The sequence below is a fragment of the Uranotaenia lowii genome, chromosome 2 (assembly GCF_029784155.1).
Source record: "Uranotaenia lowii strain MFRU-FL chromosome 2, ASM2978415v1, whole genome shotgun sequence".
NCBI lineage: Eukaryota > Metazoa > Arthropoda > Insecta > Diptera > Culicidae > Uranotaenia > Uranotaenia lowii.
The window spans coordinates 7,019,013-7,141,957 of NC_073692.1; the positions used below are offsets into that span (position 1 = coordinate 7,019,013).

At 37.6% G+C, this 122,945-nt stretch overlaps 14 protein-coding genes across 18 annotated transcripts; 10 read left to right on the forward strand and 4 right to left on the reverse strand.

The window, feature by feature from the left end:
• Positions 1-7,156: 7,156 nt before the first annotated feature.
• LOC129748876 (ETS domain-containing transcription factor ets-5-like) lies at positions 7,157-29,554 on the forward strand. Its single transcript, XM_055743658.1, has 5 exons — positions 7,157-7,333; positions 7,398-7,933; positions 22,650-22,697; positions 22,974-23,160; positions 28,894-29,554. Exons 2-5 carry the CDS (start codon positions 7,738-7,740, stop codon positions 29,378-29,380), a joined length of 918 nt encoding a protein of 305 aa, XP_055599633.1. The 5' UTR covers positions 7,157-7,333; positions 7,398-7,737; the 3' UTR covers positions 29,381-29,554.
• A 6,599-nt stretch (positions 29,555-36,153) lies between these two features.
• On the forward strand, positions 36,154-45,394 carry LOC129747075 (acetylcholine receptor subunit alpha-like 1). Of its 2 annotated transcripts, XM_055741092.1 has the most exons (7): positions 36,154-36,364; positions 36,652-36,778; positions 36,854-36,923; positions 42,778-43,107; positions 43,175-43,496; positions 43,557-43,726; positions 43,794-44,070. In XM_055741092.1, the coding sequence occupies exons 1-7, from the start codon at positions 36,292-36,294 to the stop codon at positions 43,998-44,000; spliced, it is 1,299 nt and encodes a 432-aa protein (XP_055597067.1). In that variant the 5' UTR covers positions 36,154-36,291; the 3' UTR covers positions 44,001-44,070. The 2 variants fall into 2 exon arrangements, with proteins under 2 accessions (XP_055597067.1, XP_055597068.1); XM_055741093.1 differs by lacking the exons at positions 42,778-43,107; positions 43,175-43,496; positions 43,557-43,726; positions 43,794-44,070 and adding exons at positions 44,151-44,474; positions 44,533-44,854; positions 44,917-45,394.
• Positions 45,395-68,967: 23,573 nt separating this feature from the next.
• LOC129744400 (protein CEBPZOS) lies at positions 68,968-69,555 on the forward strand. The gene is made up of 2 exons (XM_055736906.1): positions 68,968-69,236; positions 69,371-69,555. The coding sequence occupies exons 1-2, from the start codon at positions 69,107-69,109 to the stop codon at positions 69,553-69,555; spliced, it is 315 nt and encodes a 104-aa protein (XP_055592881.1). The 5' UTR covers positions 68,968-69,106.
• Positions 69,552-69,782, forward strand: LOC129744402 (uncharacterized). Its single transcript, XM_055736908.1, has one exon. The coding sequence runs from the start codon at positions 69,552-69,554 to the stop codon at positions 69,780-69,782; it is 231 nt and encodes a 76-aa protein (XP_055592883.1).
• Positions 69,783-70,515: 733 nt separating this feature from the next.
• On the forward strand, positions 70,516-71,614 carry LOC129744398 (tubulin-specific chaperone C). The gene has a single exon (XM_055736904.1). It carries the CDS (start codon positions 70,516-70,518, stop codon positions 71,563-71,565), a length of 1,050 nt encoding a protein of 349 aa, XP_055592879.1. The 3' UTR covers positions 71,566-71,614.
• Positions 71,585-72,264, reverse strand: LOC129744401 (ATP synthase subunit g, mitochondrial). Its single transcript, XM_055736907.1, has 3 exons — positions 72,169-72,264; positions 72,042-72,103; positions 71,585-71,955 (listed from the first exon to the last, which is right to left on the reverse strand). The coding sequence occupies exons 2-3, from the start codon at positions 72,079-72,081 to the stop codon at positions 71,696-71,698; spliced, it is 300 nt and encodes a 99-aa protein (XP_055592882.1). The 5' UTR covers positions 72,082-72,103; positions 72,169-72,264; the 3' UTR covers positions 71,585-71,695.
• Positions 72,265-73,185: 921 nt separating this feature from the next.
• On the forward strand, positions 73,186-75,171 carry LOC129744399 (cytidine deaminase-like). Its single transcript, XM_055736905.1, has 3 exons — positions 73,186-73,340; positions 73,431-73,787; positions 74,384-75,171. The coding sequence occupies exons 2-3, from the start codon at positions 73,724-73,726 to the stop codon at positions 74,791-74,793; spliced, it is 474 nt and encodes a 157-aa protein (XP_055592880.1). The 5' UTR covers positions 73,186-73,340; positions 73,431-73,723; the 3' UTR covers positions 74,794-75,171.
• A 270-nt stretch (positions 75,172-75,441) lies between these two features.
• Positions 75,442-79,861, reverse strand: LOC129744397 (protein HIRA homolog). Of its 2 annotated transcripts, XM_055736901.1 has the most exons (7): positions 79,557-79,861; positions 79,042-79,493; positions 77,390-78,970; positions 77,167-77,281; positions 76,855-77,104; positions 76,377-76,787; positions 75,442-75,951 (listed from the first exon to the last, which is right to left on the reverse strand). In XM_055736901.1, exons 1-7 carry the CDS (start codon positions 79,591-79,593, stop codon positions 75,816-75,818), a joined length of 2,982 nt encoding a protein of 993 aa, XP_055592876.1. In that variant the 5' UTR covers positions 79,594-79,861; the 3' UTR covers positions 75,442-75,815. The 2 variants fall into 2 exon arrangements, with proteins under 2 accessions (XP_055592876.1, XP_055592877.1); XM_055736902.1 differs by lacking the exon at positions 75,442-75,951 and having other exon boundaries at positions 76,242-76,787; positions 79,557-79,860.
• An 11,276-nt stretch (positions 79,862-91,137) lies between these two features.
• LOC129749754 (uncharacterized) lies at positions 91,138-91,689 on the forward strand. Its single transcript, XM_055744824.1, has 2 exons — positions 91,138-91,305; positions 91,422-91,689. The coding sequence occupies exons 1-2, from the start codon at positions 91,149-91,151 to the stop codon at positions 91,643-91,645; spliced, it is 381 nt and encodes a 126-aa protein (XP_055600799.1). The 5' UTR covers positions 91,138-91,148; the 3' UTR covers positions 91,646-91,689.
• A 755-nt stretch (positions 91,690-92,444) lies between these two features.
• LOC129744517 (V-type proton ATPase subunit H) lies at positions 92,445-96,256 on the forward strand. 2 transcript variants are annotated; one of them, XM_055737085.1, is made up of 8 exons: positions 92,445-92,638; positions 92,870-92,951; positions 93,016-93,418; positions 93,959-94,198; positions 94,565-94,699; positions 94,757-95,319; positions 95,493-95,606; positions 95,676-96,256. In XM_055737085.1, the coding sequence occupies exons 1-8, from the start codon at positions 92,590-92,592 to the stop codon at positions 95,755-95,757; spliced, it is 1,668 nt and encodes a 555-aa protein (XP_055593060.1). In that variant the 5' UTR covers positions 92,445-92,589; the 3' UTR covers positions 95,758-96,256. The 2 variants fall into 2 exon arrangements, with proteins under 2 accessions (XP_055593060.1, XP_055593061.1); XM_055737086.1 differs by lacking the exon at positions 93,959-94,198 and having other exon boundaries at positions 92,448-92,638.
• A 225-nt stretch (positions 96,257-96,481) lies between these two features.
• LOC129747266 (protein brunelleschi) lies at positions 96,482-102,297 on the reverse strand. Its single transcript, XM_055741377.1, has 6 exons — positions 101,456-102,297; positions 99,622-101,390; positions 98,361-99,514; positions 97,881-98,293; positions 97,611-97,818; positions 96,482-97,549 (listed from the first exon to the last, which is right to left on the reverse strand). Exons 1-6 carry the CDS (start codon positions 101,646-101,648, stop codon positions 97,336-97,338), a joined length of 3,951 nt encoding a protein of 1,316 aa, XP_055597352.1. The 5' UTR covers positions 101,649-102,297; the 3' UTR covers positions 96,482-97,335.
• Positions 102,298-112,902: 10,605 nt separating this feature from the next.
• LOC129749201 (uncharacterized) lies at positions 112,903-114,197 on the forward strand. Of its 2 annotated transcripts, none has more exons than XM_055744128.1 (2): positions 112,903-114,041; positions 114,158-114,197. In XM_055744128.1, the coding sequence occupies exons 1-2, from the start codon at positions 112,986-112,988 to the stop codon at positions 114,158-114,160; spliced, it is 1,059 nt and encodes a 352-aa protein (XP_055600103.1). In that variant the 5' UTR covers positions 112,903-112,985; the 3' UTR covers positions 114,161-114,197. The 2 variants fall into 2 exon arrangements, with proteins under 2 accessions (XP_055600103.1, XP_055600104.1); XM_055744129.1 differs by having other exon boundaries at positions 112,903-113,768; positions 113,894-114,169.
• Positions 114,198-116,989: 2,792 nt separating this feature from the next.
• Positions 116,990-118,174, forward strand: LOC129746337 (uncharacterized). Its single transcript, XM_055739946.1, has 2 exons — positions 116,990-117,698; positions 117,758-118,174. Exons 1-2 carry the CDS (start codon positions 117,161-117,163, stop codon positions 118,066-118,068), a joined length of 849 nt encoding a protein of 282 aa, XP_055595921.1. The 5' UTR covers positions 116,990-117,160; the 3' UTR covers positions 118,069-118,174.
• Positions 118,079-118,757, reverse strand: LOC129746338 (COX assembly mitochondrial protein homolog). The gene is made up of 2 exons (XM_055739948.1): positions 118,550-118,757; positions 118,079-118,482 (listed from the first exon to the last, which is right to left on the reverse strand). Exons 1-2 carry the CDS (start codon positions 118,620-118,622, stop codon positions 118,172-118,174), a joined length of 384 nt encoding a protein of 127 aa, XP_055595923.1. The 5' UTR covers positions 118,623-118,757; the 3' UTR covers positions 118,079-118,171.
• Between the last annotated feature and the right edge of the window lie 4,188 nt (positions 118,758-122,945).

Consider the following 122,945-nt stretch of genomic DNA (forward strand, 5'->3'; position numbering starts at 1 on the left):
TTCATAACTGTATAGAAATTTTAAGAGGAGAAATCACCGTGAATTTGTTTATTGAAATTAATTTGCGGCTTTATCGGTGAGGATTAAAGAGTTGAAATGAAAGACGGATAGAAGACCAGAAGAAAATTCTAAGGTGGTGAAAAGAGCGAAGAGCATTTGAAATAGAAGCTTGACCACATACTAAATTCTTTGTCCCGCATCAATTAACTGTATTGAAGAAGTAGGTAGTACCCAATAGAGGAGGCACTACATTTTTCGATACAGTTAATTATGGATGGTTCGACCGCCATGTGAGTGCACATGTGCCGAACGGACTTCATTTCAACTCTTTAATCCTCACCGATAAAGCCGCAAATTAATTTCAATTGTATAGAAATTTAAAGCACGTGCATTGCAACTTCGACTTTGAACTTCCATAACTTTTTACTCTGATGATATTTTTCGATCAATTTTTCTGCGTGAGATAGTTCAACTATCACACTATTATAACACAGAATTAGAGCTTTCTAAAATTTTGTGGCCTGAGATACAGTAATACTACGAAAGTAGGACTTTTTGGACTTTTGCCATTCAAACTGGAATATCTCAAAAACTACGCTACGCTTTTTATTGAAAGTTTGCAGGGTGATTGTTGAAACATAAAGTTAGCTTGTCTGAAGTTTTTGAAAAGTTCTATCGATGGGATTAAAAGTTACGCGAGGTACAATATTTCAAGCATGAACCTAAAAATGCGATTTGTATAGAATTTTGGACGAATGTTTCCATAGGAAATTCATATTTTATTTTAAACAACCAGTAAATTTATTTCAATCAAAAACTCAAAACCATATCGTGAGTTTCTGATTTAAAAACACAAATGAATCATTTATTTCATTTTTTCATTTCTTTATTGCTTTTGTCAGACAGTCAAAACGATTTGTTGATGGAAAAGATATCCAAAATTCTATACAAATCGCATTTTTAAGTTCATGTCTGAAATATTGTACCTCGCGTAACTTTTGATCCCATCGATAGAACTTTTCGAAAACTTCAGACATGCTATATATATATATATATATATATATATATATATATATTGTGTATATTCAAGTATATTGTATATGACCCATTCCAGCGTGACGTCACAACGTTTGCAAAACAATTTTTTGATATATTGTATGTAAGTTTTACAGGTCACATCGCACATTGTTAAAAATTGTACATTATAAGGTCAAAATTTAATTCTCTACAATTTGAAACCAAAAGTATTTGTATACAATAAATAGTTAACAAAATATAAGCAAAAGGAATAGTGACGTCACAACGCGCCTCTTTTTCCACTTTTCAGTTTTTTTTACAACGCCGCAATTTTCTGCTCTTCTATTTGATCAAATTTTATGAAAATTTCAGGAAAGTATCGATTCATTACAACCAACAAATCGCTGTTTTTGATTTTTTCAAATTTTGATTTCAATTTATTTTAGAGCGATTCAGTTTCGTGAAGTCACAACGCACGATTTTTTTAAAGCAGGGTTTTGCAAAGCGTTGTGACGTCACGAAATTTTATGGTTAGCGACATGAATTCAATCAAAGTAAAATCTAAAATGCATGCTTGATTTAAGCTTAAAATGCTTCAAAACTAATAAATAATGTGATTTGGTGATGAAATCGATCCATTTATTCCAAAAATTAAAAGGAATTAAATCTCAAAGGCCCATATAAGCAGATAAGGTTTGCAACACTGCTCACATAAATTTTATTCGAAGTTTTTGTTTTGTGCGATCATATGAATATTTTAGGATAACAACTAAAACTAGGAAATATTTATTCGCAAAAGCGTTGAAATGTGTTCTGAAGCTCTTTAATTGCGAAGGAAAGGAGAAATAAATGATAATTTTCAGAGCCTTCGATCTTTTCAAAGATAGTTAATCGACACTAGAGTGCCTAAATTCAATTAGCCATCTAATGAAAATCTTATAAATTGCAAGCTTAAATAGATCCTAGGCCTAACACAAAGTCCAGTGCCAAATTTGGGGATTGGCCCACGGAAAAAGAGGGCAAAATGAGCCTAAAATTTGTATGGAATTATGAGAAATGGGTTGGAAGGAGTTATGCACCAATTAAGCAAGGCCCCATTATCCCTCGGCTGATTTGTTTTAATTATAGTCATCACAAACTTTAAAAGGTGAACCTTTATGCCACGGAGACAAATAAACAAACAAACAAACTTTCATTATGATTAATAGTTTATCTCAAGATCCCATTTCGACAATGGTTTAGTTAAAAAGGTTTTTGAGTTTCAAAAATTAGCTTCTGATGGACAATACAAAAAAATACCTGAATGATCGTTATCGACGCTTATTTTGAACGTTATAGCTGTTTTATGATCACTCTAATCGAAACGCCTCAGATGAAATATTGTCATAATCAAAGCTTTAAATACTAAAATTAAAAGCAAAATTGGTTGATAAAGACTTAAAATTATTGACGAAAAACGGTTTTTTTATCATGCCGAAAAGAATCTATATAATTCCATACAAACTTCAGGTGCGTTGCGCAACCCCTTTCCTTAGAATCTGACCCTAATTTTGCATGAGACCTTGTGCTATTACATATTTGAATTTATTTAATTTTGTAATTCAGTTGAAAGTCTCTTTTGTGAGATTTTATGTGAACACGGGGTACGATTTGGATTTCTAGTGACATTCTTTGAGGTGGAAATTTCAATAAGGGCAGTTTTCTATTAAAATAATTTATTTAATTTTATTAATTAATTTTCTACTATGAAAATTTATGAATTTTTCAATAAATAAAGTTAATCTGTTAAGTTATATATATATATATATATATATATAATATATATATATATATATATATATATAATATATATATATATATATATATATATATATATATATATATATATATATATATATATATATATATATATATATATATATATATATATATATATATATATATATATATATATATATATATATATATATATATATATATATATATATATATATATATATATATATATATATATATATATATATATATATATATATATATATATATATACATATATATATATATATATATATATATATATATATATATATATATATATATATATATATATATATATATATATATATATCAATATATATATATATATATATATATATATATATATATATATATATATATATATATTGGATTTCAAAATAAATCTGATGAAAAAGTAGTCCCTCAATGCCAAAGCAGTTTAAGTGACTTTAACACTTTTCAGACATTGCAAGTTGCCCGACTTTTTAATAAATATATATGATTTTCAACGAATTTAATAATCTTAAAACTTCAATCTTAATATTTGAAGATAGAAAAAATATATGGGAGAGTGGGGAATCATGGACCACTTTTTTTCGTTGTTCCACAACTTCTTTGTTATAAAAGATAACCTGAAAATAAAAAATGTTATGGTTTTCTACATTTTCAAGGTATCATAAGATTTTTTTTTTTAATTTTAATAAGCTTTTTTCCCCAAATTCTGACTGTTTAAAAAAAAAGCAATATTTTTTGGATTTCGAAAAATGGTGGGGAATCGTGGGCCACCAAATCCAAATTGACCAAATAACATGCAAAGTTTATGAGTTGACCCAAAACTGTGATTTCCTAATTCATTTCGTTATATTGAAGCAATTTCAGATGACGAAATAAAAAAGAGAGCTGTGTATGATCGCATAGTTTCCAAAACCTGGCCCGTGAACGTTTTGGCAAAATTCCTTATATAGGATGGACAAAATATTTTTCATAACTCTTCATTTGGCATTAGAAAACTTTACAGATAGGAAAAACGTATTTTAAGTTCTGAATGTATATAAAAACATAAAAATACAGGTGGTTCAAGATGTGTGGCCCACGATTCACCACAAGCTATGATTTGCAAATTGGTTGCGTTTGTGTGACTTATTGATGTTTCATCAAAAATTCCTTTTCCACGTGAAAGATCATGACAAAATTAAGATCATAAGCGTATGAGCATATTTTTGTTATGCACTTTAGGTTCTCCATCGATGAAATTAGCGGGTGTTTTTTTTAATTATGTAAGTAAATTTTTCTAACTTTTTTTAGCTTGATAAATAAAAGAAGCATATGATGCGTATTTCAGTCAACAACATATAGGAATATATGCTCACGCAAAGCGACAACGATGACAGTTGGTTTAAGATTTTTATCTCAACACACATCTGAGATATTAAAAGTGGCCCACGTTTCCCCATGGCCCACGATACCCCACTCTCCCCTATTTATTGAAATACTAGCTGACTCGGTAAACTTCGTTTTACCTTTTAATATTAATAAATCATAATAAATGTTTTACTCCATCCATACGTCCTTAACTGCATCGAGTTTTATGAAAATCGTAACCAAAGTGTAAGACTTGTGTCCCATTTAATGTTGATTTTGTAAAAGTGAGATTCTTGAAACTATTATACAAACAATTTCCGACCCAAAAAACCCTCGGATACCAAATTTCACTTCATTCCGACAGACCATTTATACGTGATGGTGTTACAAAGAAAACGCCTCCATTTTTATATATAAGATGAAGTGTTTTGGAATAAAGGTTTAATTATTGAAAATCATCATTAAGTGCATAAAATATGAAAACAGTTAATTAGAGCACAGAAATTACTAAAATCAATAGTTAAACGTAAATATCCACTTATTTAGCAAAAAAACATGTCACATTAACAGACAATTCAAGTTTTTTTTTTCAGTTGTATGTAATCAATGAACGTGTTCAATTTTGTATGGAAATTTGTATGGAAGAAGAAATTTTTGTACATGAAATCATCCAGGAAATTCAGATAAGCTTGAAATGAAGTTTGTCTGTGATAAGATGTTGATTTTACTTACTCTTAAGTTTCATTTTTTGCCAACGTGAGAAGAAGTAAAGTATTAAAAAGTTATAACAATTTAAAAAAAAATCGGAGTCCATTGTAAGGTATTGTAAAATTTAAGTAATTTTCACCCTACGGTTAAACGGTTTTCAAATAAGCAACGAAAAACACTAATTTTTTTTGATTTTTTGTATGACATAGAGTATCATTTGTGGGGTTCAAGTAAGGTTTGGTTTTTGTTCACATGAAATGTATTGCAAGGACCGAAAAATATTTCAAAAATCATAAAATTAAGTTTCAGTACATCTCTGGTGCTTTTGAATAAAAATTTTCATTTCCCGTACAAATCAAAACATGTTGTGCTAATTCAGGACTCAATTAACAGCTTTCAGCAATTTTATTGCTATTTTTGGCAGTAAAAAAACAATCAAAGTTTTTGGAGGTATTCAAATTAATAAACTTGAAATTACCATACAAATTTTGCAGCGGACTTATGTACAACAATTGGGCAGGAGGAGATTGAGCGAGCAGACCAATTGTTGCACGTTCCGATATTTTCTCTGGTTATGTATAAATCGTATTTTTTTTTTTAAATCATAGTGTCAAAATTGTCTAACAAACGCTTCGTAAAGAAAACCGAAACGTTTTTTTTCATTTTCTGACGCAAAACCTTATTTGCCGTAGAAGGAATCTTAAGGTTTGTATAACAATTAGCATAAAAATCGCGCTAAAAAACAAGAATAATTTAAATTATCGTTAGATGCATATTTTACAGCAGAAAATATCGTAAAATGCCTCATTTCATCAGTAAACATTCCAATTAATATGATTCAGAACTATTTTTGGGAAAAAGTTGAAAAACAGCTAAAATATTGATAATTTAAGTCAATTCGGGCAACAATGAGAAAGGGGATAACGATTGGCAAATATCATTTTTGCCTCAAGCCTTTCAAGTGCTCTTATGTTAAAGTGAAGCTTTAAAAATTCTTCAAAGTGACGACCCAAGAACTCGCTTCTTCATAATTCCAATGATTATGACGGTAAACCTTTGTTCAACGGGAAAATCACTCGATAAAACTACAGTGATATAACCGCAATTTAACCCCCTCCGATTGGGCGAAAGAGCAAGCACCATCAAGTACGAGTTTTTACAAGGAATTATGCTAATTTAAACAATAAAGTCACCCTTAGCTTAAGCTCTGTCGGGTGACATTTATATCAATTTCTCATCCGACTGTGTGGTTGTCGTCCCGTCCTTGCTTCGGCGAAGACTTTCAAGACATTCTCCGTACCCTTCCATCAACAACAAGCAATAGAAGAAACGAACATAGGAGTTACACACCGTTCCACGTGCCCATCACGATTCAAAACCATGGCGAAGGATTTCACCCCAACCGGGATGTGACACCGCGGGGGTCCCGATTTTCCCGGTTCAGTTTTCCCGTAGTTTGCAGCCAGCTTTACAGTTGGCATTTGACATCGTTTCCGTTGCCTTTTTCTCCCGTTGTATCTACTAAGGTAGCAAGCAGCTCAATCTCGACCCAGGAAGGAAACGTTTAAAAATCGAATAAGGAAGCATTTCCTTTTGCAACTTTTGTTTGGTGAATAGTTGTCAGATAGGAAGTGGGAAAAATGTCCTATTTATTTGTCAAGATTTTAAGAAAGTACGGAATCTAGATTCGAAAAACATTTAGTTCAATACGGGAACCAGGACACGTTGAAAGCTTTTTCAAAGAAATCGATGAATTAGTAAAAGACCTCCTGGTGTTTCTGTCTGCTGGTCTTCCAGAGGTCCAAAAAACCAGACTCGTTGATTTCCCGTTGGATCTTGCTTGAAGATCTTCAACAATTCTACTATTTCACTCGTGTGTTAATTATAAATTACTTCGATATGTTGAATAACAATTATGTATTGTAGGTACCTATACCTAGTAGGCACAGGCTAAGAACAAACTCTTTTTTTGTTAAAGTGGTAATAATGCCAAATGGTAAACAGTGATTTCTTGAATTTTCAGTTCATGATTTAAGGCTTAATTCCAATCAACCAAATTTACGCCATTATTGCGATCACGCCTCCGTCTCGGGTCAAGTTCATCACACGGAAACAAACGCGCGCGCCCTTCCGGAGTCCAAAGCGACAATTTTAAATCCTTATGAATAAATTGCCAATAGAACAAACCGCAGGAGTCTGCAGTTATTGAGTTTTCCACGAAATCCCTCCCGCAGAGGGGACACCCATAAAAGCGGCCACGGAAACCCCGAATGTGGGCACCTTTCGCGCTGCCAATACTTAAGTTGGTATCCTATCTAAATTGGATTGGATCAGTCAAGGAAACCCGACTGTTCCCCAGTCTCCGTCGAGCATCGGCATTGATGGTGTGGTGATAAAAATCACGTGAAAATCTCCGACCTTCGTCCTTTGTTCCGACCGTGGTAAAGTGGTAAAAGTTTTTCTTCCGTTTGCCTTCATCTCATTGACGATTCCATTACCTCACTCCACTTCAGCTCCACCGCTATCCAAGTCAGGTCGGTATTTTCTAGTGGTGGCTGATGCCGGGGATTAAGTAGGGATCATGCGCTTCCGTGGCGCAAACAAAAACAGATTTAGACAGACCGGTGGAAGGGGGCATGCCACGTGTTGGCAACTCGGTTGTCGGAAACCAAAAACTTGGACAGGATACTTTCTTCAGGAATCCGAACAAAAGATTCGCCAACACGGAAATGGTTAGTCAGTTGAGTGCCGACTGTTGACGATATTGGATGCGGGTTTACCGGAATCGTGATCCCAACAACTGACCGCGAGGGAATTCCCGGTTGTGAACTTTTGATCTCTGTTGACGGAAATATGAGCGCGAGTGTTGAATCGATGAGTCTTGGATTAGGCACTGCTGCCATGTGGAGATTTTCCGAGGATCTGAACGTGGCTAGACGATTTGCATCAGTACGAGTCTATCCCGGAAGTCATTATAATCATCATCACCATCATCATCATCACCACCATTCCCATCCTCATCGCGCGCCACTGCCGTTACTGTATGGAGGTACGGAAATCGTTTGAAGGTGTACCATTTTTACTTCAACATTATGCTGAACAATGGGGAATGATATTTGACTTTCAAGTATGATTCATTTTGGTAGGAACATCTTTCAATCGAAAATTGAATGGTCTCTGGAATAGCTGGATTAGCTCACCTATAAAAGTAAACAATTTAACTCGTGATGAAGGTTCAAAATGAATTGATTTAAGAAAATATTATCTTCAATAAGCTGGTATCATTATTTAATAAACATACGTAGAAGTAGAAACTTTACAATCTTTTCTTATTAGAATTTTGCTGTCGTTAGCTGTGGTTCCAGAATTGGGATCAAAATCCGTAAAAAAAAATTAAATCACGGTTATTCCTGCACCACAAAACAAATAATGATATTTCTAGGGAATAGTCAATATACAGTACCGTTCATAACTGTATAGAAATTTTAAGAGGAGAAATCACCGTGAATTTGTTTATTGAAATTAATTTGCGGCTTTATCGGTGAGGATTAAAGAGTTGAAATGAAAGACGGATAGAAGACCAGAAGAAAATTCTAAGGTGGTGAAAAGAGCGAAGAGCATTTGAAATAGAAGCTTGACCACATACTAAATTCTTTGTCCCGCATCAATTAACTGTATTGAAGAAGTAGGTAGTACCCAATAGAGGAGGCACTACATTTTTCGATACAGTTAATTATGGATGGTTCGACCGCCATGTGAGTGCACATGTGCCGAACGGACTTCATTTCAACTCTTTAATCCTCACCGATAAAGCCGCAAATTAATTTCAATTGTATAGAAATTTAAAGCACGTGCATTGCAACTTCGACTTTGAACTTCCATAACTTTTTACTCTGATGATATTTTTCGATCAATTTTTCTGCGTGAGATAGTTCAACTATCACACTATTATAACACAGAATTAGAGCTTTCTAAAATTTTGTGGCCTGAGATACAGTAATACTACGAAAGTAGGACTTTTTGGACTTTTGCCATTCAAACTGGAATATCTCAAAAACTACGCTACGCTTTTTATTGAAAGTTTGCAGGGTGATTGTTGAAACATAAAGTTAGCTTGTCTGAAGTTTTTGAAAAGTTCTATCGATGGGATTAAAAGTTACGCGAGGTACAATATTTCAAGCATGAACCTAAAAATGCGATTTGTATAGAATTTTGGACGAATGTTTCCATAGGAAATTCATATTTTATTTTAAACAACCAGTAAATTTATTTCAATCAAAAACTCAAAACCATATCGTGAGTTTCTGATTTAAAAACACAAATGAATCATTTATTTCATTTTTTCATTTCTTTATTGCTTTTGTCAGACAGTCAAAACGATTTGTTGATGGAAAAGATATCCAAAATTCTATACAAATCGCATTTTTAAGTTCATGTCTGAAATATTGTACCTCGCGTAACTTTTGATCCCATCGATAGAACTTTTCGAAAACTTCAGACATGCTAACTGCATATTTCAACAACCACTCTGCAAAATTTCGATAAAAAGCGTAGCGTAGTTTCTGAGATATTGCACTTTGAATGGCAAAAGTCAAAAAAGTCCAATTTTCATAGAATTACTGTATCTCTGGCTACACAAACTTAAGAAAGCTCTAATTTTGTGACATAATAGTTTGATAGTTGATCTATCTTACGCACAAAATTTGATCAAAAAATATCATCAGTGTAAAAAGTTATGGAAGTTCAAAGTCGATGTTGCAGTGTGCGTGCTTCCAATATCTATACAATTATGAACGGTACTGTATGTTCGCACAAATCTAACGAAAGTTCGATAAAATAAAAACTACCGAACATTCGGTGATAAAATTTACAACAATTGTTTAACTTTTTAAAGTTTTTTAGGTATTTCTTTGGTTTTATTACCCTTAAAATTACTGCCATCTCGGTCATAAATAACATTACCGAGCTGATTAACGTACTGCAAATGTTTACAATTTCGTAACAAAAATTACTTTATTCTTCAATTCAGATCCACTGTGTAAATGTAGGTGTCTCATAGGTTCTAATTGCCGTGATTCGAAATTCCCTATAACTTATAATTTGTAATGACCACCGCGCTTGACTCAGTAATCGTTCTCAGGGATTATAATCTTCCTCATCTACAATGGACCTACGATCAAGATCTTAAAAGTTATCTGCCAACGAACGCTTCACCTGAAGCTGAAATTCTATTAACTGAAACACTATTTTCCGCTGGTTTATATCAGATCTGCAGCATAACGAACAACAATCAGCGTTTCTTAGACCTTCCATTTGTAACCGATCCCGCCAACGTGTCAATTTTCGAATCAATTCCTGTAGATCGTCATCATAAACCGCTTATCTTATGCTTCGAAATTGATCAAGAACTGAGCCCCTTAGAAGAGCCCATCGGAGAACTTGATTTTGATTTCAAGAGGTGTAACTTCGATCTGATTGCGGCTGCGCTCGACTCAACAAACTGGGAATTTCTGGAAGAAGCAATAAGCAATGTGGAGTCCGCCGTTGAATTTTTCTATTTAAAAATTTATTCTATTTTCAAACAAAATGTACCCCTGAAGCGCCAGCAGAGAACAAATCAACGAAGCATGCCTGGTGGAATGCCGATCTTAGAAGATTACGTAAGAAAGGCCCGAAAACTTTTTAATCGGTATCGTTCTGAAAATTGTAGATGTCACCTTAGACTCCTGGAACGTGAATTTAAAAATCTGAACAACGTGCTTTACCGCCAACACATCTTGCGTCTCCAGCCAAACCTCAAAAATGATCCCTAATCATTTTGGAAGCATTTCAATAACAAGAAGCGTAACGCCACCATCCCTGCAGATGTGAACTTTAATGGTGTCACTGCTAATAGTCCAACCGAGTCGGCAAATATGTTTGCAGACTTTTTCCGAAGTGTGTATTGCTCTGCTGATGTATGCCAAGACAACAGCTACCTAGACTCTTTGCCTTCCTATGACATTAATTTGCCCTTACCGTGCTTCTCTGAACAAAGATGTTTACGAAAAGTTGTCCACTGTTGATCCAAATAAAGGTTCAGGTCCTGACTGCATACCGCCATCGATTTTAAAATATTGTGCTGCATCCCTAGCTGGTCCGATTTGCAGTGTTCTAAATCGGTCACTTAATGAACGATCGTTCCCTAGCGCGTGGAAAATCGCTGCTATTTCTCCAATATACAAATCGGGAAATGCGCACAAAGTTGAAAATTACCGTCCCATCTCAATTCTGAATTCTATTTCCAAAGTATACGAAGCTTTGATGCAAGAAAGACTGTACGCCGCCGTTAAACCTTTCATATCCGAATCACAGCATGGCTTTGTGAAGAAGAGGTCGACTGTTAGCAACTTAACGTGCTACGTAAGCTCAATCAGTAATAGCCTGGAAAAAGGTTGTCAAGTGGACTCGATTTATATCGATTTTGCAAAAGCTTTCGAAAGTTGGACCGACTTGGTTTTCCAACTTGGTCACTCGAGTGGATCAAGTCGTATCTCACAAATCGCTGCGCTTTTACGAAAATAAATGGATCACGATCTTGTATATTCGAAACCCCGTCAGGAGTACCCCAAGGATGCCACCTCGGACCGCTACTTTTCATTACATTTGTAAATGATCTATGTGAAAAACTCCACTCCGACAAGCTCCTGTATGCTGACGATTTTTAGGAGGATTCATAGTAGTATAGATTGTATGGCACTGCAAGCTGATATCGCTAGGCTTGAAAGCTGGTGCCGCTTTAACGGGATGCAGGCTAATGCAAAAAAAATGCAAGGTAGTAAATTTTACTCGCTCACGAAACATCGTCAATTTTGACTACCGCCTATGTGAAAGTTATCTGGAAAACGTGAAGTCCATTTTAGATCTCGGAGTGAAGATTGATAACAGGCTCACATTTGCTGAACATATTGCAATTACTTCCGCAAAAGGTTTTTCTGCATTAGGATTTCTGCGTCGAAATACCGAGGATTTTGACGACATCTATCCTTTAAAAGCTGTTTACTGCGCATCAGTACGAAGCATTATGGAATACGCTGCACAGATATGGGCTCCTTTTCAGAGCACACAGAGTTACCGCCTTGAACGAGTTCAACGTAGTTTTATAAAGTATGCTTTACGGCGCCTTCCCTGGACTGAACAAAGATGCGCTCTTGTAAATCTGGCCACGCTTGAAAAACGTCCTACCGAACTTCAGCAAACTTTTATTTTTGACACCCTGACTCATCGTGTGGACCCCTCTTACATACTCCAGCGTGTCAATTTATACGTATCCACGAGGACGCTCCGACAACGCCTCTGGATACCTTACCACCGTACTGCGTATGGTCGAAACCACCCAATCGACAAATGCTGCGAACGTTTCAATGTAGTGTACCATCTGTTTGATTTCAATGTGTGTAAACGTAAATTTAAACTAGATATAAGTAGAATAGCCTACACAGCAAAAAAAGTATTGCGATATTACATCAAATACCTGCACATAACTTGAGTCGCAAATGGTACCTAATTTTACATTGCCTTGATGTACCCGGCTGTTTGGAGCCAAAGAATATGTTTCGTACCGCTGATCCATATGGGCAAAATTTTCTAAAAAGTGAAAAATAATGAAATTATTTTTGAAGCTGTGGGTTTGCTTATATTTTTAATTAATTTTGATAGTACTTAGAAGCCAAACAAATAAAGCTAAAGTCCGTAATGCGTTTCTTAATTTTCGAAATGAAATCAAATTTGATCGTCAACAGAGAAAACATTGACTACTTGATGCGATATCACATAGAAGGTTGTGATATTACACTTCACGACGTATTCGCGTTGTGTACATCATTTAGATGTATTATTGGAACAGAAATCCGTAATAAAACATCGTCTCCAGAAATTACATCGTCCATCGTTACATTTTTTTTTGCGGTGTAGTTTTTAAGAAATTTGTCTGTATGGTAATTCCTCATCCAAAAACCAAGTAATAAATGAAAAAAAATTTGGCGGCGTCTGATTGATTGTTGAAATTTCATGGAAATTCTATTTCAATTTGAAAAATCAAAGCAAAACAAAAAAAATATGCCTTAATACGGCTTAAAAATAATTAAATTTTAGATAAAAAAAATTATCATTAGATACTATCAATGTCATTTTTTTCAATTTAAAGGACAGAAAAATTCTATGAGTTGAATATTGGATATTCCTCAACCTCAACAGCTGAATAGTCGCTTGTTGCGTTACTTTTAATTTTATTTTCTGTCAAGAAAATCCATGAGATTCCACCCATTTAGCTGGTGATTCAGTGCACATCTGAAGACATGAGTAATCTCGTACGGTGGTGTCTGAGTTGGAAATGATTGGTTCAATAGGAAGAGTCAAAGATGTTGCTATAAAGAAAAAAAAGATCAATATGTTGATCTTGAGAACATTCTATTGATCGTTTGGTAAATAGTTTCCTGTCTCATAGGTTTGTTATTTTTTCAGTTTCTGTCAATACAAATTAAAGTAACAAACATACATTACGGTGATTAATCTCTCCATAGCTGTCAATATATATTGTTTGGATTAAACTCGAGTTATCTCGAAGTAATTGATAAGCTAATTCATAAAAGTGTTGAATAATTTTTATTAAATGGAAGGACATACTCCATACATTTGTATTCGAGATAATTTACACTTTCTCACACACAAACGATTGCCTTTTAATTTTATTTCTAATGTAAATAACAAATAATGTTTAAATAGATGAATAATTTTTTAAACGACTTTTAAAATAACATCAGGATTTGAAGCGTTTCACGAGATTTCCATCTAGCACTCGCATATTGTACATTTGAGCTGTAATATTGTATCAAACTGCTCAATCAATATGCATAAGATAATCCATTTTCTATTATGTTTGTCTTTGTGTAAACTTACCATGGGTTATTGTTATATAAATAGCCCATGTACATTGGAAATGGAAATCGCCGAGTTCGGTAATTATTTTACCAAATCCTTAACATGTGGAGTTCGGTAATTTAGTTTATTTTTAAACCTGATACGTAGCTTTCTAATGTGATAATTGTATTGCCGAGCAACCCGTATTTTTGACGAAAACCTGTGATTTTACTGAACCACCTGTTATTTTTGCCGAAATATCAGTAATTTTTATCGAAAAACCTGTAATTATTACTGAGATTCCTGTTTAAATCACAGAAACTTTGGAATATCTAAAAACTTAAAACTGCACCATTATCGAAAGTTTTTACCGAAATTTTTATCAAAAAAAAAATCTTAAAAAAAAGTTTTTGTAGTCAGACTGTTTTAGCGATCTTTTCAACATATTACCGACTAAGAAAAGAGGCTTGGAGAGGCGAATCAATTTATAACAATTCGTATGAATATCAAAGCTTCTCACGTTTTGCCGCGTCTTTTCTGTCGCGAAGAAATACCGAACACGATTTAAGATCGCCCAAATAAAACCGCAAAAGACCACCAACTTGCGCCAAATTATTCCACCTTATGGATGGCCGATCGTTTCTATTTTATACTTTTCTCCCAGTGCTACCCCCCAGCACAAAAACGCGTGCACGGATCATCAGCATCACTAAAACGTTCGCGACCGCTGCTTTACATAATATCACAGCGGCAGAAATTCCGGGAAGCCATGACGTGTCGTACGCCGCGCTGCCCGATTATAGGAATGAATTGGCGTCGGTTCCCAGAATTCAGTTGCTTCAAAGTGGCTGAAGAAGCACCAAAAAAAATTGGCGCCTTAAGATTTGTAAGCTCAAGTGACTTTGCCACCCCGAATTTACCACCCGATCGACAACTCTTGTTAGATGGTAGGAATGGAATCGAGGTTTTTTTTTGGCAGATGTTGTCGCCTCGTCTCCACTTGTTTGATATTATCGCGGGATTAACTTTTCACGACCATTCGTCTACTTAGAGAAACCACAGAGTTTTTAACTTTTTCGTTGCTCTTGGCTAGTATAAAACTTTTATAAAAAGACAGATGAGTAGTGAAATCGTCTAGACACAGTGCCAGGACTGAAATATGTCTGCCTGTCTGATATGGTTATGATGTGTCTGTGTCTACAAATAAAAAGACTTTTTTTTAGGAATTTTTGTACCATTTGCATCTCCTTCTGTTGGTTGGTTGCTGAAAACACAAGCCATAACCGAATGAATACATGTATTTTTTTGTTTCGATTAATGACGTTTTAACATCTTTAGTTCATTCGTGATTAATGACAAAGTGTAGTGGGTACAACTAATTTTGTTCAAGTCAATTTTCTAGAATTTCTATTTGGTTCCACACATTTTGCGCTCACCGAAGGTTTTTAAATAAGCTTGCGTGGTGCGGGAATATTCCAGAAGGTCGATGCGATGCGCGTCTAAATAGAGCCTCGCGTTGCAATGCGAGTCAATTGAAGAATACTCATTTTAAGTATCGCAAAACCTTCCAAGTTCTAAAGTGTAGAGAGAAATAGTGAAATACAGAGAAAAAATACCTTCAAGTTGAAGTGTTGTGTCCTCCTTCAATCTACCGATTCAAAAATATAGTCCACTGCTCTATCAGTGCACAGTGCACAGTGGTCCAGGACGGAAATTTATCGAGACAAAATAAATTACGAAGATTCTAGAAGAGATCAACAAATGGTGTCTTCAGCAAAAATGCTCATTAAACTATGCGCATGGTTAAATATAAAATTAAAAAAAAAATCAATCTATTGTTTATGCTTGATTGCATAAATTAGTGTTTTTGGAAACACTTGTTTATGTAAAAATGTGGTTGAATTTAAGTTTTCAAGCTAAAATTCTAGATTCTTCGTTTTACTCAAAAGTACACGAACTGAACCTAATGTCTTGTTTTTTTTTATAAAAAGGAAAAAGAAGATTACAAAATCTCAACATCAACTTTGTTTTCAACAATTTTTAGAGATTGATTTGATGTAATACTATTATCTGAAATTATTCTCTCAATTCACTTTCCCCTGGAATGTTATTTTCTTACATAATAAAAACAAAATATAACATCGTGTCATGAACAGTATTTGAAACAGTGGCTACAAATGCTCAAAATAATTTTTCTACATAGATATATTTGCCCAAATTAAGCACCTATTTTGAAAAAGTGCCTTACATTACTCAAAGAATGAAATGAGTAACCAAATTTTCAAGTCAAGCAGGTGCCATCTTTTTTTATATGGCCGGAACAAATTTGAAATCTATCTTTTGTCATTAGGAGTTGAAACATCACGAGGAAAGAGAGAGGGATTCAAAATAAAAATTGATTCAATTTTCAATACATTGGAAAAAAAATGAACTAAAGCTGGCTTGCAACAAACTTGTACAATCTACATTGCACAAAATCAAACAATCGAGAAAATTAAGATCAAACATTTGAAAAAAATTTCTAAAGGTGATATTACTCCCATCTTCTACAGTTTGGCTTTCGTTTTTTCAACTGCTTGAATTTTCGAAGAATGTATCAAATGTTTTAACCTTAAACTTAATTATTCCCCACATCAAGATTTTTGGAAAAATCGGAATGACAAAAAAAAAACTTGATATTTGTTCCGGATTATTAAACCTCAAAAATGCTCATAACTTCAGATAATTCAGATCCATTCAATGTAAAATATTGATTTTTGATGATAACACACCATTTTGAACATTTATACACTCTACAATCAATAACTAAGCTCGTAGAATACTTTTTCTGGTCTTAGTACAATCAGTGGTGAGAAGTTTTATTAGATTTTTTCAAATCAAATAATAATCACTCTGTTTGTGCCATTCCAACTCTGTTCTATCAATTTGTATCACTTTGATGTCTTCTACAAAATTTTAGCCAGCAAAATTTCCTATTAAATCACATTTTTGACATAAAATGTTGGATTTGCGCTAAAGGTAAGACGAGCGTTTTCACAGTGATTAGCATGATTTTGTCTTTGAAAAAACCGTTAAAAAGGTTATAAAATCTTCAAAAAAAAATAAAATGTTCTAGACCCCCCGGTGGATTATTTAAAATTTGGGCTCAAATGAAAGGGGAGGGTCCCAGCTTTCGAATGGTGCAAAAATTAGCGATGCTAATTTTCGATAAATAAAATCGTTCCATGAGAGACACCGTGATGCGCTTCAATAATTTTTAATCAAATATTAGTTTATGTCATTTTCGCATGATTTACACATACAAACTTTTTCCAGTGAACAGATAGAGCCAAACTGTCTTCTACAAAGTTGAAGCCAACGGTATTTGAAACGAATTTACCGACGATATCACATACAGAATGTGCTAAATCCCTTATTAAAGCATCGCAATGAACTCAGAAAAAAACAAAACGATGAAAATTCGACTTTTGCACGAGAAATGGGGATGTTCTCTTACAAAGGGTCTTAAAATGTGTGAATTTGTATTGTAAATTTACAAATTTTGGATTTTTTTTCTTCGAGCTCGAGCGTGTTATCAAATACGGTCCACCTACGGCCCCTCCTGGTCAATGGCATAATGGTTGCACTTCGTGATTGGTTCGAAATAATTAACATTGTTCAATGAACCAAAGAAAAAAGTTGCTGAGAATAAGCAACACAATCTCACTGTACAATTTTGAGAATCTCTTATTTTGAAATGAACCAATAATGATGCCGGCCAAGTCCGTGTAGTCGATTAGAGGACGGGAAGTGCAGCACATGAGATGATTTGTTTTGAGGAGGCCTACTGTACGCCATACCTTCACAAGTCTCAAGCTGAGTGTTTGGGGGTAAGGTAAGGTGGCATGGAAATCCTTGGTAAGGGATGTGGATGTGGCAACTTGAAACATAAGCTTCTTATTATAAGTTTTTCCGACTTTAGCGTGAATTTTCGCCCTATGGATAAGGAAAATAAAACTTACTGTGAGTGTGATTAAACTTCAGGAATATTTTCTTACTCATGGTTACTAGTTCTGTAATCTTGATTAACAACTAAATTAACAACAACTTTAAACTTTATAAACCCGAAAGTGCTGCAGTATAGATAAGGCGAAGCTACTATATAATCTGGATTAACAGCTATAAATCCGAAAGTGCAGCAGTACAAATGAGGCGGAGCTACAATATAGTTTTAGGTTACGCCATACAAGCGATGAGAAATTGTAACTAATACAAATCCCGTCAAGCCGCTCAGTAACAAGAAATTCCTCGAGCTGGGTCTCAGAGTCGGCTAACTACTGGGTAATCGGAGGACCTACGCGTACAAACTTTACACAAAATACTATCACAATTATTTCACATAAATTAATACAAAAAATTTAACTTTACAAGGGCAAAACTTTATTATATTAAATGTACTAGTGCAAAAATAAAGAAAGTGAAATTTTTTCCTAGTTAAAAGTAGGTACATATATCGCCTTTCCGAAAACTGGGTAATCAAATGATTAGAATTCTTTTTTAACGGTGTAATAGATGACACTGTTTCAAGTCAATTTTCAACATATTTTTTGATGATAGCATTAGAAATTATAAATTGTTCGAGCTTGTACGTCTGTTCTCTGTGCTTGTAGGCCGTTCAGACAAGAACCACAATTTATATCAAGAACTGTTTTTATTTCAATTAAGATGAAAAACACTATTTTATTTTATTTTATTTTATTTTCCATTGAAATACATTAGCAGTTTTAAAATATTATTTAGGCTTCCCGGGAAACCAAGACTCTTTTCAACGAAATTCGGGCAACCGGGCCGACCGGACTTCTCCCATTTTTTTTCATCGAATATCTGGGCAAGTCCGGATAAAACCGAGCTTGTTTTACAAATCATCTGCTTTATACAGAGTGTATTCGAAAAAATACAGCTCTTTTTTTTTTCCTTAATAGCTTTTTAATGCATGAGGAGAACAAAGTTGGCCTTGCTCGAGTGCGATCGCATATTTTCTCGCGGTCGTATTTTGCTTCGTGATTTTTCTAAATTTTTTTTTCCTTCATGTTTAATGACCAAGTTTCAATAATTTTGACAGTGCGGTAAATTCTTTTATATCGGTCGATTCTTCAAGTGGAGTACAATAAACGGGGCTGGTACTTTGCCGTCCGAACCGATCCAGAACCGTTTTGCTTTCCAAGTCCTGTTGAGTTGCAGCAGGTGGACTCTGAATGACATTTCAAGATAAGTACCTGTTTTTCATTTTAATTTTCTAAGTCTTATAATAACGTTTAATAAAACGAATTTCTTTTTTTTTGCTAAACATGCTTAATTTTGTAGTTTGAAATATTTACATTTTCAAATTTGAAATTATTACTATGAATTTACTATGAATATATTTACTGAAACTAGTGGGAAAAGAAAGAAAAATCGAAAATGAATTTGAAAGTATTGATTATCCAAAACATTACTTTCTGCTCTTCAAACATTAAAGCTCTTAAGATTTCTTAAATGTAAGGCAAAGGAAAGAGAAAAGAATCCAAGAGTTTTCAAAAGACAATAATCATAGAAAAACAATTGGGAAAAATTTGTGTTTATATATAACAATATATTGTAATTTTCTTGAATAACTAGATTCGCTTGCACATTTTTCGACCGGTCAAAAATTTACATAAATTTTTTTCACACCTTGTTCTGTACGTTCTTGAATGATTTGTTTACATATATCAGTAGAAAAGTTTGCAATGTGACAATGTTTGCATAGCGAAATTTCAGTGATCCATACTACACTTTCAAATATCCCAAATCGAAAAGTCCAGACCATCCGGTCCGTACAACTGTTGAAAAAGTCAAAAGCCGGACTAAATAACAAACCAATACTGGATCGCTCCCAGGCCCTGGTTGAACGTCTGAATGTCAACACGATATATTAATTTTTGGAAACAAACCATGTCCATTTTAAAGCTATTCTTCGACCTGTTGCGATAAAGAATCTGTATGGAATTGCTGGATATTTTTAAGCATTTTGATATTGAAAATAAATTGAAGTTTATTCTTTCAGTTTAAATTTATTGTAACAGTTATCTGTAATAAGATAAGGAATCATTGATATTGTTAAAAAGTGGTTGAGATTGGGTTCGAGCCTGTCTCATGTCTTCAACACGTCCCTCAGGCTCTCTACTTTGACTTCGACCTTAGTATTATCACAGCCTTGTTTTAATCCGGAACACTCCCGAGTTGCATACTTCGCTGTCCACTAGGTACGGTTTCAGACCACAGCTCACATAATACTTGATGCTGGAAAAAAGTTCAATTGACAAAGCACTGATTTTAGCCCAATAAAATTTAAACTTACTAGGATATTAAAAGTGGACCCATCTTTGCCAACCTTCCCTCGTTGTTAACCTTTCGTTTCATCTAGAAATAATATTAGGTATTATTAAAGCAATGTTTCACAAAAAAAAATATTTTAATAATACCTACCTTGAAATTCCGAAGGAGTTCCATGGTTCTTTCAATTGTTTTGTTTACAATTTGGAATGGCATGACTGCTGTGATTAGTTAGTTCTCGTATTCAAGAGACATACACATTTGACGGTAAGAGAAAACAACGAAATCGTAGAGCGAAATTGGGGATTGACGAAATTTTTGTGTGCAAACTCTAGCGCAAGAAAAAAATCACAATAATTCATTTTAATTTTAAGTTGCTGTCCGACTTCAACCATTAAAGCTCTTTTGAAAACTCTTTGCTTCAACAGGGATCACGGTTTGGAAAAAGAGCTAGTTTATCAAGGAAGAAATTTGGATGGTATTGATTTGCCTTCAATAATTTTCTCGATCCATTTTTAATGGATGTTTATTAAATGTCTCATCGAAATAGTAGTTTCCTTAGGAAATGTCTAGAAGCATAGGAGGTGTAGGAAAATCATAATCGCACCATTTACCATTGGATCCTGATTTTTACCACAACCCATTCCTTGGATACTTGAATATGGATTCGCAGACGTTTAGACGGTTTCCATTATTGGTGATACAAAACTTTCTCTGGTTCTGATTATTTCAATTTTTTTTTAAGTATGCAGGAGCTAGAGGTTGCTAGTTGAACTTAAAGAGTACTTTTCTAACTATACATCCCATTTCTCCATTGACTACTAGGACGTGGCCGGCGCCGTTATTTATCAAATAAGTCATATAAAAAAGGGAGATGAGAATGGCTGCTAATCCTAAGCGCCATTTTTTTGGACTTTGTGCAAAATTGATGGCCTCGATTAATCACGGAGTAGCAACCATTGGCGACGTGGAACTTGTTTCGCTAAGCTTCGCCAGCGATTATGGAATTCGAAACGTATTGTTTGAAATCAAATTTGAAAAATACGAAGCTTCTCTAGAATCGATTTAAAAAAAAAACCTGTAAATGAAGCATTTCGAGCTCAATGATTTAAGGTGGATATGAGTAGTAAATCAAGCTAAGCTAAGCTAAGCTAAGGTAAATAGCTTTTTAATGCATGAATAAAACTACTTAGTAATGTCATGTTGACATGTACAAAATTTTTATCTGTCAAGTGGTTTTTGAAATAGCGTCATAAAAAACTTCATTGACCAAAAATTTTATAGGCGGGAACGTGAAAAATTCAGGAAAATCCCAGTGGGGTTCCCTGAACAGCTGGAAATCAACTTTTTCACTAAAATTCATATGATAAATCGTTCGAAGAGGCATGAGGATCTCACGGTGAGTTTAAATTTGCCAACTGTCAATTTTTCTGTTTGGTTTTTCTACCTTAAAGAAACAGGTCAGATTTTTTTTGTTGGATCTGGAATCGTTTGGTTTTTGTGCCGAGAAAGGACAATCTGCGTAACTTCGAAATTAGAGAAGTGAGTTTCCAAAGAAAAGCTGCAGGAAATAACGATCATCATCAAAAAAAGACTTTGTTTGCTTAGAAATAAATTGTTAAAATAAAAAGAAACTATTCGGAACCTTAAACTATGATGGTACAATCTAATTTTTTAGAATACAAAAACCAAATATTTTGAATAAAAAGAGGACCGGCGTGAAATTTAGCGAGAGAAAAAACCGATTCAAAATTATAAGTCTCACTGCTGAATTTCAATCAACCTGAGTTCGGGAAAAGTGTGAATTCCAATTGCTAATTTTTATTATATACTTTTTAACTTAATCCTTTGACTTTAAATTCAAATTCTCAAGGTCTAGGCTTAATTTTTAAAATTTTATGACTCATGAATTTAATAAAATCAAAATTTCAAACGGATTAGAAACTAGTTTAGAGTGTTGATTTACTTATTTGCTTTTCCGTTTCCAAATACAATTTCTGTTTTGTGGAGGGGAGCTTCCTAGAAAAAAACTACTAACCAGAAACCTTTTAAGATTCTTTATACTGCATCTGAGTTAAGGAAAATGATTTCAAATTCCGAATGTGAATGCAGAAAAGAAACTGTATTCAGAATGGATTTTCTTAATTGTAATCTACATCCTGAATCCGAAATCAGGACAGGAAAATATTTTCTAAATTTGGTTTTTAATAGTTAAAAAACTATGATGATCATGAACCTTCTTGAGAGCTACACCATGAAATATTTGGCAAAGACGAAAAAATGTTTTGATACAATTTCATGGCATTTTATTGTAAAAATTTGACCCAAACAATTTTAATTCTTATTTAAAGGTTTTAAAAATTTACAAAGTTTATCATAGCGAAGGTCATCAAGTTTTCTAGAGCATGATCCGAGTTACAATTAGCAGCGTGCAAATTAACTGATCAATCAACGTTCGTAAAGATATGAAATTTATGGGAAACATAAAACTAATTGCCAACCATCGTGTTTTTTTTTCTCAAATTTTATTTCAGAACCATACCAACTGTTGAACGCTGCCTCCCATCGGCTGGTTGCTCAAGGTTCGTGAGTATTCGATTGTATAAATCTCCTTCGACACATTTTCGAATCCACGAGAGGGTAGCTCGACCGGTATTTGATACCTTGCCATGAGCAGCTTTAAAAACAAGTCAACCCATTAGCAGTTCTTGGCGAAGCTACCCTTTTGGAAAGTGTGTCTTCACCAACACTAAGAAAATCGAACGTTTTCCCCTAGATGTTTTGACACGCTTCGCCTTTTTCTCGTTCCTCCATTCGAATTTCTTCAACAAAACAACAACAAAACCAACAAATAATAGGTGGGCAGATCCAACTGTGGCAGTTTCTGCTCGAGCTGCTTGCTGATTCGTCAAACGAGCGCTTCATCCACTGGGAGGGAACCAATGGGGAGTTCAAGCTAATCGATCCGGACGAGGTGGCACGGAAGTGGGGCGAGCGGAAGGCCAAACCGAACATGAACTACGACAAACTGAGCCGGGCTCTTAGGTGAGTTTATGGTTTGATCTTTGGGATTGAGATTCTCCAGCAGCCATTACTTGGAACGGGATTGAAAACCATAACCTTTGTATTTTTATTTCAAATTAATGATTTCTTCAATCCTGTTTTCGTTTGGCAAACTGTCTACATTTTTTTTTAAAATTAAATATAGACATTTTGCCAAGTTGACGTAATTTGTGATATTTTGGCATCTTCAGATTTAAAAAACACGAAACACAGAATGCGACTAATATTCAGAGGCAGAGGTAGCTTTTTTCGAACTTTTTATCAATCTGCACTTTTGGAGACCGTTATAGCAACTAAATTCGACTTTGCACTAGATTTTGAGTATGAGAACACAATGCTATTCCAAAAAAAACGAAGTGCATAAGAAAGACCATATTATACCGGTTCTAGTGTATTTCGTGTTTTATAATGTCAATAAATATCATAAATTACGTCAACTTTCCAATTCACTCTTCGTTTTTTTTAACGTGGCTGGAACTGCTTTGGCGGATGATTCATTGAAAAGTACGGTTAATCTTATGAAATTTCAAAAAAAAAATATTTTCGTATGTGCAACATAAAGTCACAGAGAAGCTTCTAACTTCAGCTTTCTTAGGAACTATATTTATGTGGATTTTTTTTTCGAGCACTAATTATCTGACTAATAGGCTTTTTCCGAAGCATATTTTTCGGACATTTTTTAGCCTTTGAATATCTTTAAAATAAATGATTGTGAATAGCTGAACATGAACTGAAACAAGAGAATTTTAGAGGAAAAAGTGTTACCGGAGGTGTAAACAGGTAATATATAAAGTGTCGGTATGTTTAGTGTTAATTCAACCGATTCAGGTTTGACGGTCCCCAAAGAAGGCCAAGTATTAAAGTTGCGCCGATTATCAGCCCGATGTAAGTTAGGGGGAAGTGTTCCTAAATGCGCATATTGGGTAATATGCGCATACAGTTGATTGACGATATGGCTGGAGATTCATCATTTCTAATCAGTGCAGTTTGAGGGTAATACGCTTTTAACACATGGCATGAAAAAATTAAATTGTTATATAAAGTTGAAAAAATTTAAAAATTCAAACAAGATTTGTGTCAGTTTTGTTAAAATATATTGAACTTTAATTATCGTGCATACAGATTCTATGAACAAAAATTTTAATGGTTTTTCTTTCTTATTCATCTGGAAATCGGAAATTCAACAAATTGAAGCTTTTGGCAAAGTTGTAATAGATAAGATATTGGAATAAGAGACAGGTTCTGAATGCCCATATCATGGCAGATTAAATGCCTATATCAAGAAAAATAGATTAGTCAATTAAATTTTTTACTTTTTATCATTTAAACATTAAATCTACGCTCAAATCACGAACTTAAAGCGAAAAAAGAAGAATTTCATACTGACCCGATAAAAATACGATATGAACAAAATATTACCATTAAATATGGCCATATGGCAAACCTAACTACGTTTTATACAAAAGAAATTATGTATAAAATTTCACCAAAATTTCAGCGTTGACGTATGCTTAATATCCGTTTCTACCATTTTCAATTAAATAATATAAAAAAATTGCAAATGTTAATGAATTATAGCTAAAAACATAAATATGCGCATTTAGCCCGCCAGTTTCGGAAATCGGCTATTTTGACTTCTTTTATTATGAAATTATTTTCACAAAAACTGTAAGAGGTTTTAAGTTTTAACAAAAAAATTGCCATAACATATAGAAAACAGATGTCCGCTCATGTGTATATAGTTTTCAGACTCCTATCTATTGGAATATGGGTAGAGTGGTCGAATTTATCGTTTTTTTCAAATCCGGTATTTCGGTATTTGTAATTTATAAAATCGATTTAAAACCGATAAAACCGGTATTATTCAAAGTATATCGAATTCACGAAAAGGTTTCGTCTAATTGCAGAAGTAATGACATTAAATGCTCAGAATTTAGCAACATTTCCGATGGAAAAAGATGGTATTGTGCCTTTTTAATTATCATATTTATCATCTTCTTATTATTATTATAATTTCGCTGTGAGGTTGCGGAAATTCTAGAAGTATTTTCAACGAATTTTTGTCCCATACTCTGTAAAACAGTATTCATATTTAAGAACAGATTTTACAAATTTACTAAAAGTGTATATAGTCTTTCTTGAAAATGATATGAAATTGGATATACAAAACGATTTTTCGTTAAAACAGTGACTTAATAAATATCTATTAAAAACCAGTCAAAATTAAGCAAAAAATATAGTTGTTTGGATCTGATCCATACGCTCTTTGTTGTTATAATACTGTTGCAAATTTATAAAAACTTTGTTACTGCTTTGTCTGGAAAAAGAAAATGCTTCAACAGTGCTAAGAATAAAAGCAACAGAGTTCCATCAATTGCCTTGAAAATATTGATAAAAAAAATTCATACAAACTGTCTAACATGTGTTTAAATGCTGACTCTGTTGAAACGTTTTATGTATGAAAAAAAACTAGGAAGTTTCTAATCAGTTTTCAATATTTTTCGTTTTAAATTTCAAGATTTTGGAAGCCCAGCACCGCTTAGAACGATTTTGATAAACTTGGCCTGTTTATAGATGAAAAATTTTGGCAAATTTTACCAAATTCCAGCTTATCAATGATTTCAAATTTAGTGATAATCGTGAAGCAATCTTAAATTTCTTGTAGCTGTATCTTTTTTACAGTCAGTGTACACTTCTACAGTCTTTAAATGTTGTGGAGCGCTAGTTCGATAGCTGAACTGAAATGTGTAAAGTTTCATGAAAAAAGCTTTAGTTCAAAAGTTACATCGACAAGCTTTAGCAATAATCAAATCTCATATAAACCTTGCAGTAAGGTTTATTGAGCTTAAATTTTGAAGCTGATTGAACAAAATTTGAGTATTTGTACTCATAAATATTTGGTAAAAAAAACATTTAGTCAGTGTCAATTTTAGAACAATGCCAAATAATGATGAAAAGTTTACTGGAAATACCGGTTTTTTACCGTCCCAATAGTCGGTATTCCGATATTGAGAAAATGGACGGTTTTACCGGTTTCGGTAAACCACCCTAAATATGGGAGAAAATGATTGCTTTCCTTAATATGCGCATATAACCCGCCTCTCCCCTACCTCTAGGCGCCAGGAAAAACGAGTGTGGACCTGAAAAAAGTCACCCTTTTTTCAAGTCAATACCTCAATATCTTAAAGATGTATTGGTTGTTTTCATATTTTGTTTAAAATTTTGGTATTTGAATTGTTCAATATTATTGTGGATAAATCAATTATTATGAATACAATAAAAAAATTCACTCACCGAATCTTGATTTTACATTAACGATTTTTCTGGAATTATGAAGCGATCAACTCATTCTCAAGTCACAATCGATGCTAGCTAGTAAAACATGTTAGTCCATTTAAATGTTTCAATAATTCACTAAACTTAAGTTAATAATACGATTAGGAGAGATAAGGGCATAATAGCCACCTTAAGGAAAAAGCTCATTTAACCATAGAAAACAGCTATAATATGTGATTTACATTATTGTTTCGTGTTCAGACACTAAACAAGTCTATTTCCGAACTGACTGATACGTGAAAAAGTAGATAAAAAGGTTTAAAAATGCATTTTAAAAAGTTTTGCCAAAAGCTGAGACTATAAAACTAGAAATTTTGAAATTAAACAGTGGAAAATGGTAGATTAAGTGACTGGTGGTTGTTCCCGGTTTCCCCCCGCACTTTGTTCTGGCATGCTGAATCCTGGTTGGGAGAGTTCGGAAGGAATTTTAAAGTCAGTTGCTCCGGACTAGAGGAAAAGTTTTCTAGTCGAAAACTTCCGAGACTTATTTGGTGAGATCAAACATTTTTCATTATATTAAACGATATTTTCCTAATACACATTGTCATTAGATTAGTGTAGCTATTTTCAAATTATGCTGTAGGTATTTCAAATTATGCTGTAGGTAATCCATATGAAGCGTTTGGTAGGGAACTCAACGCTTTATTCCTCCCCTTGCTCCAGAGTCTTCTGCGGTAATTACCACATGGTTGGCCTGGCCGTAGTTATCTCTGCAATGCATGTTTTATGTAACAGAGATAACGTTGAAAAGAAAAATGAAGGACGCAAGTCTTTTCATTTTCCAGGATGCTTACATGTTTTGGCTATGTTGGTAAAAGAAGAAGAAGAAGAAGAAAAGTTTTGCCAAAAGCTGAAAATCAGTCACTGTAGGGGCATAATGAGAACCCCCCTGGGCCAGTATAAGCAACATTAATCGGGGCACGATGAGCGTTTTCTGCCGGGGAATCTAGCAGCGAATTACATTCGATGAAGTCAACTGAATAATTGAGCTACAGCTTCACCAGTTTACATCCGACGATTCGGCCTATTGGTTAGATGTCGGAGAGGTAATCAGTAGGCTCGAGTTCGATTCCTGTTCGAGTTAATTTTTTTTTTTTCATTTACCATTCATGATCGATCCATTAAACACTAAACGGTGAGGCGTAGATCTATCAAACAAAGCAAAACTAAAATAATGTGTGACTGTTTGTAGAATACAAAAAAATTAACACACACTCATACATTATGTTTTTGGTGCTTTGCATCACCCGTCAAGATGCTATAAGGCATATAATGCAACAATCAACAAAATAATCCATCATGAATAATGGTAAATGAAAAAAAAATCAACACGAACAGGAATCGAACTCGAGTCTTTTGATTACCTATCCGACATCTTACCAATAGGCCAAATGTAAAGTGGTGAAGCTGTAGCTCTATCATTCAGTTGACATTATCGAGTTGAGTTCGCTGATAGATGCTACGGCAAAAAACGCTCATTGTGCTCTGTTCGCCTCGAGTCAACAAATTAAAGTAAAAACGCGTTTTGAAAATTGATTTTTCGTGAAAAATAGAAATTTAAATGATGGCGAAAATTGAGGAACAATGTGTGTATCATGTTGCAGTGCGTACATTATAGATCAAGATTATTCAAAAATCATATAGGCTTATTTCCTGGTGCTTGAAAATTATAATATTTTTGTCACTTGAGAACCTAGATGTTTTTGTTTAAATATTTCTGTAAAAATGATAAAGAGATTTCTTTTTTTTTGTGAAAAATTAATACTATAGGAAGTACGAAACAATTCCTCATGAAAATTTATTCAAGAAAATGCGTACTTTTGTATACTATGTCCCGGGTGCTCGTTATGCCCTTATAGCCTCTACGATCGTAGAATATTGAATTAATTGAACCATGACAAGATAAAATATAAAAAAAAACGCAGATACTTGAACTTATCATGGATTGCATTTTACAAACACAAACAATGTATACATTAACCATGCCAATAAAGTGGATATCAGATGTTAGTATGTTGACTCACATTTCGTCAAATCAGTATCACTCATTCCATTCCACATCTTATTTGTGGATGTCAAAAAGGAATGAAAATACGCCGTTTTTTTATTGTTTCCTTTCGGATGCTTTTTCACGCCCGCAGCTATAAACGCAACCACGTGCTCGCACCGGTCGCTCCCAGAGAGCACAACCGAGAGGTATGCGAAGAATGCGAAAGAAAGGTGAATCATCGTCAAGTTATGCTACATCATGGCAAAAAAAATCGATAACATACCTCCAGCATCCCAAAGATCTCGCACACGGCAGCGGCGTGAGAAACTGGGTGATGTGCCACAATTTAAACTATTCTTTTTCTCTTCTCTTTTCGCTACCTTTCGCAGGTATTACTACGATAAAAACATAATGACCAAAGTCCACGGAAAACGGTACGCGTACAAGTTCGACTTTCATGGATTGATGGCAGCTTGTCAGGCCCAGGCGCAGCTCAACGAACCGGGAACCAGTTGTATGATCTCGCCAACGTACAGCAAATATCCGTCGCACGGTGAATCATACTCCGGAAGCCCATCGACCACACTGTCCGAAAGCAGTCCGCGGAGTTTCGGAACAGCTGCCAGTCCGGAATCGATATCGTCTTCCTCGCCTACCTCTCTGATCCCGAACATTAGTACAAGTAGTGCGTCTGGGAGCAAACAACCAACGATGATGTCGCCCCCCTACTGGCCAAACTATTCGACGTACCCATTCCCGTCCGGGCTGGCACAACCTGGCACAATTGCCTCCAGCCTACCAACAACGGCTTGTTCCCCAGAAACGCCACCAACCACTTCGACGAGTGGCACTTCAACGACAAATTTCAATCAATAGATATTATTAACAATCATTATTGGAGAATCAGTGAGATTCCGATAGAGGTTCCTTCACAGCTTTCTGTACCTAGGAAATATACATACATGTCCTCATAGATGCTAAGATGTAATGCAAACATGTGACAAATTTTTTTTTATTTGTTATAATAATAGGTTTTATTACAATTTTACTTGTTTTAAAAAATATAGAATATACGTAAAGAAGCAACAATAAAAATTGACACTATACAAGATAAGAATAAATCTGACAAGTTCCACAACACAATTCTGAGTTTAACTGATTGTGAATTGCCTCGGCAATTGATTTGATAAAATTATCCATTCAATGGTATAAGAAATTTGAATAATCTTTCAAAAACTAAGCCAAATCAGAGTCAATCATCTATAATCACTTGATAAACCTACCTACATATGTATGCACAATCATTGTATCCAGTTTCAAGATCACTAGAATCGTGCATGAGGGTCAACTCGCTTGGTGCTTCATAAAATGCGCGTTTCTGGGTGACGATTCAACTAATCCTAATCCATATCACCTACTGTTTATTTGTCACTCTCAAACGAGTAGGTAGCCAGTTACTGGGTGTATGTGGATGCGCCTTTATTAGACTCGTTTCAGGCGTGCAATCATCTCGTGTCTAGGTGTCAGATTCAGCGTGTGCTGATCAATCTAGCGGAACACTCGCCGAATGATCCCTTCCTTCAATCCACCGACATCAAGCGCACATGACATTGTAAGCACTTTCCTGCCGAGAGAGCAGCGGTTTGTTTACTGCTAGCCAAACAACCTACCAGCTTTTCTGTTCTGCTGACCACAGTTTGTTATCCATAATAGTTATGGTGTGGTATCGCCCCGCGCAGTCGGAACAAAATGAGCATAGCAAGAACGGTCGGTCGGCGGTAACCGATTATGCAATAAAAATCTCGACAGGAGGGAAACGATACAACGTGCTCTCGGAACGGTTGCTCTATTAGATTATGGCCTGCCCGTTAAGTGTACAAAGTACAAGCGCCGTAAATCAATTAAGGTGATATCGTCATCATCATCATCGTCGTCAGGCCGTTATCACACAGAAAAATAGCATTTTGGGTAGGACGAATTGTCCGGTGCGTACATAAAATTTGTTTGAAATGTAGACCCTTGACAACTTTTTTTTTTACTTCAAACACGTTTTCACCATCAAGAGGCAAGAATAAACCTTGTTAACTACACTATATTAAATTATTGCTAGTCACTGACTAGTAGTCAATCACAGATGAACTAAACAGCAGCAAAGCAAATACGGAACCGATAGCGAATCTTTGCTTCGTTGTTTGAGATGTTCGAACGAAAAAGTCGTCCCCGTTGCGTTCTAACTTCGTAACGAAAACATCAAGATTCATCTATACTGCACTTATAGGTGATGGTACAGAAAGAGGACACCCTGCAATAAATGATCCAAAATGATAATCATGATCATCTTCGGTAGCCAAACATCAGCGTTGAGAACTGATAACTGTTCTCGGAAGTGTGGAAAAAGTGCGAAGCTGGTGCAAATTCTGTTGGTCCGTCCTATGATACCCGTCAGATTCAAAAACGGAGGCAGACTGTACATGTCAGATTCCATCCGCTCTAAGATATCTGAAAACGCTTAGCTGACGCGTGTCGTTGTTTTGGGAGTGCTGCTTTTGAACGAGTTGATTGTGTTCGGTTTCCAAAAAAAATACTTATACAATTAAAATTTCATACAAATTCAAAATTGCGCTGTTCTATCTGGAGTTCCCCAAGGAGTTCATCTGGTACCACTATTGTCCAATATATTAATGGATTAGTAGATACACTATTAGACTACAGTAGAATATCAACAAGTTAAGGCTTTGGTGCCAAGTAAATTCGCATAAAAAGCATTTAGCTTTAACCGTGACAAAAACCAAAACAGCTCTGGAATTTCTTATATTAAGCAATGTCATAGAACTCATCGATATTACTTCTCTCAAATACTACATATTAGGGTGGCAATGAATGTTTGGGAAAATGGTGTATCATCGAATTTCAAAAAACGACCATATAGGTACATTTTGTAGACTGGCCCATACAATTGATCTGGGCAAAATTTCAGCTTAATCGGACTTGATTTAGGAGTACCTCAATATTGCGGTTTTTCACCCTAAAAAACATCCAATGGGGGACCAAAGGAAATCGGGAAATTCGAAATTCTAATTTTAGTGCCAAATGACTAAGAAACATCTTAAAAGTTGAGATTTGGTGTTATGTCAAAAAATGTTTTGCCGATAATCGCAATTTTGGAACTCGACCCATATGAATATTAAAAGACATTGAAGACTTAATTTTGCACTAGAGAGGTTAAAAAAAAGAATTTCGATGACAAATTACACTAAGTTTGGAACAAAAATGACAAAAAAACGAATAAAACACTGATACTGTTTTTTTACCATTTTTTTGTTTTTTGTTTTGTTATTTTCTCCATTCTTTCACACTTTTGTTCCAAATTTTGTTTAATTTGTCATTTAAATTCAAATTTTTCCCATATATTTTAGATTTTTTAAATTATTTTAGTACAACCGTGGCGCACAATAAATGGGCCAACCTAGTGCAAAACTGAGTCTTAAATTCCCTCGAAATATTCAAATGGGTTACACCCAAGCAGGGCCGGATTAAGCCATCGGGGGGCCCGGGGCAATCTATTTCGGGGGCGGAAAGGGGGCTATATTTTTTTTTCAAATGCTATCCCAGAGAATACAAAACATTTTAAACGTGTGAAAGAACTGGATATGAGCTCAGTTTACTGTCTTCAAATAGCCATGTAGAAGATAGTTTCTGGTACCTTCAAATAAAAGTTATTAACTAATCAGGTGCAAACATTGCGGAAGAGTTTAAACATTTTTAAACAATGAAAGCTCCGATTTGAGCTGCAAAATTCTATTTTTTTTTAAATACCATTATCACCAACTAAATTTCTCTGAATTAGATAAATGACCGGATAGATATTTTAAATGATTTTCATTTCATCATTGATCGCCTTGTTTGTGATTCATCGGGAGATATCTACCTCATGACAATTGGGAAGTATCATGAAGATTTGAAACATTGAATACAAAAAAATAAACAAAATAATTAAATTCAAACTCCATACAGATACAGATATAAGAAATATAAGACTAAAAATCAGATTAGATTCAGAACCACAATTCAGTGTATCAAATCATAATTTCAAATAAAGTTTTGAGAAACAAGATATGAATTAAATTTAAAAAAAAATAGAGATTCAAAGTTACAATCAGAAGTTACAAAGTTACAAAGCAGAAATTGCACCAAATGTAAATTTCAATTTTACATCTTTGAAACACAAAAAAAAAACGTTTTCATGAAATGTCTATGAATATGATTCTCATAAGATAAAAAATATGTTATCAAATTTTTATTCTAAATATGACAAAAGTGGTATAAGTGCAAAAATGATTTATTGAAAAAAAAAACAGATTAGAGCTTAAATGTTTAAAACACAGAATCAGCTATCATGGAAAAAGTCAGATAGAATACCAAATGAGCTTAGTACCTCAAACAAAGATCCTGAGTTCTCAAAAATCAGAAAAACCATGAAACAGAATTTCAGTAACTGAAGAAACAACACAAGACATGAAAATTTCAATTAATTGAATCTGGAAAAAGATATGATTAAAAACATAGAAATATTCATTTTAAGAGAATCACTAAATGATATTTGCAGCTTAACTATGATAACATTTTTATAATAATTTGAGAATGATCATATGGAAAATGATATGCTGATTTAAGGATATTAACTTCAATAGATGATAAAATTTGGTTAAATCATTTGAAAATATTTCAATACGAATTTTCAAGTCTAAGACAGAAATTGGGATGGAAATTCAATAAAGAATCAAATATTTCAATAATAATTCAATTAATAATCAAAAATTGAAAAGTAAAATCCCGGTATTAACCCGGATACTGCCCGGGTAAGATTCTGAAATGCTGATCATGAAGTTTCTCTGTTCTCTCTTAGACATTAGACTGAGTCGATTTGGGGTCATTTTTGAATTTCTCAAACCCTGGGGTCTTAAAAGCTTTGTTTTGGTCCAAAACTCATCCATGATTTTTTGCAGAATTTTTAAGTAACGTTTACATGAGTAAATTTGAACTTTTAAGTTTGTATGGGAAAATTGAATATTTTGTACTGAAAAATCAACATCATTTTAGTTTTTTCTGTGGAACCGAGCCTGCTAATGGTTTTGTGTCCTTCAAGGAAATTTTCCGCTGAGCAACTTTGTCGAATATCATAACTTCGTATCTTTTTAGACAAAAAAGTTATTAGCTGTTCAATAGGTGTATGTCTTTTTGGATTGATGGGCCATTTTTGAAAAATCGTTAAATTTCTAGGCTTTATTTTGCACTAGAGAGGTCCATTTATTGTCCGTTAGGGCGGTCCTTAAATGATTAAAAATATAAAAAATAGGAGCCATTTTAATGGCAAATTACACCAAGTTAAGAACAAAAATGAAAAAAAAAAACAAAAATAACAATAATGAAAACAGACAACATTAGAAAAAGTGAAATGATAACAAAAAAGAAAAAAATACAATGTTTTTTTTTACATTTTTATATCCTTTGTCATTTTTTCCGTTTTTATTTCCCTCTTGTTCTAAACTTTCATTTTGTTTTCCCTATATTTTGGATTTTTTTAATATTTTGGATTGAACCATCGCACAGTGGTCGAAAATGTGAAAAACATGATCTTCGTTTATAACTTTGTTGTTTTACATTTTATCTTCTAGGTGTCTTCGAAGAAGTTTTACAGTAGAATGAGTTCTAGAAGAAAATGTAATGATTTTTTTTAACAATTCCCCAACAGCGCATTCCAGACAACATAGTGTGCTTTTCTTCTTCTTTATTATTTAGAATGCGCTGAAAAACTAATAGTGTTTTCGTTTATTACCAGTGGTAACCTAGTAATCCACGAGTTTTGCCCGAACTGCTGTTTTTGTGTTCGTTTATTAATTCAGAAGTCCACTAGTTTTGCCCGAGGTTTGAACCTCAAGCAGGCGGTTGCAACCCGTAGAAGTTGTCAGTGTTGGGGGTAAGCATAAGGTTGACTATAGCAACCATATATTTGCATCGTCCCGGGTGACGATTCTGTTTGTTTATTCGGAGAAAGTTTTGCCCCGCGCCAGTGGAGAAAAACGAAAACGGCATAACAAACATGGCAAAAAAGCTTCGAGCTGCCGAAAGTTGTTGATTGTTTGTAAAATTGAGGATGAAATAGCACTATTTTTATGCATTTTCTCAATATAACTCTAAAAGTTTACAATTAACATGTTGACAATCTTCAACAAAAATATGTATTACATTTACACTGTAACTCAAAATATGAATGTTTCAAAAACTCGACATTCAAGCCAAAATTTCATAAATTGGCATTTTAACTAAATTTGTCGAAGACAGAAAAGAGACTGGACCTGTGGTTTAGAAGTTAGATTTTAATTTTATATCTCACTTATAGAGGGATTAATAAAAAAAATCAAAACAATTTCTTTTAGAGCTCATTCTTTTTTCAAACTTCTTCGGACGCACCTAGAAGATAAAATGTAAAACAACAAAGAAGCAACGATCTCGTACTTCACATTTTTTTACCACTGTGCGCCGTGGCGGACAATAAATGGGCCATTTTAGAGCAAAATTAAGTCTTAACATATGGCTTTGAAATATTCAAGTAAGTTAGATACATGAAGTTTGAACGAAATTTTGAATTATTTTACAGGCCAATTTTAAAACATTCCATAGAAGTCTACCGGTTTTTCGAAAAACGGCCGAAGTCCCAAATAGTCGATATTCACCAAAAAAGTATTTTTCGAGATCTCGAAGTTTTAGACATTTCCAAAACATTTGGTATGAAAATTTATAAAAAAAATCGGGAATAGATTAACTAACTAATCAGCTTATATGAAGATGATGATGATGTTAAAAATAAATAATAAAAAAGTGAAAGATTTTTCATAACACAAAAACCGCGAAGAAATCTATGCCGAAAAAAACTGGGCTTCGGCATTCTATATCTCCGAAACCCCTGGCAAAATTCACAAATTTAGAATTTTTAAGTTACGGAAATGTTGTGTTCAATTTTGTCGAATAAAGTTTAACAATAAAATCCAGACCATTCTAGCGAAGCGAAAAAAACGAGATATGTGATAAATTGAGAAAAAAAGGGAATTGTCTCCAAAATAAGAGTTATGGAGCAGATTGAACTTTCATAATCTTTAACAAAGCTCAAAATTCTTTTCTCACACCAAACGAATGAAGTAGATCCCTGAATGGATTCAATTCGTTTATATTAATTGGCTGTCCAAGAATAGCAATCCCGTTGATTGAGTTTGCCCAAAATTGAATTAAATTCAAATTATCCCAAGAAACTCTGAGCAAATCTCTGCCAAAAACACATTACGATTCCATCGCGATCTTTTCGGTAGCAGACGATCTGTCGTTTCCCTATGTGTACAAGCAATTGTCCGGCTCGGAGCGAGATATTTGAAATGCAACCTACCTACACATAATGTCACATATGTGTTCCATGTAGTGTAGACGATTCCATTATTCTGACCGGCCCAACCGAATGAATAGAAAGCACCCCTAATCAGTAGTCAGAACTGACCATTTTATCAGAAAAAATGTACACAGCCATAGTGTTGTGTGGACCATTGTAGAATAGAATTATAAAAACATCCTTTCGAAGATCAACCGCCTTCAGTTCGCGTTTGTCGGTCATTCCGGAAAGATCAGTTGGAAAGTGCAAAGTGCTTATTTGTGGTGGGATAACTCTCGTGGGTGTGACCAGTGCAAGGCAGGAAGCTGCACATAGTTGGTGTGAAGAGCAACCAGTCGGAGTGCTCAAAATGCACAAAATTATTATTTGGAGTGTACTGATTGGCTATCTGATAGTTATTACCAAAGCGGAGGATCAACCCTGTAAGCATTTTGGAATTGATTTGATCGTTAAGAGAAAAAATTCAACGAAAATTACTGCAACCTCGTTTTAAAGTGCATACAGTTCAGACCTGGGTGACATGCAACGATATAAAATTAAGTCAATGGCAAAAAGTGATAAGAAAATTGCAATAAGCACAATGCGATAACAGCACATGAAGGTTCTCAAGAAAAACGAGTGATTAGACGATTGAAGAATAGTTGAAAAGCTCCTAATAATTAAGTGATGATGCCGGAAATGAATATCTATACTTCGATTTGTTTTACAGCGAGCTCGGGAAATCCCTCAGTGGTTTCCGAAACGTGGGGTGATAAGCTGAAAAAGGATCTACTAGCGCATTACGATCGGAACATCCGGCCAACGCAACACTACAACGTTACGAACGTCAATCTGAAGTATGCTGACGCATGAATTTCGTTGTTTGAATGAAGTCTAATGGATCTTTATCTTCTCTAACATACACTTGCAAGGTTCACTATTCGACATGTCGATATTGATGAGGAAAATTCGATATTTTCCGTCTATGGATGGATTAAAATGGTGAGTTTATTCAGAGTTTGAATTCAATGCGCTGTCAATTTAAAGAAAGAGAAAAAATCAAATTTCATAAACAAAAAAAACTATGTGAATTGGAACAAAAAATGGTGCAAAATGTTGCTGTGAAACAGAGGTCGGCAAACTGCAGTTCGAGAGCCAACGGTTCATTTCCTTGCGGTAAAACTATGAATATCAGTGAAAATTATAGTCAATGAGAAAGAATTTATCAAGTGATTGAAATTTTAGAACCGAACGATTTAGGATTGCTGATTTTTTTTTTCTCAGCTCTCCTATTTCAAATCCTTCTTTTGTCACTCGGAGTTGGAACATCGAAAGGGGGGGATAATAAAAAAATAATGCAAAAAACAAATAAATTGTTATAAATAGCACGAAGCTTCTATTCAACAAAATTACATACTATATCATTGCATAAAACCTATAGATCATGAAGTTTAAAGAATATTAAAGGTGAAACAAATTTCATATTCCAATATTTGTCGTTTTGGTCTTGCAATCTTTCGGAAATTTGATTTTTTTCGAAATTTACATAAAATACTTCAAACTTTATTTATTTCCCCCTTCGACTTTATTGGAACTTATTAGAGAAGCGACAGAAGAAGAGAGAAGTGAAAGCTCAATAAATCTACATAAAACAGTTTATTTGATTCTCGATGAATACGGATAGCTTTAACTTGGTTTAAATCCCGACTCGCCCACCTAAGCAGTGAGTAAATTCCCCCTAATCATAAATTCATTGGAGTAATAGATTGGAATCGATTTTGACAGTTCATTTGTATCGATTGGAGTTTTGAATATCAGATGTCGCATCTATATATATAAAAATGGGTTTCTGTCTATCTGCCTGTCTGTCTGAACCCTACAGACTCGGAAACTACTGAACCGATTTGTGTGAAACTTGGTAGGTGAGGGTATTAGAGGCTGGGAAAGGTTCCTATAATGGTTTGAGATCCCTCCCTCTCACAGGAAGGGTGGAGAGGGCCACCCAAACAAAAGACACATATTTACATAACTCAAGAACCGATCAAATAAATGATACCAAATTTGGTATGGGAGTGTATTTGATTACGAGAAATGTTTCTAAAATAGTTTGGTACCCCTCCCTTCTTTCAATTGGGAAATAGGAAGCGGAGAGGGGCTGTCATACAATTTTTCGCAAAATTCGAGAACTAATCAAGCAAACGGAACTAAATTTGGCATGCGAGGGTGGGTAGGAAGAATATTTTGAAGATGATTTGAGACTTTACCCTCCTTCCAGTGTGGAGATATGAAAGGGGGAGGGGCCTCTCATACAATTTTTTTTACAAAATTCGAGAACTTATCAAACAAATGGAACCAAATTTGACATGGGTCGTTATTTGGGTACGAAAAATGTTTTTATGATTACTTGGTACTCCACACTCTTGAATTGGGGAGATATAAAGGAGGGGAGTGAGTCTTACATACAATTTGATGCATTATTCGATAACTGATCATGCACATGAACCCAAATTTCAAGTTGGAAGGTATAATGCTACGTACGAGTCAGGTTTCAAGGATGTTTGAGACCCATCTATCCTTCCACTGGGGGATAAGAAGGGTGAGGGTGTCTCCTAAACTGTTTTATGCATTACTCGATAACTAATCGAACAAAAAAAAAACAAATTTATCCTGGAAGTATATTTGAGTACGAGAAATGTTTTTTTATGTTTCGAGACCCTTCATTCTCTTTAACGAAAGAGGGGAAGGAGTAGGGAGGTTTACATGCAATATTTTTGGATCACTCGAGAACTTATTATTCAAAATTAACACCAGAGGGTATTTCAGTAGATTTTAATGCTTCTTCCTCCTTTCACTGATTCGATAGGAAGGGGGAAGGGGAGCTTCCATGCATTTTTTTTAATAACTCGAGTTCTAATTTAGCAAATGGTATGGTATATTTAAATGCAAGAAATATTTCTAAGATGATTTTATTCCCCTCAGGGGATAGGAAAGGGAAGAAAGGTGCCATACATTTGTTTTGATAAATTCAAAAGATCATCAAATAAATGAAACCAAATTTTACAGATGAGAATAAAAAAGTACGAAGAATGATTCTATGGTAATTGAAAAAAAAAACCTTTTCACCATCCAGTCAACCAGTTGACCACAATATTTCGTATAACTTGAGAACTTATCCAACAAAGGAACAAAAAGTATTCGAGTACGAAAAATGTAACTATTTTTACTATACAAACAATTCACACACGCTCATACATTATGTTTCTGGTGATTTGTTTGGCGGATGATGCTACTAGCCGTATAATGTAACAATCAAAAAAATCGATCATGAATTGTAAATACAAAAAAATCATCTCGAACAGAAATCGAACTCTAAATTTTTAATATTCGCTCCGACACCTTACCAATAGGATAAATCGTCGGATGTAAACTAGTCAAGTTAGGGTCATAGTAGGGTCTCAAAACTGATCAAATGTGATAGTCTGTCATTCTATTAATAAGTTACAGTTATAACTTGCAAACCAGTTATAACATGATATCAAGATCGTCATCGGGGATTTCAATGCTCAGGTCGGCCAGGAGGAGGAATTCAAACCGACAATTGGAAGGTTCAGTGCGCACCAGCTGACCAACGAAAACGGCCTCAGACTTATCGACTTCGCCGCCTCCAAACGAATGGCCGTACGTAGTACCTTTTTTCAGCACCGCCTCCCACACAAGTACACCTGGAGATCACCGTACCAAACTCAATCACAGATCGACCACGTTTTGATCGACAGCCGGCACTTCTCGGACATCATCGACGTCAGATCCTGTCGGGGCGCCAACATCGAGTCGGACCATTATCTGGTGATGGGGAAGATGCGCCCAAAACTCTCCGTAGTGAGCAACACGCGAAACCGGCGCCCGCCTCGGTTAAATATCGCGCGACTGAAGCAACCTGAGGTCGCGGCAGACTACGCGCAATCGGTCGAAGCAGCGCTGCCGGCAGAGGGCGAGCTTGACGAAGCCCCTCTCGAGGACTGTTGGGATACCATCAAAACAGCCATCAACAGTGCTGCGGAAAACGTCATCGGTTATGTGGAGCGAACTCGACGGAACGACTGGTTCGACGAGGAGTGTAGGAGGGTGATGGACGAAGAGAATGCCGCGCGGGCGGCAGTGGTGCAAAGAGGCACCCGTCGAAATGTGGAAAATCACCGACAGCGGAAGAGGCAGCGAGTCCGAATTTTCCAGGAGAAAAAGCGCCGCCTGGAGGAGGAGGAGCTCGAGGAGCTGGAGCAGCTGCATCGTTCCCAAGAAACACGAAAGTTCTATCAGAAAATCAACGCATCCCGCAAAGGCTTCGTGCCGCAAGCCGAAATGTGCCGGGATAAGGACGGGGGTATCCTGACGGACAATCGTGAGGTGATCAAAAGGTGGAAGCAGCACTTCGATGAACACCTGAACGGCGCACATGCAGGAGATCAAGACGGTGGGGGAAGGTATATCGCCGGCGTAGCCAACGACGAATAGGAGCCACTCCCAACGATGAGTGAAGTTAAGGAAGCCATTCGCCAGCTGAATAGAAACAAGTCGGCTGGGAAGGGTGGCATCGCAGCTGAACTCATCAAAATGGGCCCGGACAAGTTGGCCGATTGTCTACACCGGTTGATAGTGCGGATCTGGGACATAGAACAGCTACCGGAGGAGTGGAAGGAGGGGGTAATATGCCCCATCTACAAGAAGGGCGACAAATTGGACTGTGAGAACTACCGAGCGATCACTGTCCTCAATGCCGCCTACAAAGTGTTGTCCCGAATCCTACTCCGCCGCCTAACGCCGCAAGCAAACAGATTCGTGGGAAGTCATCAGGCCGGCTTCATGGAGGGACGGTCTACGACGGACCAGATATTCACATTACGGCAAATCCTCCAAAAATGCCGGGAACACCAAGTCCCTACGCACCATCTATTCATCGACTTCAAAGCCGCATACGACACGATCGACGAGCGAGCTATGGAAAATCATGGACGAGAACGGCTTTTCCGGGAAGCTGATTAGACTGATCAAGGCGACGATGGATGGAACGCAGTGCTGTGTGCGGATTTCGGGTGAATTGTCGAGTTCATTCGAATCGCGCAGGGGGCTTCGACAAGGTGATGGTCTATCCTGCATGATGTTCAACGTGGCGCTAGAAGGTGTTGTTCGACGAGCGGTGGGCGAAATGCGGGGCACGATTTTCAACAGATCCAGTCAACTTATCTGCTTTGCCGATGACATTGATATAGTCGGCAGATCATCTGCGGCGGTGGAAGACTTCTACCGCAAACTGAAACGCGAAGCAGGAAGGATTGGGTTGATGATTAATACGTCCAAGACGAAGTACATGCTGGCCTGCGGAACCGAGACCGACCGAACCCGCTTGTCCAGTAGTAACAAGGTCACGATCGACGGCGACGAGCTGGAGATAGTCGAAGACTTTGTCTATCTCGGCTCACCGCAGGCAATGACACCAGCCGTGAGATCCGGAGGCGAATTATCAGCGGAAGTCGTGCCTACTATGGACTCCACAAGCAACTGCGGTCGAGAAGACTTAGCCCTCGTACGAAGTGTAACCTGTATATGACGCTCATTAGACCGGTTGTTCTCTACGGGCACGAGACATGGATATTGCTCGAGGAGGACCTGCGTACACTCGGAGTATTTGAGCGACGAGTGTTAAGAACCATCTTTGGCGGCGTACAGGAGAACGGAGTGTGGAGGCGAAGGATGAACCACGAGCTCGCGCGACTCTACGGCGAACCCGGCATCCAGAAGGTGGTGAAAGCTGGCCGGATACGCTGGGCGGGACATGTTGCGAGAATGCCGGACGACTACGAATCCGGTAGGAACAAGACGAGCGGGGGCGCAACGAGCAAGGTGGTTAGACCAAGTGGAGCGTGATCTGGCGAACGTGGGGTGCCCGAGAAATTGGAGAACGGTTGCCATGGACCGAGTGAATTTTAGGAATTATGTTCGTCAAGTTATGTCGTGAGACGGGATACTATGTAAATAAAAAAAAAAAATAACTTGCAAACCTAACTGTATAAATTCTATTATCAACAGAATATATGTCTCTGAGAAAAAAAATCGTTTTGAGACATGTCTTATCAATTGACTCCCTCTCCAATGTGAATGGAAATAAAATGTTATTTTTTTAAGTTTTACGTTTGGTAATTGATGCTCCATGTGGTGTGATATGATTTTATGTTGAAAAAATTCCATTTTATCGTCACTATTTGTATGAAATTTTGTTCAGCCAGATCAAACTGAGTCCCTTGAATTTTATTTTCCAATTTACTTAATTGCATGGCAGCATTTTTAACTATAAAAGAGCTTATTTTCATTGCTTACTGTTACTATCGATAAGAACACAACCACAGTAGGTTACAATATTTCTCATTTAGAAAGTGTAAAATTGTTATGGATTGGCTCGGTTCACAAAAACAAACAAAACAACAAAAATGCAATTTTCTGAGCATCAGTCATACTCGTAGGGTGCTGCGTACAAAGCGCCTATTCTGAAGCTCCGAAGCTTAGAACAAATTGCCCAGTCAAATGATACTTTTAATTTGAAATGTAGACTTTCAATCACTTTTACTTTTGTAAAACTGTTGTAGTTTCTATATTCGGTCCTTCAAAGTACCCTTTTTCGTTTTTCAAGGTTTCTTTAGACAAATAAAGCAGGATACCTAAAAACGTGAGTGCTTTTTATCTCATTCGATCGCATGTGATGAATGTTGAAAGCTCTGATGCACGTTCTGGCATGACATATTTTAACCAAACTTCAGATTTCTAAACCCAAGTGCCGAGACTGATACTGTTAAAATCATTACAGAGTTGGGTGGATCTCCGGATGAAGTGGACACCCTCGGATTACGGTGGCCTGCAGTCGATTCTGATCTCAAGCTACTACCTGTGGGACCCGGAGCTGAACATGTACTCAACAACGCTGGAAACCGAAGGAACTTCGTACTCATCGTTGAGCAATGTGCGGGTGGAAAGCAACGGCCAGCACAATTGTACCACGCGGATTCATTTCAAAACGTTCTGCGAGATGAACTTTCGCCAGTGGCCCTTCGATACGCAACATTGTCCGGTGGTTTGGGGGAAAACGGTGCTCCGCGATGAAGAAGTCGTGCAGCTCAATGCTATGCCTGTTGATTTGGTAGGTTCTGATGAACTATTTTTTCAACCATGAGATTTATTTTTGAAAGTTTTCTCCCTTAAACTAGAACGTCTTGATACACGAAAATCCCACATGGCGAGTGACGGATATGAAAATCGAGGACCATCAAGATCCTCTCGAGGAGGCTAACCGGAAGTTTATTGGCGTACAATATGGACTGAGTTTGAAGCGTAGGGTCAAGATATTCCAGAGTACGCTGATTGCACCGGCCATCGTATTCATTCTCATGACATTGGCCAACTTTTGGTTGCCTCCGAGCGCAGGGGAAAAAATACTGCTAAACTGTATCAACGCGGTTATTCTTTGTGTTTTCCTGCTCTACTTTACGGTTCAGCTCCCTATGTTGGCCACCAGAACGCCCTTGATCGGTTGTTGAATCTACGTTGAAGTTACTCATTGTGCTTACTGACCCTTGTTCTTCTTTTCAGTGCTCTTTTTCAGCAACAGTCTTTACCTGACGGCATTTTCACTCATAATCTCCGTAATGGTTGTTAACATGGTCAAATCTAAGCACCGCAATCCAATTCATCCATATGTTAAAGCGTTCGTAGATCTTCCCGGGATTAATGTGTTGATTTGGACTGGAAATGATTCAAAGGTATATCCTCTGCCTAAATGCTCATTCTTGAAACCCGGATACATAAATACATGCCAAATGTTTCCAGAAACCCGCGCTAGATGAGGAGGATTGGAGTCGTGAATTGAGAACCGAATCCTTGGCACGAGAATCGTGCTCCTCGGCCGATGAAGCCACTCAGGCGCACGTGGGAATTCAGCAAGATTGGATCCGATTTGCTGTTGTTTTGGAGCGCATCTTATTTGTGATTTACGTGTTTATCTATAGCATAATGGCGTCCTGTTACTTAAGTTGAAACTTCCTTTGTCACAGCAGCCAAACGAAAATGTATTGAAAGAACAATAAATAATATAATTATGCAAGAACCTTTTTTGTTTATTAAATTTGAACAGATTCGATAACGGTTGGTTCAAATACGCTTCTTATATCTGATGTATCGTTTCAGGAATGGAATGACGATAAGCTCAAATGGAATCCAGCCAATTACGCCAATTTGGATGTGATTCGAACCAATCCGGAAAGCGTGTGGAAACCGGATTTGGTTCTGTACAACAATGCCAAGGGTTCTGATAACCTTCACTACGGTCAGACAAATGTTTTGATTTATAACACCGGAACCGTTCTCTGGGTACCACCAACGGATTATCATAGTTTCTGCGAGTTGAACTTACGATATTGGCCGTTCGATTACCAAACGTGCTTCCTCAAAATCGGATCGTGGACATTCGACGGTTATAAACTTAATCTGACGTCAGGAGAAGATCCCGAGGTAGGTTTCGAGACACTTACAGTTTTATTTTCAATTTTCTAATTATTTTTTTTTTCAGATCGACATTGGAGTACCGAACAACCAATGGTCGATTCGGAAAGTTACAACGGATCGCCATGTGGTGTTCTACAGTTGTTGTACTGAACCTTACATCGATATCCAGTACAATATAACACTGCAGCGTCATTCATCGACTTACAAGGCCATCGTAATCAGTCCAGCCTTCGTCATTATTCTACTGGCCTTATCTGTGTTCCTGCTGCCACCACAAAGTGGTCAAAAAATTGTACTGAACGGTGTAATTGTACTGATCGTAACAATTTTCCTGATCTACTTCGCTCAACAACTACCAGCAATGTCAGGAAACACTCCGCTAATTGGTAGGTCGTTTGCACTCCATGTGTCTTTCAAGATTATTTAATCGTTCACCCAATCTTTTTAGTGACATTCTTTAGCACTACGCTCTACCTAGTGGCATTCAGCACCATTATTGCCGTTATTACGCTCCGTATTTCCCGCGTCCGACACAACCATCCGGTACCGAAAGCGATCAAAGGGCAGCTGGACGGTTTTCTAGGATCCCTGCTGTGCGTCAGCGATGGCAGTGTCCCATCTGAGGGGGACAAGGAAGCTTCCGGTGATTCCCGCGATATCGCGTGTGATGCCAAACAACGAGACTGGTGTCGGTTTGCGAGCCTCATCGATCGCTTGGCATTCGTTGTTTACTTGATCATTTTTATTGTCTCGATCATCCATTACAGCATTTAGATGTACGTTAGTTAGAATTCTATTTCAAGATGGTTTGTGTGCTTTGTCAATAAGTTCGCTCGAAATATTCCAAAATAAAAAAAAATAAATCGAAATATCCGTTTTTTTTAAATTGCTGGTAATGATGATGAATAAAAATAAAGAATGCTGAATGATGCTGTGTTTATTTAAACCATTCTCCATTTTAGGACTGTTTTATTTTACTAGCGTTAAATTTGGGAATCCTGCGATTTTCCTCAAATTTTCAAAATTGACAACAAAAATTTAGACAGAAAATGGTTGAATTTTTGTTCTAAGTGTCATGTCAGTGTGATCAGTGGTGGTACTATCAGTGACTTTAGTAGGACCATGCTTGGCATCGCTCCTCAGATTTGCCCGTTCAGAGTAAGAGCGTGTATTTTTTTCGCTGTGCTCTCCCAAACGGAGAATTTTTAAAAAAATGCTCCGTTACCTCCAGAGCGACCAAGCGTCCACCCAAGTGTGGGCAAGAGAAGCAAGCAAACTGATGAAGTGCGTCCCGGTGCAGATAAATTCGTTCGCACTCGGGCGATAGAGAAGCTTTACCGAAAACTCGGTTTGCCTTCATCGGTTGCGTCTGGATCGATGTTTGGAAGTGCGTCAGAATTTACAATGCAGAACATAAATCTAACGGAACTTAATTAATAACGCCAAAGGTAGTTAAGATAGAATGCTGGTGTTTTCGACAACATTGTTCTGTATAATAAAGCGCATATTTTTATATGAAATATAAAGTTTAGAAGTCCACCAATAGCGAGATATAAATCATAACTTTCTTGTTTAGCATATTAGAGCTTAAGTTTCTTCTACAAAGTTATTTATCTCAACAAAATACACAACTTTGCTTAACATATCAAAGTTCTACAATCTTAACCCAAGAAGATACGGTTGAATAAAAAAAAAAACTTGAAAAATGCACTACAAAAAGTTATTGTTATTATCGCGCTATTTTTAAATCTCTCGCCTTTAAATTTTATATCAAAATATGCAAATTAACAACTTTGCCCAAAACACCTATCTTTTCATTCCTAAGCGAGTTCCTCTAGATTGATGTTCTGCACCAGGACAAATGATTAGCTACGATAGCTTTCTTCGGTCGAAAAATATCAAAAGCGTAGCGGTTAAGGAAGATAAATCCTAAATTTTACTATTTGTGAAAGTTTTGAAGTTTTATTACTTAAATTTGTCCCAGATTCTTGCGTAATGTTCACGGTTTGTTTAAAAGGCAAAGATTTTTGGATAATTTGAGTAAATGTTACTTTTCGAATTGCTGCTTTTGTAAATTAATGCTTCCCACGTACGATATCAAGAGCACATAAACCTAAGTAAACAGCAATTTGCCCAGTTTCATCCACATTATTTGGAAAATGAAACAAGAAAATCGAATTCAGTTTAAAATTGTTTGTCAAAAATTGGATTTGTGAAAGTTTTTTTCATCAAACATCAAACCAAAACTTTACTTCGTATGCTTTAAACATAAATTTGACACTGCTGATGTGTTGCGACAAAAAAATGTAAGTCGTTTTTCTTCACTAGATGAATGTCTGGAATTTCCTCAGATTTGGCCGGATATTGCTCGGTTTATGGAATGGAGAATTTCAGATTATTTGCCCGGTTTTCACCATGTTTTTCAAATAATTTGCCAGGAAGTGCCGGCCCGGCTACGTACAAAAATAGTTAATACATAAACCTACATTGGACCTCTTCAACTGATGCACTGTTCCGCACTGCATAACGGCTTTTTTGAAGAAAACATTCCTGCATTGAAATCTTTCTGGCTTGATACACTGAGCAGCACAGCAGCGTCGCTAGAGCACAATTTTCTTGCCAGCTCCTTCTCTTTTCTTTAGAGCGAGCGACGTCCACCCGACCGTCAGAGCAACCGCAATCAGGCGCACTCGGCAAAAAGATAAGTGAACGTTGATCGGCTGAGCAGTGCACTCGGAAACCGAAATGATAAAAGTGTAATTCGTTCTCTGCTCTGTTCTGTTTGCGAGGTGTTGGACAAGCATGGTAGGAACTTTCGTCAGTAGGTGATGCTGACATGCGTGTCCTTGGTGATATGTATGGAGAAGGCTGACAGTGAGATATATTTGTTTTACTACACGGAAAATAATAAAAAGGTAAAATTTACCGAGTTGTGCGGTTTTTTTTCACCCCTATTTTGAGATAAATTTTACCTTTTTTTCATTAACCTACACGGAAAATTAAAAAAAGGTAAAATTTACCTTCTTGCGAGGTGATTTTTTTCCACCCCTTTTTCGAGGAAAATTTTACCTTTTTTTCATTCACCTAGCAAAAAGGTAAATTTTACCTTTTTTCAATTCACCTAGCAAAATGGTAAATTTTACCTTTTTCGCATTCACCTAGCAAAATATTAAATAATATCGTTTTCCCATTCACTGATTTGAAAGGTAAATGGTTTATTGTTTATTGTTTAAAAACATCAACGGATCACATGTTGATCCTAATGATTACTAACTAACAAATTAAAATTAATATCAACATAAGACTACACAATACTTCATACACTTAAAATTTTCCTTCGGAATACGTTCCTTGAGACGTCGAAGTCGAAATGTTCGGAAAACCGATTAAAAGTTTTTAGAATGCCGATGAAAGCGCTGTTAGCCCCGTAATTGTTCAGGCGAATCGGAACGTAGAGCTGCAGGTTCTGGTTTCGTAATCCACGGGGTCGTACGCTGAGAGGTATGGCCTCCAACAGTTCGGGGCAGTCGATTCTAGATGTTAGAAGGTCCGCTACAACTAGAGCACGTGTAGCATTTCGGCGTGCTTGAAGCGTATCTAAGCCTATGAGACGGCAACGGCTTTCATAGCTTGGTAAACGAAACGGATCCTGCCAGTTTAAGTGTCGTAGAGCGTACCGCAAGAAACGCCGCTGGATAGCCTCGATTCTTTCAGCTCCGTTCTGGTAGAAAGGGCACCAAACAGCTGAAGCGTACTCGAGAATAGAACGAACTATGCAACAATAAAGACTTTTCAGGCAGTATACGTCTTTGAAATCTTTGGCCATACGAAACAAGAATCCAAGGCTTCGAGAAGCTTTGTCGACAACATAGTTCGTATGAATCTTGAACTCCAGCCTTCGGTCGAGAATAACGCCCAGATCGTTGATATGGTCCACCCGGATGATGGTTTGGTCTCCGAGGATGTACTCTGCATGAAGAGGATGCCGCTTACGGGTAAACGATATTACCGAGCATTTACTGCGGTTCAAGGGCAAGCAGTTGATATCGCACCAGTGAGCAAAATCGGTGAATTGCTGTTGGAGGAAGTTGATGTCGTCTTGGCCGTTTATAGTGTGAAAAAGTTTCAGGTCATCGGCATAAGCGAGCTTTGTGCCACCGAGGAGCGAGAGTACATCATTAAAATAGATCACGAAAATGATCGGTCCCAAATGACTTCTTTGAGGCACTCCTGAAGAAGCAACGAACTGCCTAGAAAAGGATTCACCAGTACGAACGGATAACTTTCGTCCCATTAAGTAACTCCGGAACCAATCCAGTAGGGAACCACAGAAGCCTAAACGTTCGAGCTTTGCGATTGCAATTTCGTGGTTCACCTTATCGAACGCAGCAGAGAGATCTGTGTAAATGGCGTCTGTTTGACTTTTCTTGGCAAAGCTGTCCTGCACGAACGATGTAAAGCTCAGTAGGTTTGTAGTGGTTTGGTTGGTTTCTTCAATAAAAATGAAAACAAAATTCATTCAAAAATTTATTTTTATTTTAAAAATAAATAGGGACAATTCATTATATTATTTTTTAAATATATCACCTTGTTTAAAAAAAACCATTGAGGTAAGTCCTTTTTTCGCCAGGCTCGTGGCAATTCGGCTTCACGTTCTTCCGCGCCTTAATGGCGACTTATCCAGTCAGGTCCAGCTTTTCCGGAATGATATCTGGAGGATGACGTGGAATACAACTCGAAGCTGGGCTGATCTGAAACAAAAGCAAATTATTATGATGAGAACCAGCACAACTAAATAATAGCTAAGAAAACACTTACCATTTTGTTCCGATTTTTCCATATTGGCACGAAACAAAACTTCCCTTCTGAACGACAAACAGCTTAACCTCAATAAACGGATTCGGCAAATAGTTTTTTTGTTCGAGATGATTGTACCGTTTTGTTTAGCTCACTCCAGGTCAATTTCACCTCGCTTCGAGGTAAGTTTTATCTTATTTGGATTTACCTTTTTTTCTAGGTGAATTATACTTTTTTATTGAGCTCAGTTCAGGGGAACTTCACCTCGCTACGAGGTAAGATTTACCTTTTTTTGGATTCACCTTTTTTCTCGGTGAATTGTACTTTTTTCCAACCTCGATTCAGGTCAATTTTACCTCGCTGTGAGGTGAGTTTCACCTCGAAGAGATAGAAGTTACCTTTTTGGCATTCACGAGAGTTCACCTTGCTATCTCGGTAAATTTTACCATTTTTTTTTATTTTCCGTGTAGCAAAAAGGTGAATTGTACCGTTTTTTTTTCACCAAAAAAAAGGTAAATTTTACTTTTTTGAGATTCACTGAGCAAAAGGGTACATTTTATCGGTTTCCCATTCACTGTTTTAAAGGGTTTTTTTTTGTTGTTCTGGTTATACACCAAATTAAAAGAAACAAAGACATAAATGCATTCAAGATCTGGTATTTATTTTTCATTACATTACATTACATTACGATTAATATTTTGGGAATTTATATTTCAATAATGTATTTTCTTCAGACGATCCGGCTCGGTGAACTGCGTTTTTTTTTCTTGCATGTTCCGTTTTGTCAAATGAGAACACTTTTGCATCCTCTCGGATATCAACACTGCCTTTTCCCTGTCCTTCCGTGCCACCATGGCCGCTGAATCCTCATATAATTAGTACATTCCTTTCCTTTTCCGTTCGGCTCATCCGGCCAGCTGGGGGATAATATTGGATGTTCCGGAATGATGAGGAAAACACTTCGTAGTCGTAGTTCGTGCAATATAGTTTTATAATAAGAACTAGCGCAACAAAATTAAATCTTATCCAAATTTTACCTTTCTGTTCCTATTTTCACGTATTGCGCACGAAACAAAACTTATTCCTGAATGAAAAACAACTTAACTTGAATAAACGGATTCGGAAAATAGTTACCTTTATTTCGAGGTGAATTGTAACGTTTTGTTTTGCGCAATTCAGGTCAACCTCACCTCGCTACGCTGTAAGCGTTACCTCGAAGAGGTAGAAAGTACCTTTTTTGAATTTACCTTTTTTTTTTAGGTGAATTCCATCGTTTTTGTCTGCTCAATTCAGGTATACTTTACCTCGTTGTGAGGTGAGTTTCACATCGGTGAGGTAAAAGTTACCTTTTTAGATTTCACAAGCATTCACCTTTTTATCTCGGTAAATTTTACCTTTTTATTATTTTCCGTGTATCTTTTCTCGGGTCTCTTAAAAAATGTTCATCTAAACTTAAGCAAACAATTGTAAACAAACAAAACGAATTTGGCTCCTTAAAGGCTAACGGTATGAGCCTCTTCAAATAAAAGAATTACAAGAAAATGAACTAAATTAAATTTTCCATATTTCCGTTCCCGTTAATAATCACTGAAAATAATAAAACGGTAAAATTTACCTTTTTGCGAGGTGATTTTTCCCACCCTTCTTTTGAGGTAAATTTTACCTTTTTTCATTCACCTAGCAAAAAGGTTAATATTACCTTTTTTTCAATTCACCTGCCAAAAAGGTAAGTTTTACCATTTTCGCATTCACCTAGCAAAATAGTAAATAATACCGTTTTCCCATTCACTGATTTAAAGGGTAAATGCTATTTGGTTTGGTTGGTTTCTTCAATAAAAGTGAAAACAAAATTAATTCGAATATTTATATTTATTTGAAAAAAATAGGGACTATTTATTATATTTATTTTTGTAATGTATCACCGTGTTTAAAAAAATTATTGAGGTAAATCCTTTTTCGCCAGCCTCGTGGCAATTCAGCTTCACGTTCTTCCGCGCCACAATGGCGACTAATCCAGTCAGATCTGGCTTTTCCGGAATGATATCTGGAGGATGACGTGAAATATACCTCGAAGATGGGCCGATCTGAAACAAAAGCATAGTAGTATGACGAGAACCAGCACAACTAAATGATATCTAAGAAAAAACTTACCATTCTGTTCCTATTTTCTCATATTGGCACGAAACATAACTTCCTTTCTGAACGACAAAACAGCTTAACCTCAATAAACGGATTCGACAAATAGTTACTTTTGTTCGAGATGAACTGTACCGTTTTGTTTACCTCAATCCAGGTCAATTTCACCTCGCTACGAGGTAAGTTTTACCTTATTTGGATTTACCTGTTTTTCTAGGTGAATTATACTTTTTTATTGAGCTCAATTCAGGTGAACTTCACCTCGCTACGAGGTAAGATTTACCTTTTTTGGATTCACCTTTTTTCTCGGTGAATTGTACCTTTTTTCCAACATCGATTCAGGTAAATTTTACCTCGCTGTGAGGTGAGTTTCACCTCGAAGAGGTAGAAGTTACCTTTTTGGTAACATTTTATGGAAAGTCATTTTCCATTCTTGTTATGATAATTTTTGTAATTGTAATTTATGTTAAAAATATTAAATATTTAATTTTACAAAACTAAATTATTTTGTAACTTGAAGGTTTCCGTAAATAAAAATTACAATTAGGGGAGATGGGGGCATAATGGCCACCTTAAGGAAAACGCTTATTTAACCATAGAGAACAGCTGTAATATGTGAATTACATCATTGTTTCGTGTTCAGACACTCAAATAGTCTATTGCCTAATTGGATGAAACTTAAAAAAGTAGATAAAAACGTTTAAAAATGCATTATAAAAATTTTTGCCAAAAGCTGAAAACCAGTCACTGTAGAGGCATAATGAGAAAACCCCGAGGCAGTATGAGCACCATTAATGAAGGCATAACGAGCGTTTTCTGCCGGGGATTCTAGCAGCAAATTCGACTCAATGAAGTCAACTGAGTAATAAAGCTACAGCTTGACTTGAATCGTCTGACGATTTGGCCTATTGGTAAGACGTCGGAGAGGTAATCAGTAGGCTCGAGTTCGATTCCTGGTCGAGGTGATTTTTTTTCTTTTATCATTCATGATCATGATTGCACTAAACGGTGAGGCGTAGATTCATCAAACAAAGCAATAACAAAATAATCTAGGTCTGTTTGTAGAATTCAAAGAATTAACACATGCTCATACATTATGTTTCTGGTGTTTTGTTTGACGGATGATGCTTTGATGCTATTAGCCGTATAATGTAAACATAAAACAAATCAATCATGAATGGTATGTGCGAAAACAAAATCCCCTCGAACAGGAATCGAACTCGAGTCTACTGATTACCTCTCCGACAGCTTACCAATAGGCCAAATCGACAGACGAAACAAACCAAGCTGTAGCTCTATTATTCAGTTGACTTCATCGAGTTGAATTCGCTGCTAGATTCCCCGGCAGAAAATGCTCATATTCCTTTTGTGCTCTGTTCGCCTCTAGTGAACAAATTAAAGTAAAAAAGCGTTTTAAAATTGATTGAAGTGAAAAATAAAAATTTTTTTAATGTTGAAAATTGAGAAACAATGGGTGGTATGAAAAAAACTTAGTAATTGCTTTTGCTAAACTGAATCGAGCAGTCGAGCAGTCGCTTAAAGCAATTGCTTCGGTTGTTATGAATAAAGTATTTTTTGACAGCTGTTTTCTCAATCAGGAGCTTTCACTTTTAGAACAAGCTAGTTTGGTATGAATAAAGCTCAAATCTGAAGCAATTGCTCGACAAATCTCATAGCAATTGCTTTATTTTCTAAGCATGCTCGGTAGCAGACTTTTCCAATTAAAAATTCTTTAATAACGTCATGAACTTATCAAATTAGCAATATTTCACTTCAAAACAATTCAAAAAGGTATTTTCAACATGCATAAAGAAAAGTCGAAGTGATAACCCAACTTTTTTCATATTCCTGTCGTTGTATAAAATCATTCGTCTAAGATAACAATAAACAAATCAATTAGTAAATATTTCAAATTAAAAAAAAACCGGCTATAGTGGAAGAAGTCCCAATTGGCTCAAAGTAAGAAATAAATTGTAATAATTTAAAACATTATATAGATCTCTCATTTTTATATAATTTTTTATAATCCTAAGATTTAAAAAATAAATCTAAATTAAAATGCGCGCCGTTTGCCTATTTTTTTATACATCGGATTATCCCGATCCGAATACATGTGGGAGAACTTATGATAAATATTAAAGTTAGGCCATTTTTTGTTTGACAATATTCGAATATGTATTCATTTTTCTTTAAACATCAACATACGAGCACGCATTAACAAAAAATTCCGGTCGTTCTTACACGCACCACCCGCTTCGTCGACTTCAAGGCTACTTTAGCCGTACTTTTCAATTTTTTGATCGTCTTCTTTCATTTTACTTTAGAAAACTTCAGATTCTGCTGGTTGGATAGCTCTATTTTTCGAAGCAAAAGCTATGTTCTAAGACTTTAGTACACATCCGCTAAGCAAATGTTTATTCATACCAAACTAAGCAAATGCTTTGGACTTTTGCTTTGATTGATTTCGAGCTAAGTAAAAGCTACCGAAGCAATTGCTAAACCTTATTCATACCACTAAATGTGTAGATCATGTTGCAGTGCGTACACTGTAAATTTTTGTCTCGATTTCCAGCAAAAAAAATTGCTGGAAAAGTTCAGCAATCCAAATTTTTGCTGGAAACCAGTAATCGGTTTTCAAATTGCTGGATTTTTCAGCATTCGGTTGTGTTCTTGTCATTTTTGCTGAAAAATCAGCAATCGGTTTTCAAATTGCTGGACTTTCCAGCAATTGACCTAGTTTGCTGGAAAATCAGCAATCGAGTTGTCAATTTGGAGTTTGTTTTTGTTTCGTACTCTGAGGTAAGATTCTATTTCACAAATTTTGGTCAAATTAATATAATTATTTTATTCTCCTTTATATTCTAGCAACCAGATAACAAGTCAAGGGTGAATTTTTATTGGACAGATAGATATTCTCTAAAATATTTTAAACAAAACTATTTTTACAGGTGGGAGATGATCAACACTTTGGCACAAAGCTGCCAGCCCAGAGCCGGTGTTATAGAGTATTTATAAAAAAATATCGTGTTTCTGGTAATAAATACATATCACTTTATTGAAAATGGGAGGAAATAATTGTTTTTATTGTTTATTATATGCACCGCCAGTAATCAATATTTAATTTTGAATTAAAACATAAATTTGATACTAAATACAGCCGATGTTGTTGGAAGAAATAGCTGGTTTCCAGCAATCTGGATTGCTGATTTTCCAGCAATTCGAATTGCTGGAAATCAGCATTAACGTTTGCTGTTTTTTCCAGCAATTTAAATTGCTGGAAATTTTGCTGGAAAGTCAGCGAGACAAAAACCAGCAAAATTTTGCTGGTTTCCAACAAAAAAAAATTTGCTGTGTACATTTCAGATCAAGATTCAAGATGATTTAATGGTCATAAAAGCTTATTTGGTGGTGCTCAAAAATTATAATATTATCTTATTTTTATGAAGGATTAACCACCGTAATTTTTGTTTGTTACTTTGATTTATCGGCCTAGCGGTGAAAAGTGATGTCCTTTTTAGTAGGGACATCTAAAGATTATGAAATTTTTATATAGATGGATAGAAGGTTAGAGGAAATGAAAGATGGTGAAAATGAGCGGGTAGAATTTGTCTAGAAGCATTACCATCACATACCAAATTTTTGTTCCTCACGAGCCTACTACTATGAAGTGGTAGATACAGATAGAGTTGCATCTACCACCACACATTAGTAGGCTTAGCGTGGTCCGCCCCACAAGCGAGAACTTGTAGTGCGGACGAACAAAAAGTAGTAGTAGGCTCGTGAGGAACAAAAATTTGGTATGTGATGGTAATGCTTCTAGACAAATTCTACCCGCTCATTTTCACCATCTTTCATTTCCTCTAACCTTCTATCCATCTATATAAAAATTTCATAATCTTTAGATGTCCCTACTAAAAAGGACATCACTTTTCACCGCTAGGCCGATAAATCAAAGTAACAAACAAAAATTACGGTGGTTAATCCTTCATAAAAATAAAATAACTTTGGCCAAAAAGAAATAAAAACACGACATCATAGCATCGGTGGTTGGTCACTATCAGACTATCGACCGTACCGTTTCGCATGCAAACCCCGCATGTAACGAATGCGAAGATAACAAACTGAGAAGACTTAAACATCGATAGATGCGTTTCTGAGTTAAAGGGAGCTTATCTGAGCGATCACATACCATCTTTTTGTTCGTCCGCACTACAAGTTCTCGCTTGTGGGGCGGACCACGCTAAGCCTACTAATGTGTGGTGGTAGATGCAACACTGGGTTGACTCAGCAAATTCGAACCGAATAGACGTGTGTTGCCAATTTTAGTAGAATTAAGCTGTGATTGTGCTATTTATTTTAGAATTAACCAATTTTGATCCGTACTACCAACTTGTTCGTCATTAATTTATTACCGTGCCGTTAAAATATAGTGTGTATTGAGTGGAATGAGCGTAAACAAAGCTGCCCCCGAGGGGGCAGCGGCTACAAACAATAATGATAACCTCAAACCAGTTCATACTCCGGACGACCAAGAGATGGTAGATATCATTAAAAACATGAATGACCAACATAATCAACCTGATCAAGTAAGTCAAAATGAACCAGAAATAGAACCGGTGAGAAAAGTATACCAGAAATTTAATTACTGCGAAACAGATAGTAGACCATACAGAGTTATTGTAGAGAACACAGACCTGAAAAGAAGAAAATATATTAATAGGCTTCAAATTGGGATTGTATTGAATCAATTAGGCTTCGACAAATGTATTGACGACATAAAAAAAACCGGACGTAATAAAGCTACTGTTTATGTTGGAAACATGAAGGATGCCAACAGATTAGCTGACTGTCAGAGTTTACTCTTGAAAGGATACAAATCGTACATCCCCAAAAAGTTTGTTACGGTAACGGGAGTTATTTCCGATATCCCTTTAGAACTGAATCCTAATGAAATTTTTGAAAATGTGATTTGTGATGTCAAAGTGGAATCAGTGTTCAGAATGACAAGGAGATATAACGAGGAAAGGATCCCAACCAACCGAGTAGGTATTGTGTTCAGAAGTAATATGTTGCCAAAGTATGTAAGATTGTTTTCAGTGAAAAATCGAGTCGAACCATTCATACCACGTCCTATTATATGTTTTAAGTGTCTTAGGTACAACCATCTATCCAAAAACTGCCAAAGTTCCGTACTTAGATGTAATAACTGCACTGACGAAGCGAATGATGGACACGAGCCATGTCCAAAGATAGCATATTGCTTTCACTGTAAAAAAGAGGGCCACATTACCACGGACAGGACCTGTCCCCAGCGCAAAAAGGAAACGGAAACACTAGCGATTATGGCGAGACGAAATGTGACGTACCAAGAGGCGAGAGAATTATTTAATATTCCAACAATCAATCAATTTGATGCACTTAGAAACGCAGAAGACTTCCCCGCTCTACCTGAAACCTTTGCTCAGGTATTAGCTAGTGGAAATCAAGGGCGATCAACAAACTTTAGAAAAATGAACGAATCTACAATAAATTCAAAAAACAATTTCCAGAAACAAAATAAACAGTTCACAAATAATAGAAATACAAAAACAAAAGAAATGGAAGAAGAAGAAGCAGGGGTAGCTAGTTTATTGGGTATGTCTAAGAGATTTTTTGAAAAAAAGGAGGCTTGAAGAAGAAGAGGGAGAACAAATTAGCAAAAGAGTTAACAACAATCATCGCACTTCGGAAGCTGATAGATTTAGACACGAAATTAAAACACAAATTGTAATGAAACAAGACCATGAAACGTTGATTGCAGGTATAATAGGAAAAATTGCTAAGATCCTTCAAAATCATGGTATAGCAGGCGAAGAAATTACAGCCAGCATTGTTGGGGAGCTGAAAAACATTGCTGGAGGCCACAGAGATGGCACATAAATAAATATAACCATGGATAACAATTTTAAAATTCTTCAGACAAACATACAAAGTTTAACAAAAAACAAAAATGAACTTATACATGAAATAAACACAAATAAATTCGAAGCCGTACTACTTACAGAGATCTGGGTAGATCCAAACAATCTCAATTCAAAACGATACAACATCTCTGGATTCCACAATATATTAGCTCCACGTGAAGATGCCTACGGGGGAGTTGGAATATATCTAAATGACCAGATTCATTTTAATAAAATCAAATTGACATCTACAGAAAAATTCGAAACATTAGGAATTAAATTGACCAAGTTAGACTTTGTGTTAGTTGTTGTCTATGTAAATCCTCGTTTAAGCGTCCATGAACTCAAAAGTGCCGTTACAATTTTATTTCAAGAACTAAACAATTATAATAAGGTAGTCATAGGTGGAGATTTCAACAGTCATCATGAGATATGGGGATGTCAAACAACTCAAGGAAAAGGTAGAGCAGTACATGAAGCTATTGTTGATTCAAATTTTGTTTTACTTAACACTGGTGAGAAAACGTATATTCCTGGAATTCTTAATCAAAACTTTAGTGCTATTGATCTCTCATTATGTACAGCTAACTTGTACAGTAACACCAAATGGACAACACAACAAAAATCTTTTGGAGGAAGTGGTCACCTATTTGTGATCATTTCTGTGAATTTGCAATGGAGGAGAAAAGCTAAAACTTACTTTGATAGAAAAATGATAGGAGAACAAATTGCCAAAATACAACATTGGGAATTTGAAGACCTACAAGAACTCTCAGGAAAAGCTAAAAATATAATAAAAAACAATAAAAAGATAAGTGACCATAATGCAAAGTATTATTGGAGCACAGAATTATCTAAACTATATACAGAAAAACAAAATGCACTAAAAAACTATCATACCTCTTGCAACAGCAATAACTTAATACAATGGAAAAAAGCTTCCGCCAAATTCCAAAAGGCTAAACTAGTTCACATTAGAGAGAAACTACAAGAATTGTCATCATCAATAGATCCTCTTAATATGAAACAAAATTGGAAACTTGTTAGGGGATTAAAAGGATCTTCTGTTAAAAATATAAAGGTCAATTGCATCAAAGAACATAGTCAGCTAGCTAACGAGTTTCTACTACTAAATTTTGGAGAAAGTAGAAGAGAAACCATAGCTCCTCCACATGAAAGGACAAGAAACAACATAATAGATACAGACCCCGTTCGTTTTTGGCAACATTCGATTTTGGCAACATTCGATTTTGGCAACATCCGATTTTGGCACATGTGCCAAAATCGAACGGTTTTTAGAAACAACATTACTTTTAAATTTTCGTTATAACAGAATCAATTGAATTTAGACAAACACCATAAATACGTTTTTATGTTCTAAAATGGTGATAAAATGCAACAATAAAAACCAAAGATTTTTCAAATTTTTTTAAAGTACTCAAAAATGACAAAAAGATAAAAAATTCAAAAAGTTAAAAAACAAATTCAAACAAAAGACTGAATATGACAAATAACAACAGAAAAATTATGAAGAATGACAAAAACATAAAATATGACAAATGAAAACAAACATTATAAACGAAACAGGAAAAGTGCAAAATGCATCGAAAACATGATGAAAAAATAAAAAAAATGACTACAAATGGTCGGAAATTGACTAAAAATAACGTTTTCGATAATAATGATAGATATTTTGTAAAAATAACTGAAAAATAATATGAGAAAAAAACCGTTCGATTTTGGCAACATTCGATTTTGGCAACACAAAATGTACGGGCGTGTTGCCAAAATCGAACGGGGTCTGTACAACTAAATGGAAATCCATTATAAACAAAAAACCCAAAAGATCATCTCCAGGAACAGATCATCTAACATATGACATGCTTCGAATGTTAGATTGGAAAAGTACAGCGAAAATTATTGAAATTCTAAATGAAATCTGGAGAAAGGGTAGCCTACCAGATCACTTGAAAGAGATTAAGATAATACCAATACTCAAACCAGACAAACCACCAGAAGAAGTAACATCTTTCAGACCGATAGCATTACTCTCCACCATAACAAAAACCCTCAACACCGCGGTACTAGAAGATATTAACAAAACTTTATATACATCAAAAATACTACCTGATACTTCCTTCGGGTTTAGAAAAAATATGTCCACAGAGAACTGCGTGGCATATGCCACTAACTTTATCATGGAAAGCAAAAGAAAAGGAATGACAGTAATTGGAGTATTTTTTGATTTTAAAAATGCTTTCAATTCGATAGATGTCAGCCAACTGAGAGATATAATGACGTCATATAATTTTAGTCCTGATTGTATAACATGGATATACAATTTTCTAATTAATAGAAAAACTATTATCCACACTGAAGAAGGACCAGTGGAACATGTAGTTTCAAGTGGATTACCGCAAGGAGATGTTCTTTCCCCTACACTCTTCAATATATATACTTCAAGCCTCCATGAAACAAACCTCGACCCAGATGAAGCTACCCTTCAATTTGCAGACGATTTTTTGAAATTGATCAGATCAAAAAACGAAAACCAAGCTTTTATAAAAATGCAAAGAAGAATAGATTTGTTCGTTAGAAAAGCCTCAGATTTAGGACTCGTCATAAACTGCGCAAAAACGAAAGCTATGATTTTTAAAAACAGTGCGAAAGTTATTAATCTAAAAATAAACGGCGAAACACTAGAAACAGTAAGGAACTATAAGTACCTGGGTATTACCCTAGACCAAACATTAAGATATGGCATACATATAAAAACAATGATTGATAAGATACACGATAGACAGAAAATGCTCAAAGTCATCGGAAGTATCAAAAATGGAGCAAACCCTCGTGTTATGATGCTATACTACAAAGCTCTGTATGGAGGTTTCCTCAATTACGGTTCAATATTTTATGGAGGAGCAAGCAAGACTTACATTGAGAAGTTAGAGGTTACAAATAGACAATGTCTTAGAATTGCGACAGGATGTTCAAAGTCGACACCTATAAACACACTGGCAGCAATAGCAGGAGAAGGGCCCTTATACCTCAAACGGATCTATTTAACGAAGAAGAGAATATTGCAACATGTATATAGGAATGACTTGATTGCTCAGCAATTACAAAGTTTAGACCAGCATAATGTAACTCACAAAAAACAAAACACTTATCTGGAACAAGTATATCTTGAAAACATGAATGAATTTCAACAGATATACTTACAACACACTACGAACAACCAAACTCCCAATGTTTTAATCTTGGACCAGATACCACAAACACAAATAAGGAAAAAACAACAGTCAGCGGAAGTGATGAGGAAAGAAGTTATACACATGCTAAACACTCAATACCCAACATACACACAAATATACACGGACGCATCAAAACACGAAAACAAATGCGGAATAGGAATATTCGAAGAAGATGACAGTAAAGAAACTAGTATGCAATTGGATAACGAAGTCTCTATAACCACAGCTGAAATGATTGCTATCAAAACCGCACTGGAAAACGTAAACACAATTATAGCAAACAGGACATTAATTCTTACAGATTCCCAAGCATCATGTAGAATCCTAAATCAGCAATTAGAAACAAACGAATTCGATGAACTTACCTTCCAAATAATAAAACTAGCCGAATCGAAAAAAGCAACCATACAATGGATTCCTGCGCATATGCAAATCGTGGGTAATGAAAAAGCAGACACTGCGGCTAAACAAGGGCTGTCGAGCCCATGCATACTAGTGAATAAATCACGGATCAGTGATAAGACACTGAAAGCAAAAAATGAGTGGTTAAATTCAATCAACAGATGGTACCAGGAGTACGTACATACATCACAGAAAGGTTCGAAATTCTACCGCTTTCAAGCAGCTTTTAACCGAAAACCATGGTACTGGAACAGCAAACTGAAAAACACAGAAATTAGAACCATGAATCGAATATTAAGTGGGCATGATTATTCACCCTATTGGCTTGGTATAATGAGAGTTCGTAACTCAATATACTGCGAGCTCTGCGAAGAACCGTTCACAACCGAACACATCATCCTATATTGTATACAGTTTAACCATCTACGGAACTATCACGATTGGGACAAATTTACCAATCTTCTAGAATTATTTCGAGATTTCGATGAAGCACGTATGAAAGAAGTATTATCTTTTTTGGAAAAAACGAAACTAAAAATTTAATATAAATTGGCAACACTTATTCACACGCTGAAAGTCAGTCAAAAAGTCGAAATAGTGGTGTTATAGAGTGACATTCTCTGGCCATCAACATAAAACGAAGAAGAAGAAGAAGAAGATGCAACTCTATCTGTATCTACCACTTCATAGTAGTAGGCTCGTGAGGAACAAAAATTTGGTATGTGATGGTAATGCTTCTAGACAAATTCTACCCGCTCATTTTCACCTCATTTCCTCTAACCTTCTATCCATCTATATAAAAATTTCATAATCTTTAGATGTCCCTACTAAAAAGGACATCACTTTTCACCGCTAGACCGATAAATCAAAGTAACAAATATAATATTATCGTCACTTGAGAAACTAGCTGATTATTATTTAATATTTCTGTAAAGATGAAAAGGATATTTCTTTTCTGGTTAAAAATTAATACTATGGGTAGTACGAAACAAGTTCTTATGATTTTTTTTTTTAAGAAAACACGTAATTATGTAGAAAAAAGGAGTGCTCATTATGCCCTGGGTGCTCGTTATGCCCTCATCTCCCCTACAATTACTTCGATTTTTAAGCATACACGGAAAATAATAAAAAAAAAATTTACCGAGATAGCGAGGTGAACGCTTGTGAAAGCCAAAAAGGTAACTTCTAAATCTTCGAGGTGAAACTCACCTTACAGCGAGGTAAAATTTACCTGAATCGAGGTTGGAAAAAAGTTATAATTCACCAAGAAAAAAAAAAAAGGTAAATCTTACCTCGTAGCGAGGTGAAGTTCACCAGAATTGAGCTGAATAAAAAAGTATAATTCATCTTGAAAAAAAAAAGGTAAATCCAAATAAGGTAAAACTTACCTCGTAGCGAGGTGAAATTGACCTGGATTGAGCTAAACAAAACGGTACAATTAATCTAGGAAAAAAGTAACTTTTGCCGAACACGTTTATTGAGGTTAAGCTGTTTTGTCGTTCAGGAAGGAAGTTTTGCTTCGTGCCCAATATGTGAATATTGGAACAGAATGGTATCATTTAGTTTTGCTGGTTCTCTTCATAATACTTTCATTCCGAGTGTATAGTTGCCAAGCGAAGCATGGTTTTTTGCAAGCGGATCTTAAAAAGCGGTTTTCTCTTAGTTGTCGATAGCTAGTGGTATCGATCGATATCGTCGGGACTCGTGGAGTTGTCTGGTTTGCCAGTGAAATCATTTTTATGGAAGATTTGATCGTTTAAAATTCCAATTTATAATTTAATTTTGTTCAGGCCATTGTTAGAAAAGCCTTTGTTCGAACCATTATTCTCTGTTCGGAACGAGAACTTCTCGAAAACTGAGTGACACCTCTCAGGAGTTCCCAGGAAAAAGTGCTTTGTTTTATCTTTGTGAAGAGTGCTTAACAAACTGATAAGAACATTGACATAAAAGAAAAGTAGAGGGGCTTGTGCTGCCCGATGGCAGGCACAAGCGCCCAGCCCGCGCTTAAAGCGCCAGATCCTATGCTTGATCAAAGAATAGTTGGCGAAAATCCATGCAGTAGACTCCCAGGCTGGATCGACCCTTTGGGCAAAGCAGGAGAACTTATCCTGTTGAGCCTTAGGTCAACTGGTGAAGACGAACATGGTAACCCTATCCCACTTCCGAAGAATCCATTCCTAATAGCTAGAACCATAGAAAATAATGTTGGTAAGATCGATGGTGCTTTAACTGAAGCAAAAGGGACGCAATACATCTTAAAAGTTAGAAATCCAGCTCAAGCAGAAAAACTAAAAAAGCTAAAACGGTTGATAGACGGTACCCCAATAATAATACAACCCCATAGCAAGCTTAACCACAGGCAATGTAAAGTGACTTGCCACGAAGCTGATGGTTTCAGTGACGAGGAGCTATTAAAGGAACTAAAATCTCAGAAAGTCATAGGCGTAAGGAGAATTCAGAGACAAGAAGGGCCCACCAAAATAAACACTCCGCATATCGTACTTACAATCGATGGAACAGTACTCCCAGAGTTTATCTTTTTCGGGCTTATCCGAACCAAGGTGCAAGTGTATTACGACTCTCCAATGCAATGTCGCCTGTGCTACCAATATGGACATACAAAGAATCATTGCCCCAATAAACCTATCTGCAGTAACTGTGCTGGTAACCATAGAGGTACCTGCACGAATGAATCAAAATGTATTCATTGCGAAGGTAACCACACATCTTACTCCAATATTTGCCCAAAACGCATTGAAGAACAGGAAATTATTCGGTTAAGAACAAATGAGTCTCTATCCATGGGCGAAGCTCGCAGAATCATCGCAGATCAACGACGTCGAAACACGTACGCTGGTGTTGCTCGTACCCTACAGAATAATGAATTGTTGAAACTAAAAGAATCCGAAGAAAACGCCAGAAAAGAAAACGTAGATCTAAAATCGAAACTTAAACAGTGGAAACAACACTCTCAACAAATTCAAGTAGCGCTTCAAAAACAAATAAAGGATCTACAATCGCAAATCCAGGCATTGCAAATGCAACTGGTAACTCCAAAAATGCTATCACAAACCAAAACGATGAATGAGCTCAGTAATCCGAAACCTGAATCAAGAGAACGTACCGTTGAAACTCAGAATGAACGTCCTAAGTCGCAAAGAAAACGTCAAACTAATAATAAAGACAGAACCGGAAGCCAGCAACATTCTTCCAATGGATCACCACCGCAGAAAAAAAATGATAGAAACATAAACCAAACCCCAAAAACCTCCAAATCTAGCAACCAACTGAAAGAAATCTCGTCAATGATCATATCTGAATCAGACCCTGATGACGATTGCGATGATGAATCTTCCTACACGGAAAATAATAAAAAGGTAAAATTTACCGAGATAGCCAAGGTAAACGATCGTGAAAGCCAAAAAGGTAGCTTCTACCTCTTCGAGGTGAAACTCACCTCACAGCGAGGTAAAATTTACCTGAATCGAGGTTGGAAAAAAGGTACAATTCACCGAGGAAAAAGGTGAATCCAAAAAAGGTAAATCTTACCTCGTAGCGAGGTGAAGTTCACCTGAATTGAGCTGAATGAAAAAGTATAATTCACCTAGAAAAAAAGGTAAAACCAAATAAGGTAAAACTTACCTCGTAGCGAGGTGAAGTTGACCTGGATTGAGCTAAACAAAACGGTACAATTCTTCTCGAAAAAAAGTGACTATTCGCCGAACCCGTTTATTGAGGTTAAGCTGTTTTGTCATTCAGGAACAAGTTTTGCTTTGTGCTTAATATGTGAAAATCGGAATAGAATGGTAAGTGTTTTCTTAGATATCATTTTGTTGTGCTGGTTCTCGTCATAATACATTGCTTTTGTTTCAGATCGACCCATAGAGCGATCCTCCACGTCATCCTCCAGCCGGAAAAGCCGAACCTGACCGGATCAGCCGAACAGAGGAGGTCATGAATGTACGCAACGCAGGAGTATTCAGCGGCCATGGCGGCTCGGAAGAACGCGAAGCCGAATTACCAGTCCCTATTTATCTCCAATAAATATAATTTTTGATAGAATTTTGTATTTTTTTAATTCTTATTGAAGAAACCAATCAAACCAACCAGCTTTTACCTTTTAAATCAGTAAATGGGAAAACGCTATTATTTACTATTTTGCTAGGTGAATTGAAAAAAGGTATAATTTACCTTTTTGCTAGGTGAATGAAAAAAAGGTAAAATTTACCTCGAAAGAGGGGTGGAAAAAATTCATCTCGCAAAAAGGTAAATTTTACCTTTTTTTTATTTTCCGTGTACGATTGTATAATAAAAAGAAACCTACACGGAAAATAAAAAAAAGGTAAAATTTACCTTTTTGCGAGGTGAATTTTTTCCACCCGTCTTTCGAGGTAAATTTTACCTTTTTTTCATTCACCTAGCAAAAAGGTAAATTTTACCTTTTTTCAATTCACCTAGCAAAAAGGTAGATTTTACCATTTTCTCATTCACCTAGCAAAATAGTAAATAATACCGTTTTCCCATTCACTGATTTAAAAGGTAAATGCTTGTTTGTTTGATTGGTTTCTTCAATAATAATTAATTAAAAAAAACACAATTCATGAAAAAGTTGGTATTTATTTGAAATAAATAGGGACTGTTACCTAATATTTATTTTTGAAATATATCACCGTGTTCTTTAAAAATTGTTGAGGCAAGTCCTTTGTTCGCCAAGCTTGTCAGGTCCGGCTTGTCCGGAATAATATCTGAAGGCTGACGGGAATACAACACGAAGCTCTGTGGGCCGATCTGAAACAAAAGCAAAGTATTATGAAGAGAACCAGCACAACTAAATCCAAGAAAACACTTACCATTTTGTTCCGATTTTCACATATTGTGCACGAAGCAGAACTTGTTCCTAAACGGCAAAACAGCTTAACCTCAATAAACGGATTCGTCAAATAGTTACTTTTTTCGAGATCATTTGTACCGTTTTGTTTAGCTCAATCCAGATCAACTTCACCTCGCTACGAGGTAAGTTTTACCTTATTTGGATTTACCTTTCTTTCTAGGTGGATTATACTTTTCGATTCAGCTCAATTCAGGTGAACTTCACCTCGCTACGAGGTGAAATTCACCTTTTTTGGATTCACATTTTTTTCTCGGTGAATTGTACCTTTTTTCATTCTTCGTTTCAGGTATATTTTACCTCGCTGTGAGGTGAGTTTCACCTCGAATAGGTAGAAGTTACCTTTTTGGCTTTTGCGAGCATTCACCTTTGCTGTCTCGGTAAATTTTACCTTTTTATTATTTTCCGTGTAGATATTTTCATTCAACACACCTGTCTCCTTTCAACAGTATAACCCTTTCCAAAGTCCTTCCCAAAAATTTTAGATAGCGAGAATTCCATATACCTTAGGAACCTTAGGAACGTCCACAAGAACCATTCTCGACAGTAACCACCAGAAACTCCCCATCTTCTAACCATAGATGATGTAGGTGACGTTTCCCAAATCGCACCTTCAATGCCTTTTCCACTCAAAACGGTTCGCCAAATCAAAAGTACCATGGCTCCAAGCCATCGAAATATTTGGTCAACATAATCCAGAGCATATCACTTCACTGGAATAGAGCTGGAATTATCGGAAATAAATTGAGGACAACTTAACCAATGAGACCAGGACTTCGTCTCACACATGGATCGATCGTTAACGACGCCGAGAAACATCTGCATTGATGTATAATAAACTTAGAAGTGAATCCAAATTAAAATAACATTTGAAACAAAAGAAAAAACTACTTTGTAAAATGAAATGTATCTTACTTGGAACCAGACCCGAATGACCATCAATGGTTAAAAGGTCTTAAATAAATATTATTATTATTATTCATAATACTTTGCTTTTGTTTCAGATCGGTCCACAGAGCTTGAAGGTGTATTCCTCGTCATCATCCACACTGAACCCAAATCCACTCTTAAAATACACATGATTTTTCACTTAAAAACAAGGATCCAGTGATTTTCTTCCATTCAAGTGCGACATATACATTTCACTTGGCAGTCACTTAAATTTCAAGTGAATTCATCCACATTCACTTCACTCGTCACTTGAATTTGAAGTGAGAAAAAATATTCACTTCCCCATCACTTGAATTTCAAGTGAATGTCGGGTCGGTTGTGTTTATTTTCAGAGTTCAAAATGGCAAATTTTAAAGAGCAGCGTTTAAAGCATATGCTGGATTTGGATTTTCCCAATTCTTTACTAGGCGATTTTGGCGGTAGTTTGTGTTAAACGTGATGTAAGAAAAAGTTATTTAAAGGTGTTATCATGTTTCAGCTTGTGGGTTGAACGGGACAGATTTTCTGGTTTGCAGCAGGGAAGATTTAGAAGTCGCACTATCCGCAGTAACCGATCTGCCTTGGGATTACGATGGAATTTTCCTTTCGCCATAAATTTATGGCGAAAGCGTATATGTAAGTATTTGAAATCGTAGTGCTGTTCTATAAATGTTCTTTTATTTAAAAACGCGAGAGATAATTAACTAGAAACTTACTTAGAAACTCAGATAAATTTCATTCGAACGTCATAGTGTAATTCACTTGACCGGTCACTTAAGTGAATTCACTTGACCCATCACTTAAAATTCAAATGAAATTACGTATGGCGAGAATTTACTACAGATGTCACTTATTTTTTAAGTGAAAATTATTTTGGGTGCAGATATCATTCCGGAATGCTACACGGAAAATAAAAAAAAGGTAAAATTTACCTTTTTGCGAGGTGAATTTTTTCCACCCCTCTTTCGAGGTAAATTTTACCTTTTTTTCATTCACCTAGCAAAAAGGTAAATTTACTTAGCAAAAAGGTAAATTTTACCTTTTTCGCATTCACCTAGCAAAATAGTAAATAATACCGTTTTCCCATTCACTGATTTAAAAGGTAAATGCTGGTTGGTTTGATTGTTTTCTTCAATAAGAATTAAAAAAATACAAAATTCTTACAAAAATGATATTTATTGTAGATAAACAGGGACTGATAATTCGGCTTCGCGTTCTTCTGAACCGCTATGGCCGCTGAATCTACATGCGTTGCGTACATTCATGGCCTCCTCCGTTCGACTAATCCGGTCAGGTTCGGCTTTTCCGGCTGGAGGATGACGTGGAATACTCCTCAAAGCTCTATGGGCCGATCTGAAACAAAATCAATAGTATTATGACGAGCGAACCAGCACAACTAAATGATATTTAAGAACACTTACCATTCTATTCCGATTTTCACATATTAGGCACAAAGCAAAACTTGTTCCTAGAATGACAAAACAGTTTAACCTCAATGAACGGGTTCGGCGAATAGTTACTTTTTTTAGAAGAATTGTACCGTTTTGTTTAGCTCAATCCAGGTCAATTACACCTCGCTACGAGGTAAGTTTTACCTTATTTGGATTTACCTTTTTTTCTAGGTGAATTATACTTTTTTATCGAGCTCAATTCAGGTGAACTTCACCTCGCTACGAGGTAAGATTTACCTTTTTTGGATTCACCTTTTTTCTCGGTGAATTGTACCTTTTTTCCAACCTCGATTCAGGTAAATTTTACCTCGCTGTGAGGTGAGTTTCACCTCGAAGAGGTAGAAGTTACCTTTTTGGCTTTCACGAGTGTTCACCTTTGCTAACTCGGTAAATTTTACCTTTTTATTATTTTCCGTGTAGGTGGATGAAAAAAAAGGAAAAATTTACCTCGAAAGAGGGGTGAAAAAAAAATCACCTCGCAAAAAGGTAAATTTTACCTTTTTTTTATTTTCCGTGTAATTTGGGGACGGACATTTTCAATATGCATTCTGCGCCATCTTCATGTTAAGTTGTTTACTACAAGGGGATATGTCATCATCTCTGTTGATGACGAATTTTCCCGACGCAGAGGAAATTATCAGTAAAAGTTCATTCATTTCTCACATTTTTCTCATTCTGTGCATTTTGTGCACACACACAACTAAACATTCTCATCGCCCTCATCGCATGGTTACGGGATCACTCCTAGTCGGAAAAACGGGAAAAACAATAAAAAAGTGCCTCACTGTTTTCACAACTTCCGAAGATTATGCTTTCGAATTCGAAAGCCCCCTAAAATATGCTTCATAAGAACGCTAAACCGAACTACAGGCGCACCGTGAAGACGATAGGAAAGTATCTTCTTGCTGCTGAGGCCATTGGATGTGCTGTTACTTTCGCTGGCTGGTACAGGCTCAACACCAACAGAGGTAGGTGAATTGTAAAAAATTGATGTCACCTCAGAAGAAAAAAAATTAATTTCACAATACCATAACCCGAGAACATCTGGAATGATCGCGATTCAGTGTTGACCGCTACGCTAATCCCTGTTTCTATTGTACAGATTTCCGTCATTATATAAGAGAAAACTATCCGCTGCTACTGGAAGGTTACTATCAAGTAGGAGAATACATCAGTGGAGATCGATCAATTCGGAACCACGACGATAACGTTTGGAATCAGGAACAAAAGACCATTGCAATAAATCCTCCATCCAATACTGCTGCTGCTGGTCAGCGCCGATCATGAACGTGTACATTAAATCGGCCATCTATCTTACTGTGTGCGGTGGAATCGGCTATGTGCTGCTGGAGGTTACAAAGCCCAACAAGGAGAAGATTGCCAAAATCAACGAAAACCAAGCGCCGATAGCTTACGGAGAATCAGCCAAAAAGAAGGCTCTTTTTATGCAAAAACTCCGTGAAGCAAGCGAAAGCAAAGATCCCATCTATATTCCCAAGCAGAAGGACCAGTAAACGTAATAAATATTGTTTGGTACGTTGATTGTCCTACTGTTTCAGCTCAGAAACCTAAATGGCTAAACATAATAAGTTTAATATTATTATTGTTAGGACTGTTAGGAGTACGTTAGCCTGTCAGTTATGAACTACTTAACAGTTCTGGTTAAGGATATGTAACATAAAGATTTCACTAGTTAATGTTCTAACAGGGAAATGTTTTGGTTTTTGTCTAAATTCTAAATTTTAGAGAAAATTATATTCAAGTAACAAACAGAATTTTAATTAATGAACTTTTGTCCAGTTAAAATGATTAAAATGTTCCCATTATCTCTGTCATCTTATGAGAACTCTTTTTTTCTGAAATCATATATCGGGTATACCTACACCTTAAGTACCTATTTATATTTGCAACCAGTGTCATTCTTCCCTATGAAACATTGAAGTTGGCTAAGTTGTGTTCGTTTTTGACATATACAGCATGCGAAAAATTAAAAGTAAACAAGAGGTGAAATCTTCAACCATATCATTGAAATTATAAAAAAAATTAATAAGAGATATAAAAAAGAAATGGTAAGAAATAACCAGTCTTTTATACCTATCATTTCTACAGTTGCACTTGGAGTTGTCTTATTTTAATTTTATAAATTTCAATAAGTGTTTCGTTGCGTGTTACAAAAAAATATGAATCGACATTTTCCCGTCATATTCCAGATCATATAAAAGCAAAGCCATCAATAAAACAAAAACCATGGACAGTATCGTAGACCCCTCGACCGGATTCAGTGGCAAGGAGAAGATTACCGAAATCCTCAACCGCCGCCACAAGGAGCGAGAAATCCAGATACAAGCAGCCAAGCTTGAGCGCCAGAAGGACTCGGACGAAACCGAAGCTATCCCCTATTTTGAATCGACTTTCGAAGAGAAGGTTAAACTGATCAGCAACACTCTGGACACTGTAGACAAGAGCGAATGTAAGGCACAAATTTTCGCCGAGGTACAGAATCAAATTTACGACCTGCAGCGATACCTTTCAACATCCACATTTTTCCTGCAAGAATATAAAATCAAAGTGTGTCAAAATTCCATCAATGAACTGTGCAAAAGATTGGATGTGTTGAAGAATGAACTGATCCCCAAAAAGAAATTTGGCTTCAAAAGTAAAAAGACGGTCCGGACTCACAACGATGGCAAGGATGCACTCGAAGCTATTGGAGAGAAGAAACAACAGGATTTGTCTGATGAAGACAAAATGAAGTGGACAGTGTCCTCTCGGAAGAACGAAGTGATAGTCTTGCGCAATTCAGAAGTTGATGAACAAACGGTGACGGCTTCGGATTTGACTAACTGTGTAGTCCGTTTGGAAGGTCATTCTGGATCATTGCAGTTTGCCCAATTGAAGAATTGTCTAGTCATCTGTGGGCCGACATCGAGATCGATATTTTTGGACAATTGCATTAACTGCAAATTTGTAGTCGCATGCCAACAACTTCGTTGTCATCGTTCGAAAATTTGCGACTTGTATCTTAAGGTCACATCCCGAGCCATTATCGAAGATTGTTCTCAAATTTCTGTAGCGGAATACAACAACCATTACGTGGGCATCGAGGAGGATTTCTGCAAATCTGGACTAGATCCCGAGGCGAATAACTGGAACGAATTGGACGATTTCAACTGGTTAGCTACAGATAAACCATCCCCGAATTGGTCTGTTTTGCCACAGAATCAACTTATCAGTGACTGGGAAACCTACAAAAAACAATTTCTCCTAAATAATGCGCTTTGTAATATCAATCAATAAAACGGCTTGTTGCTTCTGCTTATTTGTAGTAATCATTATGTATTACCAATTATCGATTTATTTCATCTCCTTCCAACGTTATATCACCTCCTGGACACTACATTTCAAAAAGAATTCCAATGCCTTAAATCTAAACATCATATCCAACCAGGTGACGTTTGCCGATGCATTCGCCAACGTAGAACCAGAAGCAAACCTCAGCCGTGACCAAGGTGTTCAACCAGGCTTCCTTGACGGTCAGATTCTTCCAGGCACCGGTACGGGCTCCGGAGATGATTCGGGCGAGTCCATCACGGATGGCGGGAATGTCGCCAGGGGTTGGTGGGGTCAGCTCAACTTTGGCATACTTCATGAAGACATTGAACTTCGGGCGGGCTTGCGTCAGCAAACCTGGAAATCATCCGGGAAAAAAAATAAAATTATGTAACCACAAAATAACTTACTGTTTATGAAATGTAAAAAACTCATTTACTTACTCGATACCAAAGAAGAACCCTTGCCTGCCAGAGACGCCATTGTTTAAGCTATTGTTTTATGGCTGTAAAAATGGAGTACGGTAACTTAATTGGAATTTTCTACAAAAAAAAATACACCGCAATTTACCAAATCGACTATCGTTTTCTCAACCCGAAACCAGCACGGCCGCGATGAACTGAGAAGCACCACCAAAAGTGTTCATGCAATGTCACTTTTCATCATTGAATCGGACACTGAACTGAAACTTCTTTTACTGATGCGTTATTGCTACGCTACCTATGAATCAGCAAGATAAGCACGAATTAATTACATCACGTGTACCTAGATAGCACTACTATCAATATAATGAGGGCAAGGAACAGAAACGACAGTTCGTCCAAGGGATATTTAAAATGCTAGGTACTAAAATATTCCTTGAGTTTCGTCTACTTTTCGTTGGATGGAATTCTGGCATCTGATGAAAAAATTGATAAATAAAATATTGAAAATTAATTAAATGCGTTCAAGACAAGTACCTAATTTTGATGCGCTTCAAAGCACTAAGCGAAAATCATTAAAAAAGTTGCATTTTCTGTGATTTCCTGTTTAAAAAATTACAGCTCAATTTAAAATTCATTAATCATTCAAGATTTGTTGAATTATCATCAAAAGGAAACAGTTCGACAAAAAACATACATAAGCTAAATAGGAACAATCTTCTTTTCTGGTCTGATATCAGTTGAGAAGTTCTTCTAACCTACAGATGTCACCTGCTTATTTTGTAACTAAAATTTTTAACAATATCAAGAGATTGCGAATATTTATTGAAAACTGTCCAAATTTCAAACGTCTTGTTATGTTTTTTTTCTTCTTGTAATTTAAGCTTGTTTTTGCTTGGATGCTGGTTCTTGCTCAAAGCGTACATTCAAGCAATCAAGCATGTGGTAATTCACAGCAATAATTATATCTTTCTTATTCAAACACAATTTAAAGCGGTACGGTACCATGGTTCAAATAAAGGGAATCTTTCGATTGCTTTGGTTCAGTAGAATTATTCATCCAAGTAAGCTCACAACACATATTGGATTGAAAATATAAATTTAACATCAACTAAATTCCAATTTTTGGTCACCCCGCTTATCAGGTATCAGGTATCACCGCGCTCATAGTGATGAGTCAAGGAAACTGATAATTTTCATGTGTGTATACATTATACATAAATATTTCCTAAGAAAGAAGTGAAAGGTTAAAAACAAACTGACTTGTTTCCAGTTACATTTTCCAAGAATCAGCTGTTTTGGCTGCATCGCCGTAATAAAGTACGAACAATCAGCAAAGTGAAATAAAAACGGCACCGCTAATCTGTAGGTGTTACCTTCAATGAATAATTTTATTACCCTTCATCGCAGGGGCGACAACTGGCCCAACTGTATCGGTACCGTTCAATATTCCCTAGAAGAAGCTGCCATCATCTGCGTGACAACATATACAAACAGTTGAGCTGCTCGGTACGGAGAGAGACTTGTCGGAATCTATTTTTATCATTTATTTACGTTTAGCTTTCGCTCCCCACGAGCATTTTAAGCAAATCTCAACCAAGGAACCACTAACAGTAGCTATCTGAACTTGAACTTGGTAGGACATATAATACTTGGGGCCCATTCGTAAAGATCGCGAGCCCCCAATCAGTTCCCCGAGGAACATGAATACAAACAATATCAATGGAACCGTGGACGGAGAAAACGTCGTCGAGTTTTCAACACTTGGTGAGTGTGATATTACGACTTGTGACCTTTATTTAACTTTTCTTTTTGTTATCATATTTGCTTATTTTTCATCTATTGCTCATTTTGAGAGGTCCTTTCACTTTCGATATCTAACGGCGTGTTCATAAATTGATTTTTTCTATCGAAAGTGATTTTTCTATCGATGCTTGCGTTCGTAAATTAAACAAACTGTATGCAACAGCATTGGAAGGTGATTTGACATCTTCCAAAAAAATCGATGCATCACCCAAAAAATCAATTTACGAACACGCCGATCAAGTTTATCGACAGCTATTTTAAAATTAAACATTAGCAGTCTCTTTGCCAACAATTTTTTATGAAACATTTGAAAAGTTTATATTGACAACTAGAAGCTATGATAAATCATATATGTTATGTGTTTAGTTATAAATGAATAAATCCAAAATATTTAAAAGATTTTTTGCAACAACCCATAGATAAGTATTACAAAACATAAAATAAAGTTGACTTTTAGTTATAACTGCTCAATTAAAGTTGAAACAACTGTTAGATAGCAATTACAACGTTATTTGACTATTGGTGCTGAGAAATGTTTTTTTTACTTTCAATTGCAGATTCCAAAGTACAGGAACTAATCAACGCAGCTATCAAGGGACGCAACAATGCCTACTGTCCGTACAGTAACTTTGCCGTCGGGGCAGCTCTGAGGACCAATACTGGGGAAGTATTTACGGGATGCAACGTGGAAAACGGGTGCTATGGCCCAAGTGTCTGTGCGGAACGAACGGCCATTTGCAAAGCAGTGAGCGAGGGGTATCGAAATTATGTGGCCATCGCCGTGGTTGCTTACCAGGAGTCGCAGTTCACCACACCATGTGGAGTCTGTCGGCAAACAATATCGGAATTTTGTGGCGACCAGGACATCCCGATCTACGTGGCCAAGCCATCGCCCGCCAGGGTGCTGGTAACGTCTTTACATAAACTGCTGCCACATGCTTTTGTTGCGACCTTCATTGACAAATGAGATTCGGCAAGTGGGTCCGAAATGATAGCACCGAGAGGTGTGAAAAGGAAGGACGCCGGCTAAGAGGCAATATAACTTATATGGTTCATAATTCTTCAGTAATCATGTGATTATTTACGTTTTAACTTTATGGCTTTGGTGTGAAATGTATGCTCTAGAGATTTACACTTTAAAACTGTGGATACGACAATTAAGACAATTTGGCTTTTCTAGATAAGATAGGAAAGGTATGGGTGATGTGTTTCAAAATCCAAATAAAACGCACCATGAGGCTAGTTTGTTCGACCATTTAGAACACGATATTGTAGATCAGTTAGAGTAATGTAGTGAAAAACTTGATGACGAGAATATAAAACACAATTGATGTGAAAAAAACAATATGTTTCTATCTTGAGCCGATCATATTCGAATTTATATTGGTTGAACGGAACTTATTGTAAAAAAAAATCGATGATGATTTTTGAAAGGAAAAGCAGCCTCCTGCGAATAGGAAAAGAGGTACCTACATACCTATCTTTGTTCAAAGTGTTTCGGAAGTACATGTAACACGAAATATGCTAAATCAAAGCAATCGGTACCGAAGGGAATCTTTCGAATGCTTTGATTCAGTAGAATTATTCAACCAAGTAGGCTCGCACCGCATGGAACTAAATATGGTTTATCTGGCGCTCGTAACGCGAGTCATTGTACCTTTAGTGATATCTGCCCGTTTGCCAGACATCGGGAAAGGCAACTTTACATTTACACTTGAACAAAAACACAAACATAATAAATTAACTTTAGACTTACATAGAACCGTTGCTTCTCGTGACATCTACTGGATAATGGTAGTCGATTTCGGCACATTCGGAGTTGTTTTAGGTATTCCATGTAGATTCGTTGCAACAGGGGATGGGTTCTATCTTGCCAGAAACTCTCGAGCCTATTCCAGCTTGTTGATTTTTGATTCCGGCTTATGACAATTTTCTAGCATTTCAGCCGAAGATTCCAACAAACCATCGAGCATTTGTGGAATTTCAGTTTCATCTCCATGATGTCCCCGCTGTGTTGGGTAATTTATCATGATTCATCATGCAGGGAGATTTCACATGTTTAACTTTTCTTATTTCAGATTTAAAATCAGTCTTTACAGCTGAATCTGAGACACCTTTGACGGACCTGATGAAAATAAATAAAGAAGAACCTTATTTTTATAAGACAAAAAATTGCATTTCTTCGGATAGATTTTCGATAATACAAGATTACGAGTGTGGTGTCTAAAGTTTTGGAGTATGACATTTGGCATAAAGAAAATGCCAATGTTGTCACGTCCAGACAAAGATACGAGTTAGGTTCCCCGCCTAGGTTCCCCAATCCGAGGTGGCCGCCGAAACGCCGTCGGAGCTCTAACTGTACAGTGCATAGCAGATCGGAGTTTCGGAATGTTCAAGCAACAAAAACCGCTTACATTCGATTATCCAGCGTTCATAACGCGAATCAATTAACTTTCCATGTTATTTGCCAATTTTATAGGCGTCGAGCAGACGACATTACGTACACAAATACACAATAACACAGATACAGAAATCGGACTTTTTACTTACGCGGAACCATTGCTTTTACTGACTTCCTCCGACGACGGTGGCGGCGTTGGGTTTAGTGCTGCTGATGGTTGTTTTTGGCACATTTTGAGCTGATCGTTGTACTCCATGTAGATTCGTTGCCACTGGGGATGAGCCTTCAGTTGATCGAGAATCTCACCAGCCAGCACCAACTTACTGATGCCGGCTATTTTAGAATCTGGCTCATGACCGTTTTCTAGCATGTTGAATGACGATCCCATCAAGCCATCGAGCACCTGTCGAATCTTGCTCTCATCACCGTACTGTCCCAGCTGGAAACCCAACATCAGGTACCAATGTTTCATCTCGTTCTGTGAATTAATCATTTCCGCTATTTTGATCTGATTCTCAACGAAAGCCAGCATGGCTGAGTTTTGCCACCCATTATTAGAACTGTTGAAAAAAAAACCCGTTAATTATTCAATGATAAACGCTTTTCAGCAAATAGAGATAGACTTACTTTTCGACAAAACTTCTTGCTTTGAGTGGAGAGGAAGTCGAAAAAGACTGAATAGTGGCCAGAGGAAATGTTTTAACATTTCTTATGGGCGCACCGGCTTTGGTTGATATAAGGCCGTGCCGCGTGATGGGATCGGCAGAGTTAGCAATTATCCAGCTCTCCAGCTTTTTGCTGTAAGAATAGGAGGAACCATTTGCCAACACAATGAATGGTATTCCCTGATCGGTGACGTGGAAAAGGGATGCGAAACCTAAAAACCGAAAAAGTAGTAAAAACTCTACCTTCAGTAACAATCATAAAGGCAGTACTTACTCGTGCCCATAATATCAGCACAGTTAGCGCTAAGGTAAATGGACAGATCGACTAAATCCCATATCCGAAGGGTTGAGTTTTCGGTCAATACAGCTCCTAGTTTGCAGTTAGCGCTCTACAAAAAGAAAATGGTTAAAATTGTTGGCTCAAATTCTATATAACATTTCGGTGTCCGAAATAAAAGGGACGGATAAAAGATACCGTTCAACGTATTTATACTTACAAAACAACTCAGCACGACTGGACTGGTCAAACTGATGACTGGCAACAAGGGTGAACCAGTGCCGATGTCGAGGAAACGGATTCCACCGTCCAAACTACACAGGAGAACATTTTTCCGCGATACGGCTACACTCACGACGGGTGATCCAATCACAGTTTCCCAGACCTTTTTATCCGCCCGAGGGACGGACAGCAAGTTTCCCACGATTCTACAAAGAGCTCCGTAGCCGCTTTTGATAGAGTTGTTGGCAATTTGTATCCGATAATCACCAACTCCTCGAGTTTGAACTCCTGGCAGTGGATTGGCCTTACCGGAGGCTGGTGGTGGTTGTGTGATTTGTCGAAGATTTTGTTGACTTATTGATGATTTAGCTGCGGATTCACTGCTGTCACCTTCCGGGATGGAATCTACCTGAGCCGGTGCTAGTGTCATTTTTTTCAATCGGTTGTCCAGCTTCCCGGTTTTGTCTTCAAGTTTTGAAGAATGCGATGGAATCAGATCGGTGCCATTTGTTTTAGGAATAGTAGTAGGCTGGGGAGGATCATCAGAGATCGTTTCTACCTTTATTATTTCACTTTTGCTCGCACTGCTGCTTGAAAATTCATTAGAAGATAATGGTGTTGTGACCGTGTCGTTCAACGGAATAAACATAGGCGTTATTCTTCGTTTACCATCGGAAGTTTTCGTTTCAATTTGCTTCAATATCGGTCGTTGAGTTTGTTCCTGACTAGTTGGGATTATCGTGGATGTAACAGCACTTGTGGTTGTAGTTTTTTGAACTGTCTTTATACTAGTGTCGTTGGCAGTATTACTCGTTTTTAACACAGGCGTTGGTGATTGCTGAGGTATTAAGGTAGGTGGCACAATCTTATTTTGTGATATGTTCAAAAGTTCTGCATTTTCAATAATCATATCCTTGTCGGATTGAGCATTTATGTCCAGAGTGATATCTTTGCCATACATACGTTGATAGAGATTATTTTTATCTTCTTCTGACAAAGGCGTACCTAGTTCATCAGAACTGAACTGTAAACAAGCTACGTGACCATCGCCGCTACATGTAAGCAAAATGTAACCGTTGTGACTCCAACTCAGGTCTAAGATCGAATCATCGAAGAGATCATGTACAACGACCAGAGGTCGCTGCAAAGCCGTTAACCAAACGGACAAACTTTTATCTCTGGCACCAACAGCCAGGCAGCAATACTGTTGCGATTTATTACCGTTTGGAACCGTTCTCTTCAAAATGGAATTGTGAAACCGTACACAGGTCACAGCTTTTCGATGACCAACAAAATCTTTATCGCACTTCCACCCATCCCGTTCTATGATCTGGGCCGTAGGACCACCTCCATTCATGGCATGTGCCGAAACCAAATATTGCCCGTCAGGAGACCATGACAACCTTAGGATATGGGTTGTTCCTCCGCATTCCTCGAAGGGTTCCGTTATCGTTTTAAAAAGCGAGAAATCAGACGTTTTCCATAGCTTTAAAGTTTTGTCGTCACTTTGAGAAGCGACGAACTTTCCCACAGGATCCCAAGTAACTCCTTTTACAAGGCCAGTGTGCCCTTTCATAACCTAAAATTATTTATCGAAATAAATTTTAAAATATGTACATTAGGTATAACTTCTTTTCCGTTTTCTATTACCCTGAGAATCGTGGGAAAATCCTTGGCGTCCCAAATGATAACCGTATTATCAACGCTGCAGCTAGCAATGTATTTGTCCTGAGGCGACCAAGCCAGGTCCAATACATCGCCAGCATGGCCGCGCAAGGTAGCAGCACAGCGCCAGTGTTCGGCTGTTTTACCAGCTCCGAAAGAGCTTCCACCACCTGCGGATCGTTTCCAAATCATTATCAGTTTATCGTCCCCGCATGAGGCCAACATGGTTCCGCTGCCACTCCACCGGACGCAATTCACGCAAGCTAAATGGTTGTCCATTTGGCAGAGAATGCGTGGCACATTTTTGTCTCTTTCCGCTTCCTCGTCGATAACCGGCACAAGATTCCAAATGACTACTCGACCCGAATCATTCCCTTGTCCTCCGGTCGCGAATTTCTCTCCACCGGGATGAACGTCGATGGAAAATATCGGCTTATCTGTAGATGGAGATAGGAATTAAAATGAATCGATCGCAAACTTAACTCAAAATATCGAACTACCATCGTGATGCACCCAACTCGGCTGCAGTATCTTCATTTTGGACTCTCGTAAAAACAAACAGGTTAATGACAGAGAGAAAATAGGAAATTACTGATCAGCCATTCGATACACAATTTAGAGCCTTGACAAAAGGACTCCGAGAATTGTCGATGGTAATGTTTTCGGTTAAGATTCCTATTTGGAGGCAGATTTTACTAATAATTAGCTGAATTTAAACTGAATTTTTCACTCCGAACCGACGACGGGTAGAAGCGATTTTATTTTTTCCGACGCGATTGGAGCGCCAGAGATTGGCGTTACGAGGCGTAACGCAGAACACTGTATTTAATTTAAAACATGACAGCCACATGAAACTCAAGGTAGATATTTGCTTGTAGCGTGTCTTTTTTTCACCTGGTGGCAATACTTAAGGTGTGTTCAACAGAACTCAATCGAAATCAATTGAAATGGATTGACAGCTGATCAGCTGTTTTTCCAATTGACTTCGATCGATTTCTATCAGGCTGCTGAATGAACAGTCAGACACTAATACTAACATACAGGCGCAGGAAAATAATTATTATGTTTAAAACATGCGATTATGAAAATAAAATATAGTGGATCAATTTCATATTTTATTAAAAAAATGTTCGTGTTTCACAAGATAGATCAAATTTTTCTATTTCCTTCGGTGGGTCTTGATGGTCACTTCCTAAAAATGAAGTCCTGAAAATGAAGTCCTAATTTACATTTGTACCACAATTCTTGTGCAACTTTAGACGACTGACACCGACACCAACGAGCAACACCAAAACAGCATCGACCTATACCACCAGCACCGCACCACCGAAACAATACGAACTCTCCTGACACCACTTTCATTTTCACAACATTTGAGCTTGTTGTGAGCAGCTGCAGCAACTGATCCGACTGACACCCGTCACACCACTATAACTCAGCACCACCGGCACAGCTCCACCAGCACAGCACCACGACGCTCCACCGATTGACTACACTTTCATTTGCACTGCAGTTAGTCAAAAACAAACCCAGTCAGCTGTTTTTGACAGTTGTCAACTGCATGTGTGTTAGTGTAATTGAAACCGATAGAAACGAATCCTGCTCTCGAGCTTGATCGATTTCGATTGGTTTCGATCGACTTCGATTGGCTTCATTGAACGTTAATTGGATTAGTTTCGATCACAACATTGGCTGAGTGAACAACAATTCACCAATCGAAATCGATTGAAACCGATTTCAATTGGCTGTTGAACGCGCTTTTAGTTAACCCAGCAACCTAGTTGCACTGACCATACTGACTGGACACTCGATTTCGTTTTCTGGATAATTTTTCCAACAGTACGCAATATCGATTCCAGAGTGCGCATCGATCGATTTCAAGAAATGCTATCCCAATAAGGAAATGCCACCCAACTTTAAAATAAAAACAGCCCGAATAGACTTGCACCGTGAAAAAACCATGAAGTTTATAATCACAATACCATGAATTTGATGGTTTACACCATGACTTTTACGATCCACGATACCATGAATACACATTGAAGTTCATAGTTTACGACCATAATTTTCATCGTTTTGACGAAAATTACCATGAAAAAGGGGTATTGTTATGCAGCGTGACCATGAAAAAAAAGGCGATTTTCCATACATTGGGAAGCTCAAAAATATAAAGTTCATGGTTCATTCATGTTCCAGTTTTTCACAGTAAAACCATGAAAATCTGATGATTTACATTGTTCGCCCACTGAAATAAAAACTGATGCTCTTGGTGGGTTTTTTGTTGTTGTTTTTGATAATGTCATCATTGTTAGGTTATAGATGAAAAACAAATTAATTCATTTATATTATTTATTAAAATGATCTTAAACAATCATTCAGCCGAATACACAACTGGTACAAATTTATTTTTCACTTATCATAATGTTTTAAATTCCACTAAAACTCACTTTTTTTTCGGCTGAAATCTGGATCTGCCTCCAGCGGGATTCCTCAGGTATCTGCCACAATCTTATCGTATTTCCTGGAAAAAAAACCTTTCATGAGATTCAAGCAACTTAAATTTTGTTATATTTGTAACTGTTATTAAATAATATGGCAACACTTGCCATCGCCGACTCACTCGAATGTAAGCTACCAAGAGAAAATCAGTTGAATAAAAGTTCTTGACCTATAAACTTGCGTCTTTCTTCTCTCTGCACCGAATACCACAACATGGTGTCAGAAGTTATCGCGGAATAATTTCGATCGCGAAAAGTTCGTCCGGAATAGTTTCCGAGTAGTGGCCGCGATATTAGCCGTGATAGTGATTGATATTTATCCGGGGAGTGTTCTTTTCTTCTGTGAAATTGTTCTCCTGCGGTGTCGATCGCTTCGATAAGTGCTTTTAATTTTCCTCCGGCCCGAACTGAAAAATTTCAAAATGGCTGACGTGCATCAAATTGCGCAGTTGCTTGCGAGCCAGAATAAAATTTTCGAAGGATTGTTGCGACGAGTACAACAATCAGAGACGGGAGCAAGAGCTCCGTCAGTGTCAGTGTCTCAAAACGTGCCTCTTCCTCCTCCCTTATCGGTCGATGGTGACATGGAGGAAAACATAGATTTTTTTGAGAACAATTGGAGAAATTATGCTACGGCAATCGGAATGGACAATTGGCCAGACGCCGACAATGCGAAAAAGTGAGCTTTTTGTTGTCGACTGTCGGAGTGGCAGCTCTAAAAAAATATTACAATTTTGAGCTAACTGAGGACGACAAAGTGAATCCGACAACGGTTCTTGCAGCGATTCGAGCAAAAGTGGTTCGTGCTCGAAATGTTATTGTAGACCGTTTGGATTTTTTCAGTGCTGGACAACTATCGAGTGAAAGTGTAGATGATTTTGTTTGTCGGTTGAAATGTCTGGTTAAGCCGTGTCGTTTTGCAGCGTTGGAAGAGGAAATGATAACATATAAAATTGTCACTTCCAACAAGTGGTCGCACCTCAGAACAAAGATGCTAACTATGAGTGACTTAACCCTTTTGAAAGCGATTGACTTGTGTCGTATGGAAGAAATATCGACCAAGCATTCGCAAGTGCTATCGCTACAAAGCCAAGTAGACGTGAATAAAGTGAACGTGTCGAAAAATCGAAAATGCAAATTCTGTGGCGACTGGCATTTGTTCGTGAAAGGTGCTTGCCCGGCATATGGTCAAAAGTGTAAGAAATGCGGGCAAAAGAACCATTATGAAAAAGTTTGCAAAGGAGGAAAAGCAAAAGATTCGAAGCGAAACAAATCGCGCAAAGTGAAAGAAGTGAGAAATGAAAACTACAGTGAAGATGCTAGTTCATCAGAAAGTGAATATAGTGGACAATCTAGTGATTCCGAAGTGGAAGGAGAAATAGGAAAAATCTACGATAATTCACATAAAGGTGGAAACGTACTAGCAGATGTTGTAGTGAAAGTTAGAAATAAATGGAAGAAAATAAAGTGCGAGCTCGATACAGGAGCTAATACAAGTCTTGTTGGATATGATTGGCTGTGTGAGCTACTCGGTGATACAAAACCGCAGCTTTTGCCATCACCATATAAGTTACAAGCGTTTGGTGGGAGTTCCATACCAGTATTGGGCCAGATGAAGCTGCTGTGTAAGCATAAAGGAAAAAAATATCGGCTGGTATTTCAAGTGGTGGATGTCAGTCACCGGCCGCTGTTGTCGTTGAAAGTTTGTACGACGCTGGGGTTGATCAAATTTTGCAATACGGTGTCTTTGATTCCGGCGTTACCGAAGAATGACGAAGAAATATTGAAGATTTACCGGATCAAAGCCGAAGAAATGGTGAATCAGTATAGCCATATTTTCGAAGGATATGGTCAAATGCCAGGAGAAGTTCATTTGGAGGTAGATGAAAATGTTCAACCAGTGATACAGAAACCCCGGCGTGTACCAATAGCGCTGCGAAATCAACTCAAGGAAGAACTCGAGAAGCTTCAAAAGGATGGAATTTTGACCAGGGAGTACAATCATACAGAATGGGTGAGTAATATTCTTCTTGTTAAGCGTGGCCCTGCAGAATCCCAGTCTCTTCGAATTTGCTTGGATCCTATTCCCTTAAATAAAGCCATAAAACGACCAAATCTTCAGTTCGTGACCCTTGACGAAATTCTTCCTGAGCTGGGCCAAGCAAAAGTGTTTTCCACTGTCGATGCAAAAAAGGGGTTTTGGCATGTGGCTTTGGATGAGTATAGCAGCAAGCTCACCACATTTTGGACTCCATTTGGCCGTTTTCGTTGGTTACGCCTCCCTTTTGGAATCTCCTCCGCACCCGAAATCTTCCAAACCAAACTTCAGGAGGTCATTCAAGGATTGATTGGCGTTGAATGTTTGGCCGATGATGTGTTAATATTTGGTCGAGGGGATACTATGAAAGAAGCTTTGGAGGATCACAATAGGAATTTGGAAAGGTTGTTTGCTCGTCTTCAGGAAAATAACGTAAAACTGAATAGGTCCAAATTAAAACTTTGTGAAACTTCGGTGAAATACTATGGTCATGTACTCTCCAGCCAAGGTCTCAAACCCGATGAATCTAAAGTTTCTTCTATCGTCCACTATCCCATCCCATCCAATCGAGCAGAACTTCATCGGTTTGTTGGAATGATAACATATTTGAGTCGATTTATCCCCAACTTGAGCTCCAATTGTACAGAACTGCGAAAATTGATATCAGAGAAGGTCCCTTGGGAATGGTCGAATGTGCAGCAGAAGGAATTTGAAAATCTAAAGTCTCTTGTTTCGGACATTAAAACTCTCCGCTACTATGATGTCCGACAGCCTCTCGTTATCGAATGTGACGCCAGTTCTTTTGGATTGGGCGTAGCTGTATTTCAACAAAACGGAGTTATAGGATTCGCATCTAGGACACTTACGCAAACAGAGAAAAATTATGCTCAGATTGAGAAAGAGCTGCTGGCCATTCTCTTTGCGTGCTCTCGATTCGATCAGTTGGTGGTCGGAAATCCAAGAACTATAATAAGAACTGACCACAAACCTCTAATAAGTATTTTTAAAAAACCTTTTTTATCGGCCCCGAAACGACTGCAGAACATGCTGCTGAATTTACAGCGCTACAGCATCGAAATCCATTTTGTGACTGGAAAGGACAACGTAGTGGCAGATGCCATATCTCGTGCACCGTATAACTCCGAAAGTGAAGCCGATTCTTTCAACAAAGGAAGAATTTTCCAAGTCTTTAAACAGGTAGAAGATTGTAAACTCACAAGCTACCTTAGTATCTCCGACCAATGCTTGAGATCAGTTATGGAGGCAACGCAACAAGATTTTACCTTAAATTCTGTTAGAGATTATATTTCTAATGGATGGCCGAAAAACATCAAACTTGTTCATGATGCGGTTAAGTTATATTACAAATACCGCAATGAACTATCAACGCAAGATGGCCTCGTGTTTAGAAACGACAGATTAGTCATTCCCAAATCGTTGCAGCGTACGATGATAGATCGGGTCCATATTAGTCACAACGGAATAGAATCTACCCTTAAGTTGGCCCGAGAAAACATTTTTTGGCCTGGAATGAGCGCTATGATAACAGATGTTGTTAAAGACTGTGCAGTTTGTGCAAAGTTTTCTTCGAGTCAACAGAAACCTCCTATGCAAAGCCATGCTGTCCCAATTTATCCTTTCCAAGTTGTATCCCTTGACATATTTTTTGCCGATTTTCGAGGACGAAAGCGAAACTTTCTTGTAACAGTAGACCATTACTCTGATTTTATAGAGCTAAACTTACTGAAAGATATGTCTGCTAGAACGTTAATCGAAACTTGTCAGATGAACTTCGCTAGATATGGGATCCCCCAACAGATTGTATCTGACAATGGTACCAACCTAGTTAATGAGGAGATGAGAAATTTCGCTAAAGCTTGGAATTTTGAACATACAACATCTGCCCCGAATCACCAGCAAGCAAATGGCAAAGCGGAGGCTGCCGTCAAGATAATGAAACGTCTTATTCAAAAATGTGAAGAAACGGGAGAAAACCTTTGGTATTCTGTGTTGCATTGGCGGAATACACCAAATAAGATCGGAAGCAGTCCTGTGAACAGGCTTTTCTCACGAAGCACACGATGTGGAGTACCAGCTTCTGTTGAGAAATATTTTCCGAAAGTGGTAGATCATGTCCCAGAGGCTATTTTGGAAAACAGAAAGAAGGCCAAATATTATTACGATCGCAAAGCTCGAGAACTACCAACATTCGAAGCCGGGTCGCCTGTGTATGTCCAATTACACCCGGAAATGAATAAGACGTGGACTTCAGCGGTTGTTAAACACAAGTTTAACGAAAGATCTTATCTTTTGAACACGAATGGAGGCTGTTATCGTCGAGACCTTGTAAACATCAAGCCGCGTAATGAACCAGAAGTAAGCGCCCAGATCAACGACCATCCTACCATACAACCGAAATCCCATCACAATGATGTTGTAGACCCCGGTTTAACAGTGAGTGGTGACCAATCGGTAGCTGAATTACCATCGTTACCAACACCCGAGGCTTCAAGGATCGAGACGCCGTCAACAACAAACACACACGATAGGCGTGCCAGCTCATCAGCTATGGAAACATCAACGGAATCGCCAAAGGCTGATAGACCGAGACGAGAACGAAGACTACCGTTTAAATTCCGAGACTACGTTATCGAGAAGGATTCTTTTTAGAATGAAGAGAGGATGTTATATTTGTAACTGTTATTAAATAATATGGCAACACTTGCCATCGCCGACTCACTCGAATGTAAGCTACCAAGAGAAAATCAGTTGAATAAAAGTTCTTGACCTATAAACTTGCGTCTTTCTTCTCTCTGCACCGAATACCACAACAAATTTATTCATCATTTGTACTTACCATCATTGATAATGCTCTTTGGATAAATTTTGCAGGACATTTTTGCCAACACCAAACACGTACAAAAAATCTGAAAATTAATTTGTTAACAAACCGTACACGCTCATCTTGAAGTCCCAGCTATATAGGTAATACATACAGTGAAATATTATGTATTAACCATATATTTAATGGTTATCGCCATATTTACGGTAATTTCACAATATAACACAAATTTTACTTTTTGTAGGGATTGAGATTTTACGTTGTTTTTCATTGTTAAGACGAAAACCATTGTTACTACAATGTAGAACCATGGTCTTGGTCTATTCGGGAGGCAATTTCTACGATAAAATCGGGCTAAACAGGTCCATTTTTCCTACAGGGCAATTTTTGTCGAATTTTTCAGGTTCGCCACCTGCCGTCGATATTGCGAATCTACTAAATCTGACAAAAAAAATTAGACAGAAAATGGTTGAATTTTTGTTCTAAGTGTCAAGTCAGTGTGGTCAGTGCTAGTTGTGTACTAACTGCTGTCATCGTGCTCATTTATTGCTTTAGTGGCAAACTATTTGCGTACGAAAAACGGACGGATTCACTCTGAGAATAAAGTCAGTGTTGATAATCGTACTATCTGCTGGCCATAATACAATCCGGCCACGAAAAAAGACAATCCGGGTGTAAAGAATCGAGTGAAGAAAATCCAGAAGAGAAAATAAAATGACAGCTGCATGTAAACATTGCGCTGATCGTTCTCACTCACACCTACGTATGGAACTTGAAAATCCAAAGTCGGGATAATACGGGAAAATTGTGCCTTCAAGGCCTGTGCTAGAAATTGAACGCATATGGATAAAAATACAATTTCAGCTCAATCGGAATGAAATTATTCGATGTAGAAATTTGCTGAACGATAGTTCAGAACTATTCTCATGTTACAAATATTTGACGAAAAACTGCACTGACACTGCGCGTTTAAAATATTTTAAACTGTTCAATTGAAAACTACATAAAAAGGCGCATTTTGATAATAACTTGAAGTGAAAAAAAAAAAGAAATAAAAATAATAAGTTGAATTTTTTTATTAGTGCACGGATTTTGCTTTGATAAATAACTTAGTTTGGGTATACGGGATAGCCAGTGGGTCAGTGATCTACACTGAACCTCGAAAATACCCAAACTTGAGAACTTTCCCCGCCAACCCGAATGAAACTCCCTCCCTACAGGTTTGGCTATTGGTGGCATAGCTCAAAGTTAAGCTTTTAATGAAGAACTCACCCCCCAAAATCTGATACCGCAATAAAATGGAAATCAAAATAAAAAAAAATTACTGCAGGTACGGGAATCACACCCATACCTGCAATGGCTCTGCGATTACCATCTCAGAATGCTAACCGCTCGACCACCGGAGACATGTTGAGAGAGGTAGCCACATCATCGTATATGCGAAACCTTTTGCGGATGAAGCGGGAACAAAAGTTATCCCCCAAAAAAAACCCCCAAACCTCCCCCAAACCTAAATCTGTCACGATGGAGGTAGCAGAATCAATTCCGCTAACAACAAAAACCCCCCAAAAAAAGAGTTGTCCGCTTGAAGGACAAGTTTGGCGTATTGGCAAGCTGTGATTTTTTCACAAACTTGAGTTGTCAATCTTGAACTATAGAAAAATTCGTGTAATTTTAGATTGAAAACGATGCACGAAAACGGAACATCGTTTTCAATCTAAATTTACAACATCGTTACATTGAGGCGTGTAAATTTATACCAAATACGATGCACGAAAAGAGAACAGCTTATTGTCGTGTAAAAATACACAGCGATGTAAAATTTTATATTTTTTTCTCGATATTTGCACACAGCAAAAAATTTCTAAAAGTACACGGAATCTAAAACACGAGTTATCTATTTTTTCTTGAGTGTAATTACAAAAAGATGTAATTTTAAACTTCTTTCGATGTAATATTAGTCTATTTTCCAAAATAGAATAGAAATAAACTGTTTTGATTTAATTTTACACTGCATCATGCAAAAATCAACCGGTCAATGAAATTCGTATCACAAACAGTGTAAAATTATATCTGTTTGATTTAAAATTGAATGCAAATATTTAAATTATGCCTTTATTTTATATTTCAAGTCAGTTTGCGCGTCGGGCACAAAGTAAACAAGTCGGAAAATTATTCGGAAACGAGTCATTTGAAGGCGTAGCTACAGGGGCACTTTAACAGTCTTTAAAGTAGTAAGTTTATGAGACGTACGTGAAATGAAGAATATGGTTGAAACTGATTATAGTTTTCTCTCCATTACAGCAAGGTCAGGTTTTTCGCAGCGGCTGATATCCGGCCAGTGATTACCCGGAGAAACTTTTGTCAGAACAATTCAAGTGTGCAGGATGCTGACCGAAAAATTATGATTTCCGGAACCATTCGAGGATGCTGATCATGCTGATTCGAAAAACATCCCCGTGCTGGGAATCATCGGATGCAACAACAATTCCAGCCTGACGCTTTCCGAATGGTTTTTTATGTTCAGTTTTGGAAATAAATGTGAATTAAAAATGATACATGCTGCGTATTTATTCAAGACAAAAGCAAAAACCTTAATATTTAGAAAAAATATCAATATTTACGATAATAAATTTTAAAATTTACATCCCTGTGTATTTTTACACGACGGATTTTGTGATCCAATCTCGTGCATTCCCTTTGACGGAAAAGAATAGTAGGACCACTAGAAAGATTAGTAGGATTCCTACTAGCCACCTACTAGCCGTCTCATTGTTTTCTAGTGGAAAATGGCCCAATCGATACAGTAGAAATGACATTCCCGGTTCAGAATGACAGCTCTCGTTGACATCTGTCATTGTTTGATAGTATTGGTGTGATAGATTTTTGCTTATGTGTGAGTGTATTGAAAAATGGCAGTGCATATGTATGTGTGTCACCTTAAAACGTGGCATTAAAGGATTTTTTCTTCAAATTATTAATTTTCATTTGCTCTAATTTTACATAATTTGCTTTATTTTTAACTTTATTTACTTCTTTTTGCATGCACTGAAATAACACATTTATTAATCATTTTTTGGTTTTCCAAACACATTGTAACTTTGGATGAGCAGTTGAGCTTTTGCTTCACCAGCGGGCCACAATCATTGCGGAAAGCACACCGCAAACGTCCGGAACCAATCAGCCTTCTTCCTCCAGGTGCTTATTGTGGTCCCGGTGCTCGATATCATCTTGTTGTTGCGAATGTCGTGGGAAAGAGGCAGCAGCATACGAATGTGAAACTGCAGTATATGCTTTCCGTGAAGCTTATAGTCCTTGGTTTTCTTTGTGGATTCATATTTTCAAGCCTTTTAGGGGCCAAATTATCTGGAAAAATAAACACGATATTAAACTGAGAAAGTGGAAAAATATCAATAAAATACCTCGAAATCTGAATAGCTAGATGGCAATCGATTTTCCTCTTTTGCTATAGACAGCACATGCAAATCAGAAGTTTCACTAAAATGGGGCCGTGCGATCAGTAGAGGTGTTACTGCGTCGACTGTTAGCTTCGAACTGAAGGGGGGATGGCTTGAACTCCTATCAGTGTTCTACAGGTGGAACAACTGATCAATTTGAAGTGTATGTGTGATGGATATAAAATGAAGGATAAAAACTCACAAATACAAAAAAGTTTGACACTTCAAACCGTTTTTTCACTGTCAATTTACCGTCACAATCCGTCAATTAACCATCAAATGCACGACTAATTAAAAACATGTATACAAGTACACTTGGAATTTTCCCAGCTACATTGATCTACAGAGATAGGGTTGATTTCGATCTAAATTTACACGCCTCAAAAATTACATCCTCGAAAAAAATACACAGTGATAGAATTTTACATCAAAATCGATGTTCCGTTTTCGTGCATCGTTTTCGATCTAAATTTACACGAATTTTTCTTGCTGTGCATTTTTATGAAATATTCAAGTCTTATGTCAATAAAATACACTATATTACTATTATTAAACATTTATTTTTTAAACAAAAAACATCAATAGTAATGGAAAAAAGTACACCCACCATCACGAGCACCGCCAGACTGAGGCAATGTTGTACACGAACATATACATCCTGTTGATATTCCAATCGGTCAGCGTCACTGGGGGACCAAAGGGAATACCTTTCCGCACTGTCATGGTCCGGATTCACACGTCGTCAGCCGGGTCAGGATGTGTTTTTGTTAACAAAGGCCTTGGATCGTTCAGGCAAATTTCTCTCCAGACAATCTTATCGGATCTCTGCCACTCAGCCGACGCTGTAATCGAGACATAACTTATTAGTTTCAATAACATCATTCGTCTATTTTTCACAGAAACCTACCAATTTTAGCAAAGCGTTGAGATGCTGGAGCTGCGTCTTTAAAACAAGATACTCGGTTTCCGAATACTGACTTGACTGGCAAATGGCTCAGGCAGACTGTTTTATTCAATTTTAAATTCAATACACGCAGAAAAAGAATGGGGAATGGTTTCAATAAAACGGTTTTGTTATTTTATTTTAGCTTTCCTATGCATTTTTTTCAGTGGTTTTCATAAAAAACTCGAACGAAATTAGCAAAACAATTTTTTTATTTGTGCACTCACATTTTTTATTACTTAAAAATCAAATTTGGTTTAAATTAAAACGAAAATAGGTCTATTTAAAAGAGCGTGTAACGATAAGTTAAAAAATGGAAAAAAGAAAAAATAAGCGAAACCGAAAAAAAGGAACAACAATAGTGAAAAAATGGTCGGAGTACACCGCCATGGCCCAGGCGGAAAATAATTATAACAATTATGATCCGAAACAAACAACAACGGCATGTCCATCGGCCAGCAGCTATCAAGGTAGGTTTCGAAATCTGCTGTTTATCTTGAAAACTACCCAAGCCCGTCCGGGAAAACAAAATTATTCTACTGCCAATTAAAATAATTTTTCCAACATTTTTTTTTTCATTTTTCAGATGCTACGACCCAAGAATCACCTAAAAACTCTCGTAGTACGTCCCGGACCCATTGGCTGCAGCCCCTTTCAAATTTGGACGACAGTTGCATGGAAGGTAGGTCAATTGAAACCGTCGTACCTGGTCCGTATCAAAGTGATGGTGGTGCCGCATCTGAGGACCGCAAGCTGGCTACCCAACTGCGCAGATGTCCTGCTCTGATAGTGGCAACAAATCGGAGCTGATTAGGCATTATTTATATTCCGAAATAAAATGCATTTTCATTATATTTGTGTAATTTCATAATTTATAAATTCCGAATTTCATAAATAAACATAAATTTAAAAGAAATATAACTTAATTTAATTTTAATTGGAAAAACTAAACTGCTTAAAACCTTACTTTATTATTACTTTTGAATCAATGAATTTTTATGTGTTTTACCCAAAAAAAATTTTATTTTGATAAGAGTCATAGATCATTTTCAAAAAGGGTGAATTTTATTTTGAATCAAACGATAAGTTTAAACCAAATCGATATTTTTAGTCAGTGTGACCAGAAATATATTTGTGCTTTTTCCCAACCAAAATTTTTATCATTTTTGGCCGAAATATTATTATTTTTAAAATATATTTTTCTGCGTGTAGATATAATTTTACACTGTTTGTGATATAAATTTCATTGACCAGTTGATTTTTACATCACGGAATGTAAAATTATAGCAAAACAATTTATTTCTATCCGCTTTTTGAAAAAAGACTAAAATTACATCAAAAGGAGTGGAAAATTACATCTTTTTTTCATTACACTTGTAAAAAAATAGATCACTCGTGTTTTAGATTCCGTATACTTTTAGAAATTTTTTGCTGTGTAAGGTTTGGCGGGTGGCAGTTCTCAAGTTTGGGTATTTTCGATTTTCAGTGTAGGTGAAGTATGTTTAGCGTGTATCATTTCTTCTTATTAGAACGTTACGCTCCGATGATAACATTAAACTGTCAACTCTATAGCATTGTGCAACCAATGGCACCATTTACCCTAAGTCATATGACATTCAGCTGAGCTCGGATTTTCCATTACGGATTCTGGCTGTGCTGGCTGTTTGGGTGTCAATCGCTGAGGAAAAATTGATTTTCCGAGAAAATTGTTTAATTTTTCGCACACGGTTGAACTGTAACTGCAACACATCACCATGTCGGAGGTTCAGGATCTAATGTCGTCCCTTCCGGATGACAAAATTGGTGAGTATCCTTCGAAAAGATACCTTTGTTGTGATTCGTCATCGTTACACCTTTTTCATTACAAAAAAATCGATATTTGGAAAACTTCTGTAGATTTTCCTTAAAAGTACTATAAAAATGAGATGAAACTTAATTTGGATATCTTCATATCAAATTTTTTAACGCACAACGAAAAATGGTTGTAAAATCTTGATCACGTGACCTTCTGTGTTTTTCTTTCTCTTTTTCAAGACATGATTGCCGCTACCAGTGTTCTTCAGCAGCAGGCCGGGGACATCCGTCAGAATAATCCCAACTGGTCCTCTTACAAGCAGTGAGTATCATAACTTATTTTCAAATTTCTTATTTTTTTTTTTAACCTTGAACTTCACTTCTAGATCCCAGATGATTTCACAGGAAGATTATTCCTACATCGTCAGCTTGGATAACAAGAAAACTGCGGGTCAATTCCTGCAGGAAAATCCTGGCCAGTGCGCCAAAACGTTTTTGAATCTACTGTCGCACGTATCCAAGGATCAGACAATCCAGTACATTCTGGTCATGATTGACGATTTGTTACAGGAAGATCGTTCTCGAGTCCAGATCTTCCACGACTACGCTAACAAGCGCAAGGAAAGTGTCTGGGCGCCTTTCTTGAATCTACTCAACCGCCAGGACGGATTTATTGTCAACATGGCCGCGCGAGTCGTTGGAAAATTGGCGTGTTGGGGCCAAGAGCTGATGCCCAAGTCCGATCTGCACTTTTATTTGCAGTGGCTCAAAGATCAACTAACTGTGGTTGTAAGTATTGTTCCGATAGCTTGCGCACAACAAAGATTTTTATAACACAACCGTATGTGAATGTTGTTTAGTTTCACACTAACTCAGCAGAGAGTACTCAAACTAGCTAGTTGTGAAAATGTTTATGAATGTACTTACCTCAATAGGTTTCGAATTAAGTACCTATATATCTTTCTAATCACAGCTAGAAGACGCAGCGTGATGAGTGTGATGTCCCTGTTTCTGCCGATGTCTAACACTTGCAAGAGAAATACTGCTTCCGTTACTAACGCACTTTTGATTGAAACATCTATGTAACGATTCTCAAGTTAATCAGTTTATTGAAAGCAAAGTTATGTCTTTTTTCAAGAATCCGGTCATACAAAAATGTTCCCAATAAACTTTGCAAATAACGTTTTTTTGAAAAGTAACTTGAGAATTCGTCAAATTTAAGAAATAGAGTGTTTAATGGCGCTTTTTTTAGTTTTTTTTACAATTAACTAATTCTTATTTCAATGTTAGAAAACGATTTTGTAAATGTGTAAATTTTTCTCGAGATAGGCTCAAAAATTGTTGAAAGAAATGGAAGCAGCAGAAAAGAAGCGTCAGGAAGAAGCGGCTGCAGCGCACCAACATCACGGGCATCATGGACATCACGCTCATCACGGTGGCGGCGATCACCATCACCATAACCACCATCATCACCACCACCAGATCACGGAAAAGTATCGTGAGATTTCTAGTGCCATCGACGAGCCTCGCCAGCGAGCTGAGGGCGAAGAACATCACGTCTTCGTAACGGTAGTCGAACGAATCGAATAGCACAAAATAGCAAATCAACAGATTTCGCACCCAATCAGATGAACACTGCCATACCTACATAGTTCTTTTACAATTGTTCCAGTTTTTCCTTCATGAAATTATCAATTAAGATGAACGTACCCAAATTATCATTGGACATGTCAGAACTAACGTACTCTTACCTTCTTTCCTAACTATTATTTAGTCAAAAAATTCCATTTCATACATGTTCATGGCTGAATTGATAACCGTTTCGTAGATGTTAAATGTTGTAGCTCCATCGCTTTGAACTCATACCCAAATCATCGATGTTCGGTTACGGTTTTTTTTTCTAACTGTGCTTATTTATGTTTTTCAAATGAACAGAACAACGAATATATTCAATCAGTTGGACGCTGTCTGCAAATGATGCTCCGCATCGACGACTACCGTTTTGCATTCGTCACTGTCGATGGTATCAGTACGTTGATCAGCATTCTGTCCTCGAGGGTTAACTTTCAGGTAAAAAAATGACGATTGTTCTAAGAATTTTCGGTAATTACTTCAACTCTCTTTCAGGTTCAATACCAGCTGGTTTTCTGCCTGTGGGTCCTGACCTTTAACCCATTGTTGGCAGAAAAAATGAACAAGTTCAACGTTATCCCAATCCTGGCCGATATCCTCAGCGACAGTGCCAAGGAAAAAGTAACTCGCATAATTTTGGCGGTGTTCCGCAACATGATTGAAAAGCCCGAAGATTCCCAAGTTGCCAAGGAGCACTGCATTGCCATGGTGCAATGCAAGGTGATGAAGCAGCTCCAGATCCTGGAACAGCGTCGTTTCGACGATGAGGATATTAGTGCTGACCTGGAGTTCTTGATCGAGAAACTACAAAACTCTGTTCAAGATTTGAGCTCCTTCGACGAGTACGCTACTGAAGTGAAGAGCGCTCGCCTCGAATGGTCGCCGGTGCACAAGTCGGCCAAGTTCTGGCGCGAGAATGCGCAACGTTTGAACGAGAAAAACTACGAATTGCTGCGTATTTTGGTTCATTTGCTGGAAACCTCCAAGGATCCTCTAGTTCTTTCCGTTGCCAGTTACGATATCGGAGAGTATGTGCGTCACTATCCGAGAGGAAAGACGTAAGTCGATCATTTCATCTGTTAAATTTACAAAAATGTTTATATAAGTATAAAAATATCTTGATACTGGTATAATAACATATCGATAACTCTATTTTAAAAGCGATCGAAACTTAAATTAAAATTTATGAAAGAATTTCGAAAAACATGACATTTTAATGTTTATTTTCCAGCATCATCGAACAACTGGGTGGAAAGCAGCTGGTAATGCAATTACTTAGTCATGACGATCCGAACGTCCGATATGAAGCTTTGCTCGCCGTGCAGAAGCTGATGGTTCACAATTGGTATGGTTAATTATGGCTATGATAATTAACAATAATTTAACTTCAAATGTTATTTTCCGCTACCCACAGGGAATATCTTGGCAAGCAGCTGGAAAAGGAAAACGAAGGCAAGAACCAGCCAGGAGGCACGGCAATCACTGGAAAGGCTTAAATTTCAGATTAATCGGAAAACCGAAGTTGTTGAGTTTTGATTGATTAATGTGTTAAGTTGCGACATAATAGGCAAACGAAAAATCCCATTTTCTTAATCCTTAGGCCGCTCACATTCCCTTTTGCCGTTGAAATCAGCTTCTTTCCGCAATATTTAAGAGTTTTACAATAACAACTGTTGAACTCGACTATCTGTGTGCGTGGCCCTAAAAAAGTCCTTCATATACGCTCAGATGATTTAAAGAAGAGTCCGAGAATCAAGAAAAAGATGTTAAACCCAAGGTTATTTTTATTTTGTTCCAGATGTATTATTGATCAAATAAATCTAGGGTTAATTCTGCGTACTTTATCGTAAACTTTAAGGATAAAATAATAATAATAATAAAAACAACAAATAGTGGTGACCGTGTCGGATCAAAACGTTCGACTTGTTGTGTATTTTTTGCGATATTGTAAAATAAAAATTGTATCTGATAAAAAATAAAGCTTTCGTCGTACTAGCTGTAGTTTTTTTTTGTTTTACTTCACGAGTCCTATTTTTCATGAACTTTTTTTTTTTGTTTTTTTTCCGGGATTTTAAGCCCAATGGGTTTATTCATCCCAATTTCATGAACTTTACTGGATCCTCGAAGTCCATTAAGAGTGACGTTTTTTTTTCTTGAGTATTCTAGTCAAACGCGCCCGCTTTTAAGGAGCGCTACCACAGTAAATGAAACAAAATAGTATTGTTTTTGATACAATTTTTAATTCAATAATAAATAACATACATTCTTTCGCTTTTAACAGAAAAAAAAATTATAGTGCTTCATCAGCCGTGTTCCATTTTTTTTAATATCGTATTATTCTCTCTAACTGCAACTGCAATAGTTTTGAACGTGTTTGGCTTGGCTTATTTTTTTTTCTCCAGTTTAATTTTCAAGCCGTTGCAATACAAAATTATATTTAATGCTTGTGTACTTTTTCATCTCATTTAATTTTGTTCTATTATTACAGATTACAGATTTGAACAAAGCTTTGTGGATACATATGCATGCTTTTAGAATTTCTTGTACGTGGCTTAAAAAAATTGAAAATTTTAAGGACAAAAGCTACATTTATATTATATTCGGATCTGTGTTTGCTAATGACTGTCAAATAGCGCTGCGAGCCACCACACACCTTGTCTGGGACAATACTAACCACTACCTATATACCTTAGATCTCATCTCATAATAATATTGCTATATTTTTCCGTTACAAGTATCTGTTCTCGTTTAGCTTAATGGCTAATTTCTTTACTTTACACTTTCTTTTCTATTTTGCTGAGATATAGTAACTTTTTGTCGAAATTTAGGCGAGAATTTTACGAAATTTTTTTAACCTTTTTTCGAAATCCATTTCTTCCGGTAAAAGTTTGCACTTCGCAACTGCTCCAACAAACTTCTTCCATTGAATAGGCAAACAAGAAAAATTACAATAGATTATTTACAGGAAAACATTACTATTTTTTGTTCGCATTTTTGCAGAATAATTAACACGTGCAAGTTGCTTTTGTTTGAAAGCAGTAGTTTTACATAATCACGTATGGTAGAGAGAATGTTTACTGATCTACGACAGTAATTTCGACAGGCGGAATGAACCGCCACACGTGCGATGACGACCCAGTTGCTGACGTACCACCGATCGCATCCGTGGTTGTGGTCGAGCTTAGCGAGCGACACTGGATGTCCGCCTTGAAAAGGCCAGGCGTGAAAAATACAACCGAGCATTCGTGGAATGCTTTCTCATCCTTGTTGATGGCTTTCACCAGAATGCTGTTGAAGGTATAAAAACAATAAGTGAAGGAAGTGGCGAACGATAAAAAAAAAATCTTACTGGTTTGGACCACTCATGGTGACACGTGTTTCCAACCGATAGTTGTGATGTCCATTTTGATAGTCTTGATAGAACTGAATCGACAGCTGTACGTGATGAAGGATTGAGGCCGACAAATTACAGATCCCGATGCTGAATGCAATTGACTGACCGGTGACGCAAACCACTTCTGATTGGGGTGCCACCTGTTGATTATCGATTTTCACCTCTAAAAAAAGTGAAACGTTTGAATGAAAAAACAGTTGGACATCACAAAAAGCTGACAATTACCCCATTGCAATGGTGGAACCGTCACTAAATCCAGCATGGTTGGTGAAAGTGTCATTCCGCGCAAAGATGCCACCCCACTACAGTCGAGGCCCGGGAGGGACCACTTCAAGTTCACATTCTCTGATATATGCTCGGAGCATACGCGTTCTGTGAGATCAGTCGTATCACTGCTATTCGTTCCCGTTGGTCCGCTGAGGATGCTCGGAGGATGGACACCATCGGCACTGTTCAATGATTGATGTTGTTGTTCCGTTGCAGCCAGAATTCTCTCCAGCGGGCATCGGTCCACGGGAACCGGAACCCGGCAGCTTTCCTTAGCCTCGATGAGTATTGTTTTGTTTGAGGTGTAATTTAGCGACATTTCCTGTACTGTTAAGTTCACAACGTCCAGAACAAGGTAGAACTGGGAAGGGCTATTGAGATATTCAAAGAAAAACTTTAGAAATCTAATTCCAAGCACCTGAAAAAAGTGTAACTTACATCTCAGCTGACAAAACATCCCAGTTGGTTATCTGAGCACTTGGCAGAAGCTCTACGTTGAATGAAATTGCGCACTGCCTGCAGTATCCTTCCTGCAGTCCCTCGCCGCCTGAGTATTTGAATCGTAGCTGTGCTTCGAGCTGACGTGGCATGTGGCCGGCTGCTATTCCCACACTCAAAGTAGCCAACGATGAATGACCCGAATGGGATGATCGGAAACTCGACATCAAAGGATCGTTTCTTCGATGAGTATTAGTCGGTGAACTTATTCGGCTGGGAATACTTGGATTTCCGCCACCGCTAAGATTGCCACTTACTAATCCGCCGCTGTGCGATACCGTTAAACTTTGTGGACCTGCACTATTGATACCATCCTGATGCGAAGAATGTGAATACAATTGCTGACCCGTGGTCACTGCTCCCAAGAAATCGGCTTCTCCATAGATGACCATTTTAAAGTTGATGCTTTGATTTGGCATGATAGGTAGTTGAGAAGTAATATCATCCTTAACAAATTGAAAGATTCGATTTTGTAAGTTCGAATCCATATTGGAATGAAAATTAGCGTCGATGTACTCGATCATAATATTGCTAGTATTAGTAAGGGTTACTACGCACTCGCCCTGTTCTCCATTGTATAATGTTATACTGGCCGATGTTGTCACACAGTCTGCATTGGGCATACCACTAAAAGTTGCCGTCTGTGGGAGGCTCGTTTTAAGCTCGAGTTTTGGAAGCGCTGGTATTACGTTCACTTGATAGTGCGAAGGCAGATTGCGTCGCTTTCGGTGTAACATGTGTTTCAAGCGACAGTTCGATTTGACTCCTAACGTGTGGGTGCTGTAGCCTTGAATGTCTAGCTCTCCCGATTCGATAGGTGTTCCGTGCAGGGCCACTGTTGTCAAGACATTTGGCTGCAGCATCACCGTTTGTGGGAATGCCTCGAAAACTACCCCTGTTGTTAGTAACCGGATGTCAGTTACCTGAAGCTCGAAGGGCAGCGGGTTGGTCAGTTTCAAGTTCACCTCGCACACATCGTGCTGAATCCAGTTGAACGATATTTTACTATCGTCCTTCGGCTGGCGGCGATCCATCGAACTGAAGTGGATTGGCGTGAAAAGGAACGGTCCACTATCGGCTTTGGCAACAACAATCTAGATAAAGAACATTTAGGAATAGGAGAAAATTATTATTAGATGCCATATCAATGATTGTTACTCATCAGACTGATGCATTGCGTAGGGATATGGAAAATACTAACCTTGAGCGGTTTCATGTGCGACGGCAAATCTTTTACCAACAGTTGACTGCACAAAGGTAGATCTGTCAGATTCGCGGGCGGTATGATGGTTCCATTTTCCAATACCAACGGAACCGGTGCACCCTCGCACTGCGAGCTGAGATTTTGGAGCTGTAGTGCCATTTCTTTTTGATCGTGTGCGTTCAAATGTTGCCACATCGTTTGCAGCAGGAATGTCATGTGCCGTGTAGCTAACGCCGATTGTCCCAGCCGTCTGGCCGTTCCCACCAGCTGTTGGAGAAGATCGATCTGTAAAACCGGCCAGCCGATGTTGCTCTCGAGGACCTGTTGTGGTTCAAGAACGAGCTTGTGCCCTGGGAAACTTTCCAGCATGAGTCGATAACTTTGGCCCCAGTCAGGGTTGGTGTTACTAACGGCAACGTGTCGCCAGGCAGCAAGTCGTTGGCAGAATGCGGCTTTTCTGTTGTAGCCTATTTTCTGGTACAGATCTGTGAGTACTTCAAACCGCCGAACCCGCTGTTGTTCGGTCATGTTCAGGTTAATGTAAAGTACGTTTTGAAGGAACATTGCTACGTCCAAGTTTTTTCCCTGTTCAATACAGATTCTGGCTGCTTTCAGAGCAGCTTCTGTTTCGATAATACCTGCGTTACGATACTTGCTGTAATTAATAATCGCTTCTCGATAACGGGCTGGAATTTCCTCCGGTTGGAGAATGTTCGGAGGGAACTTCTGGGTAGTAGTTGATTTGTTAACCAGCGTTCCAGAATCGGTGAGCGAAGAACTCCCACTGGCCGTGCTGCCACCCGATCCAGAGGAAAATGTCGAGCTGATAGAAGAAGCTGACGAGTTAGAAGAAGCGGAAGTTTTGTCCGGAATCGATGCCGTTTCAGAATTCAGATTTATCACCATATCGGTTTTTTTCTGCCGTAGATTGTTACTGGAATCTCCGTTATAGCTGCTGGTAAGAAGTTGATTACGAGCTAGGTTAAATTTCTGGGGAGATGAAGAATTGTTTTCCTGTAGACTAGAGTTTCGTTGAATAGACATGGTATAGCGAAAATTAGGGTAAAGCAGAATAGCGGAAGCAGCGCAAAGGCCTTCGAATGCTGCCCCAAGCCAAAGAGAATCGCTTATGGCACGTAGGGTTTCACTGGCCGAGTGAAACAGATTTAGCGATTCGGCCACCAATCCAGCCTGCAAGGTAAGGTCTCCGAGATGTTTCGTCATACGACCGATGCATCGTTTTTTGTTGTTTCTACTTTCCATGTCAAGGCCAACGAAATCTTTCTTCTCAAACGGGGCCAGAAGAAGTGGCACTTTGTCAATTTTTTCTCGAGTTTTTTCAAGCCTTTTTAATTCCAATATATAGTAAAGGGAGGTGATGAACTCTGAAATCTTGGTCTCCAGATTAGCACAAGGATCATTTTCTGGATAGAAAAAAGCTCGACTTTTAAAATTAGACGGTGTCTGAAAACAGTTTTCGATGGTTGGATCTTTCTTGACCTCCAGGTTTATTGAAAGTTTTTGCAGTTCTTCCTCCGTTGGGCCAAACAGTAAACACCGAGAATCGAACAAAGTATTAGTGTATTTGACCTTCAGTGATTCGTGTACTCGGCATAATTCATTCAGTTCGGTTTGGTTGTCGAATTTGCCAACTGTTATCAAACCCAGCAGTCTCCGATGCGGCTGGAAATCACCCCAATCATTATTTTCCACTGGATGGTCTCTAATGTATCGGACCCAAATATCTCGAGTTATTCCTGAAGAATCTGAAATTACAATGAATGATGTCAATTTTAATCAAGCAAAATTTACAACAGGGCAATTTCTTTACCAGGAATTTTGACGTTGTTCAGTCGCTGAATACGTTCGAAAACACGCTGCAGAGATCGCGGCTTCAGTGGACCGATTCCGCGCACAAGGATTAGCAGACAACCGTGATGATAGTGATGCTGCTCGTAGTCTGGATGCGCCATTATCGGGTCACCTGGTCCTTGCGATAACATGTAACTTACAGACGATCTCATTTAGTGGCCAATCTTCTTCATTCGGTCCAGTTCGTTTTTTGCTCCCTGCTTCGATAACCTTTTATACTTCAAACGGAGAACTTTCTCCCCCAATCCCGGGAAAGGAATTCCAATCGATTGTGCTTATATTCTAATCAGCGCAAATAAATTTGTATTGTCCATTTTCTTGCCAGCAGATCTACACTGATTTGACACATCATCTTTTGTCGTCGACTCTTTTTTATTATTTTTCGCGATACGCCTCCCTTTTATTCGTGCGTGCCACACACAGCTTTCTTATCTTTTTTCAGCACCGTCGTTGGTGCTCTCACTTATGCTGGTACAGAGATTGGTCTTTCCATGCCTCTTTCGAGGTTTTCGATCAAACGGCAGCTGAAGCTGAAAATTTTTTAAGCTTACGATCCAAAACAAACTTTTCGATACGAGCAATAGCTAAGGCTGAATGCCACATCAGAATCAACATAATCCAGTCAAGAATCTCAACTGCGTATCGGTAATCCACTGATCCCAGTTCGATTGCACTAATATCTCATTAAAACACACAATTCTGAACAGGTTTTATGGCAGTAAAACTGGATAATTTAAGAGAAATTTTCCCCGTGATGGATGCTTTGCATCATGAATAATGTGACGAATTCGATTTTGACAGTTTTCGCGTCTTTCTTTGAAGCCTTTTTCGCTTCGAACATTTTTTTCGTTTGATGCGCACAAATTTATCCCTGCTCCTAAAAATGTTGAGCGCGCTTCATTCGTGATCCGGGTACGAAAATATGTTTTATCTATTCGTACTGTGTTTTATGTGAATATTTTTAAACATTGACCTTTGTTATTTAACATTTCCTTTTAAAATATTTTTTTTTTATAATATTAATAATAATTAATATTATAAAAAAAATTATTTTAAAATGAAATGCTAAATAACAAAGGCCAATTTCCATTGATTTAGGGACGAATAAATATTTCAATGTTTTAGCAAATTCCCTCCAAAAGTTATCGTCATTAAATAAAGTACACCGAAAGAATTCTTCACATGAACGCTACGTGAAAATGTACATGGATTTTTGCCACCATGAAAATCACGTGAAACCTACGTGAATTTCAGGTAGCAAACAGAGCTCGCGCAGCAAGCAAAATTCACGTAATTTTCATATGAGTTGTATGTGAAATGAACGTAGATCGAATGTGGGCAGGGATTCGTTTTGCTACGTGCAATTCACGTAGATTTCATTGTAATATTAATGTAGGGAGTGTTGTGAAACAGACCTCTCCGTGTTATTGAACCAAATATGAGTTATGTATACTAGCAGTGTAACTCAATGTGTACTTCGATCTAAACGTGTATATTCCTCTCTTTGTTCATTCTTAATAAATCCATCCATGCGCAAAGACCGTTGTTTTATTCCTCTCGTCAGGTTATGGGCCCAGTCCCAGCGCGGATGTTAAGAATAAGTTTTTTTTAACGACGGAATATCGTAAAAAGATTCGGATGTTGTCGGTTCGAGTAGTGAACTAAGTTTGTCCGTGGAATTGCGATAGTAAATAGACGTCGGAACGAAAAAGAAACGTTTTTCCTTGTGATTTTTCGGAACGGAAAAGTGTGGTTTGATAACAAAATGGAGGAAGATCGCCACACACCGCGAGTGTATTTGTTTGATGGGAAAAACTTCTCCAACTGGAGTTTTCGTATGGAAGCATACCTGGAAGAATTGGGGTTGCTTCATTGTATCCGGAATACGTTGGAAGAAGAAGAGTTTTACCCGGAAGTGGAAGCAGATACTCCCGCTGTGAAACGCGAAAAGGAGGAAAAACGGAATAAGCGTCGGCAAGAAGATTCCAAGTGCAAATCGATACTGATACATAAAATTGCCGATTCCCAATTAGAATACGTTCGGGGAAAAACGTCGCCCAGGGCGATCTGGTTGTCACTGCAGCAAACGTTTGAGAGAAAGGGTGTGTCGGGAATTTTCTTTCTCTTGAAGCAGCTGGCAGGAATGAAATACGACGATCGTCGGCCGATGGAAGAACATATTTTGTGTTTCGAAAAGACTGTGCGCGAGTTGGAATCCGCGGCAATAAAGTTTGATGAGCCAGTGGTTGTGTTTTTCCTGCTCCAATCAATGCCCAAGTCGTATGAACAATTGATCACCGTGTTGGAAACATTGCCGGTCGATCAATGCTCTCTGGATTTTGTGAAATCGCGTTTATTGAGTGAAGATGTTAAACGTCAGAATCTAGTGAGTGGTTCGGAACCGAACACAGCTTTTGCCGGAAGAAGTGGAAAATTTGTGTTTACGTGTCATGGTTGCGGAAAACCGGGACATAAACGTACTAACTGCCCGAAAGGCAAGCAGTCGGAGCGATTCGCTAATGCGTCGGGAAATGTGAAGAAGAAAGGGAAGGCGCATACGGCTGAAACGGGTGAAATCGCGTTCATCGCCAGCGACAGTGGACAAATTAGTGGTGGTAAATTCCGCTGGGTGATTGATAGTGGTGCCTCGGAGCACATGGTACACGATAAAAGTGTATTGGTGAACGTTCGGAAATTGGAAATACCAATGGTTATCAGTGTTGCCAAGTCTGGGGTTTCACTTGAAAGTTGGCTAGTAGGTGAAGTGAAAATGAACTGTAAGGTTGATGGAAAATCCCTAAAATGCACAGTTCATGATGTGTTGTTTGTCCCTGGGTTGTGCACAAATTTGTTTTCGGTGAAGAAAGTTGTGGAACGGGGCATGGAAGTGGTTTTTGGATCGCACAATGCTCGCATTATGAGAGGCTCAGATGTAGTGGGCATCGCTTATCGGAAAGGTAAACTGTATGAGCTCGATGTGGAAATGAGTGTTGGTGCTGCGATGATATGTAGTGGTGAGAATAAGTTTTCTTTGTGGCATCGAAGATACGGCCATATTGGCCACACAGGCTTATTGAAATTGATCCGAAACAACATGGTTGAGGGAATTGACGGCTGTGTTGGTGTGTCCGGTGACAAAGAAATTTGTGAGCCATGTATGATGGGCAAGCAATCTCGTTTGCCGTTTGATGGTGGTGTGTGTAGTAGATCGTCTCGTCCCCTCGAATTGATCCATACGGATGTATGTGGACCGTTTTCTCCTGCATCTTGGGATGGGGGAAAGTTGTTTGTGAGTTTTATCGACGATTTTACACACTTTACGGCTGTGTATGTGCTAAAAGCAAAAAGTGATGTGATGGATGCTTTTAGAAAATATGTTGCCATGGCTACCGCTCGGTTCGGGAAGAAGATTGCACGATTGCGGAGTGATAATGGGGGTGAATTTATGAACCAGGCGTTCATGGAATATTGTTGTGAATCTGGCATTGTTATGGAACCCACGGTTCCGTACACCCCACAACAGAATGGTGTGGCGGAACGTATGAACCGCACCATTATGGAAAGAGCTCGTGCAATGTTGGATGAGTCTGGTGTAAATCGTTGTATGTGGAGTGAGGCTGTGTTGACTGCGGTTCATGTGATAAACCGTAGCCCTACATCTGCTTTGCGGGAAGCAAAAACACCATTTGAGATGTGGTTTGGTCACAAACCGAATGTGGCTAGACTGCGGGTGTTTGGTAGCAAAGTATTCAGCCACATACCGAAGGAAAAGAGAACGAAGCTGGATGCCAAGAGCCACGTCTGTTATTTTGTTGGCTACGGCATGAATGGCTATCGGTTGTGGGATCCGCAACAACGGAAAGTGATTATTCGTCGTGATGTTATGGTGGAAGAACTAAAAGTGAAGAAAACAGTGGACTCCTACATCTACACAAACGATCATTTGGTATCGAACAAAGTGATGGACCGAGGTCCTAGTGAAATAGTTGAGACTGTACGAGAAATCATAACTCACCCGGAAGAAAAGAAAGAAGCGAACATTGACAGTGACCAACGGAGTGAGTATGATAGTGCTGAAAATGGTAGTGAAAGTGAAGATGATGCTGTGAGAAGAAGTGATCGTGAAAGGCGTCCTCCAGCGAAGTTGGCGGATTACGAAGTTTATACTGCATTTGCGTTAAACGCAGAGAATTTCGTTGAAGATATCCCGTGCAACGTCGTCGAGCTGAAGAAGCGTCCGGATTGGCCGGAATGGGAGAAGGCGATTTCCGACGAGCTGCGGTCACTGAGGAAGAATTCTACGTGGGATTTGGTAGACTGTCCATCTGGTGTCCGTGTACTGCCATGTAAGTGGGTATTTAAAGTGAAGCTTAAGGACGACGGAACCATCGACAGATACAAAGCCCGGCTAGTAGCTAAAGGCTGCTCGCAGCGCCATGGATTCGACTACCAGGAAACTTATGCGCCAGTTGTCAGAATTAGTACGGTGAGAGTTCTGCTGGCCATAGCTGTGCAACAAGGTCTTCATCTGCACCAAATGGATGTGCGCACTGCATTTTTGAATGGTGAGTTGTCGGAAACCGTTCTGATGCGTCAGCCTCCAGGATTTGAGCAGGGGAATAAGGTATGTAAACTCAACAAATCGCTATACGGCTTAAAACAAGCACCTCGAAGCTGGAATGAGCGGTTCAATTCCTTCGTCCTCAAACTTGGATTCAAAAGGTCGCAGTACGACAGTTGCCTCTACACGAAAAAGATTAAAGAACTGGTTTTGTATTTAATTCTTTATGTTGACGACATTATTTTGGCATCAAACTCGCTGGAAGAGCTCAAGAAGGTGAAGAGCTGTCTTAGTCGTGAGTTTGAGATGGACGATATGCAAGAACTTCGATACTTCTTAGGCATGAAGATAGAGCATAATAGGCAGGAAGGCAAATTGACCATTAATCAATCCCATTATATTCGCTCACTGCTTAAACGTTTCGGTATGGATCAATGTAAATCTGTATCTACTCCCCTCGAACCTAATCTCAAGTTGCAAAGAATTAGGGAAACCGAAACAGCAACCAAGAACCCCTATCGTGAACTCGTAGGTTGCTTGACATACCTCATGCTCTCCTCTCGTCCTGATATTTGTGCGGCCGTTAACGTCCTTAGCCGTTTCCAAAGTGGTGCTACTGACGAACACTGGAACCATTTGAAACGTGTTCTTCGTTATCTGCAAGGAACCATCGAGTATGATCTGGTTTACAAGCGCAATAGTAATGCTGAACCGCTGATTGGTTTTGCAGACGCAGATTGGGGAAGCGACCTAGATGATCGGAAATCCACTTCGGGAAGCGTATTTCAAGTGTTTGGTAACACTGTGCTGTGGACAAGTCGAAAGCAACCAACAGTGTCCTTGTCATCCACAGAAGCCGAATACATATCGCTTAGTCAAGCCGCTTGCGATGCAATATGGCTTCGGAATATTCTGGCAGAATTCGGGATCAAGAAGATCGCCCCAATCACGGTACACGAGGACAACCAGTCTTGTATACATATTGCAACAGAACCACGGGACCAGAAAAGAATGAAGCACCTGGACATTCGATACAACTTCATTCGCGAATGTATCCAGAACGAAGACCTCAAGGTGGTGTACATTCCTACACAGAAGCAGTTGGCAGATACATTCACCAAATGTCTACCAGCAGGACCGTTCAAGGAACATCGAGCTACGTTGGGTCTGAGAGGGGGTGTTGTGAAACAGACCTCTCCGTGTTATTGAACCAAATATGAGTTATGTATACTAGCAGTGTAACTCAATGTGTACTTCGATCTAAACGTGTATATTCCTCTCTTTGTTCATTCTTAATAAATCCATCCATGCGCAAAGACCGTTGTTTTATTCCTCTCGTCAGGGAGGTTTTTTCTCGGATATTTTTAATAAAAATGTTTAATTTTGAAAGTAAACTTTATTATTCGACCAAACTTCTTAACTTTAATCCACACTTTCACAACATATACACTTTTCATTTCCACAACTAACAATTCATTTCACTTTATTTATTGAAGTTATATTCGTCGAAAAGTGTCTCTGGTTTGGCCTCTTTAGCGGTTGCTTTGCCGTCTCCGCTGCCTCAATTTCAAATCCTGTTGAAAAAAAAAAAAACAAAAGATGTAAATAGCAACCAAACAACAAAACTTTAATACTTACGAAAAGAATATCAGCTTCTCAATCACTGAGATTTTTTTTTCTTTGTGCATCAACTGTCGGATCCGCGCCATATTGAAACTGGTATTCCTGCACACAGATTTTACGTGAATGAGCCATTCAGGTTTTACGTGAACATCACATAGAATGCAGAAAATCCCTCTGTACTTTGCGGATCACTGGATTCTCACGTAAATCGAATGTGCCATTCTTTTGGCAGCATTCAACTATGTGAATTTCACGTAAGGATCAAGTGATTTTTTGTTAATTCCTAAGTGCTTCACGTAAACCAGGCAAAAATTCACGTAACGGATGGCTACGTGAAAATCCAGGTAAATCTAACGTTTCCTTTTCGGATGAGTGTAACAATTTTGATTACGGTAAGGGGGCATCCATAAATTACGTAACGCTCCTAGGGGGGGGAGGGAGTACGCTCGAGCGTTACAAATTGTGACATAGGGGAGGGGGGGAGGTATGCTCATCGTTACGTAACGATTTTTCCTTAAAAATTTCACTTTAATGGCAGCTTTTTAGATGTCATGCAATTTTTGCAGAATAATTAGCAAACCAAAATCAGCTTAAAATTTGTGGCTTCAACAAGATTGAAAATGGTTCATAACCTTTCCTCTTTAAAGATTCTGAGATAGACTCCATAAAATATGCGTTGGATATCCGTGAAACAACCGTTGGAAAGCCGAATATTAGGTGCATTTACCCGCAAGAACTCAATCCAATCTTAAAACGGAAATTTAACCATTTTTTTTTCAATTGATTTAAAAAATGCAATTTTGGTTATTCCCACGAATATTTCTAAGTGGAGTATTTATTGCATAACAAGTTATGATCCTGGAACAAAACAAGGTAGATCATCAGCGCAGAGCAACTAGTTGTAAGACAAAAAATTATTTTATCAGATAATTATCATCAATGAGTACTAAGAAGCGATCTGGATAGATATTAATTCCGTTTTAATAACGTTAAAAAAATTGATGTTAAAATCTTTTTTTAACTACGAAAATCAGTATTTAAAAACATGAGAAGAAGGGGGGGGGGGGGTAATTGTCAGCGTTACGTAATTTTCATAGGGGGTACGTCGAAGCGTTACGATTTGTGACAAACGGGGGAGAGGGGGTCAAAAAAGTGCCGCCTAAATAGTTTTTTGAGAATTGATAATCGATTTAAAATCCAATCTGTCTTTCGTAGATTATGTGGCATATACAGTCCCCCCACAATCATGGGTCACACACAATTATTAGTCACCTATCATTAGAACTGCTGATATCTACTAAACCAAAAGAAATTATATCATATTATTATTTTTAGTTAATCGACAATATCATCAAAATGCATAAAAAATATTATTTGTGCGTTTGATAACAGTAAAATTGCTGTTTGAATACTTTTTATCAAAGGAGAACTATAAGCTGTGGAACTATCGCATAAAATTCCAATGTTATAAGGTTGACATCTTAAACCGTTAAGCCCCTCCCGCATAAATAATGATCATAACCAAACGTTTCCTGAAGAAGTCAAACGACGATTTGATGAATCGTAAAAAAACGTTTAGCAAACGGTTATTGACAATGTAAAATACATTGCTTTAATCGTGAATTTTGATTTGATGTTATTTTGAATATGTCGTTAGGTTATGTAACTGTTAAAAACTGTTAAGGCACTTATATGGAAGAACCGTTCTTCAAACAGTTTAGATATCGTCCAATAATCGATCATGGAAACCATAATTTGATATTCAAACTGTACATGTTAATGTAATTCTTGAAGTTGTTTTGTAAAAAGATTTTTACAGTAAAAGTCGTAACACGATTTGTCAAAATGATCTTCCAACGTAATGCGTACGTTTTTCGGAAACGTACGTGAATAACACGCACACATATGAACAAATTTTGGAGTTTTCGGATTAAAAAAACTAAAAGTTTTTGGGTAATCATTTTATTTACATACTAACATTATCTTATTGCATATACCTTAATTATACATTAGAAATACTAATATGTATTCCTCCATTAGGCGTAGTTCGTCCAGTTCTGATTTCTTCCACAATTATTTTGCCTGCGCCGAAATTGTGTAGCAGCTAGCTGTCTTAGCCTGAAAGAAAAAATAGAATTGTTCTTATATTCTATAAGATACTTTCAAGAGGCATTCAAGAGTTGCTGGGATAAACAGAAGCGCTCTTTAAAGGAACGATCGAGACGTTCTTATGCCTCTATCTTAAAGAGCGCTTCTCCACTGGCCCAACCTCATTCAAGTAACATCTTTTCTGTGTTGCCAGTTGACAACGAAGAAACAACGGATGAGGAAAACCCTTTTGTTTTCGTTGCGAACTCCCGGAAACGTGCTAAAACAACTCCCAAGACACCCAAAATACCCAAGAAAATCCCTACAATGAGCCCTCCAATCAGTGTCCCTAAAAAGCCGAATGCTGCAGAACAACAAAAACAAAATCCTCCTGGATTCCGTACGATTTTTTCACCACAGAATGATGCAACACCAGCAGGGACCTCAAAGGCCCCTTTGACGAATGCAGTTTTTTCAGAATCAACTTCCCAGCCAGGATTGTTTAAGTTGACTGACATTCTGAATGGAATTTTTTCGTTTTTCAACGTTTCTGAATCCATCAAAAGCATTGTAACAACAATGCTTCCTGTAGTAAAGACATTTTTGAAGCAATTGATGCAAACTTGGCCCCTCATTTCAATGTTTATCTCTCTCGATGGCTAATTTACGCCCAGAGGTCGGGGATATCACTGTTATACAGTGGAATTGTCGTAGTTTAGTTCCTAAACTGGATCCGTTCAAATTTCTTCTTCATGAAACTAGTTGCGATATTTTTGGCCTTTCAGAAACATGGCTTTCTTCTCAATCAAACATCTCATTCCACGATTTTAACATTATCCGTTTGGATCGCAACGATTCTTATGGAGGGGTGCTTTTGGGGATCAATAAGCGCCACTCCTTTTACAGAATCCACCTCCCTTTATCAGGAGGAATTGAAGCTGTTGCATGTCATATAACTATAAGAGGTAAGGACTTATGCGTTGTCAGTTTGTACTGGCCTCATAGAGTTGCAGTGGATCGAAATCACCTAGAGGACCTGTGCTCAGTGCTTCCTGAGCCAAGGTTGATCCTGGGTGACTTCAATTCACATGGAACTGTCTGGGGAGAACAAACTGACGATTGTCGTTCTACTCTTATTTATGACATTTGTGACAGTTTCAATTTAACAATTTTGAACACGGGTGAAAAAACACGGGTACCTAAACCCCCTGCAAGACCAAGCGCAATTGACCTCTCACTCTGCTCAAATTCACTATCATTGGATTGCCAGTGGAAGGTAATCCCTGATCCCAATGGTAGTGATCACTTGCCAATCAAAATTACAATCACCAATGGGGCCAGCACTTCAAATTCAACAAATATGGCATATGACCTTACAAGACACATCGATTGGAAAAAGTACTCGGACGAAATAACAGATGCCATTAATTCTATGAATGTTTTACCTCCTTTGGAGGAGTATCACTTTCTTTCACGTTTGATCCATGAAAGTGCACTTTGCGCTCAAAAAAAACCCATCCCAGATTCATCTGTTCTTCGAAGGCCCCCAAATCCATGGTGGGACCAGCAGTGTTCCAAGCTTTATAAGGACAAATCAAAAGCATTCAAAGATTTTCGAAAACATGGAACCCTCGTCCTTTTTGAATCATATGTTTCCCTTGAAAATCAGTTCAAAAAATTGATCAAAGGGAAGAAAAAGGCGTATTGGAGGAATTTTGTGGGTGGTTTATCACGGGAAACATCCTTGAGTACCTTATGGAAAGTGGCACGAAGCATGCGCAATCGATCATCTACAAATGAAAGTGAAGAAAACACACATAGATGGATATTAAACTTTGCACGGAAAGTCTGCCCAGATTCTACACCTGTACAAAAAATAATCCGGAACGTGCCTCCTGATAGGTGTGGTCTGGATTCCAGCTTTTCGATGGTCGAATTTTCACTTGCCCTCCTCTCTTGCAACAATTCAGCTCCGGGAATTGATAAAATAAAATTTAACTTGTTGAAAAACCTTCCGGACGCCGCCAAGTTTCGCTTGTTAAATTTATTTAATCAATTCTTGGAGAACAACATTGTTCCCCAAGAGTGGAGAGAAGTGAGAGTTATCGCTATCCAAAAGCCCGGAAAACCAGCGTCCGATGCGAATTCGTACCGTCCAATAGCGATGTTGTCTTGTATACGCAAGTTGATGGAGAAAATGATTTTGTTTCGTTTGGATAAATGGGTAGAAGCAAATGGTCTCCTTTCAGATACTCAATTTGGGTTCCGAAGGGGCAAAGGGACAAACGATTGTCTTGCTTTGCTGTCTTCAGAGATACAAATGGCGTACGCAAAACGTGAGCAAATGGCTTCAGTGTTTCTAGACATAAAGGGAGCTTTTGATGCAGTTTCAATAGAGGTGTTGTCAGACAAATTGCACTCCCGGGGTCTGCCTCCTCTATTGAACAACATCTTATACAGCTTGCTTTGTGAGAAACATCTGAACTTTGCTCACGGAGATATTGCAATTAGAAGAACCTCCTACATGGGCCTCCCACAGGGTTCATGTTTGAGTCCACTTTTGTACAACTTTTACGTAAGTGACATCGACAGTTGTCTCTCTGAAGGCTGCACTCTAAGACAACTTGCAGATGACGGCGTGGTGTCTGTCACAGGTTCTACTGAGTCTCATCTGCTCAGACCTTTACAAGATACTTTAAACAGATTGTCATCCTGGGCTTTGGGGCTTGGGATTGAGTTTTCTCCTCAGAAAACGGAGATGGTTGTTTTCTCTAAGAAACGTAGACCTGCTCAACCTAAGCTTCAACTTCTAGGCCGAACGATCACTCAATCGAGGTGTTTTAAGTATCTTGGGGTTTGGTTTGATTCCAAGTGTACTTGGAGAGCCCACATTGAGTATCTGAAAGGAAAATGCCAACAAAGAATGAATTTTCTTCGATCAATCACTGGCACCTGGTGGGGAGCCCATCCAGAAGATCTTTTAAAATTGTATCGAACAACTATTCTCTCAGTGATGGAATATGGTAGCTTCTGTTTCCAGTCAGCTGCCAAAACTCACCTCCTCAAACTCGAGCGTATCCAATACCGTTGCCTTCGCATCGCTTTGGGCTGTATGCCCTCAACGCACAACATGAGTCTTGAAGTTTTGGCAGGAATACTCCCTTTGAAAGATCGATTCAATCTACTATCACTTCGGTTCCTCATCAGGTGTGAGGTCATGAACCCACTGGTGATTGTAAATTTTGACAGGCTACTTGAGCAAAATTTTCAAACCAGGTTTATGTCTATATACCATGTCCTCATGTCAATGCAGGTAAACCCTTCTTCATTCTCTCCAACTCGTGTTTGTAGCCCAGACTACGATCATTCTTCTGTCCAGTTTGATTTGTCTATGCAGCAGGAAATTTGTGGAATCCCGGTCCCTCATCGTTCCCTTCTGATTCCAAGAATTTTCGAAGCTAAATATAGACACGTCGATGCTGATAAAATGTACTTTACTGATGGATCACTTATAGAGGAATCAACAGGATTTGGAGTGTTCAACGAAATATCTAGCGCCTCTTACAGCCTCGAGTCACCATGCTCTGTGTATATAGCAGAGTTAGCAGCTATTCATTGTGCTTTGGACAGTATAGCTTCAAGGCCAGTTGGGCACTACTTTATTGTAACGGATAGTCTGAGTTCTGTTCAAGCAATCCACTCAATAAAACCGGGAAAGCACTCGCCATACTTCTTCGAGAAGATACGGGATAGTTTGAGTGCTTTATCAAAACGTCGCTTTATCATCACCTTTGTTTGGGTTCCCTCTCATTGCTCGATAGAGGGTAATGAGAAGGCAGACTCTCTGGCAAAGGTGGGGGCGATGGAAGGCGACACGTACCAGCGTGAAATTGCCTTCAACGAATTTTACTTTTTAGTTCGAAGAAACTCTCTTGTCAACTGGCAGCGCAAATGGGACGAGGATGAGTTGGGTCGGTGGCTGCACTCGATTATCCCAAGGGTAAGCCTTAAACCATGGTTTAATAGATTGGACCTGAGTCGAGATTTTATTCGTATATTTTCCCGTCTCATGTCCAATCATTATTCCTTAGACGCGGTACTCTATCGTTTGAATATTGCTAGCAGCAATTTGTGTAGTTGCGGCCAAGGTTACCATGACATCGAGCATATTGTTTGGTCGTGCGAGGTCCATCTTGTCGCCAGAACGAATTTCATAGACTCCCTTCGGGCCCGAGGAAAACCACCCTATGTTCCAGTGAGAGATGTGCTGGGGGTGAGAGACTTGGACTACATGTTCGAAATATATCTTTTCCTAAAAGCTATTGATCTTCGTCTTTAATTTCTTCTTATTTTCATATTTCCCTATCTATCTTCTTTTTTCTTTTAAAGTGAACTAGATATAAGCACACAATTGTTATCAAACAAAACGAGTTTGGCTCCTTAAAGCCTAAAGGTATGAGCCGTTTCAAATAAAGAATTTACAAAAAAAAAAAAAAAAAAGATACTTTCACAACTTTGTTTTTGCTACCTTAGTTTAGTTGAACAGGTGCAAAAACAATAAACTTTTTCACTTACCTGTTACAAAAACAAACAGCCCGATGCTCCTTGCCGCTGTGTTGAAACTTTCACAGCATCGCGTCGCCATAATCGCCTTCCTGCTGTTTGATTTTATCATCCTTGACGTAATTTATCGGAAGATTGACACCGGCGTTCCGAATTCTCCGAAATTGATGAAATTATGCTTAGAAACTTTTATCAATTGTTTTCCGTCGAAAAGAAAAAAATACCGCGACGGACTGCGACAACAGAAAACATGACTGGCGTGGCGAAGGGCAGAAAACAATCAGTGGTGCCAAGTGAAGAGATTTTTCAAAAACACAATATTAAATATTTTGTCATTAAGATTGTTTGAATCATCATTTATATCGTTAATGAATGATACATTAGTTAAAGTAGAGTAAAGTAAAAGCGAGTATTGAGTGGCATTTAAAATGAATGAGAAAAGATGATTTGATCATAATATTTTTTGGAGTGAAATCTGCCATGTCAATAATATAGACTTAAATTTCAGATACAGATGCCCGACCTCAATCAAATCCGGCATTAAACATTTTCGAATTATGTAAGGAGACTCACAAACCACGAGGAAAACTTAAAGATTTCATAAACTTCAACTGATTTTTTGCAAAATCATGTGGCATCTCTGATCCGCATTTCGGTCATTTTTGACAGACCGCATCAACGCTATGGGTAACGGTTCGAAATCATTTTTACGATTAGAGAAAAATTTAAGTAAATCGTGCATACCATTCGTTCACCTTTCCAGATAGCATCACTTTTTCACATAAACGTTCATGTTTCGTTTTTAACGTTGTCGAAGTAAAGTTTAATAAAACAGTTACTTTTACTGAGACAATCACCATTTCTGGAGCTGTAGATGTATCGTATAGACTGTTTGAGCTATAGTTTTTTAGTATGCGGGCTTATGCGGATATTTCAAAGACTCCAACCAAATGAATTGGTCCTATATAAGCACAAAAGAAGAGTTTACATTTTCCAAATAAAACTGAGCGAATGAAATGCAAAAATTCAATAATATTTAGCTAAATAAAAGTGACCCATAATTGTTACAGAATCCACCAAGTTCCACACAATCATGGGTCACTTTTTCGCAAGCAAAACAAAACATTTCTTGGTTGCTAGCTCAACCCAATTGCCCCTTGAACGTATACTAGCAAAGAATGCCCCTGAATGTTTGCCAGAAACTTGTTGATTTTCATGTTGATATTCGGGTGTTGCCATGGACTTCTATGTGACTAATAATTGTGGGTAATATGACTAATAATTGTTACAAGCTTCAATTTTGACCCATAATTGTGGTTTTGAAAAATGTTGATTGTTTCAGTAAATTATTTTATTTTCTAACGAAATTGGAAACAAAATCATGTTTGTAATCAAAGAGGGAATATTTAATGACTGAAATTCATGCAAAGCTTGATGTTTGGTCCACTAACATCCGAATGAACACTCTAAGCCGGTCTAACCCAAAACCAAGTTGAAATGCCGCAAAATCGGATGAAACTGGCTCCCGACGAAAATGAGTTTGAGGGGGTTTTCCCAAACTTGAGATCAAACGTCATTTTCGCAACTTAATTTTGGGGCATGTCATGCGGCAGGGATTTTTTTTGGGATTTTTTCATTTGATGAACCAATTATCAAAAGGGATTATAAAAATTTGTTGAAGACAATATTTTTGTTCATATTTTCTAAACATATTTTATTTTCAAAAATTTTAATCACAATTGGCTGACTTCGGAAGTTTTCCAAAAATGTATTTTAAATCTAATCATTTTCCCGGAGCAAATTTCATTTAATACAGTCAGGTGCTGTTAGCATCAGCAACTTATAGAAAAATTTGAACGGAACTTAAAGAAGAACTTCTTTCAAAATCAACCTGCACGATGTACCGGAAGGAAAAGCAGGCTGCGATTTTCACTGGAATTGACTATATCCAGTGGATAGAATCCACGGCAAAGATTGATTCGCAGAACAGCCAAATTCTGCGCCAAACAGCCAAATAAAAACATCCGGCGATTTTCACTTTTTGGGAACTTTACGTGCCCTCACATTCTTTAGACCACCTGATCTGGAGATCCCGTTTGAAAAATGCTGCGATTACTCCAGATCCTCATCCAATTGTTCCGGTTTCCCAATGGTTTCACCCTTCCGGAAATTCGCTGGAGGCATGATGGAAATGATGATCTGGTATATAGGACTTAAAAAGATGGTCACCATCACCAATCGATAAATAGACGTTTTCTGGAAAATTTTAAAGTAGAATTAATGAGGTATAATAAAATTTCATCAAATTATTACCATTTTACCAGACATTGCTTTCGGCGCGGCAGACATTTTTTTGGTTACATAACGAAACTAACTGAAATCAAAGGGAAATTTTTTTGGGGTGGTCAGTTCGAGCTTCAAACTTTGCTTTTGGTGTATTGACAGCAGCCCAAAATTAAGAAAGCCAATCGAACTTTGTTTTGATGCGCTGGCGTTCTTATTTTTGGGTTGTTTTGATTCTGAGTGAACGAACATTTTGTGGTGAAATGATACGTTAAGTGACTAATGATTGTGGGGGGATTGTAATTTTCTACTGGGAAATACGAAGAATGGAATCACAACAAAACAAACAATTAGGCGCGCGGCGTTACGAGCATTACGAGAATCATTTTGATTCGGAAATTTGCGTTGCGAAACGTGTTGTTTTTGTCTATTCGATATAAGGAGAATGTCCTTTATTTTATTTAAAAGCTAGTTTAAAATCTTGTATTATCAGCAACACGAAAGCATTTTAAACTATAAGCGACACCAGATTCTCCGTTTTATAAAATGGAAGACCTACGATTTCTACCACCAATCGCCAAACCTAAAAAGTTCACCCCACGTAATTGGTCCACTGTTGACCCGCTCCCGTTAAGCTCGAATCAAACAAACTGTGCAGGAACTTCGTACGACGTCAAAAGGGATCTGGAATCCAACGTAGTGGGTTTTTTCACCGGATTATCGATTGAGGTATGGGATACCAAAGATATTGGTAGACTATGCCGTGGTGGATGCTTCGGTCAAGGAACATTGTCCCGCTCATTTCCAGCATGTGTTCGCGGATTCGGATTCACTGAGACGCAGCCCAGCGTCCAATCAAAGGAAGAAAATTTGGCTTTAAGTTTTGAGGAAGCTTATTTTCTACTGCACGAATTGCGCTGCCTTGAAGTTCAAGCATTAGACGAAAGTGTCCTTGATGAATTTCAGTTACTTGAAAAGTTCACCAAAGTGAAGCGTTTTTTCATTGCGCATTATGTTGCTTTCATGTATTTTAGAGCCAAAAATTGGATTGTTAAAAGTGGCATTAAATTTGGAGGAGATTTCCGTAAGTATGATTTTCATCATGTCTTCAATGAATTATAACTTTTTTTTTCTTCTTCCCAGTATTATACCAAAGAGGGCCACAATTTTACCACGCATCTTATATCGTACTAGTTCAGCCCATTCAAAGTAATGGTGAAAAGTTTTCAAATTCGGTACATTATTTGGAAAATTATGATTTTCAATGCTTCAACCGGATAGCTGAAACCACAGCAAAACACTTGTTAGTATTAGAGGTACATTTCCCAAAAAACATTGATCCCTACAATCCTGTTCAATGCATCGGAAGCTTGGATAAGTTCGCCGTTAGTGAAATTTTCCCTAGCCATCATAATTATTTAGCCGCTCGGACAAGTCATCAATCTAAAAGCTAAAATTCTATAATACTTATGTAGTTGTTTCAATATTTTCTTCTCATCAATTTGACATTCATACAACAAAAATCTAGAATCAACAATAAAAAAAAACTTGCCGAATCTATTGACTGGAATCAACATTTCTTAGCTTTTTGGGTATTCCGGTTCGCCGGAATTCGCTTCGTTCCTTGAGATAACTCTCGCGACACTCGGCAACAAACTCTTCATTCTTGTACCATCGCGTGAAGCAATCTTTCATAGTTTCGTTTTGCTTTTGACATTTGGTGGCCATCCACAAACCGGACTCTTTGCAGCATGCTTCGAACTGGCTTACTTCCGGTATACACTTCTCTACTTTTGCTCGCTCGCGCATTATTTTCGGTATCATTACTTCGACTTCTACCTTGCGAAGCCTCCTATCATCAGGATCGCCTAGGATATATGAATATACGTCTGTATGTAAAAGTTCTTATATAAGTTATTCAACGCTCAGTCTCACCTAATCCGTGTGGTCCTCCCTGGCTGATGCCAGCTGGTTTCGGTTGAGGAGCATCGCTGAATACATGACTCATGTTTGAATGTTTACCACGATCTTGAACTAGTTTATCAAAGGCTGCCGATATTCCACGAAATTTGGAAAAGTTTAATGATTCCTATGATCGAAAACTTTCCGACAACCAAAATAAACAGTGGAGAACCAATGTATTTGTAAAATGAAAGGTAAACAGAAGAACTAAAATTCGTAACAGTTCGTAACGTATACCCCATGCATCAGAACAGAGTGCCTCCAGTAGGGTGGGTGCATACTGAGGAAAAGTAGGCAAGGGGTACTAAAAGTTTCTCATTGGTGGGGGGTGGAGACGGTGCGCTTTTTGACAGCGAATTGTTCGCCTACCACAAGGGTCACAAGATGGACGATTCCGTGCATTGGTATAAGAACACACCTAGCTTTACCCGCCTTGCATCAGAATTTGGCCGATTCCCGCTTAAAAAAATTTCTACTGAGCTACTATCTCGCTAATTTTGAAATACTCAGAGCCCGGCTCCAATTTACTCAGAGATCGCCTTTGGTATGAAGCTGCCGTCGCTTGATCTAAAACGACTCAGTTTTTCCGAGTAACGGCTACTCAGACGACACGAAAGTTGGCACTCGGCGAATTCGAGTGCTTGAAGGCGACAACTGAGTAAACGTTGATCAGTTAGTTCGAGGCCTTCCATTACTTTTTTCGAAGTTGCTGAATTTTTATTCGGAATACCAATTTCTAATGGTAAATATTAACTATTATTAACGTTTTCTGAAGAATCAGACGTTTTTGATTTGATTACAGGGTGCGATAATGGAATATGCGATGTAGGACTACTCTCGGAGGTGCACTAGCAGCAGCAAGCTAAGCCACAATCCGGTTTCGTGGTCCCCAATTTGGCGTCCAATTGTCAATTCAGATTATCGTTTCAGATGAGAAAGCCACTATTTCGGTGTTATAGGTAAAGAGATGCAAGTGTGATTAAAAAAAAAATGTAAATTTGGTGAAAATTCAAAAAATTATAATTATGAAAATATAACCATTTAGCAAAATAATTTCACTTTTTTTATCCTGCTCCACCAATCTGACAATATTCTTATTGATTTAACATGGGTAATCCGTCCCGAAATCATTCGCGCATTCTGAGTAACCCCGACTCAGTTGTCGCGAAAAGGGCTGTTAGTCAGTTCTGAGTAAAGGCCGTTTAGTCAGAACTGAGTAGGTGCGGTTTTGGCGACAACTGAGTAACCGTCACTCTGAACTGAGTAGCTGAAAGTTAGCGAGTAGTCCTATTTGCCACTAGTATACACCGAAAGAATTCTTCACATGAACGCTACGTGAAAATGTACATGGATTTTTGCCACCATGAAAATCACGTGAAACCTACGTGAATTTCAGGTAGCAAATAGAGCTCGCGCAGCAAGCAAAATTCACGTAATTTTCATATGAGTTGTATGTGAAACGAACGTAGATCGAACGCGGGCAGGGATTCGTTTTGCTACGTGCAATTCTTAATAAAAAATTTTAATAAAAACGTTTTAATTTCGAAATTAAATTTTATTTTTCGACCAAACTTATCTACTTTGATCCACACTTGCACAATATATGCACTTTTCATTTCCACTATTAACAATTCACTTCACTTAATTTATTGAACACATATTCATCGGAAAGTGTCTTTGGTTTGGCTTCTTTAGCGGTTGCTTGGCCGTCTCCCCGCCTCAATTTCAAATCCTGTTTAAAAAAAAAAACAAAAGATGTAAATAGCAACCAAACAATAAAACTTTATTACTTACGAAAAGAATATGTGCTTCTCCATCACTTAGATTTTTATTGTCTTTATGCACCAACTATCGGATCCGCGCCATATTGAAACTGGTATTCCTTCACACAGATTTTACGTGAATGAGCCATTCAGGTTTTACGTGAACATCATATAGAATGCACAAAATCCCTCTGTACTTTGCAGATCAATGGATTCTCACGTAAATCGAATGGGCCTTTCTTTTGACAGCATTCAACTATGTGAATTTCACGTAAGGTCCAAGTGATTTTTTGTTAACTCCTAAGTGCTTCAGGTAAACCAGGCAAAAATTCACGTAACGAATGGCTACGTGAAAATCCAGGTAAATTTAACGTTTCTTTTTCGGCTGAGTGTATATAGTATTCGTGTCATAATTCAGGAAGTGTTACAAATACTTTTCAATTTTGGGAAAATTAACCTAAAAAACGACCGTGTTCGTTGGCTGGCTGCCACGTTTTTGCACTGAAATTTGTACCGAGAGTTTTTGAGGTTAATTGTCCCGACTCATCTGTACACGCTCAGCAAGTGTGCGTACACAGTAAACGAAAATTACCGAGTTCGGTAATTTTTTTACCGAAATCCTACACCGAAAAAACTTTTCACATGAACGCTACGTGAAAATGTACATAGATTTTTGCCACCATGAAAATCATTTGAAATCTACGTGAATTTCAGGTAGCAAACAGAGCTCGCACAGCAAATAAAATTCACGTAATTTTCATATGAGCTGCAAGTCAATTCCATTTGAAGCATACAAGGGGGGGATTTGCTCTGTTACATGCGATTCACGTAGATTTAAATCAAATATGAATGTATTTTGTTTTCTTTCACAGACTTTAAAAAAGAATTTTATTTTTAAAGCAATTTTATTTAGCAGCAATTTTATTTTATTTAAAAAAACATAACTTTTCATTTACACTTTGCTATTATCAAAAATTTCACTTCACTTTAACTTACGATTTACGACGCCGTAAAGAAAATTGAATTCGGTGCGCCTCCGTTGCAGTTGCTTGATCGACCAGCAGCTCAAATTCCTCAATCTGTTGAAATGAAAAAAGATTGAAAAAACAATCATACAACAACATATTTACTACTTACAAAAATAGAGCTGCTAGATCACCAAAAAACCTTCTATTTGTCAGCTGATAGTCCTTAGATCCACGCCATATTGAGAAATGTGTTCCTTCACATTGATTTTACGTGAATGACCCATCTAGAGTTATGTGAACATCACATAGAATACACCAGATTCGTCTGTACTTGGCGGACCACTAGATTTTCACGTAAATCGAATGTGTCTTTGTTTTGACAGCATTCAACTATGTGAATTTCACGTAAGAATCAAGTGTTTTTTTATTAGTTCCTACCTGCTTCACGTAAATCAAGCAAAAATTCACGTAATGAGTGGCTACGTGAAAATCCAGGTGAATTTAACGTTTCTTTCTCGGCTGAGTGTAACATGTGTAAATCGTTAAACTGTTCGGTAATTTTTTCGGTAAAAAATAAACGAACATCGGTAAATCGATTCTTCATTTACCGATGTTCGTTTGTTTTTTACCGAAAAAATTAAGAACAGTTTAACGATTTACACATGTTAGGATTTCGGTAAAAAAAATACCGAACTCGGTAATTTTCGTTTACTGTGTAAGAAATGTCAAAAACAACTCTATAGAACCAAAGGACTGAAGCAACTGTCAAATCACATATACAAACGGACGTTTCGACTTTTTGGAAATAAAACCACGTCAGTTCCCATACGATTTCAATGCGGCATTTTGGTACCAAAACGTCAGTGTAAAAAAAACACACACACACATATACACTTTCCGCAACAAAAATACGCGCCCACAGCCCGAGTGTGGAGATCTTCGTGCTGACTGCAGGAGTATGAAACGTTACACGATTACTCTATAAAGCGGGCCATAGACTATACAAATGGCATGTGCAAATTCGATGATTCCACGACGATTGTTTGATTCTGTGTTCACACACGATACAAACATATTTCAAGTGAACACAAACGATTGCTGGCGCAAACAGCAACAGCAACAAAAAAAAAACATCTAAACCCCGGCTGGGACTGAGTGAACAGCTTGGATTTTGTACAAGCAGCACCATACACCATACCACAGAGGGTGTTTTGTACAAAATATTTCGATCCCGACCGATTTTATTCAAACCGTTGGCGCGGTCATTGAGGCGGGCCATAGACTACACCACATTTGTACAAATGCAATGAAATTCGATGGAATTCTGTCGCTGTGAACACGATTTGCATCGTGTATGGCACTGCTTGAATTACTATATACAAACCGTTTGAGTAAAATTGGTCGGGATCGAAATTTTTTGTACAAACCACCGTATGTGGTGGTTTTCTGTTGTTGCTGTTTTCGCCAGCCATCGTTTGTGTTTGCGCGAAATTTGTTTGTATCGTGTATGGGCGAGCGAGATCAAACAATCGTCGTAGAATCATCGAATTTGCATACGCCATTTGTGTAGTCTATGGCCCGCTTTAAGCAGTGCCATACACCATGCAAATCGTATTCAAATCGCCAGAATTTCATCGA

Coding starts and splice junctions, on each gene's coding strand:
- LOC129748876 (XM_055743658.1), top strand. CDS start 7,738: ATGAGCGCGAGTGTTGAATCGATGAGTCTTGGATTAGGCACTGCTGCC. Junction 22,698..22,973: donor CCATCGGCTGGTTGCTCAAG/GTTCGTGAGTAT, acceptor AACAAATAATAG/GTGGGCAGATCCAACTGTGG. Junction 23,161..28,893: donor AAACTGAGCCGGGCTCTTAG/GTGAGTTTATGG, acceptor TACCTTTCGCAG/GTATTACTACGATAAAAACA.
- LOC129744400 (XM_055736906.1), top strand. CDS start 69,107: ATGCTTCATAAGAACGCTAAACCGAACTACAGGCGCACCGTGAAGACG. Junction 69,237..69,370: donor CAGGCTCAACACCAACAGAG/GTAGGTGAATTG, acceptor TCTATTGTACAG/ATTTCCGTCATTATATAAGA.
- LOC129747266 (XM_055741377.1), bottom strand. CDS start 101,648: ATGAGATCGTCTGTAAGTTACATGTTATCGCAAGGACCAGGTGACCCG. Junction 101,391..101,455: donor GAACAACGTCAAAATTCCTG/GTAAAGAAATTG, acceptor TTGTAATTTCAG/ATTCTTCAGGAATAACTCGA. Junction 97,819..97,880: donor GGTTCCACCATTGCAATGGG/GTAATTGTCAGC, acceptor CACTTTTTTTAG/AGGTGAAAATCGATAATCAA.
- LOC129744398 (XM_055736904.1), top strand. CDS start 70,516: ATGGACAGTATCGTAGACCCCTCGACCGGATTCAGTGGCAAGGAGAAG.
- LOC129744517 (XM_055737085.1), top strand. CDS start 92,590: ATGTCGGAGGTTCAGGATCTAATGTCGTCCCTTCCGGATGACAAAATT. Junction 92,639..92,869: donor CCTTCCGGATGACAAAATTG/GTGAGTATCCTT, acceptor CTCTTTTTCAAG/ACATGATTGCCGCTACCAGT. Junction 93,419..93,958: donor AAGATCAACTAACTGTGGTT/GTAAGTATTGTT, acceptor TTCTCGAGATAG/GCTCAAAAATTGTTGAAAGA.
- LOC129749754 (XM_055744824.1), top strand. CDS start 91,149: ATGGAAAAAAGAAAAAATAAGCGAAACCGAAAAAAAGGAACAACAATA. Junction 91,306..91,421: donor ATCGGCCAGCAGCTATCAAG/GTAGGTTTCGAA, acceptor TTCATTTTTCAG/ATGCTACGACCCAAGAATCA.
- LOC129746338 (XM_055739948.1), bottom strand. CDS start 118,622: ATGAGTCATGTATTCAGCGATGCTCCTCAACCGAAACCAGCTGGCATC. Junction 118,483..118,549: donor GGGAGGACCACACGGATTAG/GTGAGACTGAGC, acceptor CATATATCCTAG/GCGATCCTGATGATAGGAGG.
- LOC129744399 (XM_055736905.1), top strand. CDS start 73,724: ATGAATACAAACAATATCAATGGAACCGTGGACGGAGAAAACGTCGTC. Junction 73,788..74,383: donor CGTCGAGTTTTCAACACTTG/GTGAGTGTGATA, acceptor TTTCAATTGCAG/ATTCCAAAGTACAGGAACTA.
- LOC129749201 (XM_055744128.1), top strand. CDS start 112,986: ATGAACCCACTGGTGATTGTAAATTTTGACAGGCTACTTGAGCAAAAT.
- LOC129746337 (XM_055739946.1), top strand. CDS start 117,161: ATGGAAGACCTACGATTTCTACCACCAATCGCCAAACCTAAAAAGTTC. Junction 117,699..117,757: donor TAAATTTGGAGGAGATTTCC/GTAAGTATGATT, acceptor TCTTCTTCCCAG/TATTATACCAAAGAGGGCCA.
- LOC129747075 (XM_055741092.1), top strand. CDS start 36,292: ATGCACAAAATTATTATTTGGAGTGTACTGATTGGCTATCTGATAGTT. Junction 36,779..36,853: donor GTTACGAACGTCAATCTGAA/GTATGCTGACGC, acceptor TACACTTGCAAG/GTTCACTATTCGACATGTCG. Junction 43,108..43,174: donor ATGCTATGCCTGTTGATTTG/GTAGGTTCTGAT, acceptor CCCTTAAACTAG/AACGTCTTGATACACGAAAA.
- LOC129744402 (XM_055736908.1), top strand. CDS start 69,552: ATGAACGTGTACATTAAATCGGCCATCTATCTTACTGTGTGCGGTGGA.
- LOC129744397 (XM_055736901.1), bottom strand. CDS start 79,593: ATGAAGATACTGCAGCCGAGTTGGGTGCATCACGATG. Junction 78,971..79,041: donor ATTTTCCCACGATTCTCAGG/GTAATAGAAAAC, acceptor AAATAATTTTAG/GTTATGAAAGGGCACACTGG. Junction 75,952..76,376: donor AGTAAAAGCAATGGTTCCGC/GTAAGTAAAAAG, acceptor TATTTTCATCAG/GTCCGTCAAAGGTGTCTCAG.
- LOC129744401 (XM_055736907.1), bottom strand. CDS start 72,081: ATGGCGTCTCTGGCAGGCAAGGGTTCTTCTTTGGTATCGA. Junction 71,956..72,041: donor GGGTTCTTCTTTGGTATCGA/GTAAGTAAATGA, acceptor GATGATTTCCAG/GTTTGCTGACGCAAGCCCGC.